The sequence below is a fragment of the Magnolia sinica genome, chromosome 14, assembly GCF_029962835.1.
Source record: "Magnolia sinica isolate HGM2019 chromosome 14, MsV1, whole genome shotgun sequence".
NCBI classification, from domain to species: Eukaryota; Viridiplantae; Streptophyta; class Magnoliopsida; order Magnoliales; family Magnoliaceae; genus Magnolia; species Magnolia sinica.
The window spans coordinates 18481145-18625323 of NC_080586.1; the positions used below are offsets into that span (position 1 = coordinate 18481145).

The following is a 144179-nucleotide window of genomic DNA, read 5'->3' on the forward strand; positions in this document are numbered from 1 at the left end:
GTACTAAAGCCATATGTACAGAAGCCATGGTAACTTCTGCTAAACACGTGTGATATACATCAACCCATTTGTTTCACACAGTAGCTATGTATTTGAATTTGAGAGGCACTACTAACATATGTAATATATACGTGTACATCAGTCGAATGTGAACACACGCTTACACTTGCACAATGACCAAGTGCTTATTTTTCTTCTCCAGCATAAATCCAAGCTCATCAGATGGATGGACGGTTCGGATTCAACACATATCTTGTGATGAGATCTGTGTTATACACAGATTAGATCCACATGTGCAGCTGATGTACATACCCACATGTGTTATAACACAATACGTCAGCTATGCCCACATGTGTGGCTGATGTTTTGCACAAAACAACATGTGTATAGCCAACAATATCAAAGCTTATATAGTTTAGATGGTGGATCTCTCATGTACAGTTTGTTCGGCCCACCAAAAGCTTGTATGTTGCATATCAGCCAATACGTGTACTATACGTGTACATCAGCCAACACATGTACATCAGTCAACACGTGTACAACACGTGTACACATGTGTATAGTAGAAGCTTTGACCCAGTATAATATGTGTACACTTGCAGATTAGCCAACACGTGCACACACATTTACAGTAGCTAACACGTGTACAATAGCTAACACATGTACTTGCAGATTAGCCAACACATGCACACACGTTTACAGTAGCTAACACGTGTACAGTAGCTAATGCATGTACAGCCAACTTGTGTACCGTGTGTACAGATTAGCTATTGCATGTACAAATTAGCTATTGCATGTATAGCCAACATGTGTACCGTGTGTACAGATTAGCTATTGCATGTACAGCCAACATATGTACCGTGTGTATAAAACAACACGTATATAGAATAACATGTGTATCTTTTGACCATTTTGATACAACTTATACCATTTTATCCATTGGTCATGATGGACGATTTGGATACAACTTATGTCATTGTATAGCACAGCAATATAGCATAGCATTGTTGGTATTTCAATACAACATGGATAAGCACAACAGCCTATACAACAACAGTGGTGTAGTTCAATACAACATGGATAAGCACATCAGCCTATACGATAGTCATATATGACACATGGGCCCACTTGTACATCAGCCATATATGACACATGGGCCCACTTGTACATCAGCCATATATAACACGTGTATAGCCATATATGTGTGCATGTACAATTCATGTGCATGTACAGCTGCCAAAACATGTATACAGCTGCCAACTTGTGTGCATATATCCAGCAGCCAATTCGTGTGCATGTATACAGCTGCCAATTCATGTGCATGTACAATTCGTGTGCATGTACCCAGCAGCCAATTCGTGTGCATGTACAGCTGCCAACACATGTATACATCATCCAACAATATCCAATTCGTGTAATCATGGGACTGATGTGTGAACACGTGTACACATGGGTCTGATGTGTACACGTGCACATCACTCAAGTACTTATGTTTACACGTATTTAAGTGGAGATATGTTACAAGCAATTCATGTATACTATGTTATTTGTTTATGGAATGGTCCACATGTAGTACTCCATGCATGTACACAAGGTGTATGGAATCATAAAGGTCTACATGATCACCTTGGTCCATCATTGTCGGGTTCACTTGAACATGGCATACGTGTATACAAAATTCAAATCTAATCCACCATACACATGGATTCCAATCCAAAAAAAAAATGATGGGTTACTTACCTTTTTAGATGAATTTAATCGGAGATCCGCCGTTAAATATGCTCTGATACCACTGTAGGGAAGCGCGGAAGGTGAGCCCTCAAGATTTGACGGTCTACACGATGTTTAGAACCTTTACAAAGCAGAAGATTGACGCTCCAACGGCCCGCCTATCTACTACTAGAGCAGATGGACTATTCACACCTCTGATCCTACGGTATATAGTGGCCCCAGATCGCGATCTATGAATTAGATCGTCCCAAGGACAAGCCAGAATGGACAGACTCTCGTGCACAATATTTCTCTCTCTGTATACTCTCAGTATTTTGAATATTTCATGATGCGAGAGAGAGCGCATGCCTTTTTATAGGAAATGAGGGGAGTTTGGATGAGACCATATCATCCGGTCTTATCCCTATCTCCTATCATAAATCAAATTCAATTTTGAATTTGAAATATAACAGAAAAGGAGAAAGGCCGGAAGATGCCTAAACTTATGGGACCCACCCACTAGTGATTGCTCACCAGTGGGCCCCACCGGCCTACGTCCAATACAAACACTGGGATTAGGAAATACAAAACCAGCTATCCTTACAAAAGTCCTGAAATATGGGTGTACGATCCTTGTGGCCTAACCAGAAAAGAACAATCTGTAAATCCAGGAAAAGGGACTCTGTAAGTCCTAGCAAGCATATGACAGGAGTAAAAGTTTAAGACTATGTTTATGTTCTATATTTGTATGTGGACCAACATAGAAAATTCTTTTGACAATATGCCACGAAACAAAACCGATCTATCAACCAAACTGTAGTAGTAAAATATCTATTTTTTTCCTCCCATGTATGTCTTTTTAATGCTTTTCCATTCCAGGAAACTTCGAAGAACATATTGGAAATTGGATATCCAAGAGATGACATTGGATATGAAAATTCACCTCAATCATAGTATATTAACCTCCCCCAGTACAAGCGAGCAACACGTGTGTTCGCAACAACCATTACTCACCAACAGCTTTGATTCTGTTCACTCATCTTTACCTCCTAACTTTGCCACACTACTGACAAGTTGTTCAACAGAAATTTTGAAAGGTATGATATGCAAACAAGAAGTGTTGTAGTCCGGGCATATTTCTGTGTAGATTTTCTTTTGTACTTTGTTCAAAAAACTTGTGGCTTGAGCTTGGCTGAGCTGCCCTGTTCAAAAAGCTGGCAAAACATTCCAAGTTGATGATTTACTTTAGTAGTTAATTTTAACCCAGCAAGTTTCTTTTGCCCACACTTTGCGGGAGGGTAACTCAGTGGCTGACGCTTTAGCTAAGAGGGCTAGTTATGGATGCCCCAACAAGACTTATTCCAGTACCTCAGACCTTCCACGGGAAATTCGAGGCCTCCTGACCATGGATAGAGCAGGATTTGGGTCTCTTCGTCGAACCAGAAAATCAAAAAGGAGAATTGGATAAGTCGGATTCTGGGGCAGCTTGCATATCCAGCACGGCTGCATTCCTTGGTGTGCTCCAGGCACACTCTGTTCTTCCAGTCTTCAATATTCATGAGAATTTCTCTGCCTTTTCCCGATCCAGCGTTGCTGCTTTCCCTGGCTTGCTCCAAGTTTCCCCTGTTCTTCCAGAGTTCAGTAAGCATGAACTGTTTTTTTGGCTTGTTTTTTTTTTTTCATTTTCTGCTTTCTGATTAGTCAATATGATAGGTGAGGCCTGGTGTTTTGTGTTGAGCCCACCTGAAAGTCTAGCTTATACATCCTCTGTTCTTATTAACAAAGATTCAGGGGCATCGGCCTCCTTTTTGATAATTAAAAAAAAAAAAAAATTTTAAAAAGCAGCAAGTTTCTGGCTTGTTGAAACTGAAGTGAAACTTTCAGTTTCTTCTTGGAATTACCAGCATTTTGTTTGGTATCATATTTTTGTTGATTCCGTTAACTCCTTTACTGCTTCCAACACAAGGAAAACCCAATTGAAATTGGTGAACTTTTGGCTTGTATTATTAGTTTCTGCTGGCTTGTAATTGAAAGGTCCCCTTCATGCTTACACTTGCATTTTTTTTTTCCTTCTGTGCACTTGTCATGTTTTGGACACATTGGGAAAACCTTGGATCTTGTGCAGATGTGACATGTTGGCCCATCTGTTGGGCATGTACATGAGCAATGTTGGCACATGTGCTGGCATGTACATGAGTAATTTTGGCAAATGTGGAGGTGTGTACATGAGTAGGGTTGTGAATACATGTTAGCTTAGCAAGTTTCCTCGTTTTAGCTTCTTATTTTGGATGAACAGGTCCTTGGTGTTTTAGTCCATTCAATAGGACATGATCTCCTACAACTAGTGTTGAAAAAAGACTCGTGTGATAAGAAGCACTGCGGTGCCCACATTGATATCTGTGTGACATCCACTTTTCCCTCAATTAAACTACCTCTTTTAAGGATGTGAACTAAAAAAATAAGTTAATTCCAAAACACAAGTGCGCCAATCCACAGGAAATAGTCAAGACTGGTTGACCAATTGATACACCATTTGTTCATATTTTAGTTTCACTGGCTTTGTTGTATCATCTCCCGAGTAGATAGATTTCTTTTTTTCCTGATAGATAGATGGTTTGACCATTTAAATATGAGGGTTGAGAGGATTTGTAGGCTAATATCCGTCATGGGTTTGCATGGGTTTGCAGTAATAAGAGAAGCACATGGGCTAACATGTGCTGAAGTTTGATACACCATCAAGCATGGATAAGATAACTCATCTTCATGCCATCATGCATCACAATGTGACACCAGTTTTAGATCCACACCATCCATGTTTAGCTGGGTCCCAACCATCTAGATCATTTGTCCAACAATTAGGCTGGTATGTAGGATCCATGATCTATGGGATCACTAAGATGGCATTCAACTGATGAGTATCTCACACGAAACATGCCACATGTACAGTTTTCAACCAAAGACTAGTTTTCTATTACGCTATGGTTTGCAAACTGGATAGTAAAAGTGTGCAATGTTTTTAATGGTGAGAATTCTATCCCCACTGTGTGAAGGGAAAGCACAAATATCATATTGATCCTAAACTTCTGCCGCTCAAAAGAAGTTTTTAAGGGTGGGAATTCAATCCCCACTGTGTGGTCCACTTGAGCCTTGGATCTACCGCATTTTGGGGTTCATATCCTAAAATGATCTGAAAAAAATGGATGGAATTAACACTGAATCTGTCTGTTTGTCAATGCTCAAAAAAATGGCCATGTGAATTTGTGTCAGTAATTAACAGTGAATAAATTAACATCTCTATGTTAACTTGTCGTTAGATGAGCTGGTGGAGATTGTAGTTTGTGTAAGTGATCCAGGGTAAACCCGGTAGTGTTACCTTTCAAAAAACAATAAACATGCATCATCTTCATCACCAAAGCCCAAGTTCCACAAACCCAAATAATCAAGAAAAGAATTATTTGTTTCCTATTTTTAAATCAAGGTTCCTGAATTTTCTGGATTTGTGTCTTTCTTTTTTCTTTTTTGGTTCTTTTTTCAGAGAAGATCCTTGAATCATGTATAATTCATGAATTATTCATTAACTAATCAGCTACTAATTTCACTATGCAATGCTGGATTTTGACAAATGATATTGTTGTGTTAATGCTTCTTGATCCTTCGATCTACTGTTTTATTGTCATTGAATCTCCATAGGCGACACCTTTCCCATAAAAGGAAAAAAAAAATTTTAAGAAGAATTTCTATAGGTGATTACAGGAAACTCCTTTGTCATCACATGTGATGAACATGTCCTTTTTAGTTGTATAGTATCTTGAAGTACTCTTGCTCCAATGTATACAGTTTCTTTTCTTTTTGTCTTTTTATCTACTGTTTTTAATTCATTATTTTCAGTTTAATTTGTGCAGGCTGCATTCAGATCACTTGTTGGTGTGGGTTGTCAAACACTGCAAAGTTTGCTTTTAAACTTTTGCCAGTGGAGACCAAGTCTGGGGCTTCTGGATGCTCAACTTGATATATATGCTTGTCGATGGGAAGTTTTGACACCAAAAGCATTCCTGTGATGAAGGTACCTCTTCCAACAACAGTCCCCCATTTGGAAATTTCAACCTCCATGAATGCTTAGTCTCATCTTAAAAATAACAGCTATTCATGTTTTGTTCTGTTGATTATTTCCTTTCCAAGTACTGTCCATGGTATATATTTCTATAGGCCACATGGGCATGTAATTGAGTGCAAGAAGTTGTTTCATTGACGTTAGTTTTTTCCCCTTTCTGCAACAGAATGAAGGTATGATTATTCTTTTCCTCAGTGTCCTGCAGAAGGTTTGTGTACTATTTCTTATTTATGACAGTGTTCTTTCCTTGAGTTTATATCATTCTGAATCAGAGGCTAAGGTTTTTTCTTCTCTAAATTCCCTCCGATTAACAACTGAAGAGTTGGAGCTTTCTGTTACGAGCATCTATAAATGTTTTCATTTGTTTACTATAGAGTGTTTAATTGCAGCAGGCATCAATGATCTGGATAATTGGTGAATATGCAGGAAGGATTGATAATGCTGATGAACTACTTGAAAGCTTCTTAAAGACATTTCCCAAAGAGCCTGCACTAGTCCAGTTGCAATTGCTCACTGCAACTGTCAAATTGTTTCTTAAAAAGCCAAATGAAGGTCCATAGCAGATGATTCAGGTCTGTTATATGATGTAGAGCGGGTCGCGGACAGTTTCATGGCCAAGATGGATCAGAAAAGGCCCAGTCTACGATAGAAGTGATCCGGACCGTCGGACCTTAGATCGGGCGTATCTCACAATCCGGAATGAGTTATCGGGTGTAAAATATTTGATTTTGGGGTAGAACGAGCTACTTTAGCCAACCAACCCCACTATACTGGGTTTGCAAGGTTGCGCAAGCTGGATTTGCGAAATACCCCTGGATCGACGGTCGTTTCCCTATTTTAATTCCATTTTTACTATAAATAGTAAGTTTTAGTTTGATTATAACTCTTCATCCGCCGGGCTTTAGGAGTTGTGCCCAACGTGAAAAGAGCTTAGAATAATTAGGAGAACGGTTTGGTGAAGCCAAATAGGACACTATTTTTGGCCGAAAACCTTGCGCACTAGTAGACATCATGACCGTCTATAAATAGTAAGTTTACTATTTATAGTAAGTTGCAAATTCTAGGAGTTTTAGTTGTAGTTTGCTTCTGATTTCTCTCCCATTGCTTGGTATCCCTATTTAAAGGGTTGTGAACTCATTTATTTCATTCATTAATCAATTTTGAATTTTATAGAATTTATTTTCTATTTTGCTTGCTTTCTTTCTCGTGGATTCGAGAAGCCTTTGTGAGGAGTCGAAAGAAATTCCGTGGATTCAGAATAGTTATCCTCTTGAGGAGAGATGGTGCTCAACCTCATCACGTTCATCCCTGCGTCATTATACCTATTATGATGCCCTTGCGATTGTGATCTATTTTTACATTGGGCCTATAGTTGATGATCAACTAGAGGATACAAACATTGAATTCGTGCTAGCCATCTGAATTGTGGGCCCCACTATAGATCTATTATTATCAAAAGGTCGAGATCTAGTTCATGAACTCATAATTCCTTGAACTCATGGAGCAATCTAAAACTCTAATTAATGGGAAATTTGTCTTTTGCTGAAGGTGGACTGTTGAGGGTCAAATACTGTATATTAGACCTCAGTTATTGCCTGCTTTTACGAACATGATACTGTTTAATGTCCTATTTTAATCGTGTTTGTGATGCAAGGTGTATTTACGAGCGTGGACTGAAAGGGGTACTAAAAGTGTGGATTTGATGCTCTGAAGTCACCGAAGCAAGGGACGGACTTTAGGGGACCAAGATCGATGAATTTACATGCCAGAGATCCTGAAAAACCAAGCTATTCACGCGAAAAAGGCTGGAAAGTTGTCCAAAATGTAAGATCATAGGGTTCTCATCATTTGTTCGGCTCGAATCTGTATATATGGCCTGATGACTATAAATTAACCGTACACGCTGAAAATAAGTCATTGGATCTTTTTTAAAATGATGCAATAGACAGATCATCTCACAAATCATCAATATGGGGCCCACCTGATCTTTATATATGCTTCAATTTTGGTCTCAACCCTTAAATGAGAAGGGAAACAAGATGGATGGTGTGGATTTCGTATATACATCAAGGTAGGACCCGTTTTATATAAGTAGAGTGCACAGAGACTGTGCACTCGCCGTGCACCAAAACAATGCACGTGGGTCAACGCCCGTTGACCTGACGCGGTTTCACGAAAATGGAATTTTCGTTTCTTGTTTTGGCTGGGAAGATGTGTGGCCCACTTTCATCGTCTGAAAGGATGATCCGACACATCAAATGTTCTTGGGAGGAAAAACTGACCGTAACCCAGGTGTTTTATGGGACGTCCCATGCATGTACACATACGTGGATGCAATTGCAAACGTATAACGGACGGTGGCTTTACAGATTTTGTGGGCCACAACGAATCTAACCCAAAACCAGTCAATTCCAACTAGTTTTTCATTTTTCATTCAGTGGACGGATTGGATTTTCCTAAATACAATGATCATGGGCCCACCGACTTCCACAGCGCAAGGCCGCACAAGCTCTGTTTCACAACATAGCTGCGGTCGATCCACGTGGGCCACCATAGTTGATTGGATGGAAAATTCAGACCATCCATCTTGAATAATGTCCAAAATCTTCCAGAGGGGCATTGTTTTAACGACTTTTGATGGATGCTAATAGGACCACGAATGTGCACACGATCAAAGGTGCTATGTAACTGACTGTGTAACTCTGTTTGTGCTAAAGTTTTCCACCACCTCTCTTGTGCGGAGCTTCAACCGACCAACTCCAGGCTTTCCTTATCTATAAGAGATAGAGAGAGAGAGAGAGAGAGAGAGAGAGAGAGAGAGAGAGAACGAAAGAGGGAGCTGGGATCCAGGGAACGGGAGAGCCAGCTGGTTTAGACGTGGAGACAGAGAGAAGAAGAGAGAGAGAGATCAGGGCAGCCGGTTCCCTCTTTGTTCTCCTTCAATCTTTGTTTACTTTATTCTTTTAGCCTAATCATATCTATGCTAGGCTAAACCTCTTATCTAGGGCTAAGAGGTGAAGCTTGTAGCATGATAGGGAGACTTTTTGTTTGAGTTTTTTTGTTTAGACTGAACTAATCTTGAATTTAGCTTAATTATGGGGAATGTTTTCAGTTTTCAATGGTCTGTTGTAACTGAAATTACAGTGGTTCTGCGATAGCTTTGAGCATGTTCCTTTCCTTTTTATGTTTATGACGTCAATAAGCCTTGTTATTCACCATTGTCTCCTGGGCATGGTCGGATGACGGTACCCTTCATAACCTTTATACATCTTATGATAGGTTGTTAATTAGTTTAATTTTGTTATTTGCTTTGTCTCCTGGGCATGGTTTGGTGATGGAATCCATTCTAATTCATATACCTTTCATCTCTTGAAAACTATATCAAAGAAAGTTCAGTTCAATTTTCATGGTTACACCCTTCAACTGGATAAAGATGGGACTCTAAGTCTAGTTGAGTTTTTAAAACAGGCATATGATCTCCCTAATCTCTACAAGTGGATCCGTTGAATCTATAGTTCCCTACCTTTGATTTCTCTAAGTTTTAGATAATTATTCCACCATTATTCTCTCAATTTCATTCGATTTAGATTTCATCTTAGTATAGTTCTAGTTCAAGTTAATTTCAGATTACATACAAGTTTCAGTCCCTTGGGATTCAACCTCGGTCTCACCGAGTTTATTACTACATCGCAACCCTATACTTTGGGAGTGAACATGGACCATTGACTTTTTTATTTTAACTGCCCATTAAATGTCCAATCAGCAAATCAGGAAAATAGTGTGATTTTCGCTGCACGAGCCATCTAGATTGGGACCCATGATTTAGATGGTTTATGTGTGCATTTTCTTAGTATCTGCATATCCACTATCACATTCTATATATCAAGAGTATCCAAGTTTTTCCTTTACTGTGGCAATGTACACATTCTCTTTTTCTGGAACTATTCAATCTTATAAAGTAGATTTCATGGTTCATATTGTCTTCCCAATGCATTTATAAAATAGAACCAATTAACTAAATTATAGGAAAATTCAGTAAAAAAAAACTTGAACTAGTTCATGCTTGAGAACTCAAACAATAGTTCGTCCTTGATTCAAATTGTGCCTCTGATTGAAGTATTTATATGCCATTTATTTTCATCCATTTTGTTTGTCATCTTTGCATTCAAGAAAAACCTGAAACACTTTTTTTTAAAAATTTTGAAATAGTGTAGTGTGTGCCGGTGATCCAAGGTTCAATCCTTGGTAGAATATCATATTCAGTCTGTTATTCAAGCCAACCTTCTGAATTTTGTGAATAGGGTTCTTATTAAAGAATCTTGTGAAGTTTTTCTTTAATTTGGATGACAATAATGTGCAACATATACAAAAAAATGACAAATAATGCTGGTTTTTTTTTCCAGAAATTTAGTGACGAACCATATCCGTCGCTAATTTCTAAATAAGCTGGAAATGGAATCTGTCACTTCTTCACATAGCCATGGACCATATTCATCATCTAACTTTAGAACCGACTTTTAGAGTTTTGTGACCGACTTTCGCTGTCGTTTACTTGTGACGGACTTCATCCGTCGTAAATTAGTGACGGATCCCATCCGTCGTTTAATTTTTGTGGTAGCAAACCGCTGGGCGCTTTGCGACGGACTTGGTCTATCGCAAATTCTCTATTTTGACCTAGTGATGTAGAGTACAATGTAATTTGATTTGAGATGTGAGAAGTAAAATGAGATACTCAACACCATTTTTTTGCAGAAGGGACGGTCGGATATTCCTGATCCCAACCTTACTCTGTTGACCTTGTCATTATCTTGACTTTTGACTTCTCAATTGAAGGAGACAGAGATAGACAGAATAGAGACTAGGAGCAGTTCCTGGCGAAGATGTTTAATTAGAAAGATTTGAAGAAGGGAGGAAAAGGAAAGGTTGCAAAGAGCTCCATAAAATTTTTATACTTTTCCCTTTACTGCACAAGGATCAGAGTCTAGCTTTGCCTTTATACCGAAACTGAAGCACAATTGTTGGTCCAACACATCATATACCAAAACTGGCCATAGAATGGACGGTTTTGATAAAAACTGGTCATGGAATGGCAAGTTTTGATTAAAATTGGCCATTCAATGGTAACTTTTGAGTATTTAAACAAAACTGGCCATTTTATCAGCAGTTTTGATCAAAATTGGCCATATAATGGCTGGTTTTGAATGAGGTCTCATCGGCTCCATCCATTGCACTTTGAGTTGAGTTGAAGTGAAGTTAATAGCTAAGATTCAGCCTGGTCTTAATAGTGGGGTGTCTATAGATTTACGGTTTATGGATTTAGATTGTTCTTTTAAACATTATATTTTATTTGCATATTTATATTTTAAATGGGGATGTATGAAGTAATCAAATAATAATAATAAAATGTTATCCAATAAGATTCATATGTTAGGGAGACATGATATTCTTATAGCATATGGTATGGTGCCCCAAGATTGCATGTATGTTATTAGCATGTAGTAGATATCACTAAATTATTTGGTTTATGCTTGTGAAATTTTAAAAATATTTTTATTCAATTTATACTCATTTTATTATGAGTTGGTTGGATGATGAATTACACTTGTTATCAATTATATATGAATTTTTTTTTAAGTATAACATAATCAGTTGCCCATTTGAGAATTTCTATGTAGTTAAGCATAGATCTAATGTGCTTTTGAAGGCATAAAATTCTTAAATTATCCCATTCGGACAGTTCAATGTTTAATAGATTGGCATGCTTTCGATTTCCTGGTTTAGATGTGCATACATGTTCTGCACTCTTATTGGTTATTGAAAGTCCGGTAAAAAAATTAAACTGAAACCTTTATTATGAACTGGTACAATACAAACCTTTAAGGCTAAATTAGTAGCCAAGGGATTTCGTCAGAATAAAAGAATCGATTATTTTGACATATATTCACCAGTGGCTAGAATAACATCGATTAAGGTTTTATTCGCTTTATCATCTATATATCATCTTCATATCCATCAAATGGATGTTAAGACCGCATTCTTGAATGGTGACCTTGATAAGGAGCTATACATAGAGCAACTGGAAGGTTTGTTCTATCAAAAAATGAAAGGAAAGTGTGTAGACTCATTAAATCTATGTATGGATTAAAACAAGCACCCAAACAGTGACATGAAAAGTTTGATTCAAATGTGTTGTCTCATGGTTTCATACATAACGTAACTGATAAGTTCTTATATTGAGGGTCAAATATTGCATATCAAACCCCAGTAATTACCTGATTTTACGAATATGATACTATTTAACGGCCTGGTTTAATCATGTTTATGTTGCAGGGTGGATTTATAAGCGTGGACTGAAAAAGACGTTAAACGCATGGAATTGACGCTCCACAATCACTAGGGCAAGGGACGGATTCCAGGGGACTGAGATCGAAGAATTTAAATGCCAGAGATCTGAGAAAATCAGGCCACGCAATGTAAACAGGCTCGAAAATGGTCCAGAATGTGAGATCACAGGGTTCACACCATCCGTTCAGTTCAAAACTTCATATATAGCCTGAGGACCATAAATTAACCGTACACATTAAATTTCAGCCATTGGATCCTTATGGAAGTGGCCCAACGGACATACCATCCCATGAATCTCTGATTTGGGGCCCACATGATATCTGGATATGCCTCGGTTTTGGTCCCAGCTATTTAAATGAGATGAGAAAATAGATGAATGGAACGGATTCCCAAGATACATCATGATGGACCCCACATGTACATTGCATGTACATAGGGTACACATGCACAAGAGATGCACTGGATGAAGAATCCGATCAAACAGAGGCTTGACCGAGCCTTCCTTTAAAAAACAGAAATTTCACTCCCCAAGTATAGGGTTGTGATGTAGTAATAAACTCGGTAAGACCGAGGTCGAATCCCAAGGGACTGAAACCTGTGCGTAATCTGAAACTCACTAAAACTAGAACTAGATTAAGATGAAATCTAAATCGAATGAATTTGAGGGAATAATGGTGAAATATTAATCTAAAACTTAAAGAATTCAGAGGTAGGAAACTAGGGATTCAGAGGATCCACTTATAAAGATCAGGGAGATCTACGGTCGATTCATGAACTCAACTGGACTTCGAGTCCCATCTTCATCCAGTTGGAAGAGATAACCTGAAAACAAATTCTTAACTTTATTTAATCTAGTTTTCAAGAGATCATACGGGTGTAAATTAGAATGGATTCCATCACAAAACCATGCCCATGAGACAAAGCAAACAACAGAATTAAACCAATTCACAGACAATCTGAGTGATGCATGAATGTCAGGAAGAGTTCCATCATCCAACCATGCCAGGAGACGATGGTGAACAACAGGGTTCCCAAATTCATAAACCCTATAATGCTAAGAATATGCTCAAAGCTATCGCAGATCTATTGTAATTTCAGTCACAACAAACCATTAAAAACTGGAAGCATTCCTATTAATCAAACTAAATCAACATCAATTTAGTCTAACATGAATCAAAGCCATAACATGAATCAAAACCATAGAATCGTTCCCATCACACCACAAGCTTCACCTCTTAGCCCTAGCTAAGAGATTTAGCCTACCATGATTAGGCTATCCTCAAATCAAAAAAATAAAAAATAAAAACAGAAAATAAAAACTAAGAAAAAGAAAAACTCTCTCAGCCCTGGAATTGTGCTTCACGCCTAGCCTCCAACTGCCTCCTGTCACGGCTGCAAAATTCAATTCCACGGCTGCCCACCTTCCAAAGATTCCCTCCTCCTCTTTCTCACATCTTTCTTTATAGGCTGATGGAGGCAGTGGCCGCGTGATGTTGGTGAATTCCTACGTAGCTGAAGTCGGTGGATGTGCGAAGCACAGCTGCTGTGAAATCCAGGACGGACTCCTCTGCGTAAATCTTGTTACGCAGTTAAGAAGACCACGCCCTCTACTCCCCAGTTCCTTACTTTCTTTCTAAAAACATGACATCCCCTGGGACGTTTTTGGCAGAACTACATGATGGACAGTCCAGATCGACCATCCGATCACCGTCAAGATCACGCAACAACCACAAAAGCTGTGCGGCGTCCGAACGCGAAATAGGGGCTGCGCTGATGTGTGGTGGGGCCCACTTCATATTTTTTCACAAAATCTACGCCGTCCATTAGATTCGCGTCGAAAATCCATTCGGGTATGGATGTTTTTGGATTAGATTTTGTGTGGCCCACCAGAGTTCCTATTCTATCGTCCGACCTGTGTTTGATCGAGGTTTTCCTGCATGTGCAAGCATTGATTCCGAAAAACTTCATGTGTACGGTCAGTTTTCCCTTCTGGAACGAATGGACGGTCCAGATTGAACATTTGATCCGGAATGGTGGCCCATCAAAAATTCCTCCGCACGCTCTGTTTGAGCATTCGCATGTGGGAGAAGGATTCCAAATCCTTAAAAAAATAGGAAAGCTCGGTAAAAGCTTTGTTGACCGAGCTTCTGGTTTGGTGCTTTGCGAGTGCTCATCCACTGTGCACTCCCATTCACATAAGGTGGGTCCCACCTTGATATATATGTGAAATCTGCTCCATCCAACCATTTTTTCACCTTAATTAATGGGTTGAGACCAAAAGTGAAGCATATCCAAATGTCAGGTGGGTCCCAGATTGACAATTTATGGGCTGATCTAGCCGTTGGGCCACTTCCGTAGGGATCCAAGGACTTAAATTTCACATGTATGGTTAATTTGTGGTCCTCAGGCCATATATGAAGTCCCGAGCCAACTGGATAATGGGAACCCTGTGATCTCACATTTTGGACCCTTTTTAGGCCACTTGAGCTTCAGTTTCTCGATTTTCTCAGATCTCTGGCATGTAAATCTATCGTTCTCGGTTCCCTGGGGTCCTTCCTTTGCCTTGGTGACTTTAGAGCATCTAATCCACACTTTTAGTACCATTTTTCAGTCCACAGTCGTAAATTCACCTTGCAATACAAACACGATTAAAATAAGGCATTAAACAATATCATGATCATAAATCTAGGTAATGAATAGGGTCTAATATGCAATATTTGACCCTCAACAATTATATTGTGATTATATGTCTATATGTAGATGACATGTTAATTATCAACAACAAAATGAAAGGTGTAACTGAAACAAAGAGGTTTCCCTCTGTTTTCAAAATGAACAATCCTAAACAAGTGGATATTGTACTGAGTATCAAAATTAAAAAATATAGTTGGGGTTATGCATTATGTGAGTCTCATTATATTGATAAGATATTAAACAAGTTTAACCACTTGAAAATCAAATAGGTGAAAACCCCATTTAATCCAACTATCAAATTAAAAGAAAACGGTGTAAGAGCAATTGCACAACTAGAATATGCTAGTACTATAGGCAATCTTATGTATGATATGCAATGCACAAGACTGGATATAGCATACGCTGTAAGTAAACTAAGTAGGTTAATTTACTAGTAATCCTAGTGCACAACACTAAAATACTATAAGTAGAGTTATAGGTTATCTAAAAAAAATCAAAGAACTAGGGCAACTATAAGTAGAGTTATAGGTTTGTCTCTGGCCGTATTGGATGGATATACCGATGCGAGTTGGATATCAACTGCAGGGGACTAAGTCCACAATAAGGTGGATATTCATCTTAGGAGATGTAGCTTTCTCTTGAAGATTTAAGAAACAAACCTGCATAACACACTTGACAATGGAGTCTAAGTTCATAACCTTGGCTTTAACTGACAAAGAGGTTGAATGACTAAGGAATCTTCTATTAGAAATCTCGTTCTATGCGAAATCTATACCAGCTGTTTCACTTCATTGTAACAGTGAAGCAACTCTAGTGAGAGCCTGCAGTAGTACAGATAATGGGAATTCCAGACATATAAGTCTAAGACATAATTATGTAAAAGAGTTGATTCAAGATGAAATCATTGTGATCCTTTTACTAAGCCTCTAACAAGAGAGGTAGTAAGGACAACGTCTAGAGGGATGGGTTGAAACTCTTCAACTAAAGTTCCACCATCAATGGAGCCCAACCCAAAATTAAAAAAACTCTAAATTTCGAGTTCAATGGGTAAAACAAATCACTGATACGTAGAAAGTTTCAATACTAAAATAGTAAATAACCTCATCCAGAATGAAGAGTGCTGGCTGTTACAGCTAAAGGATTTAGCATTACAACTCTTAATGAAATCCAACCAATCAAACGAGTGTTTTAAATATTAATGGAAACACTTTAAGAATTTCACCTATATGGACGTATAAGTGGTCCCGCTTCTCATGAGAGTAAGAGTTTCTCTTGAGATCGTTCATGAAATAAGATAAGTACATGGCCATTAAAAATGCTAAGCGAGTAATATAAAGGAACTCATATAACGCATACGTTGTCCGGTATTTTCGGTTGTGTTATTAAGGAATAACTAGTTCAAAGTCACGGCTACCAGGAATTTCGACAAAACTTTAAAATACTTACATTAAAGAAATATTCAAATCGTAAAGATATCTTTTTCTTTGCATAAGACCTATCTTTTCTCTTTGGTGGAATTTTTTACTATTTATTTTAAAACCAAGTGGTGGGATTGTTTAAACTTTGTTTTAAAAAATAAATATTTTTTTTTTAAATTTCATTCCCGCCAAAACAAATTTGAAAAAACAAAGGAAATGTTGCTTTTTGTTTAGTCCCACATCGAATAGAGTGGGAGAAAATATTTTGTTCATAAGTGTTTAAGTGTGGAGTATTCTCACACACACGCACGTATGCACATGCTTGGGCTTGGGCACGAGCGTGGGCGAGGTCGAGGGTGTGGGCAGTGTGGATGTGTGGCTGTAATGGCATTAGATGGTGTACTTCGCATATGCGTATCGTGTCACGAGATGGTGCGATCACAGTGCAAAGTGGTATGGGCTTTATAGGCTGTTGGAAACGGTCGGATCAATGGATCCAAAATCGTTGACCATTTTAAGAACAGCTAGTAGTCTTAATAGCCAAAACAGTCTCAAAACGGACGGCCCTTGATGATCCAACGGTCAAATCGTTGACCTAACGATCTAAAACGTTCAAAATTTAGTGTCAACAGTAAAAAAAAAATATTCACAAATGTTTTGAACCATTGATGACCACCTGGAAACGATCCACACCCCAGATGTTATATAAACTGGACCCTCCAAGTCAAGAATTATCTTAGTCCAACAAATCTGATCCAACCTAATCTCTCAAAGTTTTCTTTTTAAGATTATTCAAGAAGAACTCGTCGAGTGACTCAACCTTGTTTCAGTCACTGAGTTCGATCACTCATTTGAGTTCTGATTGCGTTAACAGAGTTCCTGAGTAGGTCCCTTTGTGATTGCAGCATGTAGGACCTTAAGAAAAAAAAGGCTCATCTTATCCTAAAAGCAATTCGCATATAACCCAGCAGCAGTCTTAATTTCAGTCAAGAAGGGGGCCAAGCTTTAAGGATAGCTTATTACATGCATGATTTAGCCTGTTGTTAATTTTAATTTTATTTTTCGGTTTCTAATATTATTTGTGAAATATTTTCTAACAATTCTTACTCTACGCACCTATCACGGTAGGCCATATGGAACCTCGAACATCCTGCTTTAGAAGGCTATTTACAGTCGGATAAAGGGTATTTATCAAGGGTGGAAATGGGTGGGCCCAGAGTTGGTTCCTGCCTATATTTTGAAAGAGGCAAACCTGGCTTGACGGGCAAGGCCTATTCAAAATTTTGACTTGTGTGGCCCGCACCCAACCCACTGAATTTGATCCAAAGACCATCTTCTCCTTAACCATCCACTTGATGACAACCCATCTGCTGCTTTTTTGGGATCACTATCCGTGTGGGGGCCACTACAAAAGACTACACCCATGCAATTTATAATATTTCTTTTGTTCACAAATATATCAATAGAAAACAAAAACATATGAACAGAGGTGATAAGTTTGGAGGAAGTAGTAATTAATACATGATAGACATAAGCATGCCTTACACGATATATGTCACGTAGGGTGGCCATTGTTAGGCCCGTTGGGCTATTCAGATACGTCAATTACCCAGTCCGGGCCTGGTTTAGTGCAGCCCTGTATCAAGCATCAGACCATGTGATATCATAGTCACCGATCTGCGATTCGGGGATGCCCAATGCCTTCCACACGGCAGGAGAGGCATCTACTATGTTGTTGGGGCAAGGTGCTTGGTAATCATGATCAGAATCACAACCATTCATCGAATCACACTCATCAACAACCTTAGCCAACACAGATTGGCCATTGGCATTGATCTTGATGTTCTGAAGGCAACGACTTCATTGTACCATCCCGTAGACAGGGCCACGACTTTTTCACTATCGCTATGGTATTTGTTGTCGCACTCAGAAGGGGCCCCACCATCACCCCCTGGGGTGAAGCTATTGATGGTCATGGTCGCACCAGTATTGCTAGTAACGGGAGGCGAGCAGTGGTACTGGGGTTACATCTTGCCCGCCTTGCAGCAGTCGGAGTCATTCTGAGTGTTGCACTTGTGGGCCTTGCCACGTAGGTAGCCACTGGGATTGCATGATTTCAGTGGTTCGTAGCAATTCACTGTGATGAGACATGCCATGAGGAAGAGTACTGAAAGTAGATGCTTGGCGCGCAATGGCATTTCTCTCTAAAATTTCTCCTTCTTTGAGTGGTTTTGGTATTTGGTTATGATTTGAATTGGGGTCTTTGGAAGTGTATTTATAGGCAATTGATGACAATCAACCTTCGTGACTTCATTTCTTGTCTAAGAGTGTGTTTGGTTGTACCAAAATTTTAAATGTATATCGAATTTCTGTCCCAAATTAGACTGATTATTCATGAAATTTCCTGATATTTGGTGCAACCAAATGCACGTTTCTCTCTGCCCATCTCATATTACAAAATCGAAGACAGCGTACGTTTCTCTGTGCCCATCTCATATTTTTTGGCATTTGTATACCGCTCTTTTGTCACCTTGCAAAAGCATCCCCTTTGCCATTTCTAGCCATTCAGACCTGCCAAAACAGTCCTCCATGGCACGAGAGAAACATGAGGCCCACTCATAAGTAATCAATGGCATTCAAGTAGTTGGTCCCACCACAGTTGGATCACGGCAGTATGATTTCTGCAAACAATGAGAGTGAAGTCTTAGCCGAGAACAACCATTCATTCAGTAGGCTCCTCATCAAATGGCCTGAATGGTCCGTGGTACGATTGATACTCTGCTTGAACAATATTAAAGATCCAACTTCCCTCTTGCTGGATGTTATCCATTGGCCTTTCAAGTGCTTGTAACACAAGGTGGACTGTCTTATAGGCTCTCTAACATTGATTCTCACAATCAAGGAATGTGACTAGAGCATTTTCCTGTGAGGCCATAGAATGCAACTTGAATCACATTTCTATGATTATCATGCTTCAGTCGTGAAGGCCAATCCAATTTCAAACAAGTGGGATCCATCGAAAAATGGATCCAACGGTCAGATTCATTCTTGAATGGATCGGATGGCCATTGATTAGATCCTTCCCATCCGATGATTACATCACGTACGTGGAATAATTCTACGTGGTCCATAATGAGTGGATCCAATCTAATCAACTTCTAAAGTAACACCATTATCATAACCATGCAAAAAAAAAAAAAACTAGTCATCTACTCAACGCAGTGACCCATGTTAGATTATCATTGCATTAACTCACGCAACTTAGTAAGCCTGCCGCCACATGATCAACAGAACATCTTTTTTTTTTCTTTTCTCTTTTTTTTTTTAAAGAAGGTGGACCATGGCCACCATGTATATATAAAAAGATGAGATGTACAGCCATTCGGGCGGTTCCAACAAAAAGAACTAGAGCCAATCATATGGAGCAATTACAAAGCAAACGCGAAAGAAAAGAAAAAATCTGAAGGCCATGGAGTGCCCCGGAGAGCCAGCAGCAAATCAAGACAGGGGAATAAGCAGGGGGAAGGGTTCAGGCGAAGGGACGGACTAGCAATGATTGGGAAGGGCCCAAACAAGGAGAGGGGGATCGAAGAGGAGGTTCTATCCAATCCATCTTGGACTTGCAACATCTTAGCGAACCCACTCTCGCTTTGTCTAGGACCAGAGACCCTCTCACGTGTTTGGGAAGGAGGTGAGGAGAAAGGAACAATCTGTTAGGAGCACCGCTGCTAGCAGTGTTGGCGAGGCCATCAGCTACAGAATCACCTTCCCTGTAGTAATGATTGAATCGAACCAGGAGATGAATGGTTTGAAGAATGTACCAAAGCTTCCATCCACAAAAAATAATAATAAATAATAAATAAATAAATCTAGGGTCGAGACTACTTCAAAGAGAACCTTGGAATCAGTTTCCACAACAATGGTTGACAGGCCCATGTCTTTGCAGAATTTCAATCCGTCAGTCAAGCACAAGCTTCGCCATCATGTTGGAGAGGATGTCGTAGTAGGAGTGGAAGGCAAAAATGAGATTCCCTTCGCAATCTCTGCATATACCCCCTCCCCCACTAGCCCCAGGATTCCCGCAGGAAGACCCTGTGGGACTTAATCTAAATGCGGAATAGGCCCACGGATCTGTCTGTGCATGGGACATGGCGATCAGGGGTTCAGATAGCTTACCTAGCTGAGATGCCGCCATGGAAGCCGGATAAGAATACCAGAATATCTGTAGAACTTAAGATCTTCCTCTCCTTCACACCCTTTCTGCAAATCAGTAGATGGGACTCGAATTTTTGCTGTAGTGTAGGATTGGGGACCCAGCTCTCTTTTATAGAGTCTGTGGAGAGGGAGTTTGAAACCCATCACAACTCTCTCTCCCATGCTCCACGTTGTAGCATCCTAGTTCAACTCAAACTGCTATCTGCGTAAGACACCTATAGCATTCCAGCCCTAGTACGCAGAGCTGCGCAGATAGACTGCGTAGCGCATCACCTGAAGTGGGGCCCACTGGTCTACTCAATCATCTAGTCCAACTGTATAACAATCCAGACCATTGATCAGTGAGGCCCACTAAATAGAGTTCTTACATTCTCCCACTTGGGCCTCATTGAGCAACATCAATGATAGTCATATATATAATAATTTTGTAAACAAGTTTTGATATTTTAAGAAAGTATCTAAATGGTTAACCAATGAAAACAGTTGGACAATATGAGTAATGCTATTCAATCTGGTCCATCAAAACAGTCAGTATCAAAACGCGGTAGTCATCACAACATTTAATTTAGGCGAAGTGAGTCTAAGCGCGATCACAAATACTTTCAATCTTAACGACATAGATCACGAACTAGGAAATGTGGTATAAGGATTACACACTTTAGTGTGATAATATGTGCCTATCCTTAAGAGGTTCTGAAGATTTTTCATGTCTCCAACGAGACACAACTGTAGTTCCACTTATTCAAAATTTGCGCATATATATAAATAAGTAGAAATAAATCTTTATATCAAAATCATCCAAACAAACTGTATAAAACGAGATCTCTAAGTGTCTGTGAAAATCAAAGTACGCTCAACTCCCACTAACTAAAAATATCCATGAAATCAATGAGTCCCATGGAGGTTACATGCTCCTGAAATGGCGTGATAGGGAGCCTTTTAGTGAGCGGATCTGCAATCATCTGCTTAGTGCCGATGAATTCCACGGACACTTGATGATTCTGAACCCTTTCCTTTACAACAAGATACTTGATGTCGATATGCCTCGACCTTGACGAATGCTTGTTGTTACTAGAGAAGGAAATAGCAGCCGAATTATCGCAAAATATTCTCAACGGTTTCGGGATATGCTCCAGTACCCGCAAACCTGAGAAGAAACTCTGTAACCATAGTGCCTGATTAGATGCCTCATGGCAGGCAATAAATTCAGCTTCAGTAGTGGATGAGACTGGTAGATTGTTTCACGCTTTTCCACGACACAGCTCCTCCCACCATCATGAAGATGTATCATGAAGTAGACTTCTTAGTATCAACGCAGCCTGCGAAGTCTGCATCTGAATATCCGATCAACTCCAACTGATCAGACCTTCTGTATGTGAGTCCGAAGTCTTTTGTTCTCTGAAGATACCGTAATACTTTCTTTGCAGCTATCCAATGTTGCATTCCTGGATTAGATAGATATCTTCCCAACATTTCAGTGACAAAGGCAATGTCCGGTCGCGTACAGACTTGAGCATACATGATGCTCCCTACTACTGATGCGTACGGAAATTCTTTCATTCGATTCTTTTCTAAATCATTCTTTGGACACTGAAATAAACCAAATTTGTCGCCCTTCACAATGGGCGACTTTCCTGAAGCACAATTTTGCATGCCATACCTTTTGAGTACCCTAGCAATATAGGCCCTCTGTGACAAGCTAAGCAGTCCAAGTGTTCTGTCACGGCGAATCTCAATGCCGATGACGTAAGAAGCTTCACCAAGGTCTTTCATTTCAAACTTTTGAGATAAAAATTTCTTGGTGTCGCTCAACATCCTGGTATCACTGCTAGCTAACAGAATGTCATCAACATACAAAATCATCATAACGAACTTACTCCCACTGGTTTTAATGTAGATGCATTCATCTGCAGTGTTTTCTACAAAGCCATATGAAGAAATTACTTCATGAAACTTAAGGTACCACTGCCGCGATGCCTGTTTCAACCCATAAATGGACTTCTTAAGTTTGCAAACCAAATGTTCTGCGCCAGTAGCTACAAAACCTTCGGGCTGCAACATATACACATTCTCATTTAGATCCCCATTGAGAAATGCAGTCTTTACATCCATCTGATGTAACTCTAAATCCATATGAGCTACAAGAGCCATTATGATCCTGAATGAGTCTTTCTTTGATACTGGTGAGAAAGTCTCCTTAAAGTCAATGCCCTCACGTTGGTTAAAACCCTTGGCAACAAGTCTGGCTTTATATCGTTCGACATTACCTTTGGAGTCCCGTTTGGTTTTAAATATCCATTTACAACCAATCGGCCTTATTCCAGTGGGTAACTCTACAAGATCCCATACTTTATTGTCTTGCATGGATTTCAACTCATCTTTCATGGCATTAAACCAACGAGAAGGATCAACACTTTGTTTGACTTGTGTAAAGGATTTAGGATCCTTTTCCACCCCTATGTCAAAGTCGTGTTCCTGTAAGTATACGATGTAATCGTCTCGATTTACAGGCCTTCTCTCTCTTTCAGATCTTCTTATTGGTTCAGCTTGTTGGGTCTGATCTTGATTTTCCTCATCAGTGGTTTGTATATGAGGTTCTACGTGGTCCTCTGCAGAATCGACTGCATCATTCACGTGATCTGGATTGACTATGACAGGAGTCACAGTCCTTTGTTCCTCAAATACAAAATTTCTTATGTTCGTGCTCCCACTGTTTTCAGTGTCCTCAATGAATCTGGCATTCCCAGTCTCAACAATCCTGATGGAGTGGGAAGGACTGTAGAATCGATAGCCTTTTGATCTTTCTGAGTATCCAATGAAGAAACAACTTATGGTTCTAGGATCAAGCTTCTTTTCATGCGGGTTATAAATTTTGGCCTCAGCAGAACAACCCCAAACATGTAGATATCGGAGACTTGGTTTTCTCCCATTCCACAACTCAAAAGGAGTTTTGCTTACTGCTTTTGTTGGGAACCCTGTTTAATATATGAACTGCAGTTTGATCGCATCACCCCACAGAGATTCTCGCAATGTTGAATTGCGACCATACTTCGCACCATATCCATAAGGGTGCGATTATGTCTCTCAACCACTCCATTCCGCTCTGGAGTACCAGGCATAGTGTCTTGAGCAACAATGCCACAATCCTGCGGTATTTAGCGAATGGCCCTGGATTGCGTCTTGATTCGTATATCTGCCATAGTATTCACCACCACGGTCGGAACCGACAACTTTAATTCTCTTATCGAGTTGATTTTCAATCTCGGCTTTATAGATTTTAAAAGCATCCAGGGCATCTGATTTCTCACTGATAAGGTATAGGTATCCAAAGCGAGAGTAGTCATCTATAAAGGTAATGAAATATTTGTGGCCACTCCATGAGGCTGTAGGGAATGGTCCACAGATATCTGTATGTATAACCTCTAATAGATCTACACTCCTGGTTGCACCTTTCTTTCTCGTTCTAGTCTGTTTCCCTTTTATGCAATCAATGCATACTTTATAGTAAGAGAAGTCTAGAGAATGCAAAATTCCTTCTCGCACAAGCCTGTCTAATCTCTCACGAGATATATGGCATAGCCGCCTGTGCCACAACATGGAGGAATTCTCATAGTCTAGTCTTCGCTTGGATCCCACTACATTTCCATGCAAGGTATTAATATTATAGACGTGAGAGGCAATCAAGTCTAACTGGTATAAGTTGTTTACTAAAGATCCGGTTCCAACTTTAATCGAATTAAAGTAAATACTAAAACTTTTATTTCCAAAGTGGAACGAATATCCCAACTTATCCAAACAGGAAATTGAAACTAAATTGCGCCTTATAGACGGCACACAGAATGTATTAACTAAATTCAAAAAATGACCAGACTTCAACTTAAGCCTATAGACTCCTATTGCCTCCACGTCGACTTTGACACCATTGCCTACGTATACTGAGCGCTCCGCATCAGTTGGTGGCCTGGCCTGTAGTAATTCCTGCATAGAAGTGCATATGTGAATAGTAGTTCCTGAATCTATCCACCAGGAATCCGCTGACACATCGGTCAGATTCAAAACAGACAAGAACAGAATGATTACCTTTCTTTATGAGCCAATCCTTAAAACCTTCGCAGTCTTTCTTTAGATGACCCGTCTTTTTACAAAAGAAGCACGGTTTGCCTTTAACCCGTTTGCGTTTAGATCCATTTCCAGATTGATTCTCATGGTTTCCAGATGGAGGACCAGAGAATCCATTATTAGAACCTTGTTTCCTCTTCCTTTTACCTTTATTCCCCTGCCCATGCCCTTGTCCTGAAGTCACCATATTAACATTTTGAACTTTTATCATCTGTCTGATCCTGTCTTCTTCTTGGATGCACTGAGTGATGAGTTCATCCAATGTCCACATGTCCTTCAGAGTGTTATAGTTTACCAAGAACGTGCCGAATTGGGGAGGTAGGTTGTTCATGATCAAATGAACCAGTTGATCATCAGTGAGTACAAGCCCTAGAGCACGGATCTTAGAAACAACTTCGATCTGCTCTACAATGTATTCACGGATGTTGCCTTTTCCATCGTAGGACGAGCGAGTCAATTTATTCAGAAGAATGCCCACTTCAGATTTATCAGATTTCTTGAATCGTTTTCCCATTTCGGTCAGGAAAACTTTAGCCTTATCTGTTTCAGGCATGGCACCCTTCATCGATTCAGAAATTGAATATTTAATGACTTTCAGGCATGTATCATTTGATCTAAACCATGCAACCCATCGATTATATTCAGCTTCAGTCGCATTATCAGATGGCTTTGGCGGTTCTGGTGTTATCAGGGCAAGATCTAATTGAAGACAACCCAGTACAACTTCAATGGCGTTCTTCCATTGAGTATAATTAGATCCATTTAAGGCAGGGACTTGATGTGTATTAGTTGGAATTGAGACTGAAATATAAGAGATACACATATACTCACATTAGTTCATAGTTTCACAAAAGCAATGTTGTAAATGTCAACAAATATCTGGCAAAGTTAATCAATTCAGTTGCTAAGGGAGGCATCAACTGAATCCTCCAGGATGAAAATGGGCCCAACCATCACATCCTGGTGAGAATCTGTTACATCATCATCATTCTTCCTATGGGAGGTAATAATAACATGTTAGTGATCCTCCTGAACATGAAGCTGAGTGATATAAGTCATGTAAATTTGAGACACTCAACACCTATGGGTGAGATGAGTCTTTCAGTTTTACATTACCAGCACCATTTACTTCACCCGTTCACTTGACTGCCAAAAACGGTAATCGTCTATGTTTTCGTTACCGTACGCATGAAAACGTGAACGTAACTGTATGCAATCTTTCTGATCCCAATGTTACAAGTCTGTACTTGTAAAGTTTTCATCGATTGAGGTCACTATGGTGGCTAACACAACCAAATCCAAAACTACAAATATAGACTTTGAGATTGCTATTATAATCCTGCCTCTCTATGGATTATTTCTTAATTAGTCCGATGCGGTCCATAAGTTAGTTGATACTGACCTTTTAGAATTCCTTAAAAGTGAAAAATGTTTCACATCTTATATTCCAACAGTCCATATCAACGTTTAAAGATGGGTGATGGGCCAATAATAATACCGAATCAAGACTCTGCATGTTATGATAATTATCAATGAGCATTATAATTTTGGCTTTCAACCCTTATATGATATATTGATTTAATGGAATAACATAAGTGATTGGATAGATCTATATATTATCAATTTAGCTAAAGATCCAAATATGGTGCTCATGCTGAATGATCAAAAGTGAGCCTACATATGACCTTAATTGATATTGAATGGTCCAAGATGAGACCATATCAGGTGTCATGCTCAGCAACGAAGTGGATCTCCGTTCATGGAATGGCCCCAACACGAGCCTCGGGCCCAACCAAATATGTAATTGGATCCCAATCGCGGGTGAAAACGCGAAAGCAAGCGGGTTTGCAGACTCGACCGCTTATAAGGTCATAAACGACCTAACCAAAATCGGTTCTCCCATCTTCGCAAGCAGCAGAGGAGAGAGGCGATTCCTCTATCACCGCAAGCAGCAGAGGAGAGAGGCGATTCCTCTATCTCTGCCTTCCTGATGAGAAGAGAAGAAGCTACTCTCTCTGTAGCTTGCTATCAGGAGGTTCTGATGGGTTGTGATAGATCTATGGTGTCGAGAATGCCATTTGAAGCGGCGGACATGGCCTCAAGTGATGAAGATTCAACCATGCAACGCCGACAACGACTCTGAAACATGGTTTGAAGGGAAGATGGTGTGCTATAGCCTGCATCTGTAAATCTGGAGATCGACAATGGCAATCGGCTCCCACAAATCGCAAGTAGGGGTCCGCAGGAAGAACCGGTTTCGGAATCCCCAATCTGATATGGGATTCCAAATCCCTAATTTCCAGATTTGGGTGTTCTGAATTGGAAAACCCTAATTTCTGATACAGGATTCAAATCAGAAATCCCCGATCTGAATAACCAGATTTAGGATTTTCAAAATTCCTAATATGGGTTTCTATAATTAGGGTTTCAAATCGAAATTCCTTAATCTGAAACTCTGAATTTAGGGTTTCGAATCCAAATCCCTAATCTGAACATCTGTATTTAGGGTTTCGAATCCAAATCCCTAATCTTCTGATTTGGGGATTGAAAATCGAAATCCCTAATCTACTTTTGATTTTGGGGTATTCGAATATGAAAACCCCAATTTTCTTAATTTGGGGATTCAAATCTGAAATCCCTAATTAAATTCAAAATTTGAAATTCCAATTTGCCTAATTTGGGAATTCGAAAAAAACCTGATTATGAATTCAAATATTTAATGGATGAATCTGATCATCCATGCCTTTGCACAGTGGCTTTGATACCAACTGTGGGACTTAATCTAAATGCGGAATAGGCCCACGGATCTGTCTGTGCATGGGACATGGCGATCAGGGGTTCAGATAGCTTACCTAGCTGAGATGCCGCCATGGAAGCCGGATAAGAATACCAGAATATCTGTAGAACTTAAGATCTTCCTCTCCTTCACACCCTTTCTGCAAATCAGTAGATGGGACTCGAATTTTTGCTGTAGTGTAGGATTGGGGACCCAGCTCTCTTTTATAGAGTCTGTGGAGAGAGAGTTTGAAACCCATCACAACTCTCTCTCCCATGCTCCACGTTGTAGCATCCTAGTTCAACTCAAACTGCTGTCTGCGTAAGACAGCTATAGCATTCCAGCCCTAGTACGCAAAGCTGCGCAGATAGACTGCGCAGCGCATCACCTGAAGTGGGGCCCACTGGTCTACTCAATCATCTAGTCCAACTGTATAACAATCCAGACCATTGATCAGTGAGGCCCACTAAATAGAGTTCTTACAGACCCATCTACGTTCAGCTTCAGCCAAGGGGCAGGGGGCCTTTGCCACTTGATTATGTTCAATCGGAGGGTTCTGAGAGAAGGCGCTGGTTGGGAAAATCCTTGGATTGTAAGGCCTTCCCATGCAGTGCGGTTGATGCCCGGTATAAGAGAGTCGAGGTCCAGGATCCATTTGGTGATTTTGGAAATGATTCGGTTTGGGTCGATGGGCCTGTTGTCAAAAATAGCTCTGTTTCTGCCTAGCCATATCTCCCAAAGGATTATGGGGAAGGCCAGCCCATGAATGAGTCTCCGATAGGAAGAGAATAAAGCGGAAGAAGACCATTGAAAGATGCGGTCTTGAATGGATTGATCTTGGATTAGCGGGATTTGGAATGAGTTGGCAAAATGGCCCCAAATTGGGTTGATGTTTCACTATGGCAAAACAGATGATCGATATCTTCAACCTAAGGACCAACTAAGGTAGGAGGTTGATAGCGAGGGTTGCCAAGATTGCTGGTGGAGAAGGGTGAGGTTGCTGTAGGTGGGTGAGAAGCTAGAGGGGTCAAGGTCTGAGCAGGGGACGGGGGCGCTGAAGGAAGTTGAGAAAGGGGGGTTGTAATAGGCTGGTGGAGGTGGGCTGTACGGGGTGTTGAGACAGGCTGGTGGAGGTAGGATGATCTGAAGGATGAGAAGACCAGAAATGGAAAATGGGTTAGTGGTGGGAATTTCACCCTGGTTGGAGCTGGGCAGGAGATTGAAGAGCGAGAGGGACAAGGAGATGTTCAGCTGTGATCCCACAATAGCTGCACTTTGAGGCTAAACTGATGCCAAGGCGCTGAATGGCTGAATCAACAGGGATTGCATAATGCATAATCTTCCACAGGAGGATGGCTATCTTAGGAGGGATGATTTTATTCCAGGCCCATCGGGTCCAATGTTTCTCAGGTCTTTGACTTCTCAGTGCATTCCATGCTGATTTGGTGGAGAATTTGTCATTTGGAGACAACGTCCATACTAGCCTGTCACGTCTATCTAAAATATAGACTCCACTATCGAGGATGGACCAAATTGCTAAAGCGGGGAGAAGGTCAGCTAGCTACATCAAATTTCAGGATCTTGCTGGGCCCCAGAAGTCTGAAAGAAGGGCCTTGCTGGCTTGGGGATGAGGAGATACTATAGCTACTTGCAATACGAGACCATTGCCAGTCCAGTTGTGTAGCCAAAATGAGACTTCCCCTTTGCCGATAAGCCATTTAGAGTTGAGGATGGTGAATTGAAGGGAGCCTCTAATGTCTTTCCATAAGTTGGATCCAATAGTTATGAATGGGCTGCTAGAAATGAGGAATTTCTGAAGATACTTGGCTGCGAAGAACCTGGCCCAAAGTGAATCTCCCTGGATGAGACTCCAGGCCATCTTACATCTACTAGCTCTTATGGAGTCCACTATCCTTTGGATTCCGAGCCCTCCTTCAGAGAGGGGGTAGCAGATTTCACACCTTCTAACCCAATGATGTTTCTTGGATCCATTTAATGTGCCCCAGAAGAAGGACGCAAGGACTCTCTAGGTGGCCGCAAACTTTCTTTGGGATGTTGATGGCCGAAAAGATGTGCATGGGAATGCTAGAGAGGACATGCTTGATGAGGACTAGCTTAGCCGCCTGGTTGAGGAGTTTGACTTTCCACCCAGCAATCCGATGATCAATTTTCTAGAGAAGGGGGAGAATGTGGATGTATCGGATCCTGCCTTTGTGGAGGGGAACTCCCAAGTATGTGAAGGGGAGGGAACCTGGCTGATAGCCTGATAATCGAGCTACTTCTCTGGCTTTGGTGGGAGTAGCTTTGTTGGCTAGGATGAAGCAGCTCTTTGACGGGTTGACTTTCTGGCCAGAAGCTCGCTTATAGGAGAGGATAAAAGCAAGAAGGGCTCGAATCGATGAGGATCTGCCATTCAAAAAGATAATAGTGTCATCAGCAAAGAGCAGATGGGATATAATGAGGCATCCTCTTGGAGTGTTGAAGGGGAGACATCTTCTGGATAAGAATATTTCCTTAAGGCCCCGAGAAAGGACCTCGGCCGCAATGGTGTCCCCTGGAGGATTAGAAGAAACCAAAGGATACTCCGTTGATGAGAATAAAGAACCAACTTCCTTACCAACTTTGCCTTGCAATATTGATCTAGTCCTGGTGGAAGCCGAATTTCCCAAGGACAACGCTAATGAATGGTCATTCGAGCCTGTCGTAAGCCTTTTCCATGTCCAGCTTTAAAATGATGTTCCTGCCATGGGACTTGCGGTCAATAGCATTAGCCATCTCAGAAGCAATGGATATGCATTCAATTATCGACCGGTTTTTTACAAAGGCACTTTGCTCCTCTGAGATAATAGCTGAAAGGATAATAGAGAGTCTGGAGGCTAGGATTTTGGAGAATATCTTCTGAATGCAGTTGCATAGACTAATGGGCTGGAAGTCGGCAAAGGATTTCACATTCTTTAGGGATGAGAAAAATGGACTTGTATCGGAATACTCTAGGATATTGTCCTCCCTGAAATAGTTCGATAGCTGCACTATGGAAATCAGTTTGGATGATATCCCAACATGAAGAGAAGAAGCCGCCTGAAAAACCATCTAAGCCCGAGGCACTATCAGCCAGAATGGCGAAGACTGCAGCCTTGACTTTATCGAGAGGGCGAGGGCTGAGGAGGGCAGCGTTTTTAGAGTTAGTAATGAGAGGAGGGATGCAGTCAAGGATGGAGGGCGAGATGGTGGAGATGTTGGATGCAAAGGTCTGAGAAGAAATGGACTGCTGCATCGCCAATCTCTTGAGTAGTCAGGATTGGGGGGCCCGATTGAGGCTGAATGGATCGGATGGTGGCTCGTCTTCTCTTGTCCAACATAGAGGCGTGAAAAAACTTGGAATTTCAATCCCTGACCTGTAGCCATGTGATCCTATATCGTTGTTTCTAGAAGATTTCCTCAAAAAGCAAGGCTTTCTTAAGGGAGGCAAGGGCCAGATTAAGGTTGGATCTGTCAATAGAGGCTCTGGTGTGGAGGAGTCTGGCTTCCACTGCTGTAATCGCGTCCTCTTCAATCCTGACATTTTGGAATACATTCCCAAAAATTCTAGAATTTCATGATTTGAGGGTTGATTTAAGCCTATTCATTTTAAGGAGGAGCTTAATCATAGGGCTCCCCTGTATATCTAGCTGACAGAAATCGAAAACTAGGCTGTGGAATCCCTCATGATGTAGCCACATGTTTTGAAAACAAAAAGGTTTAGGGCCAGTACCTGTCGCCATTTGCATGGAGAGAAGCATGGGGGAGTAATCAGAGAATACCCGAGTTAAGTGCTCCACCTTGTGTTGAGGATCAAATATTGCATATTAGACCCCAGTTATTACCTGATTTTACGAGCATGATACCGTTTAACACCTATTTTAATCATGTTTGTGATGCAGGGTGTACTTAGGAGCCTAGACTGGAAAAGGTTACTTAAAGCATGGATTAAATTCTCATAAATCACCAAGGCAAGGGATGGACCCCAGGGGATTGAGATCGAAGAATTTACACGCCCTGGATTCGAGAAAATCCAGTATTTCACACTAAAGAGGCCTAAAATTCGTCCAAAATGCAAGATCACAAGGTTCTCACCATCCGTTTGGCTTAAAAATTTATATCTGGCCTAGGGACCCTAAATTAATCGTACACGTTGAATTTCAGCTCCTAGATCTCTGTGGAAGTGGCCCAATGGACAGATCAGCCCATGAATCTCTAATTTGGGGCCCACCTGATATCAGGATATGCTTTAATTTTGGTCTCAACCCTTTGAGCGAGATGGGAAGGCAGATGGACGGTGTGGATTTATCAGAACTATCATCGTGAGGCCCACACGAGTGCTGCACATGCACTGCAGCAAGTGCACTTGCACCAGCCAACTTTCTTAAACAGAGACGGAGCCTCTGTGTTCTCTCTCACTCACAGTCGTCCGTTGGTCGATCAATGGGCCATCAAAACGAACCCATCTGTAATCCAGATTGTCCATCATGCAACTGAGAGAAATCTGATCAAAACCTAGAAGATCACCCCATGATCGACGAATAGAGGGCCACACCATGATCATCTGTACGGGCTATCCAGAGCATAGAATCGCCTTATATTTTAACTCTTGGGCCGAAACTCCACAACCAACCCAACGAAAGGATCGGATTCCCTGTACGTACATGATGGTGGACTGAAAAGGCCAAGCTATATGTCCTAGAGGGGGGCGAATAGGACTATATATGCCAAATTAAAAAATCATAGCAGAATTAAAGAATATGATAGCCAAATAACGGAAAGTAATTCACAATGCAGGAATGAAAAGCAGCCTCAATAATCAAGTATTGAGAGGTTGATACAAATGTTGTTCTGAGGACAACCTTACACTATAAAAACCAAGGGTTTATGGCAGGACAACCTTACTAGAATAATGAGTATCAAATTCTCAAACTTAAGAGGAAAATAAAAGGAAATAGCAAGAATTGAAATCTACACTATTACAACATTCCCACAATGCGTGAAATATAAATATTACACCATTCACATCCAAACATACATCCCACAATTTTGAATGATAAAAGATAGGAAAAATAAATCACACATCTACAAAACACAAAGAGTTATAGTGGTTCGCCTGTGTGTTCACCACCTGTTAAACAACAGCCACACAGCTTGCTACTCCACTCCTAATATCCTCACAAAGTGGATATTAGTGTTCACTATGAAAATAGGTTTTTCTCAGGTTCACCTAAAACCCTCACAATTGTGTCTTTCTAATGGGCTTACACAATTCAAAAACCCCACACTCTGAGTTTTCTGGCTCTCCTCAAATAACCAACACTTAGAGATTTTTTTGGCTAAATCTCAAAGAAACCAAAAGCATAGAAGATTTACAAAAATGTAAAATACTTGGATTTCTCCTTTTGTTGCAGCCCGAAAGAACCAAATCGAAGTAGAAGTTCAAATGTAGAAGTTCAATGTCCAATACTCACTTCAAAATGGTTCTAGGTTCTAGATTGATTTTAAATTAAACCAGTTGGGCTAACTCTATTTAATTTTGATTCCAAGAAGAAGGAATACAGCAATTTCACTTTCAAATCAGATTGGAATATAGAAACTAAATCAAATTAACAAAGCTAACAAAAGAGAATATTAAATATGCACAATGTAGCTTAAAAAGAAACTAACTAATCTCTCAGAGTGATGTCTTGATTTTACTTGAATTTGATTCTTAAACTCTGAAATTCGTGCTTTATTTACAGTTGCAAAAATCGCATCTACGACTGGTCCCATGGACACTACAACTGGTCGTAGGACCAATAGCATTTTGAACTTTTGAGCGCGATCGGATAAAACCGTTCCACGACTGGTCGTAGGCTTTCCACGACCGGTCGTAAACCCTCCATGACTGGTCATGACCTGCCCACGACTGGTCGTGAGGAACTAGAATTCGTTACTGTAGTTTGAGTCGTAGCTACTAGACTAGTCATGAACAAGTCGTGCATTGTTCACACGACCGGTCGATAGACTCCAGGACTAGTCATAACTCAACCAAAAAATTTTAAAAATTTGCAACAACTTAGGACTGGTCTTGAAATTTCTTGGACTGGTTGAGCCAGTTCTAAGACTAGTCGAACAGAGTCTAAAACTAGTGTAAGAACAGACCAAACACTTATAAAATGATTCAATTTGAATTATGTATACAAAATGACCAACCCTAAGGTCAATCTAAGGTCAATCATACCTCGAGAGTGATGTATGAACATTGAGACTTCATTTCTTCAGATGATGGTTGACCTTTGAAGATTATGAAACTTGGGATCTCTATTCTTGATGTAGCTTGGATTTGAATTATACTTCATCTTGTACTTCATATTGAGTTGAACTTTAGTCTTGAGTTGTACTTGATTTTGAGTTGTACTTGAGTCTTGAACAAGAACTTGTCTTTTGATGTAACTCTTGTAGCTCTTGAAAGACTCTGAACTTTGAAGCTTACAGGAGTGGACAATGTACTTGACCTTTCATGTCTTAAAGTAGAGCTTCATTCTCAACTTGAAGCAATGTGATGCAGTGCCTTAAACATATATATATATATATATATATATATATATATATATATATATATATATATATATATATATATATATATATATATATATTCTCATACTACACAAGACACAGATAGTGTTTTTGGCACCATAAAATTTGACAAACAAAGGAGCAATCAACCATAGCACTTACATGGACCGCACAGACTCCAACAAGATCCGGGTTTCTCCCGCAACAATAGAGAAACTAGACTCACAATTTCTTCTACCTTTCACACGCTCCGTTCAGGAATTTGAAACTGACCACACCCGTAAAACTCGGCCAAGTGGGCCCCATTGGACGTTAGATCATTGATCTAAACTATCCATCTTAAAGGCAGGACAAAATCTATTAAAACATAATCTTTTTATCCCCAAATGATTGAGAAACCAGGCACACCTCTTCCACGTTCCTTCCGCAAATGGCAACAAAACAAAGGAAGTGAGCGCGGTTTTCTCGGCGTAATGTGATATGGCATTAGATCCCGACTTCAATCGAGACTGTCCAAATTGCTTGGAGTAGAGATCCGACGTCCTCCAAGGAATCTGAAAGAGAAGAAAACATGGGAGAAGCTTGGTCGTAGTCAGCGAATACGCTGCTACCAGGAGTTGCGTAAAAAATAGAATCCGGTCTTGCTGCGTAAATAGATTTACACAGGGATTTTTTGTGGCTGCGTAAAAAGCTTTCGCAGTAGCTTTTAAAAATGTAAAGCCACTGACTGCCTCTCCTTATTGTATAAAAAGGAGAGAAGAGAAAGAAAAGGTGAGGCTGGGACGTCTAGAAGGAGAGAGAGAGAGAGAGAGAGAGAGAGAGAGAGAGAGAGATATTTAGAGTTGCTTGTTTTACTTCTATTTTCTTATGAATTTTTAAAGATTTAGCTTAGTCATGTCGGGCTAAACCTCTTAGCTAGAGCTAAGAGGTGAAGCTTGTGGTGTGATGGGAAGGATTCTATGATCTTAATTCATGTTATGAACTAATTTGATTATAGTTGTTCACTCCCCAAGTATGGGTTGTGATGTAGTAATAAACTCGGTGAGACCGAGGTCGAATCCCAAGGGACTGATACCTGTATGTAATTTGAAACTAAGTAGAACTAGAACTGGACTAAGATGTAATCTAAATCAAATAGGATTTAAGGAATAATTGTGGAATACTAATCTAAAACTTAAACAATTGAAAGGAAGGAAACTAGGGATTCAGAGGATCCACTTGTAGAGATCAGGGAGATCTTATGCCTGCATCAGGAATCATGGAAATTAAACTGAACTTACTTGATCTAGTTTTCACGAGATGAAAGGTATATGAATTAGAATGGATTCCATCACCAAACCATGCCCAGGAGACAAAGTAAACAACAGAATTAAACTAATTACCAACCAATCTATATGTTATGAAGGTTAGGAAGGATACCGCCATCCAACCATGCCTAAAAGACGATGGCGAACAACAGGGCTTCCTGACGTCATAATCAAAATAAGGAAAAAGAAATACTCAAAGCCATTGCAAACCCATTGTAATGTTAGTCACAATAGGCCATTAAAGACTACAAATATTCTCATAATAAAATTAAATCAAAAATCAATTTAGTCCAAATAAAAGGCATAGCAACAGTCTCCCATCACGCTACAGGCTTCACCTCTTAACCCTAGCTAAGAGGTTCAGCCAGACATGGATGAGCTGGATCTCTTAAAAATAAACAAATTAAGATAAAAATAAAAAGAAAAAGAAACTCTCTAGCCTCCCAGTCTGCTCCACGGCAGCCAACTCTCCCAGACCCGACCAAGCCTTTCCTCCTTCCAATTTTTTTGATCCCCTTCTCTTTCTTCTCCTCTCTCCTTTATAGAAGACCCAAGGCCTGTGGCTTGGAGCGTGGAGAGGTGAAGTCGGAGAAGGAACTCTGTACGCAAAAGACCACCAGCCGCACTTCTTTCGCAGCAAAAAAAATCCTTTGTGTAAATCTTGTTACGCAGTCAAGAAGACCGCCCCTCTACTCCCCACTTTCCTTGCTTTCTTTCTAAAAGGAGAACGTCCTCTAGGATCTTTTTGGCAGACCTACATGATGGACGGTTCAGATCATCCGTCCGATCACCTCCAAGCACACACAACACGCCGCAAAAATCGGACAGCGTCCGGCTGCGAAACAGGGCGTGTTCCATTTACGCAGTGCTGACGGTGGGGGCCACTACGTCATTTTTCTGTAAAATCCACTCCGTCTATTCGTTGCAGCTCGAAAAACCAGGTGGGAATCACTGTTTTTGGATCAAAATCAGTGTGGTCCATGGATGTTTTCATCCAACCGTCCATCCCACGTTTGGGCAGTTTAAAGATCAATATCCGCTGTTCATTGAAATTCTGTCACCTAGGACTTGATGAGCAGGCCTTTATGGATACGATGAATGGCTTGGATTCTTCATATGGACAGTGGGTGGGGCCCACAGCATCAACCGACGATGACAGCGCTTCGCTGTAACGGCAGTTGCCATTTTGGAGAAGGAAGTCGGTCAAAACCGACTTTGACCGGGTTTCTTAATCCGGTGCACGTTGAGTGCACATACACTCTGTACACATGTGATGCTCATGGGCCATCATCATGATGGTCGTGAGAAATTCGTTCCATCCATCCATTCTGTCATATCATTTAGACCGTCCAGACCAACTTTGAAGCATATCCAGATATCAGGCGGGCCCCACATAATGATTAAAGGGGCCACTTTCAGAGGGATCCAATGGCTGAAATTTGACGTGTATGGTTAGTTTTTGGTCCTCGAGCCATGTATAAAGTTTTGAGCCGAACAGATGATGGAAACCCAGTGATCTTGCATTCTGGCTGACTTTCAGGCCGCTTGAGCTTCAGTTTCTCGATTTTCGGGATCTCTGGCGTATAATTCCGTCAATCTTAGTCCCCTGGAGTCCGTCCCTTGCCTTGGTGATTCTGGAGCGCCAAATCCATGCATTTAGCACCCCGATCTAGTCTCAGCTCACAAATCCACCTTGCAACAAAAACATGATTAAAATGGGCTATTAAACGGTACCATGTTCATAAGTCCAGGCAATAACTAGGTCTGATATGCAATATTTGACCCTCAACAATAGTTTAATTAATAGGAATACTTTCAGTTTTTAATGGTTTGTTGTGACTGAAATTACAATAGATCTGCAATGGCTTTGAGTATTTCCTTTTCATGATTTTGATTATGAAGTTAGGAAGCCCGTTATTCACCATTGCCCCTTAGACATGGTTGGATGATGGAATCCTTCCTAACCTTCATATGTCTCTCAGATTGGTTGTGGATTAGTTTAATTCTGTTGTTTACTTTGTCTCATGGGCACGATTTTGTGATGGAATCATCTCTAATTCTTATACCTTTCATCTCTTTGAAAACTAGATCGAAGGAAGTTCAATTTGAGTTTTAGTGACATATCTTCCAACTGGATGAAGATGGGACTCAAAGTCCAGTTGAGTTCATGAATCAAGCGTAGATCTCCCTGATCTCTACAAGTGGATCCTCTGAATCTCGAGTTTTCTATCTTTGAATTTTACAAATTTTAGTTTCTTGTTTCACCATTATTCTCTCATATTCACTTGATTTAGATTACATCTTATTCTAGTTCTAGTTCTGGTTACTTTCAAATTACGTACAAGGATTAGTCCCTATGGATTCGACCCCGGTCTCACCGAGATTATTACTACATCACAACCCTATACTTGGGGTGTGAACACCTTGCATCTGGGAAAAGCCTGCAACCAGTCCGAGTTCAAAAGCATTCTGTCAAGCCTAGCCTAGCGTCTGCTTTGTCCCGCTCTATTGTTACACCAAGTGAATTTAGAGCCCGAAAATCCTACATCAATCAGGCCTGCTTCACTAATGGCTAAGCGGAAGTCATCCATGCTTCTAAGATCGGCCACCCGGCTCCCTGCTCTCTCATCTTGGCTGATGGTTGCATTGAAATCTCCAGTGACCAGCCATGGGCCTGAGGTGGCAGATGACAGGGAAATCAGTTCCTCCCAGAGAAGTTTCATATTCATTTTGTTGCAATCAGCATATACAACGGAGATAGTGACTGCCCGATCGCTGTCGTCCGATTTCGCTTTGACTCTGATGCATTGGTTTGTGGCCGAAATTGTTTGGAGCTGGTATGGGGGATTAAAAAGAATCCAAATCTTCCCTTCCGTTATGTCTTCGGAGATGGAATGCTAGAATCCCAATCTGGCAGCTGTGTGGATTCTCTTGTTAGGCCATACTATAGGTTCCTGAAGAAGAAGGATACCAACTCACCCGATCAACAGAACATCTAACCTCGACTATCAACATATGTGAACGTGCAGGTACACTCACACGATGAGGACCATCCATGCCTAGAGTGGCTAGACATGTAGTGTCGCCAACCCCTTCCACAGCAAGCCACTGATCAGCCAGTCATATATACGCTGCATGGGTGGTTTGGATAGCATGTACATCATACATCCATTCAACTGTCATAATCAATGTGGACAAGTAGGGCCCTCAACTTTGTAGTAATTTCAGCCTTTATCTCAAATTTATAATTTTTTGAAACTTGGATATCATAAAAATATAGGATTGGATTTTTATTTTTTTTAAAAAAAGTTTAAAAAATAAAAGAAATAATGGGAGAATGAGGAAGAGGCAGATCAGGAAGAAGAAAACTAGAGAGAGGAGCAGAGGAGTTTTCAAAAGTGCAAGAAGAGAAAGGGGTGTCGTACAGCTCCTTCTCAGTTAGAAAACGTTCCTACCCAGTGTTTGTAGTGTTGTTGATGTCTTAAATCTATCAGTAACAGGGTTTGTTGATGTCATCAACAGACCACTCAATGTCATCGACAGATGCTCGATCCCATTAGAAAAATGAAAATAAATCTATGTTGGTTGTTAAACTATTTTAGATGTTTTTTTGATGGCATCGATGCCAACAATAGGTCTTCGAGGGATATCGATGCCATCGAAGGTCTGATTAAAGTTTCACTTAGAATTGCATAAGTGCGCAATTTATTTCCTATTCCATTTATGATAGTATATATATCGGGTGTAATCGGGATTAGGGGGATGAATGTGTATTAGGACTTTCTAAAATGTTCCTAAGGGTTCAAGGGCATAGCTAGGATTTGAAGAAGATTTGAGGCTTTTTCGAATCAATAAGATCATCTATCTCTTGAAATTCTACTTTCATAATACATGACTTATCGCTTTGTGCCGTGGTTTTTTATTATAAGGGTTTTTCACGTAAAAATTGAATTGTTCTTGTTTGGATTTCTTTGTGCATTGCATGTACTTTGCTTGATTTCGCTCTGTGTGCTTATGCGGTTCCCAACAAGTGGTAACAGAATTACGTTGGGAAGCAGATCGAATCTGAAAGCAATGTATCAATAGCAACTAACATGAAATTCGATGTAGAGAAGTATTTCGGTAAAAATAATTTTAAACTATGGAAAGTTAAAATAAACGGTATCCTAGTTCAGCAAGGATTGGACGAAACTCTCCTTGGAAAGTGACCGAAAACTATGTAAGAATAATACTAGAACAAGTTGGATAAGAAAGCTAATGTATCTATTTAGTTGTGTCTAACGGATGAGATCTTTTATAATGTTATCAGAGAGAAAACTGCAACAAGTACAAGGGCAAAACTAGAGAACATCCATGTGAATAAGTCTATTGAGAATCGCTTGTACTTGAAACTACACTTGTTCAATCTAAAGATGACTGATTGCTTGCCTTCAAGTGCAGAAGTTCGTAAGTAGTATCCCGTGAATACAAGGTCGATCCCATAGGGAGATGAATTGCGAGAAGGAGAAATTCAAATGCAAAATAAACTAAGTAATAAAAACTAAACTGATGATTTGATTTTATGAGTTTTGAATTGATGCAATTCAACTAAATTAAAACAACACCCAAGCTTCAAAGTTCCACACATAGGTTAATGTTCCAAAATCATGATGACTTGGATAACACAACTAGGATCCGAGCACTATGGTCGGCCTAATCGGAAAATAAAATAATTTAAACATTTTAAATAAATGATATAAAAGATTAGAAAATCATGGATTTGCACCATTGATATATATGCTCAAGTGCCAGTGATTTTAGAATTCATATCTATAAGATAATGAATATCGAAGAAATATAGCATGTTGAGAACCTCTCCTATCTAGGAAATCTAATTGATTAAGGGTAAGCCTATTCATCAATGTGGATCTCATATGATGGAAACATATGGATCTCACATGAGGATCAAAAACTAAACCTAAACAACTGATAACATGCATTCACCATTCTTTTCATCATTAAAACAATGAACCATCATAATTATGAAAATATTAAACCAATGTGCTTCCCGTCTCACTATAAGAAATTTTCATTTTACCGATAAACTTATTTTCGACGAAATCAATTTCATCGATAACATGACTTTCCCCGACGAAATTATATTTTGTCAGCAAAAGATTCCCACCACGACCAAATATGTTCCCACCACCATTTACAACGACGGCCTAGAAACTTTTCCCGATGACAATATATATCGTTGGTGAAAACTATTTTCCCGACAATTATTTCGTCGATAAATGTAATTTACCGAGTGGTCCATGAAAATGACCACTTTGGATCCCAGAAAGTACGACATAAACTTATTCAAAGCAAAAACTACTACAAGTAACTACTTTTCAGTTGTTGAGTAGTTCACTTGGGCCGAGTTTAGAGTTCTATTCGCGTAGTGAATAACGTAGAGCCGTTTATCTTTCCTTTGGCCCAAAACTGCTCCTATGGCATAATCACTTGCATCACATATTAGTTCAAAAGGAAGTATCCAATCTGGTGGACGCATGATAGGTGCAGTGGTAAGAAATGATTTAATTTTGTTAAAAGCACTTACACACTCATCTGTCCACTTAAATGGAACATCCTTTTGAAGAAGATTAGTCAAGAGTCTAGTAATGGCACTAAAGTCCTTCATGAATCTTCTGTAAAAACCAGCATGCCCTATAAGTGATCTAATATCTTTAACAGTTTGAAAGATAGGTAGATTAGCTATAATGTCCAGTTTTGAGCAATTTATCTCGATTCCATTTTTAGAGATAACATGGCCCAAAATAAATCCTTTTTAAACCATGAAATGACATTTCTCCCTATTTAAGACAATGTGATTTTCTTCACACCTAAACAAGACAAGAGATAAATTGTTGAGGCATTCCTTAAAACTACTTCCAAATACAGAGAAGTTATCCATGAAAACCTCAAGAAACTTTCCAACCATATTTTTAAAAAAATACTTAACATGCATCGTTGGAAAGTTGTTGGGGCGTTGCACAATCCAACTGGCATCCGTTTGAAAGTAAACATGCCAAATGGACAAGTGAACGTGGTTTTCTCTTGGTCTTCCAGGGCTATCTCTATTTGGTTATATCCGGAATATCCATCAAGAAAACTATAGGAGTGACCTACTACCCTCTCTAAAACTTGATCAATGAATGGTAGAGGGAAATGGTCCCTCTTTGTGACCTGGTTCAATTTTCTATAGTTAATGCAAACACGCCAACCTGTGATGACATGTGTTGATATGAGTTCATTATTAGAATTTTGCACAATAGTTATTCCAGATTTCTTTGGGACTACTTGAGTTGGACTCACCCAAACACTATCGGATATTGGGTAGATGATTCCCACATCCAACAATTTGATCACCTCATTTTTTACAACTTCCATCATGTTTGGATTGAGATGCCTTTGAAGTTTTCTAATTAGTTTGGCATCCTCATCGAGGTGGATCCGATTGGTGCATATAGAAGGGCTTATACCCTTGATGTATAAAATGGTCCATCCCAAGGCTCTTTTGTGGTCCCTTTGAATATTCAGCAATTTAATTTCTTGATCCTTGTCTAAAAATGAAGAGATCGCCATAGGATAAGTTTTATTTTCATCCAAGTATACATACTTAAGCTCATTTGGTAGTGGTTTTAGATCAAGCTTTTGAGCATTAGTTGGTGATGGCAGAGGTCGCGAGTCCTCGATAGATAGGATTTGAGTCCGCGGTCTCCATTGGTACATATCAATGTCCTGGGTGGTAGTGCTTTCATTATCATCACAAATTTCAGCAAGCACTTTTTCTAAATTAGAATTTTTCAAGTCCCCAAAAACTTAAATCAATTCCTTAGTCAGACTAGGTTCCAATTCCTCTTCTTCTACCAAGCAGTCCATAAAATTCAGCTCATGGATCTCATTATTGTCAATGGGCTGCTTACATATAATGAAAATATTTAGCTCTAGAGTTATGTTACCAAAAGACAAGTTCATCATTCCATTCCTGCAATTTATGATTGTATTTGAAGTTGCTAGGAATGGGCGGCCTAAAATGATGGGAACTTGCGCGCTCGCATTTACACATGGTTCGATGTCTAGTACAATAAAATCCACGAGAAAGTAGAATTACTCCATTTGGACTGACACATCCTCTAAAATTTTCCTTGGTACCTTAATAAAGCAGTCAACAAGTTGGAGTGTAATCGTGGTTGGTTTAAGCTCGCCTAACCCCATTTGTTAGTAAACTGAATAAGGTACTAAGTTGACATTTGCACCCAAATCTAGCAAAGCATGCTCAATTTAAAATTTTCCAACAATACAAAGAATAGTGGGACTTCCCGGGTCTTTGTATTTGGGTACGGCCCTTTGTTGAATGATAGAGCTTACTTTCTTAGTAAGGAAGGCCTTTTTGTGCACAATTTTCTCTTTACAGTACATAAGTCCTTGAGATATTTAGCATATGATGGAATTTGTCTAATGGCATTAAGCAGAGAAATATTGACAGTAACCTTTTAGAGCACATCCAACACCTCCTGATATTTCATGGGGATAGTTGGGTTCTGAAGTTTAGATGGGAACGGAACTGGAGGTTCATATGACTTAGTCTCTTTGTCCTTTTGTTGTTGCGGCTCTTGAACCATAGCTGGTTCATCATTCTCTTGAGATGGTGGCTCATCCTCTGGTATTTCTACCGGTTGCATTATCTTGTTATCGACCTCTTTTTCACTTTTCAAGGTAATGATGGCCTTAGCTTGTTCATGATGTAGCTCAATTGGATTTGAGTCTCCAATAAAATGTATATTTCTAAGGTTTAGGTTGAGAAGGAATGGTGCCTTTTTCCCTAGCATTTAGTTGAGTATCAATCCTAGCCATGGCCATCTTTAATTCCTGATTTGATTGAATTAGAGACTAATTCATTTGAGCTTGAGAGTTCATGAATACAGTCAATGCATCCTCTACAGATAATCGCTTTGGTGGGGGCACATATGGTGCATTGTTAGATGCCCCAAAGAAGTTGTTTTGTAGAGGCATTTGAGGCGCATTGGGCGCATTAATTTGTGGTCCATTCCTCCAATTAAGATTAGGATGGTTACGCCAATTTGGATTATATGTGTTTCCCATTGGTTGCGTAACTGACCTTTGGTAGTTATTTATAGCATTTGCTTGCTCATGCTCATGCGTGATATTTTGTACAACTGGATTATTGGATAATCCTTCGTTTCATGGTCTGCATCACCACAAATGCTACAAAAATTACCTAAGAAAGTATTTTCTTTAATCATATTAACCTTCCTAATTTCCAAAGCTTCGACCTTTCTAGCCAATGCAACGAATTTTGCATTAAAGTCGTCTTCCTCTCTTAGGACATACATCTCTACTTTCTCTCTAGAAATGGATCTAGTTTGGTCTGGTTTAACAGAAACATTCCATGTTTGCGTATTCTCTAATAACATGTCTAGAAAATTCAAAACCTCATTATGATCTTTGTTAAGAAAGGTTCCACCACACATCATCTCTATGAACTGACGGGTATCCATGGTGAGCCCCTTTCAGAACGCATCAATCACGTGTCATGGTTCATAACCATGATGTGGACAAATAAGTAGAAGGTGTTTGAAGCACTCCCAAACTTGGAAAAACAGTTCATTCCCCTTTTAGGAGAACGACATGATTTCCTGTTTAAGTGCATTTATTTTGTGCTCGGAAAAGAATTTTTTCAAAAACTCTCTACTTAAGGCTTACCATGTAGTGATGGTATTAGGTCTTAGAGAGTTGAGCCATAAGTTGGCCCGATTCTTTAAAGAAAATGAGAATAACCTAAGCTTAAGTGCATCTTTATTACCATTGTTTACTTGTAATATTACAATTATTTCCTCAAAGTCCTTGAGGTGCAAGTAGGGGCTTTCAGAATCAAAGCCATGAAATTTAGGAATCAATTAAATCCCACCTGGTTTAAAATCAATGTTTCCTGTGTGAGCAGAGAACACTATGCAAGATGGTAAAGTTGATCTTTCAAGGTGTAGACATTCATGTAAAGTCCGTGGTTAGTTTAACACATTCCTATGAACTTCATTATCATCCTCAAGAAGAGGATTACGTTGATTTTTTCTGTTTTGATTTATAGTTGGATCTGGCAGATTTGGATTTGGATTATCAACTGGGTCAGTCATGGAATCCAAGTGATATTGAGTGCATTTTCTAAGTAAATGATCAAGGCCTAGAACTAGTCTACCTTTGGAGGAGAGTCGATTGTTTTGATCCCTACTCCAACGGGATATAAATCATCCACACCACATAACAAATACCATTAATTTAAATAGCAACTATGATACTTAAAATAAAAATAAAAAACTTAACCAACAACCCAAGCGGCAGGTCCGACCATGAGGGTTCAATCCACAAAGTAAAATAAATCAATAACCCAAGCGGCAGAGCCGACCATAAGAGTTTAATCTACAAAGCAAAATAAATCAACAACCCAGTCGGCAGGGCCGACTATGAGGGTTCAATCCACAAAGAAAAAATAAATCAACAACCCAGGTGACAGGGCCGACCATAAGGGTTCAACCTATAAAGTAAAAATAAAAATAAATCAACAAAAGTAAAAATAATACAGAATTAAAATATGCTAATCTGGAAAATAAATTCAGCACATGATCTTTGTGATCAAACAGCAACTGTAGGACAACCATAGCACTTGGGTGATAAAATCCCAAGAAGGGCAACCTTATGTCACAGTTAGTGCTTAAAAGACCCAATTGAATTTACTTTCAAAGAAAAACAGAAAATCTATAGAAATTTTGGAAGGTTTAGAAGAGAACTTATCTTAGAAAAGAACTTTCCTTAGCTATCTTGCACAGATCTAATCTATCTCAGTCTCTCCCCGACAACGGTGCAAAATACTTGCTTGCTTACCTCCAAGTGTAGAGGTTCGTAAGCAGTATCACATGAATACAGGGTTGATCTCATAGGGAAATGAATTGCGAGAAGGAGAAAATCAAATGCAAAACAAACTAAATAATAAAAAAATAAACTGATGAATTGCTTTTGGGAGTTTTGAATAGATTTAATTCAACTGAATTAAAACAACACCCAAGCTTCAAAGTTCCACACATGGGTTAATGTTCCAAAATCATGATGACTTGGATAACACAACTAGGATCCAAGTACTATGGTCGGCCTAATCGGAAAATAAAATAATTTAAATATTTTAAATAAATGATATAAAAGATTAGAAAATCATGGATTTGCACCATTGATATATATTCTTAAGCACCAGTGATTTTAAAAATTCATATCTATAAGATAACGAATATCAAAGAAATATAGCATGTTGAGAACCTCTCCTATTTAGGAAATCTAATTGATTTATGATAAGCATATCCATCAATGTGGATCTCATATGATAGAATCATATGGATCTCACATAAGGACCAAAAACTAAACCTAAACAATTGATAACATGCATTCACCATTCTTCTCATCATTAAAACAAATGATCATCATAATTATGAAAATATTAAACCAATGTGCTTCTCTTCTAGCTTGGGCTAGAGGGAACTTAGAAAAACATAATTAAATTACAAAATAGAAAAGCAACAAGAAATAAATAAATATCTAAAAACTTATAAAGAAAAACAAATTGAAACTATGAAACTTTTCAAAAACCCTATATAAAACTCTCTAAAAACCCTACATCTTACTTTAGGATGCTTTGAATGATGCTTAGGAATGCCCTAGGAAGCCCTATTTATAAGTGGGGAACTCCAACTTTCGCACCAAATTGAAAAACTCTATAAACCGTCTCAAATTTACGCAGTTTGCTAAAATAGACTTCACTCTTCACAGTTTTTCAAAATAGACTTCAGAATATGTTTTTTCAGAACAATTTCAGGATTCCTTTTTTTCACTTCAAATCTTTGATTCTCTTCATTCCTCACTTGATTTTCTTGGATCTTTGGCATGTGAATTCTTCAATCATGGTCTCCTAAGATCCATCCCTTGCCTTAGTGATTCTTGAACATCAAATTCATGCTTTTAGCACCCTTTTCAATCCAAGCTCTTAAATTCACCTTGCGACGCAAACACGAGTAAAATAGAATATTAAGTTTATTCATGTTCATAAAACCAAGATATAAATGGGGGAAATTATGCAATATTTGATTCTCAACAATGACGAAGGGAGCTGATATTGAGGCCGACATCAGTAACTTCAATAGGCTTGTTTGCAAGTTGTTGGATGTGTAAGAGATGATGAAAAATGAAGATCAAGCATGTATTCTGTTGAACTCTCTTCCAACGTCATATGAATCATTCAAATACTCTTTGTGCATCAGTAAAACAACCATTAATGTTGAGACCATTACCCCAACCCTTCAATCTAAGGCAATGAGAAAGAAAAGTGATGGAGTGGGTAATTCTACAGATGCGTTGATTACAAGGTGAATGAATTCTAAGCGGGACAGTGGACCTTCACAATCGAAGTTCAAATCCAAAGGCAAGTGCAAAGGAAAGTTGAAGTGATAGAATTCTGGCATGACAGCACACATGAATCCTATGTTAAGGAAAGAGAATCCAGAGAGTTCTTCGAGTGAGGCTAACACAGCAGAATCCAATAAGGGGACGAATGGTAGTGATGTGTTCACTGCATCAAAATCCTGGTATTTCAGCAGAGAATGGATTTGGATACAGGGGCTTCATACCACATGACCCCTCATAGGAGTTGGTTCACAGGTTACAGTGAGTATAATGGTAGTCAGGTGTTTATGGGCAACAATAATGCATATAAAGTGGTTGGTGTTTGATCGGTACACATCAACATATTTGATGGCATAGAGCTTATCTTTACCCATGTGAGACGCATTCCTGAGCTGAGGATAAGTCTGATATCTCTAGGTGCACTCGAGGCACTTGGGTGAAAATTCACCGGGTTTGATCATGTCCTTAACTCATAGTCATAAAGGCACAAATGAATGTAAACATTTACAAGTTGATCGGGGGTACTTCATCAAGTGGAGCTATAGCATTTGTAATTCCAATTTTTAAAAGTATCGATTTTAATATATATATATATATATGAGCATTGTATACATGGTAAACAGTCAAGGTTGTCTTTTAAATCTGGGAAATATATTTGTAGGGTGTTCTAAATTATATGCATTTTGATATATAGGGTCGTCACCCGTAGTTTCTAGTAAAGGGTTATCATGGTTTGTTACATTTATTGATGACTATTCCAGAAAGGTGTAGGTGTACTTTATAAAAGGTAAATCCGATGTTTTTACTAACTTCAAACAATAGAATGCGATTGTTGAAAAACAGTCAAGGCGGAAGGTGAAAGTAATACGGACAGATAATGGTGGAGAATTCAGTTCGAGAAAATTCAATCAGTTTTTTAAGACTGAAGGGATCGTTAGGCATAATACAGCGCGTCACATGCCTGAGCAGAATATTGTGGCTGAGCGGATCGATCGGACTCTCATAGAGAGGGCCCGATGCATGATGAGCAATGTTGGGTTGGGCGAAGAAATGTGGACTGGTGCCGTAAACACGTCTTGTTACTTGATGAATCAGTCCCCTTGTACAGTTATTAATTGTAAAATTCCAGATGAAGTATGGAGTGGTCAGTAGGTAAACAACTCGAGGCTGTGAGTATTTAGTTGCGATGCTTACTCTCATGTACCATCAGTTGAGAGAGGTTGGACCAAATGGGTAATTTCTACATAAAAGTTCAAGTTTTATGCAACTTCTTTGGGCTTGGCAAAGTCGAAATGATGACAGAGAATGCACGAGAAATGGTGATGAAATTATGATGAAAGTCAAATTCGAGATGGTGAAGGCTAAGGAACTATGGACATTAAAGATTGAAGACATGATGGAGATTGTTGTTGATGTCTTAAATATGTCAATAACAAGGTCTGTCAATGCCGTCAACAGACCACTCAAGCAGATGTCAATGTCATTGATAGATGCTCGATCTCATCAAAAAAATTAGAAAAATCTATGTTGGTTGTTAGATTGTTTTAGATGTTTTCTCGATGCCATCGAAGTTGCGTGCAGAATTGCGTAAGTGCGCGATGTGTTTCTTATTCCGGTTGTGATAGTATATATATTGAGAGTAATTGGGATTAGGGAGGATGAAGGTATATTAGGCTTTTCTAAAACATTTCTAAGGGTTCAAGGGCATAGCTAGGGTTTGAAGGAGATTCAAGGCTTATTTGAATTGGTAAGATCATTTATCTCTTGTGAGTATGTTTTCATAATGTATTAATCGTCGCTTTGTACCGTGGTTTTTTTCCCGCAAGGGTTTTTCCACATAAAAATCAGATTGCTCTTGTTTGGATTTATTTGTGCGATTGCGTGAACTTTGCTTGTTTCCACTCCGTGTGCTTGTGTGGTTCCCAACATGTATGGTAGGCCCTACATTAGCGTATCTGTGCAAGATCCGCTCCGTCCATTGAATTTCTCATTGCCCGAAAACCCCCGTCTTTGGTTGCTCTATTGATGGATGTCCATGGATCTCATCCTACTTTCCTTGGGTCGCTCTATTGATGGGTGTCCATGGATCTCATCGAACGGTATAAAACAACCAATTTCACATCTACATCTGGTTAATCCAGCCAATCTAAGACGCAGTACAGGATATCTAACATTTATGGAATATTGAAAAACACATTAAAAGATGCAAAAACAATGGCCCATTTCTATCGTTCAATGAGAACCCCTCATTACGTAAAAACCACACCAACAGCATGATTTAATCCCATCATACGTCAAAGCATTAAACGACCTGCAACATGCATAAAATCCACTTTGATCAACCCTTTAGATCAACCATGATAAAATTAGATTCATTATTTAATGTGAGTGAATGCACTTGAACAGGTTTGATCTCTCAATCTAAAAATCTGATGAGGCCGAGAACAATTTCTCTACAATCCTCATTCAGATTAATATAATCTAACCACTCCATGTACCAAATAGACATCAACGGATTTGCTAAAAAATTTCAAAAATCCACAATGATTGTTGTACAAGACTACTCTTATAGGTTTTAGACGAGTACACACTAGAATCAAAACATTTTCTCTGATAATTAAAACTTGTATTTTCCATTTCAAGACTATCCATATACAATCATATCAGATTTCGAAGAACAATCCAAAGCGAAAAATGGTTTAGATCATACATGTTCTGAACAGGTCACGATGTAGACGATTCCAAGCCATGCAGAAGGTATCTCCCCGAGTCTATCCCAATACGGGTCCACCATCCACGGATGTGGACCAAATGATTACACGTGCAGAGAAGGAGATGGAAGGATGTGAGATGTGAGATGAAAAATGAATTAGGATCATTGATCATCTTATTTATTTACTGTATAAACGTGTGGCCCACTTTAAGAGTAGGCCAACGTGATTTTCAGGCCATGGATAAACACCATAAGGCCCTCGTGATGAACAACTTGGATAAAGCCGAGAGCACTCAAAGCCCTCAACTGGAACAGATTCGGCAGATCAAGCTCCAGATAGGGGTAGCAATGGAGACAGGGACCCAACCTTGGTTTGAGGGCTGGACCCGGGCTTAAAATTTAGGTGCGATGCTTGGACCAGAACAGACCTATTGGCGCAATTCAAACATCAAGTGGAACGCCATTGTAAAAAAAGAACGGAGGCTTTGGAGACTCTTAATTATGGGGCACGACTGTCATTCAACATACAAGACTAGTTTTAAGACATTCCAAAGATTAACAACAATCACGTGTATCCGAAGGGGACGGGGATTAGCTACTGACTGGTTGAGTAGCGAGACTCGCTACTCAAGTGACGTCACCAAGTTCTGTGGGGCCCACCATGATGTGTGTGTTGTATCCACACCGTCCATACATTTGGAGAGATCATTTCAGGGTATGATCCAAAGAATGAGGGGATCCAAGGCTAGAGTAGACCCCACCACAGAAAAAAGTGGGGAGAGTAACGCCCACCGTTGAAACTTTCCGAAGGTCCACTATGATGTTTATTTGAGATCCAACCTGTTCATGTGTTAACGCATACATGAAAGAAGAGAAAACACAAATATAAGCTTGATCGAAAACTTTTGTAGCCCCTTGAAGTTTTTAATGGCGGGCGTCACTCTCCCCACTGTTTTCTGTGGTGGGGTCCACTCGAGCTTTGGATCTGACTCATTCTTTGGATCATGCCCTAATATGATCTTTCCAAATGGATGAACGGTGGGGATACAAACCATACATCATGGTGGGGCCCACAGAACTTAGTGACGTCACTTCAGTAGCAAGCCTCGCTATTCAACCTGTCAATAGCTAATCCGGGGACCGGATTAGCTATATGGGACCCACTGAGATGTTTGTTTGATATCGAAGCCATTCATTAGATGCCCAGTCATGCTATCTAGGCACTTATAAATCAACCTAATCCAAGAACTCAGGCGGGCCACACCATGGGAAAGGAGCAGAAGCTATGGCGAGGGTGATGCCCCATCATAGAAACTTCCAAGGAAGGTGTGTGTGGAGCCCCACGTCCTCCGGCTACGTGGATTGGCCTGGTTTTGGGGGTGTGCGGTGAACTCAATGTGGCGCACCTGATGCGTGATTTGTACTCTACACACGGCAGGCCCTATAGAAGCTCGAACATGGAGCGTGATCTGTACTCTACGCCCCTGATGCGTGATCTGCCTCATTTTGGACTTATACCCTAAAATGATACCAAAAAATGAGTGGACGGTGTGGATAAGAAACATACATCATGGTGGCCACTTAAAGCCCTTGCTGGTTCCCAACAGGAGATGGGCGGGGGTAGGATGCAATCCGTGTCCATTATCATGGGTAGAGCTGAGAATCGGACCAAGTCAGATCGGATTAGGTTCAACTCGACTCGGTCTGAAATCTACATGGCCTGACCCAAACTCGATCCGATTCGAAACCGAGTCCAAGTCATCGGACTCGAAACGATCCAAACCACTGCTGGCCTGATCCAATTCGAGACCGACTTGGCAAGAAAACCGAGTCGGATCGGATTGGGCACGGTTCAGATCGGTCCTTAAGACCTTCTCCAAGCTTTTCTGCCATTAAAGGAATGAAATCCTCGAAAGTTACTGCATTTTTTGCCATTTCTAAGAGAAAATAGAGATGGGTTTTTCGTAAGAGAGGCCATGGATTGGAAATTGGGAAGATGGGTGAGTCTATATAAAGGAAAAAAAGGATTAGATTCGAGGAAAGAGAGGGATTGATGCCAGTCAAGCAACAGCTGAGTCTGGAATAGTTGTTTTCTCTTTCACCGAAGTTGCCAGATGGGTGGTTAGGGGTAATGCATGGTGTATGACGCATGGACATGGGATGTTTCTTATAAAGGGGAAAGGGTAGTTGAGTATCACGTGCACAACCAACCTCACTTCAAGCGCAACTACTTCGTGTGATCAGTCACACGTGACAAGTGAGTTCGCTGCCATGTAACTTGCGTGCTGTGCATGTATCTATTCGGATCAGGTCGAATCGGATCAGATCGAATCCATTCAAATTGGATCCGTCTAGATTGACCACGATCCAAACTCGATCTGAAAAACTGTCGAATCTGGATGGCCCTACTCTATCCACACCGATCCAGGCCGTTGGTTCGGTTCAGATCGGGTCGGATCTACCGGATCGGGTTAAACCCAGCTCTAATCAAGGGTGGCAATGGGTGGGCCTGGCGTTGGTTCCTACCCTGATTTTGAAAGGGTTGGACTGGGCTTAATGGGCAAGGCCTATTCAAAATGTTGACTTGTCTGGCTCAGACCCGGCCCACTGAATTTGATCCAAAGACCATCTTCATCTTAATCACCCACTTGATGACAACCCATCAGACGGTTAGGATTACCCCGACAGCTGCTTTTTTTTTCTTTTTTTCTTTTTTGAGGGAGGATCACTTACTATGTGGGGGCCACTTCAAAATATTACACCCATGCAATCTATTAAATTCCTTTTGTGCACAAATATATCAATCAGAAAACAAAAACATATGAACTGAGGATAATAAGTTTGGAGGAAGTAGTAATACATTATAGACATAAGCATGCCTTACACATTTTGACACAACGAAATACATACTAAGTGATATCATGTACGGGTGGCAATTGTTGGGCCCATTGGGCTATCGAATATATCATTTACCCAGCCCAAGCCCAGCTCAATGCAGCCCTTATGTCAAGCATCGGACCATGTGATATCATAGTCACCGATCTGCGATTCGGGGATGCCCAATGCCTTCCACACCGCAGGAGAGGCATCTACTATGTTGTTGGGGCAAGGTGGTTGGTAGTCATGATCTGAATCACAACCATTCATTGAATCACACTCATCAACCACCTTAGCCAATACAGATCGACCATTGGCGTTGATCTTGATGTTCTGAAGGCAACGGCTTCCGCCATTATACCATCCCGTCGACAGGGCCACGACTTTTTCACTATCACTATGGTATTTGTTGTCGCACTCAGAAGGGGCCCCACCATCACCCCCTGGGGCGAAGCTATTGATGGTCATGGTCGCACCAGTATTGCTAGTAACAGGAGGAGAGCAATGGTACTGAGGATACATCTTGCCTGCCTTGCAGCAGTCGGAGTGGTTCTGGGTGTTGCATTTGTGGGCCTTGCCGCGTAAGTAGCCACTGGGATTGCATGATTTCAGTGGTTTGTAGCAATTCACTGCGAGGAAACATGCCATAAGGACCCAGAGTACTGAAAGCAGATGCTTTGCCATGTGATTTCTCTCCAATCTTTCCCCTCGTTTGAGTTGGTATTTGATTATGGTTTGGTTTGGGGTCTGTGTCTATTTATAGACAATTGATGAATATCGACCTTTCCTGATTTCATTCATTGCCTAAGAGTGTTTGGTTGTACCAATATTTAACGAGTATAATGAATTTCTGCCCCAACTTAAGACTGATTACACATGAAATTTCATGATTTTGGTGCAACCAAACGCACCCTCAGTATATTATTACACAATGGAAGGCAGCGTACGTTCATCTCTGTCCATCTCATTTTTTTTGCATTTGTGTACCACTCTTTTGTCTCCATGTAAAAGCGTTCCCTTGTAATTTCTAGCTCTTCAAACTCGCCAAAATAGTCCTCAAAAGGCACGAAAGTTGCATGAGGCCCCATTCAAAGTAATCAGTAACATTCAAGCAGTAGGTCCCACCACAGTAGGATCACAGCCGTTTGATTTCATGATCTGATAGAACCATCATTGTCATGTAAACAATAAGGGTGAAACCATAACCAATAAAAACCATTCATCCAGTTGGCCACTCATTCAATGGACCAGAGTGAGCAATATTAAAGATCCAACTTCTAGACTTGCTCACGCTGGATGTTAACCATATACCCTTTTAGTTGGTTTGCAACACATGGTGGACCCCTCCGGATCATCCAACAGTTCCATGTTTCAGACCATAAACCCAAAACATCCAGTCGGCATCCAGCCACTGAGCAGTTCTGATCAACTAAGAGTGCGCCCATGTACAGTAATCCTGCAAACAACAATGGGAGACTCCCACATTACCTGATTCAACATTAATTTAAACAACAGATTGTTGAAGACTAAGAGAGAGAGAGAGAGAGAGAGAGTCTGCGTACCATATCTTCTCATTTGAAGTAAGAGACAAGGCATTGCGTACCATATCTTCCCATTTGAAGCAAGAGACAAGGTATTGCATACCACATCTTCCAATTCTGAAGTAAGAGGCCAGCCTTATTCAAATTTTCGATTTTGCTGGGTCCAGACCCGGCACATTGCCAGCCATAATTGCCCATGTCTTCCAATTTCAAGTAAGAACTGCCATCAATTCCCTATAAATACACATCACCTTCTCCTAAGGTCTACACATCCAAAAACCCAAGCCATCCAAACAGGGAGACTCAGGAGAGACTAGAGAGAAGTCACATGGCTAAGCATCTGCTTGCACTCGGGTTTGTACTCTTCACCAGCCTCACCGCAGCGAATTGCTATACATCACTAAGATCTTGCCAGCCCAGCGGCTACCTGCATGGCAAGGCCCACAAGTGCAACACGGAGAACGACTCTTGACTGTTGCAAGGCAGGCAAGATGTATCCACAGTACCTTTGTTCACCTCCCATTATTGGTGATACTCCCGCAACCATGACCATCAATAGCTTTGCTGAGGGTGGCGATGGTGGGGCCCCTTCTGAGTGTGACAACAAGTACCATAGTGATAGTGAAATGGTTGTGGCCTTGTCTACGGGGTGGTACAATGGTGGTAGCCGCTGCCTAAAGAACATCAAGATCAATGCCAGTGGCCAATCCATATTGGCTAAGGTTGTTGATGAGTGCGACTCCATGAATGGCTGCGATTCCGATCATGATTACCAACCTCCATGTCCCAACAACATAGTGGATGCCTCTCCTGCAGTGTGGAAGGCATTGGGGATCCCTAAATCACAGATTGGTGACTATGATATCACATGGTCCGATGTGTGACACCACCTTCGCAAGTTTCATTGTAATAAATATGCATGTATGAAACTATCAACGGCTAGGATGTACTCACATAAAGTCACTTTTTCCTCTCAGTGAAGGCCTCTGTTTTTACAAGATTTATATAACCGAAGATGTTGGTATGGCATAACTTGCCCCGTAGAAGTATATGGAGTCCTGTGGTAGTTTTTGTTGGCGGTGCAAAGAGGTCAGGTTGATCCAAGGGGTCACTCAATCTGAAACAATGATAAATGGGTCGAGATCTGAAATTGGAACCACATGCTCATGTGTTGCTTCGATTATCAATTGTTCAGGTCTAGAACCTCCAGCTAGGGAATGGAGTTGGCTAGTGAGGGCCCTCTCTAGAGGAGAAGAGCTGGGATCAAGTCCTGCTAGTGATGGGGAGCTCGAAATAAAACACAAGAAGCCAAAAGTGGGGAAAAAAAAACGCAGCATAAAATGCCCACAATCGATTAACCAAAAATATAGTTCACATAGAGAATATCACATCCACTAGGCTGCAGACAAAAAAAAGTTTAAATTTCCAACCAAAACGAGCTGGTGCTAAATCTCCTTACTGTCCTGCAATGTGGGGGTTTGAACTTCTCTGTTCTGCGTGACAGGAGGATTTTGTGTTCTCTGTACTTCTTCGGATGCATCCTGAATCTACATTCCGAAGAAAACTCTTCCATAAGTATTTAATAAATTAAAAAAATCAATAACTTGATGTTAAAAATAAATAAATAAATAAATAAAAATCTTCTAGCATTGTACTAGCCAGATGGCTGTTACCAGTTGACCTTTTTCTCTCATCCCATTTTTCCATTTCATAAGAGGTGCAACCTTTGAGTATAACAGTAAAGGCCATTATGAAATGGTTAAACAAGAAAATGAAACCAGATAAAGGTGGGGCAAGAGTGAAGGCCCTTTCTTCAAAGCTTGGTTGTAAAAGCGGGAACCTACTATCGTCATTAGGAGAGGACAGAGTGAAGGCCCTTTCTTCAAAGCTTGGTTGTAAAAGAAGGAACCTACTATCGTCATATCTCAGGCTCCATTGTGTGTGGGAAAGCTGGCAAAGTGGTTGTAGGATGTGGTGGTGTAAAGGGTGGAGGACAAACTTCAACATGGAAGAGAAATGTCTTTGAGCAGCCAGATCAACCTCATCAAAACCACCTTATATAGCATGCACATGTACTTTATGTCGTTATTTAAATTCCACCTAGTGTGATAAATAGAATTGAGAAGCTCCAAAGAGACTTCCTCTTGTGAGGTCAGGGAGGAGAAATGGATCCATTTGGTGGGATGGAAGGAGGTTTGCAAACCTCCGTCTCAAGAGTATAGGGGTTAAGGCACTCAAATCTATGAATGAAAGTTTGCTGGGTAAATGACTTTGCAGGTTTGGTTTGGAGATAATAGCTTTTGGAGGTAGACTATTTCCCAAAAATATGTTCAACAAGGGGGGCAGTTCCCTAGTCAATCCTCAACTTAAGAGAACCTTGAGGCTTTGGGAGGCCATGTCAAGGGGAATTGGAGGATGGAGTTCAAAGTTGGTATTTGCAACAGGATCAGATTCCAGGAAGATGTATGATGTGTGAAAACTCCATTTTGAATCGATTTTACGTGGCTCTCCATTGTTTCTTCTTATCTGCAGGCCATAATATCTCGGTGCCACAGTACGCTGAAAGGCAGGACAATATAGTCTGTACCCTTTTCCTTTGTGGAGTCGAAGACATGCCTATGGCTTAGATTTCGCATTTGCCAGGTCCTCCAAGGGTGATAGCATTCAGATGGCTCACAACAAAGAAGATTCTAACAATTAATAACCTAAGGAAAAGAAACATGACAAAATAACTAATGGATGCATAATGTGCCTCAAAGATGTGGAATCGATCGATGATCTTATGGTCCACTATGAGTATGCCTCTAAAAACTGGTGGGATCTTTTGAATCTGATGGGGACATCACGAGCGCGCACGCCGCCCCCTACGCACGTACGCCAAAAGGAGGACCCCACCGTCGATCTGGATCGATGACGACGTTCAGGGAGGACCTCCTAGTTAGGAGACAGTTTTGATTCAAAAGAGTGGGCCCAACAATCAAGAAGAACCCACCATGGGATCTCATGATCGTAGCCCACTAGTCGGATTGATTTCATATTTTAGGTTTTACTTATTGTCATTATTTAGAATATCATGAACGCTTTAGATTTCTTTATTTGGTTTTTATTTTAGTTTACTTCATCGCCAGATAATAGGTTGCGCACATGGCACGAGTTTTGGGGTATAGGGTTTTCTATAAATAGGCACCCCTTGTAGTTCTTTTGATTCATTGAAGATTAATAAAAATTCTACGTTTTCCTACTCTGAGGGTGTCTCATATTGGTTACGTAACGGCCGATACGTAACGGTAATGGTGGGGTCCGTTACGTGATACGAGGGCGTAATGGGCGATGCCCCGATTTTGCTACTGTGACGGTCATTACGGGCGAAACGGCCGTTACTGACTTGTAACGGCTATTACGGGCCTTAAAAAAGAGGGAAAAAAATACTTACCTTTTTTCTTTCTTTCTTTCTTTTTTCTTCTTCTTCTTCTTCTTCTTCTCCTTCTCGGGGAGCTGCGGCTGCAGCTGTGGCCCAGGCCTCCTCCTCCTCCTCCTCCTCCTCCTCTCTCTCTCTCTCTCTCTCTCTCTCTCTCTCTCTCTCTCTCTCTCTTTTTTCTTTTCGGTTTCCCTCTCTCCCTTCTTTTTTTTTTTGGAGGTGTACCGCGCACCAGCTGGAGGTACGTGTCATGCTAAGACGAGCGCTGACGGTCCTCGAGCTCCGAGTTGTACGAACGGTTCAAAGGAGATCAAAGTTACGTGGGCTCCACAGTGATGTATTTATTATATCTACACCGTTCATCTATTTTCAGAGATCATTTTAGAGCAACACCAAAAAAATGAATTATATCCAAAGATCGTCCGGACCACATCAAAAATAGCAGCGGAGATGATGATTTTCACCGTTAAACAATTCGTAGGGCCCACCATAACGTTTATTTTCCATCCAATCTGTTCAAGCCTTAAGACGAGCTCGTCAAATGAATGGACGGTTTAGATATAACACATGTCAGCTTGATCTAAAACTTTTGTAGCCCCAATAAATTTTTAATGGTGAACTTTTAATTATTGTTGTTTCTCATGGTGCAGTCCACCTGAGCTTTGGATGTGCCTCATTTTTGGGCTCATGCCCTAAATTATTTGGCAAAATGGATGGATGGTGTGGATATAACACATTCATCACGGGTGGGGCCCAAAAAACTTTGACACGTGTGCTACACTTCACAATCCGAGTCCCGCCTAATTCGGGCCCTTAAAAAATTGTACATGAGACATATATTAACTTAAAATTTACCAATTAAATTATGGACTGCAATTGCTAACTCACAATGCCAAAATCAAATTGTTTGAATAGTTTTAATTGTTAATTTGTGGACTTTTATTTTTTAAAATAGGGCCTTTTGATTTTTTTCATGATTCACTATCCAATAAATGTCCACCAATTCATAAGTGGGATAATGGCAATAAATTGCATGAATTTGAGGCTAATTTGGGGCCTAGATTGGTCCTCCAAGTCAGCCCCAAATTGGCAATGCCATCTACCTGAATTTAATTTCATTTTTTTAAAGAACTATTGGGAGAAATGATATCAAATTGTTAAGTATATAAATTAGATATTTAGAAAATTAAATATATGAATTTTGTAGTCAAATTCAGGTTACCTGGTTCAAAAATTAATCAGACAGTCCGATACAACTTCTCACCAAAGAGTGAATCGTTACACCACCATAAACATGATCCAATTTATAAATGAATGCATATTTGGAATGCTTAAAATATTCCGGATTTAATCCATATTTTTTCATATTTTTTTGGCAAAAAAAAAAAATTTGCACCGTTATGGGCCGTTACGCCCCCGTATCGCCATTACACCCCCGTATCCGTATCGGTTTCGGAGGGCACCGTTATGTCAACCAATAATGATACGGGATACCTTACTACTCTCTGAGTTGTGAATCCTAATTGGGTGCGAAGCCCTCCCTTCATCGAAAGGTTAACTACCGTAGTGCGAAGCCACATCTATCCCGATTCGCCCTCGTCCATCGCCATCTCTACTACCCATTTTCTACCATCCCTTCTTCTCATCCCACCCCATCATCTACACGTCGAATCAATCGTCTATTGCAGCAATTCTCCTCCCCACAGCAGAATTTTGGAATCTGGCCCTACAGGCACCACGCACAAACCGTACATCAGATTAAGCTGAGATTTGGGCGTCTTGGAGTCCATCGCTGGCCAACCAGGCCAAGGTAGCCTTTTTCTAAATAGTGGGTCCCACACACGTGCGGCCAGGATCACACGCACGTGCGTCTGGGCCATTATTTTTGTCAACGCATGAGGTGTTTCTCTGGTTCGTCTCTCTCCTCTCTTTCACTCCGCTTTCACCCAAAATCCCTAAACCTAACCCTAAATTACTCAAATCTCCAATTTTATGCCCATTTTCTTACCTTAGGGTTCTCTGAATTGAAATTGGTAAATCCCTTGGATTAGGGACTGATTACTATGCATGTGTGGATGATTATTTCTTATCCGTGAGCATCATTTGGTTCATAAATTTTATTGATCCAGCCCTATCATGTGTAGGCCTGGACCCACATTGATTCCCCTTAATTTAATGTTTGGACTTTTGTGTGGGATATGGAATTTGTGTAATTGTTTCTAAACTAACGTAATCTTAAGCCTGAGATCTTGCATATCATATTGGAATTTCATGTCCTGCATCAAAATAACTTTGAAGTGCAGTGGGCAATCCATGCAGCAATGGATGATCTGATTTCAGCTTGGAATGGTGGGTTGATCGGAAAAAAAGAAGGCTGTATGGACCATATCCATCTTGATTGTCATGCTGTCCCCATGGAAAGAGAGGAACAATCACACATTCAGGAATCTCCCAGTCTTGTAAGGCGGTCTTCCTTAGAATTAAAAGAAAAACTGTATCATGGGCAGTTGGGTTTAGCATATATTATGGGAGGAGCTCCCTGTATATGCACTAACTCAGGATATCAGGTGGGTCAGGGAGGAGGTTGGATGGTACCTTGGCATCCTTACTACCCTGGAGAGCCTTGCCACTTTCTTTTCTAGTTATATAATATCATACTAAATTCATACAGTGATATGATCAATTCAAAAGGTATTTTTCAATCTAAATCATGTAGAAACTTGAATCAGTAGTCGCTTATCCACTGTTTAATGGGATGGCACTGAACTAGTTAAATTGAATCTTAGGGTAAAGAATGTATTTATTAGCCACCTCCTCCATTGTCCCAGTTCATGCCAAACTCCATGCATGAAGTATTTCGCCATTATTCAGTTCAAGTCATGGAAATATTAGGAGGATGAGAACAAATATAAGAATACAGTTGTTATGGGACTTCACGAAACCACATCAAAACCAAGCATTTTCTCAATTTTGGAACAACTAACTGATTTTCATAGGGGAGATGATCCGATATTTGTCTTATATACCAAAAAATTGTATGCAAGACTCGATTGTCAGGTTAATGGTTGGACAGTATGGGATTTGGGCCCAGTGTCACTACTAGGTCTGTTCCTTAGCAGGTGATGGGATATCCTGAATCCCACATCCTCTCAACTGCCAATCACGAAGTAGATGGGAGTATCGTATATTCTTGTTTTAGTATGCAAGAAAGGCACTGCTCCTAGCCTTTTGCACATTCATATTTACTATCAAGAAGGCACAATCATTTCGGGGGTGTTTGATTTTTCAATTACATGTGTAAATACATGTAAATGGGTTGTCATTACTTCATGTGTAATTGCAGCAGCAATATCAAAGTCGACGTTGAAAGGGAATCTTTTGGGTGAAACTGCCACTAATACCGAGGCAGAAAATGGATTGTGAACAAAAACTGTGGGGCCCTATTATGTATGTATATGATCCACGCCGTCCATTCATTTTGCCCGCTCATATTAGGGCATGAGCCCAAAAATGAGGTAGATCCAAACCACAAGTGGACCAGACCACAGGAAACAGAGGGAAGCGAACGCCTACCATTGGAAACTTCTTAGGGACCACAGAAGTTTTGGATCAAGCCGATATTTGTGTATTCCCTTTAAGAATGTCTGTGTGACTTTATGAACAGGTTGGATGATAGATACACATCCCTGTAGGCACTAAGAAGGATCTAGCTGGCAATGGTGGACATCATTTGGGGCATTGTTTCCTGTTGTATGGTCCACTTGAGCTTAGAATCTGCCTTATTTTTTGGTTTATACCATAAAATGAGGTGGTAAAACAGATGGAGGGCATGGATCAAACACATACATCACGGTGGGTCCCATAGAGATGGCATGTATGCAATCTCGGCAAATTTCTTGCATGAAATCACATTTTCCGAGGTGTATTTCAACTGGTATTTTACTTTCTTCCAAACATGGATAAGCTATCATAATTGCCTATTTACCACCATTTACAGGTGGAAATGAAAAATCAAACACCTTTAATCTCTCCCTGCAAATTCAATCAATTGCCACAAAAGACTATGAGAATACAAAAATTAGTGCCATGAGTAAATGAATTAAAAGAAAATTACCCCCAAGTTGTTGAGACTGGTTGTCACGTCCTCATGTTGTTGTTGAAGTGTGTTCCTCAGTTCTTGAAATTCCTAGAGGCAACTCCATTAAACAACACTCCGTAATGATGAAGAGAAGTAAAAGAAGATTGAGCTTTCATTAGACTTTACTGATTTCAGTTGCTCCACTTCTACATTGAGTGTCTTCTTTAGCTCTGAGAGTTCCTGCTTGTAATCATGATTGACGTTATGAGATGCAAACATATTAATAACAAAAGAAAAACAAATTAGGCACATCCAGGCAATCAAAACTTGACACAGGAAGAGAAAATTCAAGAAATACTTGTAATGCCAGAGGGAAAGCAAGGAGGATATGGTCTTTGAACATTGATAGTGGAATGGCATAATAGGATTCATGTATCCAACTCCAATTAGTTGGAAGAGACTACACTTGGATGCATTGATGAATTCATCCTCATCATCCAAAGTTGTATTGAATTGCAATAATCAGTTTCATGTAATGGAAAGACCAATTTTCAGTTACCTGCTTGGCAATCATATTGAGAACCAGACTCTGATGCAATAATGTTACTTTCAAATTGGATTCGAAGGAATGGGACTGCAATTTTAGTGATACTTCTTATAAACCCTAAGGAAAATAATCACAATTTGGTGGAAATAATTCGCCGTCGTTGTCATCTTAACCTTCTCCCAGCAAGTCGGTGTCATCTTCTAAAAGTGAAGTTATCAGAGGTTATACAATCAGCCGCTCACCAAACATCAACCTTGTTCTTTCAGCCAAGCTCTTGGAAACAAGACATTGCAGTGGCTCACACTGACAATACTTGCATGCTAACACAGTCCCACCCAGTACTAATCCCGAGCAGAACTACTACAGGCACACCCCAAAGGGCAAGCAAGCAAAGTCAGGCATGGAGACTTGATGGTACTCTTCAGTTGAAATAATTATTGCACTCCAATTAAATAGCCAGTTAATATCGCAGTTAAAGGGTTACTCATTATTAAACTTCCAATTCTCAACAATTGCTAAAAGTTGTATTCCTTTTTCTTTTCTTTTTTAACCTTGCCAAAAAGATTATAGCACAACTTCAGTGAAACTATGTACAATTTCTCCAAGCCACCCAACGCTTGAAATACACCTTAACAGTATAGCATGCCTAGTGTTTACTTTGCGGGCCTCTCAATTGAAGGCATAAGCAGTCAATGGAAGGAAACCATTGGGAGCAAGCTGAATCAGCCTATTGCTAGTATGGCTGGTTTGTGCCTAACAGGTGCAGGCCGATTGCTGAGCAAGGCAGACTGCTGGTGGTTCAAGTCCAAAGAATGTCTACAAGTTCTCCAAGGGGGAAATCGGAGATACACTTTATGGTGAGAGGGGGAAGGTAAATTGTTTTCTGGGGTCCAACAAAAGCATGGTCAACTCATTCAGGCTCATTTTCATGATAAGGATATTAGAGTGGAAAGCTCCTCTTCAGATATTATAAGCAGGGCTAAAGGGGAAGTTGTCATTCCTTGGTCTATGTTTTTAATTTTCCAAGAGTATAACACCATCACGACCGGGCTAAACACTTTGTTTTCCCTGGCTCCTAATGGTGTTAGTCAGTTGGTTCTGATGTTTCTTTCTTGGCCAGGTTAGGCATGCCCCACTCTGCTCGTATTGGGAATTCCACTCCCCTTTCAGTTTAATAATAAATTATTGTTAGCTTCGAAAATAATTACTTCTTAGGACATGATGTATTGTTTGCGGCAATGACTAGGGTCTTGTAGAAGCCCCAGGGCCATTTCACCTATCAAAAAACCAAAGATTGGTAGATTTACAGGATATTATGGTGAGACAACAATTTCATGAGATGCTTTAGGGACATCCCATGACTGGGGCTCCAAAAGGGCCACCAAACAAAATTTTAGCCATTTATTTTCCTATAGAGAGGACCCCAATAGTAGCCAACATAGTATAGAGAGTTAGTAGGTATTATGCATGTATTTTGTTTGTATGGGTTTTTGGGTGTGTGTGCATGTGCACAATGCTCAGTTATCTTGAGGAGTGTGTAGTTGTGCGATACATCATAATAAAAGAGTGTGTTAGGATTTTGAATCTAACACATAAGACACCTCAGCCTCAGCTTAGTATCACAGTCCCTTTCAAGTTGATTAGAACTATAGGGCCTTGCTAATGCCAGCAACCGTATGGCTAACATCAGCAATGTACAATCCGTACAGACTAATTTCGATCGGGAAGAACATAGTTTGATTTATGGTAATTTTTGGAGCTCATTTGAGGTCGTTTGGACCACTTTTCTCATCCGACAGAAAAATCTCCTGTCTTCATTTTTCTGCGATTCTATTCAAATCGATAGAGATTTTTGGAAGCACATGATGGATCGATTTTTCCCTATTTGACAGTCCAGGGTGTTGGTTTTCATTAAGAGGGAGATTTGAGTGAGTTGTGAAGCCCATGGCAGTCCGGTTGGGTCATTTTGGGGGCCCTAGGGATTCTGGACATACACTGAAACTTCCAGTGTATGTCCAGGTGGGTTTTTTTGGTGTATGAGATGTTTTCATGCCTGATCCAAGTCTATTTCTGATTCTTGGCATAGATTTTCATTTCTAAGGTTGTTGTCGACGCCGAACCCTCATCCGGAGCTTAGATTTGTGTGGATTTGTGATTCCCATAGTGTGTGCCTCATTTGAATTGTTTGTTGCTAGAGTTTCTTCTTCATCGGCCCTTATGGAGGACAAAATCTTCTCTGAATCTAGTGTGTGATCTTTGAAATCGAACCTGATGGGGACATCATGCGCACGCACACGCGCACCCCCCCCCCCCCCCCCCCCACGTGCTCAAGGAGGAAGAAGGCCCCACTACAATTTCATCTATGGAGGACCTCTTAGTTAGCGGGCCGTGCTATGGAGCATTGGAGTGGACCCGATCATCATAGGGATTCCACCATTGGATATCATGATCGTGGCCCAGTACCCTAGATGATCTAGGATTTTGAGTTTTGGTTATTATCGTTATTAGAAACATCACGAACGGTTTTGATTGCGTTAATTAGTTGTTATTTTTGTTACTTCGTCTCTAAGTAATAGTGTGAGTACATGGTGCAGCTTTTGGGGTTATAAATAGGCAACCCCATGAGGGTTTTTTCCATTAAAGTTTATGAATAAAATTCTGCATTTTTTCTTCTTCTCTCTCTCTGAGTTGAAGAATCTAATTGGGTGCGAAACCCTCCCTTCCTCAAAGGGCTAACTACCATGGTGCGAAGCCACAACCATCCCAAATCGTCCCCCACCTCCTACACCCCACATCCACCATCTTCCTCAACCCTCCCGTCTTCAAATTCACCTTTCTTTTTGCCCAAGTTTTCCTCCATAGCAGATTTTCAGATTCTGGCCCACCAGAGGGGCTGAAACTTCGGCGGGGCACCACGCGCACACCGGGCGGTGGATCAATACGAAACTTGGGGTCAGAGTGGGCCTCCCCTGGCCAAACACACCCAAGGTGGCCCTTTTCAGTTCCGTGGCCCCACACACATGCGGACAAGCAATCACACACATGTGCTCAGGCTGGCTTACTATCCACACGCAGAAACCATCTAAGGTTCCATATTTCTTCTATTTTTCTCTCTCACCTGAAGTTCCCCAACTTTAACCCTAGATAATCCCAAATTCCAAGTTCTCTAACTTTTGAAAACCCTAGACTTTCCCCGAATTGAAACACGATGAATCTCTTGAATTGAGGAACAATCCTTTGCAAGAGTGGATGAATCTACACTCCTTTGGGCATTGTTTGGTTTATAATTTTATTTAATCCAGCCCTAACGTGTGTAGGCTTGGACCCCCATAGATTCCCCTTGTTGAATGTTTGATCGTATGTGAGACATGGAATTTTATGATTGTTTAAAATTGGTATGATCTAGCGCCTGAAATCTTGCATGTCATATTTAATTTCATGTCCTGCATCAAATTTGGTATCAAAGCTTAGGGTTTTCATAGGGGTGCATTACATGTTTAGGGTTTAGCCTATTCACATCTATTTTGCATCAAGTCTCATCATATAGAGCTGTTTTGGACCCATTATTCATGACATGGACTGCTGAATTTTCTGTTGTCAGAAAATCCCCAATTTTCATGGCTGAATTTTCTGTTAACAAACTATTTGGGCAGTTATGTTGCTGGAATCTTAGTAGCGTTGTGTAGTTTCCCTCATATAGAGTCCTATAGGATCATTTAGTCCCATTTGAACACATATAGTTGTATTAGAGGATCTTTGAGTTGAGTATGTAGTTGTATGCCCACACGTACTGGTCGTGGTTTTGGCTTGCACCCTACACTAAACATGAAGCAATTGCAAGAGTCCATGAACAATATAACACAGTAGTTTGAGTCTTTGGGTAAGCGCTTGGAACAACGTATTGACTAACGCTTTGAACAGCTTAATGTGCGCGTTACCCAACTAGATACCTCCGCCCAGGCAAACCCCACCATTGGGGAAGATGCCCAATCTCAGGCGAGTGGTCAAGAGGATAGACAAAGGAATGGAGGTGGCCAAGGAATTGGTCATAAGCGCACACCCGTGCACCCACCCCGTGAAGGGCATCATGATCATTATGACCCAGATGCGCAACTCCTCCGGGGAGTTAGAGTAGAGGCCCCTACGTTTGATGGTCACTTGGACCCTAAAGCTTTTCTAGATTGATTGGTAGATATGGACCACTATTTTGAGTGATACGACATGTCCGATTTGACAAGATGAAGCTTGTGAGCCAAGCAAAGAGGTTTTAAGCTACTATGGACGAAAGAAAGAAAGGTCGAGGGAGCCCCCAATAGTCCATTAGGGAGAAATGAAAGAAACTCTTAAGGAAAAGTACCTCCATTTCTCCTATCACTTGAGGTTGGTTGAAGAATGGCAGTCTCTTCGACAAGGTTCCATGAGTGTGGCTGAATATATTGAGAAGTTCGAAAAGTACTTGACCCGATGTGAAGTTAATAAGAATCTCATACTCACTCTTGCTCAATTTAAGACAGGCCTCCATTCTGACATTAGGAGAGAGTTGCTCACCAAGGACATAGACACTCTTGAACAGATGTATCAAGTAGTGTTGGAGGTCGAGCAATACCTCAAAACACTTGTGGAAAGGCGGTTTGAGCCTCGTGATTCTGGCGCTAAGGCCAACCCCTCTGGGGCTAAGCCTAGCACTGGATATCAATACAAGTCTTCCAATAGTGTTCAATCTAGGCCCAAGGATGATAAGGGTATAAGAGTTGTCAGCTCTAACTTGCGCAAAAGTGATGAGACTGGGTGTTTTAGATGTCAGGGGTTTGGTTACTTTGCCCACCAGTGTGGCACGAGAGTGGGCACCAAGGTGTTCCTTATTGATGAACAATTAGAAGTAGTTCACCCAGAAAGTGACGATGAGGAAGAAGAATATGAGCCAGCAGAAACCCCTAGTGATGAGGAAAAGGGAACGCAAGAGTCTGCGACCCTTACAGTTATGCATCGCGCCTTTGCACAAGCAAAGAATACCGACGATTGGCACCGGAACACGACCCTCTATACTCATGCAAAATGTGGTGATAAGAGCTGCAAGATGATCGTGGATGGTGGTAGTTGTACCAACGTGGCATCAATTGGCACTGTGAGCTATTTGGGCTTGAAGTTTGAAGCCCATCCTCAACCCTATAGAGTGTCTTAGGTTTATGAAACTTCCAGTCCAGTCCCACACTGTTGTCTTGTTCCTATTCAGTTTGGATCATATAAAGCCACACTTTTGTGTGATGTTGTTCCCAGGAAGCCTATTGATCTTATCCCATGTCCCTGTCCCATAGGTCATCAGAGTCTGCAAAGTCCTTTGCGCATCACATTCATTCATTGCATCAAGAAATCAGGCGAAAGATCAATACTAGTAATGAAGATTACAAAATTTCTGTAGACCAACATAAACGATTCAATGAATTCAATGTAGGGAACTCTGTAATGGTTCGCATCAGGCCAGAGTGGTACCCTCAGGGAGCCGTTAGTAAATTACACGTGCGTAGCGCTGGACCATTCAAAATTATAAAACGAAACGGTCTCAATGCGTATGTGGTAGATCTTCCACCTTCCATGGGAATTAATTCCACATTCAATGTGGAGGATGTAGTTGCATTTCAGGGGACCACTAATACATTGTCCAACCTTACACCGAACAATTCTGATTCCCCAGACTTTTCCCCTGATTCATGACCTCTTCCCGACCCATCTTCTCAGCCTCTACCTCCCATACCTACTCTTTCCACACCCAGAGAAAAGATAGAGGATATTCTGGACCATCAGATAGTATCGACGTCGGACGACGGATTTCAAAAGTTCCTAGTCAAGTGGAAGTCACGCCCAACTTCAGACAGTGCGTGGCTCACTGAGGAGCTTCAGAGACTTGATCCTGACATCTTGGGGCGGTTCAAGAATTTTTGTTCGTCAGTAGCGAAATCTTTGCAGTCGAGGAGAATTAATGGGGACATCATGCGCACACGCACGCCCCCACCCTACGCACATACTCAAGGAAGAGGAAGGTCCCCTATCGATCTGGATCGACGACAACATCTATGGAGGACCTCTTAGTTAGGGAGTCGGGCTATGGAGCATTTGAGTGGACCTGATCATCATAGGGATTCCACCATTGGATCCCATGATCGTGTGCAACTACCCTAGATGATCTAGGATTTTGAGTTTTGGTTATTATCGTTATTAGAAACATCACGAACGGTTTTGATTGCGTTGATTAGTTGTTATTTTTGTTACTTCGTCTCTAAGTAGTAGTGTGCGCACATGGCGCGGCTTTTGGGTTTTAGAATTTTCTTATAAATAGGCAACCCCATATAGGTTTTTTTATTGAAGTTTATGAATAAAATTTTACACTTTTTCTTCTTTATCTCTATGAGTTGAATAATCTAATTAGGTGCGAAACCCTCCCTTCCTCGAAGGGCTAACTACCGTGGTGCAAAGCCACAACCATCCCAAATCATCCCCCTCCTCCTACACCCCACATCCACCATCTTCCTCAACCCTCCCGTCATCAGATTCACCTTTCTTTTTGCCCAAGTTTTCCTCCACAGCAAATTTTCAGATTCTGGTCCACCAAAAGGGCTGAAACTTCGACGGAGCACCACATGCACACCGGGCGGCGGATCGACACGAAACTTGGGGTGAGAGTGTTAAACAGGCTCACATACCTTGTATACCTAGTATACCTTGTATAATTCGTTTCCATAGGTAGAGGATTCTGATTTTATTATTTTCCTTGTATAGATGACTGTAATCTCTATATATTCAACCCCTCTGGGTTGTCTCAAATACAGAAAAGCTTTCAGCTCCTCTCGGTTTTCATGGTATTAAAGCTTCACTGATCCGAAACCGGCACCACTTGTTAGATCTGACCATCCCTGCGTCCGGCCACCGCCCCTGCGTCGTTCGGCCCCTCTGCTTGTCCGACCCAACTGCCCGTTCAGCGTCCCTCTACTCTCCGATCTCTATTCCAGATCTGTTGTTGTTCCAGATCTGCTCGTCCGGCCTCTGTTCCAAATCTGTTGTTATTCCGCCAGATCCAGTGCCCATGTTGTTATTCCAGATCCCGATCCAGCTCTGTCATTCCACCAGATCCAGCTCTGTTGTTATTCCGCCAGATCCAGCGCCCCTGTTGTTATTCTAGATCCCTTTCCAGATCTGTTGTTATTCCACCAGATCCAGAGCCCCTGATCTAGATCTGTTGTTATTCCGCCAGATCTAGAGCCCCTGTTGTCGTTGTTATTCCGCCAGATCCAGAAACTGCAATCCCTTGGGTATCTCCTGTTGTACGGTACATCTAACACCTTCTTCTGCTGCAACTCTTTGCGTGCTTTCAATTACTTCAGATCAATGGATAAGAACTCATCACGTCCAAAGGCCCCACGTTGTAGTTTTAATGGTACCAACTATTCTCTATGGGCCATTCATTTTCAGAACTTCCTCAAGGGTCGTGGTTTGTGAGGACTCATTAATGGATCTGTTCTTATCCCCACTTCCACAAATGCCGACAAATTAGCTAATTGGGAAATGAACAATGGGCAGCTTATTACCTGGATTCTCGATTTGGTCGATCGGTCCATTGTTGTTGGCCTCACACCTCATCGCACTGTTAAGGCAATGTGGGAACATCTACAGACAATTTATCAACAGATTAATGTGGCCCGGTTATACCGCCTGGAACAGGATCTCGTTAACCTTATTCAGGGTGACGACAGTATTCAATCATTTTACTCCAAAATTGTCACAATTTGGACAGAGATGGCTATGATGGATCCCACATTTCCTCATGACTTTAAGATATTCCAATCTATGCGCGAGAGTGTGCAAGTTCGACAATTTCTTATGAAGCTGCGTCCGGAATTTGAGCATTGTCGGGCTGCTCTCTTGAACCGTAGCCCTCCTCCTTCCTTGAATTCGGTTATTAATGATTTATTGGCTGAGGAACAACAACTGAAAGTTCTCTCTCTTCCTTCCTCAACTCCGGGATCCTCTAATATGGTGCTTGCTGTGTCCACCACTACAACACATGATTCCACTTACTCGACTTGTCGCGGCTGCAACAAAGTGGGTCATGTTGTCGCTCAATGCAAAGAATGGTGCGCTTATTGTCGCCGAACTGGTCATGGTATTCAGGATTGCTGTACAAGTGCCTATGTATCTTCTTTCGGTCGTGGACGAGGTGGTCGTAGCCGTGGCCGTAGTCGTGCTCTTTCTGTTACTGTTGCCACTATTTCTTCTGAGCCGTCTATTAGTGATTCTGCATCTACTGTTTCTGCTGAAGGTCTTTCATCACCATTGACTCCTGCGATGCTCCAGCAAATCGTTCAAGCCCTTTCTGCGGCCGGTATGTCATGTATATCCCCATCTTCTACATGGTTCTTCGATTCGAGTGCTTCCAATCATATGACTGGTGCTGTATCCCATCTTCGTGACATTCGTCCCTACACCGGAAATCAGGCTATTTCTACTACGGATGGCACTAGACTACCTATTCAATCCGTTGGATCATTGACTTTCTCTCCTTCTGCTCATCGCCAGTTCACCCTTCGTGATGTATTTCATGTCCCTAACCTCTCCTCCAATTTAATTTCAGTTGGTCAACTCACATCCAATAACTGCTTAGTCATATTTCTTCCCAACTGTTGTTTTGTGCAGGATCTGGCAACGGGGAAGGTACTTGGGATGGGTAGGCGGCATGGTCGTCTGTACGTGCTGGACTTTGATCCATCTGTCACTCCGGCTCGTTGTTTCTTTTCTCCATCTTCATCAGATATTTGTTCGGCAAATAAATTGTGGAAACTGTGGCACTTTTACCTGGGTTATACACATTCTAATTGGTTAATTCAGTTATTTTCTTCTGGCATGTTAGGGAACGTTTCTCTTAATAAGAAATCTTTGGATTATTCTTGTTCATTTTGTTGTCTTTCAAAAAGTAAGTGTATTCCTTTTCCTCTAAGTATTACAAAATCATCTTATATGTTTGAACTAGTGCATACAGATGTCTGGGGTCCTTCACCAATTATGTCTCTCTCTGGGTTACGATACTATGTTATATTCATTGATGATTTCACACGTTACACCTGAATTTACTTTCTGCACTTTTGAAAATTTTAAGATATTTCACTCTATGATGGAGACTTAATTTCGGGTTCCAGTTCAAACTCTCCGCTCTGACTCAGGGGGGAATATCTCTCAACCGATTTTCGGGGTCATGGGATTATTCATTAGACCACCTGTTCTGATACTCCACAACAGAACAAGGTGGCTGAACAAAAAAATCGTCATATTGTTGAAACTGTCAACACCCTGATGATAGCTATGAGTGTTCCTCGTTCTTTCTGGGCGGAAGCAATGTTACATTCAGTTTACTTGATTAACTGGATGCCAACCAACATTCTGAACAGTAAATCTCCATACTTTGTTCTCAACGGCTTACCTCCTGCATATTCCACATTTCGTATTTTTGGTTGTATGTTACGTTCACCTGGCTTCACATGAGCGTAACAAACTATTTCCAAAATCGATCAAATATATGTACTTGGGATTTGGAGAAACTTAGAAGGGTTTTCGATGTTATGATCCGGTTTCTCGTCGTGTTTGGGTTTCACGACATGTTGTTTTTCTTAAACATATTGTCTTTCATTCATCTCTTCCTCCTCCGCATACCCCAAAATCTCCTGGTTGAACCATCTTTCCTAATATTCCTTTTACCTCGAGTACTCTCCCTCGTCCGCTGCAGGTTTACTCACGTCGACCACGTATAGCTCCACCTATTACTCAACCTGAGCCTACTGTACCTATTGCAGATCCTGAACCTACCTCGATACGTCGTTCCGATCGTGTACATCGAGCGCCTGATCGCTTGATCTGCTCTATGACTACCATGAATGCTACTCTGGATACTGTTTCTATTCCTACTTCATAGTCTCAGGCAGCCACTCATGATTGTTGGAAGAAGGCTATGACAGAAGAACTTGCGGCATTGGATAATAATCATACGTGGGACATTGTCCCTCGACCCGCTGACCAACAGCTAATTGGTAGCAAATGGATTTATTCTGTCAAGCTCAAGTCTGATGGATCATTGGATTGATACAAGGCTCGACTTGTCGCTCAGGGATACAAACAGGAATATGGAATTGATTATAATGAGACATTCGCTCCCGTGGCCAAGATGAAAACTGTTCGTACTCTTCTGGCAATATCTTCCATTCGCTCTTGGCCACTTGCTCAGATGGATGTGAAAAATGCTTTTCTTCATGGAGACCTCCAAGAAACAGTATATTTGAAACCTCCTACTGGTTAATCCCTGACAATAAGATATGTCGCCTAAAGAAAGCCCTGTATGGCCTCAAATAGACACCTCGGGCATGGTTCCAACGCTTTCGCGATGTTGTTACAGGTGCTGGCTTTACTCAAAGTAGTCATGACCCATCCTTATTTTTGCGCACCACTGCTCGCAGAATTGTCATTGTTCTCATCTATGTTGATGACCTCCTTCTGACTGGTAGCGATGCTACTGGCATCTCGGCTTTAAAGGAAGTTCTGCAATCCTCCTTCAAGATGAAGGACCTCGGCCATCTCACATACTTTCTTGGGCTTGAAATTTCACGTTCTAAACGTGGGATCCTGGTTAGCCAGCGTAAATATACCAAGGATCTCTTGCCTTGGCATCATCGACGGATCAGAAGACATTTCAGACTCCCTTAGAACTTAACATTCAATATGGCCGTGACGATGGTGATCTACTTGCACAACCCGACTTATACTATCATTTGGTTGAGAGTCTGGTTTACTTAACTTTGACTCGCCCTGATATTGCCTACGCTGTCCAAGTCGTCAGTCAGTTTGTTTCTGCTCCTCGGACTCTTCATATGACTGCGGTGTTGCGCATCCTACAGTACCTACATGGAACTCTAGATCGATTACTGTTCTTCTCCTCCACGGCGACTCTGGACCTTCGTGCTTATTCGGATGCTGTTTGGGCCGGTTACGCTCTTACACGAAGATCTACCACTGGCTACTGTGTTTTTCTCGGCACTTCTCTCATCTCTTGGAAGTGCAAGAAGCAGGCCATTGTTTCCAAATCAAGCACAGAAGCCGAGTATCAGGCAATGTCCGCTGCATGTAGTGAGCTTGTCTGGTTATATGGACTTCTTTCCGACTTGGGTATTCCTCTACAGAATCCCACTCCACTCCATGTCGATAATCTAAGTGTCATTCAGATTGCCTCTAACCCGGTTTTTCATGAACGGACGAAGCATATTGAAGTTGACTGTCACTTTATCCGCGAGAAATTTCAGTCTGGGCTCATTTCTCTTCCACATGTTACATCCCATAATCAGATTGTCGACATTCTCACAAAGTCCCTCACTTTTGCACGTCACTCATTTCTAGTTGGCAAACTATTACTTGTCGATGACCAGCATTAGTTTGAGGGGGGATGTTAGACAGGCTCACATACCTTGTATAGCTAGTATACCTTGTATAATTTATTTCCTTAGGTAGAGGATTCTGATTTTATTATTTTCCTTATATAGATGACTGTAATCTCTATATATTCAACCCCTCTGGGTTGTCTCAAATACAGAAAAGCTTTCATCTCCTCTCGATTTTCAAAGAGTGGGCCTCCCCTGGCCGACCACACCCAAGGTGGCCCTTTTCAGTTCTGTGGGCCCCACACATGTGCGGACAGGCAGTCACGCACATGCACTCAGGCTGGCCTGCTGTCCATACTCAGAAACCATCCAAGGTTCCGTATTTCTTCTATTTTTCTCTCTCTTACCTGAAGTTCCCCAACCCTAACCCTAGATAAAACATGATAAATCTCTTGAATTGAGGAACAATCCTTTGCAAGAGTGGATGAATCTACACTCCCTTGGGCATTGTTTAGTTTATAATTTTATTTGATCTAGCCCTAACGTGTGTAGGCTTGGACCCCCATAGATTCCCCTTGTTGAATGTTTGATCGTATGTGGGACATCGAATTTTGTGATTGTTTAAAATTGGTATGATCTAATGCTTGAAATCTTGCATGTCATATTTAATTTCATTTCCTGCATCAGAACCCTGTTGATTACTATAGTCAATTTGAACAGTAACAATTGTCTACAATGGGCACAATCCATGAAGTTGTTTTTAAGGGGTAGAGATGGGTCTATCCTATATATTTGATGAACCTCTAGATCCGTCAGATGGGAATTTCAAGACCTAGACCAAGGAGAACTACCAAGTCATGGCTTGGCTCCTTGATAGTGTGGACACCACTGTGAGCAACTCTGTCATGTTCCTAACCTCGACCAAAAGAATCCAAGAGACCCTCCATGACATGTATTCAAAGGCACAAAATATATCCAGAGTATTTAAGTTGATCTATGATATTAGCAAGTTTCAACAAGATTCAAGATCCCTAAAGGAGTATTTTTAGGCTCTTCAGGATATGTGGGATGAACTAGATCTCTATCGGCCCCTTCCCTCATATTGTACAAGAGGTCATGATTATGCATGGAAGCAATGTGAAGACACTTGAAGCATGCGATTTCTCTCTAGCCTTAGCTCTGAGTATCACGGTGTTCGAGAATAGATTATAGTTATGGATCATCTCCCTCCTCTGACCACTATCTATGCTATGTCAGAGAGTCAGTGCCTCATTCACCTCTACGTTTGTCCCTCCTAATCGAACTACATATGCAGTTGAAGACCATCCCTCTTTTAGCCATAGATTTAGAACTCCGACATGGGGTATACAGGAGCGTGGTCGTGATTTTGGGCTTAGAAATCAAGGTAGGATCCATGAAAGTAAGCATGGTGGCCGCAGCGGTTGTGGTCATAGTGGACGAGGATGTGGTCGAGACGGACCTGCACCTATACGCATTTTGGGAACACAAATCACACAGTCAATCAATGTTAGGACCTCATTGGGTGTCCTACGTGGCCTGGCGCATCCTTGGCTAGTAGTGCCTCAAGTGTTCTTGAGAAGTCTCCACAAATGACTGCTCCTAAGAAGCCTTTTTCAAGTGATTCCATTCTCTTGTCGCGTGAGGCCTTAATGAGACTCCATGTTCATGATGCTCCTGAAACTTCTAGAGCTATTGTAGCCAACTACAGTATTGCCCTCCATGTGTTTTTCCCTTCTTCTTCCTGGGTCATTGATTCTAGAGCCTTTAATCTTCAAAAAAAAAAAGACTTTGGAGCCGCATCACATATGATCGGTAAATCCCACTTGTTTAACGCTTATCTTCCTTCAACTCAACCTCACTTTATCACTGCTGCATATGGAAACCAAACTCCAATATCTGGAACTAGTTCCATTCATCTCTCTCCCACCATGCAACTATCATTAGTCCTTCATGTTCCCAGCTTTCTTTTCATTCTCTCATCTATTAATTCTCTTCAAAGCTTTTAAATTGTTCAATTTCCTTCTCACTGGATATTTTGGGACCTCTAGACGAAGCAGATGATTGGTGAGGGTCATGAACATGGAGAGGTCTACTTTTTTGATGATGCACTTGTATTTGCATCCAGGGCTTTGTCTTTAGATCAAGAGTATGTGTGTAGATGGCATTGTCTCCTAGGGCATCCATTTCTATCTAGATTAGAACTTTTGTTTCCTTCAATGTCTATAACTAAACCCTTATGTTGTGAGACTTGTGAGTTCTCCAAACATCACTGAGTCATATTTCCTCATAGTTTGTCTAAGAAGAAATCCAGGCCATTTAAACTTGTTCATCCTGATGTTTGGGGCACTACGCTTGTTATTTCTCTTTTTAGATATAAGTATTTTGTTACCTTCATTAATGATTGCTCTCAAATGACTTGGGTTTATCTTCTCAAATCTAAACATGATGTGTTTGATGCATTCAAAAAAATTTACACTGAAGTAGTCACTCGGTTTCAATATCCTATTAAAATTCTACATTCTGACGATAGGGGCAAGTATATGTTGGATTTATTTATTTTTTTGTCCTTTTTTACAAGATCATGATATATTATTTTGTACTTCATGTTCACAAACCCCTCAACATAATGGTGTGGCCGAGCGAAAGAACCGTCATCCTCTTGAAGTAACACGTGCCCTCTTGCTTGGTATGAATCTTCCTAAACAGTTTTGGGATGATGCTTTGCTTACTGCTACATTTCTTATTAATTGCATACCATCCTGAATATTGTCACATAAATCCTCATTTGAAATTTTGCACCCGTACGATAAACATTTTTCCCCTACCTCCAAAAGTCTTTGGGTGTGTGTGCTTTGTTCAAGTCATTGATGGAAGCAATGACAAGTTAAGTCCCAAACTATTAAACGTTTCTTCTTAGGATACTCTCAATCTCAAAAGGAGTATAAATGTTATAACCCTCCGACCTGTAATAGATATGTCTCAATGGATGTGACCTTCTTTGAAGATTCTTTATTTTTTTAATGAAGGGCAATCACTTCCTGATCCTCTTATTCGCCAGGGTGAGCTTAACTCTATACCCCTTCCTGACTCGTGTCTCAATGATCCCCCCATATCACCTATCTCTTCCAAGCCCATTCTGTTGTATCATCGGCGGACTAAATCCTCCACTGTTCAGCCACCCATCATTCCATCCACTTCGTATGGTGGCTCAGGTACTATCTCCCACCCTCATCCCATTATGATCTTCCTATTGCCTCGTGAAAATCTTCTTGCTCATGTATAAAACATCACATTAGTAGTTTTGTTTATTATCAACATCTCTCACCCTCCTTCCAGTCTTTCGTAATTTCCATGTCCTTGTCAGTTGCTCCTCGTACCTTGAAGGAAGCCATAAGCAGCCCTAACTGGACTCAGGCTATGATGGAAGAAATGGAAGCTCTCGAGAAGAACAATACCTGAGAGTTAGTTTCTTCACCTAAGGGTAAGCAGATTGTTGGATGCTGATGGGTTTGTACCATCAAGTATCTCTCAGATGGTTTAGTTGACCGTTATAAGGCACAGTTGGTCACCAAGGGTAATACTCAAACATATGGCATGGATTACTCTGAGACGTTCTCTCTTATGACCAAACTCAACTCTGTTCGAGTGGTGATTTTTCTTGCCATAGATTTGTCTTGGCCTCTTTTCCAACTAGCATGGTGACCTCGCTAAGGAAGTTTATATGCATCAGCCCCCAGGTTTTTCCCAATCAAATACTTTGCTTGTGTGTTGATTGAATAAGTCCAACTATAGCCTCAAACAGGATTACGCATGATTTTCTTTTGATTTTATGATATTTAACTATTACCCAGCCAAACCAATCCTATGTTATGGGCATCATTAGTGATGCAGGACCAATGCATGAACTAAGTAACATGTGAGATCAAATAACCGAATTAAGATATTTAACCAAAAACAACAAAAAAAAAAAACCAAAAAATACAAAACAAAACAAAACAAAACACAAACGTCGCTATATTCATCACAAATATCATGAAAATCAAAAGAAAATCATGTGTAATCCTAGCCTAAGCTACAAACATCATAACATAAGATTATTAAATAAAACGAAACTAGGATCTAATGGATGTAGGGACATCCAATTAACATAGGGTATAGTCTATTTTAAAATAGGAAACCAAATACATCCTAGGGTGAAAATTAGGGTTTGGGTAATTTGGGGAAAATTAGGGATTTTACGTTTACGGTTAGGGTTTCGAGGATGGAGGAATGGGAAAGTTGGGTTTTAGAGAAAACGAAGATTTGGGATGGGAGAATTAAGAACCTAAAGAGAATACCTAAATGGGGAAGAAAAGAGAAGATGGTGTAGGGATAGATGGAGACCTCGCACATCCGTTGATGAAGATTATCCTCACACCAATCTTCCTTCCAAATCACATGGAAGTGTCTTCAAATCGCATGAAGATGGGAAAGAAAGCAATAGATTTTCTCTTTTTTTAAACCACGAAATTCAATGGGAGAGAGGTCACACGCCCCCCCTCTTTTTATAGATCCAAGAAGTTTCAAAATTATAATGAAAATAGCCCTAGTCTAAATAAAATCAACCAAAACACTCATAATGTGTCTAAATATAAAATAATTAAAAGTTAAATCTTAAAATATGATAAAATCTAAAACCGATGTGGACAATCAACGATCAATGGTCCGATCGTCGTGTCCCTCCAATCCAACGGTCTGGATTACTCCATAAAGCAGCCCATGTGCATCTTCCCAGTGTAGGGTCTTCCAAATGCTCACGCATGCACATGGGGTCTTCAGCACGATCAAGGGTACTCGCCTAACCACAGGAAAGTGGTGCGGCCCGCCTCCTCCTCTGATACATACGTAAGGGTGTACGTGGCGCGATGTCCTCATCAATTAGTCAATTCATGCATGCTCCTCGTACAGCACATCTAACTGCAATGTATCGTATTCTTCAGTATCTCAAATCTACTCCAAGCGAAGGTTTACTATTTCAACCACATGGTCATCTCCATCTTTTCAGTTACTCTAATGTTAATTGTACTGGTATTTTGCATGATAGGCGGTCTACATCAAGGTATTGTACATTTCTTTGTGGAAATCTTGTCACCTTGAAGAGCAGGAAACAACTCATTGTAGCACAATCTTCTATCGAAGCTGAATCTCATGCAACATGTGAACTAGTTTGGCTCCATACTCTTCTCCAAGAACTTGGCTATTTTCCATCAAGTCTCACATTCCATTGCATTGTGACAATCAAGCTACCATTCACATCGCTAGCAATACGGTGTTTCATGATCGAACAAAGCACATTGTGGTTGATTGTCATTTTATTCGGGAGAAAGTCGCTAACAAGAAAATCAAAACCCCTTTTGTTCGCTTTGGCGAGCAATTAGCCGATGTTCTCACTAAATCTTTCAATCGGGATGCTCTTCATCGTATCACTAGCAAATTGGTCATTATCAACATCTACGCTCCAACTTGAGGGGAGCATAGAGAGTTAGTAGGTATTTTGTTTGTAAGGATTTTTTTTTTTATGTGTGTGTGCACTGTGCACGCATGTGCACAATGCTCTGTTATCTTGAGGAGTATGTAGTTATGCCATAACATAATAATAAAAGTGTGTTAACCCCCTACTTTATCCAAAGCAACAGAACTCTATCAAGCCAAAAGTGTTAAAGCAAGGGAAACAAATTCCAAGCACATGGACCTAACAGCTAACACTAGCTTTATTGAAAGCAACAGCCAAGTAATGTGCCTCACTCTTGATGAGGGTAAACAAAATATTTAGCTTGAAAGCAAGAGCCATGATTTCCTTAAATGCAAAAACCAAGCCCTACACCACCCGCATTCTTAGCACCAATTAATTACAAAACGTAATGCACTTTCGAAAATAACTTCCCCAATCCCCAAGGCCCAGAGAACTCTGAACCAATGCTATCTAAAATGCAAAAACACCCTACGTTTTACATTCCAGATAGAGCGTTCGGGATTATGGGTCATTTGCGATCTAGATCGCTATTTTTAGCAACCTGAAATAGTGCTCTTTGTTCTTACAATTGATTGAGTTAATGCAAATCTATATTTACAATGTAGAGATTGATACATTTATTTATTTAATTATAATATAACACTAACTATGTGGGGCCTAGATCAATAACATTCATCATTTCATATACATAAATTGTGATATGAGTTCATATATAAAACTATATTGCATACACAATGTATGTACTGAAGTGATGCACATTTCTTTGGCTCCATTTTTACATCTAACTATAAAAGAATCTAAAATCCAATAATCCAATAGGTGATTTTCATGCACCATTTTTACATGGTTCGGATCCTCTGATCATGGTATTTTTGGTCTATGGTCCATTTATATATCCATATGATAAATGTATGGTTCAGCTGAGTATGCAAAGTTCCGATATGTGCGATGTAACAAGTAGATGCACAAAAGTTTAATGGTTCCAGGAGTAGTGGACCGTGGATCTCACCACTATAACTTGAGTTTTGGTAGACCTGCAAACACCTTGGCACTTGCCAGCCCAGCATGTAGGCACACATCCCAACCATACCTCAGATGGACCTAACGTATAGATGACCAACCCAAAAATCAAGCAAGTCTGGTGAATTGGCTGTGCATTACATTAAAAGTGGACCATTGGCAATTCTATTTAGCCAACACCTGATTATTTACAACATGAAGCCCACACGATGAGTTGACAAACTAATTTTTGGGCCAAGTCATCTACATGTCAAGCCTACCTGATGCATGGCTTGGATGCATGCATGGCCACATATAGAGGTGCATGTAAACATGAATGTGGGCTTAATAAAGTGAGATGGAAAGAATTCCATAACCAAATTCAATGGGAGGGAACAATTGATACTCACACTGTGGTACATCTTAGCTTGTGTGTCCAATTTTGACCTCCAATTTTGCAAGTCCTACAAAAACAACGAAAGAAAGGTGAAGAAAGAAGGGTGAACAGTCTACTAGAAACACGAGCTCGTGATCTGCCAGTTGGGGCATGCACACAAATTGACTTGTTGAGAAGGTGGGTCCCACGGTCCCACCATGGATTGTCCAAAGCAAAAGTAATTGCCAAAAACAATACTAACTAGTCAACCTATGAATAGTCAACATTTTAGATTGAAGTGTTAGCATTTGTGCCCTAAAAAGCCAATGTGAATCTTGTCTATTGACAATGTGGATCTTAACCATTGATATTGATGATCTAATCCATTGATCATGATGACCAAGGGTCCTATGTGGACAAGTTATCAATACCATAGTTAATATGTGGGTTTGCCTCAATCATGTATGATAAAATTAGTTAAAGAAGAGGGTTTCCTTGTTGTCCTTGGGAACTTGAGTTTAGACACAATGGCCATTTGCTAAGGGAGAGTTGTTCCACACCCAGATCCATAGCTCAAGTGGTAGACTGAGTGAAAGATACCTCGTTTCAACACCGAGGTCTTGGCATTGATTCCCTAGTGGGGGTGGCTAACAGTGAAGTGTGAACTGATAGTGGGTGTACTAACAAGCTAACCAAAAAAAAAGAAGGGAGAGTTGTTCCATGTATCTCAATAACCTGTTGTTCCATGACCAGCTAACAGGTTTTAGGATGAGCATGTGGTTATTCATTTGTGGTCATCCCGTGTGAGGGAACCAATGACAAATCGAGATGGAATGTCTCCAAGCTCTCCACCATCAGGCTCGATGACAAGTTGGTGCCTTTGCCCTACCCCACATAGAAGTGTGAGTGTTCATATTAATGCTTACGGGATCTTGTTTTTATACCTATTAGACACTTACATTGGAGGATCAATTCAAGTCTCTAGACTAGGAGACCCGTTATGTCTTTACTAGATTGAATTGTGTATGTACCAACTTTGACTAATCCCTAGACTTAAGAACCTAAGGGGAGTTCAAGTTCCTAATATAATGTGCTTTGGCTTGTTTTACAAAGTCAATTGCAGTGGTTCATATGTGAGTGCCATTGGGTGCATGCATTAGGGTATAGTTGAGATCCATATGATCCAATATGGTATACACTTGTTGCCTAGGAACACTCTTTTGGCTTAGATCTTGTTGATCGGACGAACCATCAAGTTGTTTTTTAGTTGGGCTTGACACTTACATGGTTTTAAGTATTTTCTTAAACGTTTTCAACCTTTGATCTTTTGTTTTAACCATTAAAATGATTTTGAGCATGCTTGATGGTAATCCGATGGTTGAAATCATGTGGTCCACTTGATTTGCATGAATATTAGACCAATTGGATCAAAGGTGGATGCCCATGATAAGTAGGAGGATTGCGTCAATTTCGGTATATGAATAGGGAGGATCACAAACTTTAGAGACAACGAGGCTATGAACACGCCCGTCATGTAGGTGCTCGCTTTCACTTCTGCTTATCAATCGTGCAGATGAGATGTAGAATTGACTCAAACGTTAAAATGTGCTTGATTTTTGGAGTCGACACTAGCTAAATGAAGCTTGGAATGTACGGCCAGCTAGAAACTGTAGAATCACTTTAAAAGTCGGGGAATTGTAAGATTCCCCAACTCAAGTAACTCCTGCAGTTGGTCTGCAGTAGTATATTTTGAGTAAAGGCCTCAATTATAGAAGAGGAAGGGTTTTTTTTGTGTTAGCTGGTTAGTACACCCCACTGTCAGTTCACACTTCACTGTTAGCCACCCCCACTAGGGATCCATACCAAGACCTCAGTGTTGAAACGAGGTATCTTTCACTCAGTCTACCACTTGAGCTATGGATCAGGGTGTTAGGCACCCTCTTTTACCCGCACAACATGAGGTCTCTACTTTACGGGATTTTATTTTGAGAGGGATTCAGCAGAGTTTCGGGATTATTTCATCTAGCTGTGCTTTGCGGAATTTAAGACTTTGGGCAGGCAAAAAGAGAATAAACAACACCTAACCTTATTGTGCAAGATTTAAGATCCTGTGTACGCAAAATGAAGAAAAAAAGGTTAGCCAAGAGAGAGTATTGTAGGATAAAAGGTAAAAGAAAGTGAGTGCGTGCTTTTGATGTGTGTGGGATGTGTGGACTGGAATGCAAGTTGATTTGAAATATGAGAAGGAAAAGGGGAGACCTGACACCCTTTTCTATAAAAAGGGATAGTCAGATATCCCCGATTCCAACCTACTCTTTTGACTTCAGTGTCTTGTTCGGCTTGGCTTTGAATATTTGGGCTTTTAGTTGGGCAGGGCCTTAGCATCGATCAGAAGTCTCCAAAGTCTTCAAAGAAGAGGCCCACCTCTAGTCTTTCGCAGCCCTCTCTATCTTTGTTTCCCCTTTATGTCACCAGTTCCCTGGAATGGCAGCATTGTGCTGAATTTATAAGGAAACCCCGTCAGCTAGCGGTTGGCCAACGGTGACACTTGGCAAAATTTTGCCATGCAAGTTATGTCAAAGAGCATCTAAATCTCCAAGCGAAAAAAAAAAAAAAAGTGGAGCCAAGTGTTCATTGGCCAACGATCCATGTGGCACTATAAAATGGGTCCCTTGACACCTGAGGGAGTGGAAAACAAGAGCAAAGATAATGACATCACCGTCGGCCAACTATTAGCATGTGGTTTTATTTTGTCAATCTGGTCTGTTGGTTGCGTTCGGAAGGTGTCGTGAACCCTTACTGTATGACCGTTTGGATTTGCAATGTTTTACAGGTTGGATAGAGACGATTTTAGGGGGCTAATCAGGGTTTTTGAAGCATCTAGATGATCGGCCAAGATATGATTTGTCAGATTCTAGATCTGTTGATCATGTCCATCAGTTATTCCCATGACATACCAAGAGTCTTGCACACTTGATCGATTGGATTTTCAATGGTCCTTGAATTGTCCATAGATGGTTTTATCGAAGCTCAGCCAAAGTCAGAAGAATAGTTGAGTCTACAGAGGCATGTCAAAGTCTTTAGGGTGGTGGAACAAAATGACAGGTGTCTCTCCATGAGACCCTAACTCCTTCATAAATGAATTCTACACTAAGAGAGAGAGATTTGTATGTCCAAACCCCCTTGGGCATCACCACAAGAGAGAGGGCCCCCTTGGGCGTCGCCATGAGAGCGAGAGAGTGTGGGTGAGTGAGTGAAGAATAGTAGAAAAGAGAGAAGCTTCTCCTATCTCTCCTCCACGGCCACACGCCAACACATGTGGGGTCCACTCCTTGGACAGCTCTACTGTAGATACCTAACCATATTCTAAGTTTTTTGTGTTGGTTCTCATCCTTCTCCTCCATCTGGGATAGATTGGGGAGAGACCTTTTAGTTTTGGAAGAACAACATCAATAATATACTCGGTTTCTAGCGACATTGATCAAGAGGTAGTTATGAAGTTTTGTAGAAACATGATGATATCCAGACAGGGATGCATAGAACTAGGGTTTATTAAAATCTGGATTTTCTAAAAATTAAAAATTACAATTGTGTTGTGTTTTGAAAATCCTAACATGAAGTTCATCCTTTGATTGAGTAGGATCAACTTCACGCAAAGGAAGGATATCCATGGCCTATCCATGGTGGGCCTACATTCTAAAGTGGATCTTATAGTGATCCACGAGGCTTAGCCAGCAGACTGTGAAACCACTTCAATAGTCCAAGGATTACCCTCCTTTTACCTAACCATAATGTCACTGTATGGTTAGAGAGAATCCAAAAGGATGGATATGGAAAACCTGGTGAAATCCTCACCGAATTGAAACTATGGAATCCAACAGTAATTCTATTGTTTGGTTTGAATTGCAATTTTCCATGGAAATGTAAAAAGATCAACGATTGATGGGAGAGAGCTGTCTCACGTAACCTTGAAAATCAACATTTAACATTTTTTTTTTGCTGGGAGAAATCGATATCCACTTGTTTGAGTAAAACCTAGGAAATGGTAAATCAATTTCCATGTTTTTCTTCACAAACAGTAGAAAAGCCAGATTCCATGGAAATCAAATTCATTTCCAAAGCATTCGGCATATCCAAACAAAGAAGAAATAAAAATCGAGAAAATGGAATTCATTTCTCCCAAACTACCTGTTTTAACCCTTGAATTCTGGTAAGCAATTCTGACCTCGGTTTGTTCAAACCCTGCCGAAAACAACAGCAATTGAATAATAATGACTGAAATTTTCAAATAATTCAGTACAGAAAAACACAAATTCTACAATCTCCAAATGAAATTTTCAAATAATTCAGTAATGAAAAACAAAAATTCTACAATCTCCAGCATAGAGCTTATCAGCATCACATTCCCTCTCTTCTGAAAAAATAGAGAGAGAGAGAGAGAGTCTAATCAGAGTATCTAATTCTCGGTTCTTTGATTTCAATGATTAAACGCAGATCATCGGAAATTTTAAAACAAAATGTGGAAATCTCGATTGCATAAGAGATAGACAGAGAAGCTTCTGGAAACCGGAAAGGGGCTTTGGAGAAGCTTACAGATGAGAAAGGAGAGATGGATGGAGGAGATAGAGCTGGAGCTGCATCTGATTCCGTCATTTGAAGATGGAAGGAGATTGTCAGGTTTAGGGTTTCTTTTCCTTTGGATGATAGGGAGAGGAGATACTGGAGATTTTCCCTGCGGTGTGTGGTTTGAGAGAGATAGCGAGAGAGAGAAAGAGACAGAGAGAGACACAGAGATTTGAGCGCGCAAACGAAAGAGAATGATATGATGCAGCTGCTGTATCATTAGTTATAATACAGACATATTTCCCACCAACATGTCACATCTGCAGAATATCTAATCCGTGTGAAGAAGGTGGACCACAACATGATCATCATATAACATCAAAATAATGCAGATTCACTTATTAAACTAACATATTTAATCAAAATCAATAGACAACCAATGGTAGAACTCTTTGTGGATGTGTGTCCAAAAAAATCAGTGAATTGTTATGATTTTTATATCATTTGATCATTATGGTTCGGCCTATCTTTTGAACGGGTTGGATTTTCTATTCATATGAGTTGTTGGAGATAAGAATGGCTGTACTTCTCTGATACAGCCGCTGTATCTTATCATTTCTGCTCTTGAGATAGAGTCGGTTTCTGTATGCTCGCGTTTGAATTTTGGAAGCGGAGTGTCCGTGACCCCGGGCACAAAGATACACCTGTGCCTGGGGCTGTGTGGGGCCCAAAGAGATGCCCGTGACAAATACACTCCGTCCATCTGTTTTTAAAGACCACAGTAGTATAAAATTCTAGAAATCATGTAGGTGAAAAACTCAGGTGGGCCACAACAATGAAACAGTGGAAAAGAAACGTCCACAGTTGAAACCTTCCTGGAGCTGGCCATCAGAACCGTTCATACGGTTATTACCACTTGGATAAAAGGTAGGAACAAATATCATCCTGATACATAACTTCTGTCGCCTCGCCCCCAGGCGTTCTCTCCCTACCCAACAACGTGTGGTATGGCGGTCCTACGGTGGTCGGTCTGTCAAAACAGATGTATAGAGTGGATTTTTCATCAACATCTATGTGAGCCCCACATAGCCCTCGGCACAGCGGAAGTGGATCGCATACTGAGTAACTCAGTTTAGCTTACTAAGTAAACTATGTGGGACCCGCCGTAATTTATGTATTTTATCTACACTGCCCATCCGTTTTACAAATAATTTTAGGGCGTTCACCCAAAAATGAAGTTTTCATTTCATCACTGAGGTCTTGGTATCAATTTCCTACTGGGGTGGCTAACAGTGAAGTGTGAACTAACAGTGGGGTATACTAACAAGCTACCAAAAAAAAAAAAAAAACTTATCCAAAGCTTAGGTGACCACACGAATTGAGTCCCCCGTTAAAGATAAGAAACTTTTGGATCAAGCTGATATTTGTGATTTCCTACCATTCATATTTGCATGTTCCTATAAATAGGTTGGATGACAAATAAACATTACCATTGGGGCTCATAAATTTTAAATGGTGGAAATCATTATTCTCACTGTTTCTTGTGATGTGGTCCACCTAAGCTTTGGATATGCTTTAATTTTTGGGCTCAACTCTTAAAATAAACTAAAAAAACAGATGGGCGTAAGTAAACTACACGTTCAAAGTGGGCTTAACCGAGTTTACTCGGTAGGATAAAAGTGCACTAAGTAGCTAGATTGGAAATCGTGCATGTTTTGTTAATGAATAAATCACTCAGGGTTGGGTGAATACACTGTAAACCCACTGGCTCCAAAGACCAATACAACACAATGTTCAAACATATCATACTTGAGGCTTCTATGTTGCCGCGGAACCCAGATCTGATATTAGAGGTATAGCTCGCCTCCTATGCTGCTCGATCCCCTAATTGATAGTTATCACTTTGCTAGCCTAGCAACCCCTGTTCTTCTCCTTAGTTTCTAAACTAGCGTACGCATGCATTTTTTATATACATTTACAAGGTTCTCATGACTTCAAAAGTGATAGACTACATTCAGTGTGTAAGAGAAAAAATCATGTCTCTTCCTAGCTGTGCCTACCCATCCAAGAGCATTCGCATGAGCCCGCTTACGCCCCTTAGGAAATTAGATGTGGAAACTTTGGCGAGCATCCAGAATTAATAAAGTAGTTGGGCCTAGAATTGGCTTTACTTAGTCATCCATGTTCACCTTTGGGATAGTTTTAACAGAGGTTCACCTATGGAAAAATGACTATAGTGCAATACGCAATCCCATTTCAGGCACAAGTGCGCAAGGTAAGAGGTAGGGTGTACATCGAGTTGAACCAAGTCGAGCTGGCCTCAGCTCAACTCGGCTCGGCCACTAGCTGACCTCATCTCGAACTCGGCTCAGCTCGGTCCTCGAGCTTGACTGGCCAGCTCGGCTTAGTTCGGTCAGCAGATCGGACCAGTTCAAGCCAAGATCGAGCCGAGTTCGCCTGTGCAGCATTTTCACAAATACGTGGACTGCACCTTCAAAATCTCACTGTATTTGAGACAGCAGCAATGGTTTTACTAGTATTTTATCAAACTACTTCTAAGCAAGATAAAAATTAAGAAAAAAAGGGTATTGGTTTCACATACATACCTTGCCACCAGCCACACTTCGTTGAGTCATTTCATCAAACACTTGGTGAGCAACATCAATATCAAAGTAACTGAGTCACGAAACTGTTTCGATTTGAGCTGGGTTCAATCCGAGTCGAGTCGAGCTTGGGCCAGCTCGAACTCATTTTCGAGCTCAAAAAATCAGCTTGACTTGGCTCGAACTCAACTTCAAACCGAGTCAAATCAAGTTTTTTCAAGTCGAGTCGAGCAAGCTAACCGAGCTAGCTCGGTTCGTGTACACCTCTAGTAAGACGCAATCCATCACCCAACCACCACCTAGCTAAAGCAATGTATTTGTTGTATCATGCCCTCCATCCACTTAGCTCATTTTAGGTCATGAGCTGAAAAGGAGGCAGGTTGAAGGCTCAAGTAGGCCATGCCAAGGGAAGCAAGCAGTAGGAATTGAAAGATTAATGTTGAAAGCCTCTTGGGGGCACAAAAGTTCTAGATTAAATTGATTGTTAAAATTGTAAGACCAAAATCACTATGAATTTATTTCACATGCTAACAAGATTCAAATGTTAAGGGACCCTTAAAGAGGCATTTTTTATGGTTTCCTCGTGAGAGGACTTCTAAGGTAAGTTGTATTGCAGTTAAGAGAGATACAAATTTTGGAGAGAGGAATTTCTTCTTTCACATAAGAGGGTTTCAAGAGGGGTTTTTTTCTTAAAGGCTAGATTCAAGGCTTCAAGATTTTTCAAGAGGTGCTCCAAGGTTTTCTTCTCAAGGTGTTCAAGATGATGATTGTTAGCAATATAATGGTGAAAGGAATCAATGGGGTTTTGTTGCATTCTTGAAGATGGTATTTCATTCCTTAATCTTTGTATTCTCTCCTTAAAATAGTGGAATTTTTTTGCTGGACTGCCGTAAATATAGCTCAAGCATGAACCATGTATATCTTGTGTGGTTGTACTTGATAGGTTTTTCACCATTATTTTCTTTCTATTTTTGCACACAATCCTTTCATATTGCGTGTGCTATTAATTAGAATCAAAGCGTGTTTGGTTTTTGTGGCGTATTGGTTGAGCGGTTGTTTAGTCACATCAAGTGGTTGATGATGGTTTCAATTACTTCATTGATATTAATGTTTTTTCTTCATATGGGTCTATGTGACCTTATGAATAGGTTGGATGATAAATAAACATCAAAGTAACCCATAGGAAGTTTTCAATCATGAGACCATGCTTAATTTTAGTTGGGTCTCGAGCCACTCTTTTGAGGAAACCCCTTTGAACAATTAAGTCCAAATGAGGTCTACAATTTTAGGAACTATACAACATATTTAATGTGCGATACTTGATATGGAAACACTAAAAACTATATAATATAATACATTAATTGAAATTAAACCACCCAAATTAGGAACCTACTACATATGAGGGAAGCGAACTATATCTATTGGGACTCTGTGGGGGCCGTGATGCATGGGTTTTATGGCATCCATCCGTTTTTTTAGATCATTTTTGGGTCCGTCTAAAAATTAGGCAGCTCCAGTGCTCAAGGGGACCATATATACCACAAGAAGCAATAGCGATAGTGAAACTCACCGGTGAAACCTTCCTAAGGGCCACCGTGATGTTTTTTTGCCATCTAACCTATTCATAAGGTCATATATTGTAACATCCTGGATTTTCACTATTTTAGATTTCCAAAAATCTTTAAAAATAAAAAATAAAAATTGTGTAATTAACTTATAATGTCACTTACTGACCATTAGCCCTTAATGTTAGTTTAAACATAGGTGAAACCAGTAAAGAACCGCACAAGTTCAATTAATTAACCGTAGGAAGCCAACGAATCCACCCGATCACTTGAACATCAGGTGTAACCCCATGATTTACTCACATAAGACCCAAATCTAACCGACTCATCGCTAACTAATCAAGATAATCATGACTAAATTAGAGATCTAACCGGGGCCGAGTCAGATAAGGCCCAGATCTTGAATAATAAACTAGATCAACCCCGTTACTCTTTTAGCTTAAAACCGACGGTTTAGAATAATCATGATCAAATCTCCACTTTCACTAGTTATAAATAAGCCACATTATGAACATAGACCGCTCGTTAGTGGGCCATTAGTTCCAAAACTATAGAGTAATATCTGTCTTACTAGGCTTGACGTCCATCGCAGGAGTCGGACCTGGGTATGGTCCAGAACCGCTCAACTTGAGCTAAAGGACGAGTTCATGAGAAATGCAAATACCCTAAAAGAATGAACTGAAACTTAAGTGAATCGGGTCATCCACTCTTATGCAAAGTTGAGGATTTCGAACCGTCGGTTTACGACCAAACTTTACACATGGAGTAAGGATATTTCCCTGCTCATATCTGTATAGCCGCGGCCCCGATCGACTATCGGTGACCGTTGAACAGACTTCTAATCATATCGGTCGATCGGCGCATCCAAATGACAGGTCGATCATATACATACGTAGATCATCATTAGAGCTAATTATCCTATGGTGTATATCAATATGTACACCCCATAGTAGGCCCTAGAGCTTAGAAAGACCCTCCCATATGTCTAGTATGGTAAAAACCTAGCCCTTGGGGCCATTTACATCAAATCTGACATTATAAAAGAGCCCCATTTTGGCACCCCCTCTCCCCATACGATTTTACCCTAGAAAAAAGAAAGAGAAGAGAAAAAGGGGAGAAAGAAGAAAGGAAGAAGAGAGGAAGGGAGAGTGAAGAAGGGAGAGAAAGTGGGCCGTAGTTGAAGGTAGGGCCCAAGAGAAGTCGTTCCTTGCAACTCCTTCCTTCTTCCTCAAGAGATCCCACACCCACCACTCAAAATCTGAATTCTAACTGATTGGAGAGGTAAACACCCATCTCCTTGAGATCCCTTGTTTTGAGCTAGATGTTGCATGTAATCCTAACATGCAAAGTTCATTTGACTCAAGATCTTTACAAATCCACCGCGAGTTTGGCAACCCTAGATCGTTTCCTAGAACTCTCAACGATTCATAGGTGCGGACTATTAACCTTAGGTGGCCTAACACCAATTGTAGCATGAGTTCAATGATTTTGTTTATTTGGATGATGCATTTGAAGAATCTAGGGAAAAACCTACGAATTGTTGGGCTGTTTGGAATTGTATGGAATTGTAATTTATGTTGATTTTCTCATACGATGTTGTTCTTACCTCTCACATGATTTGGTACGAATTGATGATCTCATGTTTATGTTTTGTTTGGTTTTCTTCGCATGATGTTGCCCTATAGCATGTATGCCTTATTAATCCTTGTGCAAATTGGCTCTATGAGATGTACGAGGTGCTTAACTCACCAACCCACACAACCCACATGCACCTTCATTCGTGATATTGTTAGTCTCTTTGCTAGAAGATTCTGAATTGTATGTTGAGGAGTATGAGAATATGATGTTGTTTATGCTAGTTGATAACCCTGTTAGTTGACATGTTATGAATGACCACCCAAACCCTTGGATTGGTCAAGAATACGAGAAGAGCGAAGGCACGCGGCTCCGTTGGTAGGACCGTCTTAAGGCTAAACCTATGGATTTGGGCGAGTGCATGTGGGCGATAGTAAGACTACATGGGTCGCTCGTACTCGATGTCGTTCCACCATGTACTTGCCTGAACTCATACGGTCTAGTCTACTAGCTGACCAACCTTGTTTGTTTAACCATGTTTACTCATACATGTATGGAACCTGACACACCCTACCACCGTTGTAGCACATCGATAACCACCTGAAGCCGATCCACTGTCTCGTGGGCCGAGCATGGTGGAATGGGACACTGTGTTCGAGCTGTCGGCCTATGCTGGGGTGACGAACCTCCCCTTAGTGACCGCGAGTGATCCCAGTTCTCAGCACTCCCCATGTGCTTGAAGTCGGGGATGGGGAACCCGACGGGATCATGGATCGCAGTGCACTGGCCTCGCGCGTTGAGGAGTCTTGGCATCGCAACTAGTTGAGGCATTGATATGTGGGGTGTATCAGATTCCCCAACCTGCTTGATGAATGGACTTAACTAAGAACTTGGCTAACACGATCACATTGCATCGCACTAGTTAAGGTGGCGACTCGGCAGTTAAGGTCGCTCTGAGGGAGTGTTGGTCATATGCGATCGTTAGATAGAGTCGCTCGATAGAGTGTTGTGGCGAAGGCATGCATCATATCATCCGTCATGCATGCGCATTAATAAGATTAGTTAGTTGTTTATGAATGATTGTTTTTCATTAAATTCATAATATAACTGATGTTTGTTACAACTTAAGACTAATAACACCCACTGAGTTGATCACTCACTCCCACTCTGGGACGGTGTTTTAAAACAACAATTAGACTCTTCCATAGACACAGGTGATGCAGAGTATGAGGAGCTTGGCGGCGCGAGCCATGAGGAGGAGGACGAGCAGTCCTATTTCCAGCTGATGGACGGTTCCCCGTCGGCCCATTAGATGGGATTTGGATCGCTGAGTAGTGGACTCAGCTCTATTGTTTTGGACATGATATTCTTTTTGTGATTTTGTTGGGCAACGCCTTGTGCGACCCATTTATATTCTTTTGAACCCGTGTATATTGACATCTTTCATTTCAGTAGACCAGTTGTGATTATGTTTCATGTTCCAAGAAATTTCATGCTACGCAATTAAACTTGATTAAACGCAAATTAGTAAACATTAGCATAAATGATACCCGGGAACTTGGGAGTCGAGTGTATGCGCGGCCCCCAATTTTCAGGGCGTTACATATAGACTTGGATGAATAGAAAACACAAATATCAGTTTGATCGAAAACTTTTACCGCCCACGAGAAGTTTTTAATTGTGGGAGTTCAATCCCCACTATGTGGTCCACTTAAGCCTTGGATCTGCCTCATTAATTTTTGGGGTCATGTCTTAAAATGATCTAAAAAATGGATGGATGGCATAAATAAAACCCATACATTGCAGGGGGCCTCATAGAGCCTGCCCGGATGGATTATCATCCAGATAGGGACTGAAGCAATCCGCTTCCACCTACGAGCTACAATTCCAAAATCATATTATTTTATTATAATAACATCATATCAATGGATACTTGTTCAATTAAATATGACACATAAATTTCATTTTAACCATCTAGTAAATGTCTATCAATCTAATTATTTGATAATCAATTTTTTAATGAGAGCTTAGAGAACTAGAATATGGTACAGTAGGTGCATAGAGAAGAAGAAGAAAAAAAGACGAAACCATTCTCTTCCCTATAATGGTATTTGAATCTAAAAGGAGGTTCTGAAACAAGAATAAATATTGATATTATTAAATGAAAATTATTATTTATATCATGTTTAATGGACTTACATGGAAAAGGTTATTTATATCGTGTTTAAAATTATAAATGCTTAAATGTCTATATCATAAACTACTTTTAATTAGTTGAAACAAATACTTTTATATGAGAATAAGCTCGTAAATCCTAAAATAGATTAAAATAGCAATAAGATAACTAACTAAAAATAATAAGGTTAAAAAAAATACATATTTAACTATAAGAAAGGTCCCTTTATAGAAATCTCTCAGGCCAATTTACTTAAAAGACAATTTGATTAGTGAAAAAGTTTCATTCCGACATTCATATTCAAATAAGGGCATGTGTCCATGGTTTGTCTACAATAATTACTCGAACATGACACTATTTTTAATATATAAAAAAACATATAGTTGTCCAAAAAATTAATTGTTATTATGGATTAAACAATCCAAACATAAATTAATTTTAGCTTATTTTTCATAAAATTTATATAGTAGCAATCGTTGTATGCATTCTTAGCATATGTTACAATTGCACATAAGTTGTACAATTGAATATAAAATAAGTGAGACCACTTGTGTTCAACCACCACACATATGCCACATTCAACCTTCAAAAGCTTTATTTGTGACACATGCAATACTCATGTGTACATATCATGCATATGCTACATTTGCTGCATGTGCAACTATACATGTTCAAAAGCATATGGTATCATGGACCTTTTAGTAATTCATGTGTCACATGTAAGTTCATTAGTTCATATATACGCCATATGTCTACACATGCCAATGTTCCTAATATATGCCGGAGCCCCACATGTTTGTCCAAACAGGTTATTTGACAAAATACAAATAATTAAAAAAATAAATTATTAATTTAACCTTGTCCAGACACCTTAAGTTGGACAGAAATGCTTCAAAAAGTTCTATCTTAACATAACTTTGATGATAATCAAATAGATAATAGTGAATCTAATAACCATTGGCTATGACTATGACATTTGGAAGTTGTAGCTCATGTTCAATCCAATCACTCTCTCACCCCATTTTCTTTTAATTCTACCTTAAATGGCCCGGGCTGCCCTTTTTTTTTTTGGTGCACCAATCCTAGCCGTTCAAGAACAACATTGAATCAGTGGTCATTACTATGAAAATTTGTGAACATCTTCTCCCAGGCTTATTCAATGTGAAACTTTTAGCTTGAATCGGCTCCACACTCAGTGATTGAAACAGGTGGGCCAAGGTCCCACGGTTCAAATTTCCATTTCCTAAAATGATCCGGTCTATCCTACCAATCTCACCGTTGATTGCAAAAAGACACAGGACAAAGGCTATCTTTAGTTTTAAGAAAGTCCGTCCAATGGATGATATTCAACTGGCGAAAAGTCTTCCAAGAGCGTATCATTTGACGGGCATGGTTTTGTGAAAATGGTCCACCATGGTAGGGCCCAACAGATGAACTGTCCAAATCCCCTACAAATGCGGATGTGCGCTGAGATAAGTGCTTGATACCTACCTTGCTTAAATACCGATACTCAGCACTAGATTATTCAGGAGCAGTTCGTGAGCTAAGATTGTTGGTCTCCTGTCAAATGCTAGGAGTGGACTACGGTAACGTTTTTAACCGTCGGTTTGTTCGTACGCGTATGGCTCAGCGGATGGTTGGACGGCCACAAATCATACACAGGGGCCCACCAGATGAGATCTGACACGGGTGCAACACTGGCGCGTGTGGGTATGCAAGTATTTTGTTCTATCGGTAACTATTTAAATTAGCAGCCGACCTTTTGGATATGGTTATATACGATGGTGGTTAGTGGTTTGAGACGAATGTTGATACGTCGAAAACGACGCCATTTGGTTTATAAGTACTAGATAATTCTCGCATTTCCAAATCATGAAATCTACTTGCAATGCATTAGTAAACGGGAGTGGATTAGGTGCGGGCCTGATAATGGGCCTACCTTAATATATTTATTGTATATCCATGCTGTCCATCCGTTTTTCCAGCTAACTTTATGGTGGGAGGACGCGGATTAGCTACTTACAGGTTGTGTAGCAAGATTGGCTACTGAAGTGACGTCACCAAGTTCTGTGGGCCACAATATGATGTATGTTTTGTATCCACACCGTCTATCCATTTGAAGAGATCATTTTAGGTTATGAGTCAAAGAATGAGGCAGATCCTAATCTATAGTGGACCCCACCATAGAAAACAGTGGAGAGAGTGATGCCCAACGTTGAAACCTTTCTAAGGTCCACCGTGATGCTTAGTTGATATCCAACTTATTCGTAAGTTAACATAGACATTAAATAAGGGAAAACATAAATATCATCTTGATCGAAAACTTTTGTGTCCCTTGAAAGTTTTTAATGGTGAGGAGCGTTATTATCTCTATTGCTTTCTAAAGTGATCAACTGGAACTTTGGATCTGACTCATTCTTTGGCTCATTTCCTTAAATGGTCTCTCTAAATCGATGGACAGTGTGGATACAAAACATACATCCTGGTAGGATCACAAACTTAATGACATAACTTTGTATCATGTTTCCCGTCTCCATACTCAACCTGGCAGTAGCTAATCTGCTTCCATGGTGTAAGCCCAAAAATTAAGCAGATTACAATCTCAGGTGGACCACAGCACAGGAAAACTAATGATTTACAATTATAAATTTTGGTGGGCCATATAAGTTTTGCATCAAGCTGATATTTAGTTTTTTCTCTTTATCTAAGTCTTAGTAACCATATCAACAGGTTGATGGTAAATAAAATTGTGTTGGGCATCATAATAGGTCCTAGGAAATTTCAATGGTGGGCATTCAATCACCTATGATACAGTTTACCTTAGATTTGGACATGCTTTCATCGTGTCCTAAAATGAGCTCAAAAAACAGAGACAACATAAATATATACAGTGTATACATCAAGGTAAGCCTTCGGCTGATGGCCGCATTATGTGGAAGTGGATTGAGGCTTAAGCATGCTGCTTAATTTGTGGGGCCAACCGTGATTTATAAATGTTATCTGGTCCATCCATTTTATCTGGATCATGTAAATTGATTGCCTACGGTTGAAAACTTTTTGAGGGTTACAGAAGTTTTGAATCAAGTTGGTATTTATGTTTTCTCTGCATCCTTGTCTGTAATACCTTATGAACAGGTTGAATGAAAAATAAACAGGCCCTAGGAAGGTTTCAACGGTGGATATCATTCTTCCCACCGTTTCGTATGGTGTGATCCACTTGAGCTTTGGATATGATTAAATTTTAGGGTCGTGCCTAAAATGATAGGAAAAAACGGATGTATAATATGGATAAGACACATACATCCACGGTAGGCCCACAGTTTACTCAATACGCAATTGGCTTCCGCACCATTTTGTATGAGGCCCGGAGCCGCGCCTAAAATGGTCGCGAGGAAACCTGCGACACGTCTGAATGACCTGAGCTGCTCATCAAGAGGAAATCAAGATCGATGGTCTAGATCTTATAACCATCCAGTGTTCTTCGTCGGATGGTTGGGCAGACCAACGTGCAGATCCCATACGTATGTGCTATACAGGGAGATCGCAGATTAAAAAAGAGCTTCACGCCTCCACATGCGCGATCTGGTTCACGCGTGCAACATTTGGGCCGTTGATGTACTGGCTTCCACTGCGAACATGCCCTGGCTAGACTTGGCCGTTGGCCCATATTCAAACCGATATATATACAGAGAGAGGAATGCTGATATGTGCACCTCCTTACGTGAGTACGTGTGTGCACCTTTGCACGTGTTATGGACGCAAAATTTGAACGGTCCACGTGATGCTGCATCCCTTGAAACCCTATGGGCCCAACTTTCAGTCAGGTACAAAACTCTGGTGGAGCATAGCAAAAGGAAACAATTCCCTCCCTTGATTTACATTTTTCCTTTCTATGGCCCACTAGAGTTTTGGATCAGGCTGAAAAATGGGTTTGTGCGGTTTCAAGGGGCACCGCATCATGTGGACCATGCATGTGTGTGTAGAGCGAGAGAAATGATCATCTACGCACCTTCTTAGGTGAGAACTCGTGCACTCTCTCTCTCTCTCTCTCTCTCTCTCTCTCTCTCTCTCTCTCTCTCTCTCTCTCTCTCTCTCTCTCTCTCTCTCTCTCTCTCTCTATATATATATATATATATATATATATGGGAAAAGGTACTATGCGCTCGACCTCACGAGTCCGTCCCATGAGGTCGAGCTGTGTGGGCCCCACCGTGATGCGTTTCGAACATCTACCCCATCAGTCAGATGCACCATTCCATCATGGGCCTAGGTCTCAAAAATCAAGTCAATCCGTGACTTGTGTGGGCCACACCACATACAAAAGTGGAGAGGGGCCGTGCACCATTAAAACATTCATAATCATTTTTTGGGCCCACCGAGATGTGGTTTGCAAATCCAGACCATCCATTATGTGTGTCCCACTTGGATGAGGGTTCAGACCAAGTTTCAGCAGCATTCAAAACTCAGGTGGGCCCCACCAAGTGCTTTTATATGTTTTAACGGTGTCTTCACATGATTTTAGATGGTATGGTCCACCTGAGTTCGTATATGGCTGATTTTTGGGATATCCCATAATTTAAAGGGGACCCATCAAATGCACGGTGTTGATGGTCAACATGCATCACGGTGGGGCCCACACAGCTCGACCTCACGGGAGCTTATCGTGAGGTCGAGCGCATAGTACCTTTTCCCTATGTGTGTGTGTGTGTGTGTGTGTGTGTGTGTGTGTGTGTGTGTGTGTGTGTGTGTGTCACCCATGCTAGTATATGTATCACCCCTACTAGTTCCCACGACAATTCGTGAGAACTTTATGAGGACTTATCTTACGTGATGTGAGCCCAAAATCTGAACGGTCCATGTGATGTAGCACCCCATAAAATCCTCTGGGCCCAGCTTTTACTTTGATCCAAAACTCTAGTGGGTCATGGCAAACCGAAACAATTCTCTTTTGATTTATCTCTCCTTTTGTTATAGCTCATCAAAGTTTTGGATGAAGGTGAAAGTTGGGCCCGAGGGGTTTTATGAGGCGCTGCATCACATGGACCATTCAGATTTTAGACTCACATCATGTGAGATGAGTTCTCAAAACAGTTCTCATGGGTGAGCAGCACATGTCATGGCTACAAAATCGGAATGGTCCATGTGATGCATCACCCTTTGTAATCCCTTGGGAAACCTGATTCAAAATTCTGGTGGGTCATGCCAAAGATAAAAGAATATAGAGAGAGAGGCTTGCCATTATGCAACTTCTTAAGTGAGCACCGGTGCACCCCTTCTTTGATGAGTAGCACACGTGTCATGGCCATAAAATCTGAACAATCTATGTAACGTAACACTCCTTGAAACCTCAAGAGACCAACTTTCAGCTTCATTCAAAATTCTAGTGGGCCATAGTAAAGATTAAGGTAAATTAAGAGAGGAAACTATTTTTGTTTACCATGACCTACCAAAGGTTTTTTTTAAAATCATATTGATGTAAGATTTTTATGCAGTTTTGTCAAAGGACTTTGCTGTGTATTGAGTATAAAGATTAGATGAATGAAATAGCATACCTTGTTGGGATGTTAGTGCTGCTGTAGGCCGGATGCCGGAGTCTTCCTCTCCTTACACCCTTAGAGAAGCTCTGATAAGATTGCTACTTCTATCGATGGTGTTGGATTGGGGACCCAACCCTATTTTATACCTGTGACGGCAGAGGAGTTTGAAACCCATCAAAACTCCTCTCCCTGAAAGGCTCCACATGAATTGGCAATCCTAGTTCCTAGTTCCTTTAAGATATTGTGAGCTTATCACAATAGTAATGCACCACCCCTTACACGAATTTCTGAATGCATCACAACTTAGTGGGGTCCAGTGGTACACCCGATCACATTATCCAACTCTTAGGACAATCCAGACCGTTGATCAATAAGGCTCACCTTATAAAGTTCTTACATTCTCCCACTTGGGCCACATTGATCAATATCGATGATTAATTATTATTTTTTAAAACATTTTGAAAAATATATTTTGATTTGAAGAAACATTCAAATGGTTAACAAATACAATTGTTGGATAATACAAGCAATACTATTACAATCTCGTCTATCAAGACTGCCAATATTGGATTGCGGTAGTCATCATAACATTTAATCTAAGCGAAGTAAGACTAAGCATGGTCATAAATATTATTAATTTTAATGACATATATTAGGAAATAAGAAGTGTGGTATAAAGATTACACAAGTAATGTGATGATGCGTGCCTATCCTTAAGAGGTTCTGAAGCTTCCAAATGTCTCCAATGAGACACAACTGTAGTTTTACTTACTTAAGAATAGATTACGCATACTTAGAGAGAAGCAAAAATAAACTTTATATCAAAATCATCAAAAGTTTATCAAATGAGATCTCTTCAATATCTATGAAAATAAAACATACTCAATTCTTACTAACTGTAAGACCCCGTCCATTCCGTACCATTTTCTAAGCCTATGTGCATGACGATCGACGCCTTTTGCCAAACTTGGACTAGTCATGCATAGTGCATACCCGACTGACCGGAACCTCAAGACCTCAAAACCTATTTCATATCGACCTCCCTATCGCCGCAATCGCATAGGTATCACCCGTGCATCTGTACGACACTTCGTTAGTGAGATATGCCGCGAAGAATTGTTGTTGTATCATGTGCACATGGTGCCATATACTCCATTCCACACATGTACACAACACATGCCATGCACACATGCATATGCCACACATGGGTGAGACAATCTCTGTAAGACCCATATCCTAGTCCGTACTGTTCCGTCGACTCCCGCGATCCTTCCCTTCGAAGTCCAGCAATCCGCGATCGATAATCGACATTTACGCATGACCCTAAGTCGTATCTGGTAGATTTAAGTCGGCTTAATCTGAGACTTGTACCATTGCGACCGCACCGTCGACGGGGTTCCAACGCCGTATCTTGCATACCGATCCGATACCCTGGCAGGGAGATGTGGCCCGACATTTATTTTGAAGAAAACGCCGCGTGTTTGCGATCGCAAGAGAATCTCTACAATATGTCTCATCAATCAATCACTCAAATCAATCAATCAATCACCTCATGTCAAGTACAAGAGCAACCCATGCTTTCTTTCTCCACAAGTCAAGCAACCCCAAAAGTCAACCAATCTCTCACCTCACCCATCACTCACCTCACATCCATCACTCCTTACAACCCTCTCTCTCTCTCTCTCTCTCTCTCTCTCTTTCTCTTCACATTTTCCAAGTAACCAAGCAAAGAGAGAGGAGTGGACGTCCATGGTTTTTCAAGAGAGCAAGTGCATGTGTGTGGCCCACTTTCCACCCCAAACTCATTCATCCTAGCCATTCACCTTTCATCACCTTCCATCAAAGTGAAGTACAAGGAGATCGGCTTTCCAACGGACCAAGAAGATCAAACGGTGGGTGCTTCTATAGGTTAGTTTTCATGTTTTTATGATGGGCTAAGTGAGGCCTACCGATCGATGGTATGAATCTCACTTTGGACCCTAAGGTGTGACTGATGACCCTCCTTGATCCTCATGATCATTCCATGATGGGGCCATTCTCCATGGACCCCATCATGATGTTTATCTTCCTTGCATAAATAGGGTCATCTAGACCGTACATTTTGGTGGAGAAAGGGTCTCCACCGTTGGCGTTGAGCCGAAAAGTGAGGCCGATTCAATTTTCTAGCGGGCCATAGTATAGCAAACAGTGTATCTACCATTGAAATTCACCTTGATGTTGTGATACGCCAAAATACCTTGAATATTGGGCTTGTTTGGACTGTCGTGAGCCATGAAATCCAATGGCTAGGGTGGATTTTGCTGATGCAGGCCCCACGTATGAAAAACCTTGAGAAAACACATTTTATATATATATATATATAAGCAGGCAACACCTGACGCAGCAGCAGCGGAACGATGCTGCATTTTAGCGGGCGGACAGCAAGGACGTGGGTCCCATACATGGGCCCCGCTGTGATGCGTTTTGAGTATCCACACCCCTCATTTTGTAGGCCACCTCAGGGAAGTGAGCCACCCCAAGAATGAGCCATAGTTGGAGCTCGGGTGGCCCACATCACAGGAAACATTGTGGATGAACGTCTGCCATTGAAGCCCTTTTTTGGGTCACAGAAGTTTTAGAATATTAATAAAGTTCACGGCTGTGGACGGTGGGAACCACCAATGGCGTATGTGTTTTATCTATGCCATCCAGTCATTTCCTGGGTTGTTGGACGATCAGTGGACCCCACTCTTGATGTATGATGTATGGGTTACATCCAAGCCGTCCATCCAAATGGCGGGCTAGCCTTAAGGCTTGAGACTAATGAGGTAGATCTGCCTATCAAGTGGACCACACAGCAAAAAGCAGTGGAGGATTGAACGTTTGCCATTAGAATCTCCCTGGTTCCACAAGTTTTGGATAAATATAATATTATTTATTATTTATTTTTGGTCTATGTGACCTTATTAAATAGATTGGATGGTAGATACATGTTATGGTGGGCCCCACGTGGGACCACTGATGTATGTTTTGTAATCCACACCTTCCATTAGTGTGGACTCCACCATGAGGTGTGTACTTCATCTATGCCGTCCATCCTTATGGGACCTACCATGATGCATGGGTTATATCCTAAACTTCCAACCATTTTCAGAGATCATTTTATGGTTGGAGACTAAGAATGAGTCAGATCTAAGGCTCAAGTGGACCCCACCATTGAAAATAGTGGGGACAGTGACATCCACCGTTCAAACTTCTTAGGAGCCACATTAGCTTCCAATTAAGCGTATATTTTGCTTTCACTTCATCTACCTCTATGTTAACTTATGAATAGGTTGGATCTCAAAAAAAATACATAACGGTGGGCCCGATTGATATACATAAAGTCATTTGATTCGGCCCGTTGATATGACTCATTATGATGTATTAGGGCCCGTGGGTTGAGGCCCATTGTGATATTTGGGGGCCATGGGTTGAGGCCCATTGTGATGTATAAAGGCCCGTGGGTTGAGACACATTGTGATGTATTCAAGGCTCGTTATTGAGGCCCACCTTGATGTGTATGAGGACCATATGATGAGGTCCATTTGATGTATTTGAGGCCCATGGGTCGAGGCCCAATGGTATGTATATGAGGTCTATTGCATTGTGTGATTCCACCATGATGTATGTGATGATGTTTTTGATGGTCATGCCTTGGGAGCAATGATGGTTTGACGTCCACATTGATGGACAATAATGGTTAGTTGTCCTCATTGTGACCTTCCCTTAGGCCTTATTAAGCCCATTCTCTTCATGGGTTAACCCAAATAATGACTAATTTGCTAATTCTGATTATCGATCGATCCGATTGTCATGACCGATTTGCCGACTCCGATTATTGATCGATCCCGATTGTCGTGGCCGATTATCGATCGAGTCTGATTGTCGTGACCGATTTGTCAATTCTGATTATTGATCGATTCCGATTGTCGTGACCGATTGCCAACTCCGATTGTCGTGACCGATTTGTCGATTTTGACTATCGATCGATTCCGATTGTCGTGGCCGATTGCTGATTCCGATTGACTTGGTCGATTTGTCGATTCTGATTGTCGAGGCCAATTCCGATTCTGATTATGATTATCGAGGCCGGTTCTGATTTGTCGAGGCCGATTGTGTAGGCTGATTCCGATTGTCGAGGCCGAGTATCGAGGCCGATTCCGAGTGTCGATTCTGATTGTTGAGGCTCACCTCGATTGTCGAGGCCAATTTCGATTGCCAAGGCCGATTGTCGTGACCTATATGATGTACATATGACCCATAGTTGAGGCCTATTGTGACACGTATTAGGCCCATGATGCATGACCTATTTGATGTATTCAAGACCCATGTGTAGGGCCCACATGTCATGTATTTGAGGCCCATGGGCAAGGCCCATTGTGATGTATTCATGGCCCATCGGTAAGACTCATTATGATGTATTCAAGGCCTATGGGCAAGGCCCATTGTGATATGTATTAGGCCCATGAGCAGGGTCCACCTGTTGTGTATATGTGGCCCTTGAGTAGCGTCGTGTTGTATATTAGGCCTTTATGTGAGGCTGTGGGCCCATTATATGTTTGGCTCTATGTGGTCATTCCTTGGGGGCAATGTTGGTTAAATGTCCACATTGTCGAGGCCGATTGTTGATGCCGGTTATTGATACCGATTATGAGTATGTGACAGCATAGCATCATAATACATGCCCATACGCATCATCTGCATGTTTGTTATGAGATGTGATTAACCATTGCATATGCCATAGGGTAGGTTGTTCATAGGGCTACCGATAGGTGGAGTTGCCCCACATGAAAGCATAACATGCACAAGATTGATGCATGATTGGACTGTGTGACTCATGCATCTCGCATTTATGTGACATGACCACCATACGCCCTAGTGACATCAGGACTGTAGCCTCCACAGGTATTTCATGGATGGCCAGATGGGACATCGAAAATCTATTTTACATGGGGTGCTATAGATATCCTTGGGTGAAAGTCCCAGAACCCTCTTGGTTCCAAAGGTTGCTCCAACGTCTACACCGAGTGGATGCATGAGCGCATGAGGGCCGTATACCATTACGCCGAGTCTCCCACTGTGTTGTGGTCGGTTGGAAAAGGGTATGACCTTACTTGCCCGAGAGGAGAGACAATGCTAGGTTGAGTCTGACCAGCTCGAGGAATGGGTCCGCTATCGACGAGCCGGGCCCGATATTGCAGGCGGATAGTGAGGTCTCTTTCACTCACCTTGTTGCGTGGGATGGGGCGGCAATCTGATTTGGAGTGTAATAGACCCCGATGATTTTTCAGAGAGCAACCGTACTGATATGTGGACTTATTGAGTAGGAATTGCATATCCATTCATTCACTATCCACTCGGGCTGGTGGTGCGTAACTATTTGTTACGTGTACCTTCGCATGACTAGGATTTCGGTTGGGCGCGCGACTAACTTGAGATCAGGAGTTTGCCACATTGAGTACGACTATTCAAATTTAAGTATGAGACTGGTTTGGATAGAAGTCCCTTGTGGTGGACCCCATAGCCTACGAAACTACGTACTATCATCCCGACTTCACATTCCAGCATGGTCATTTCATTCGCACCGCATATTACATTGCATCCGCAGTACTTAGCATTTTGGGTTACTATGTTTTGCACTTATATGGCCTAGATGAGGTTGATGGTATTCTTGGCTCGTCAAGATTCGCATATTACATTGCATCCTCAGCATCTGTTATTGTCTTAATATGTTTTGCATCGCATAGCCTTGGTACGGCTGATAGCACTCATGGACTTACCAGTATATTTCCAGTTACTCTGATGATTCATGATCTTGTCAGTATTTCCACTTATTCCGATGATGTATGATTTATGGGCTTTATTGTATACTTGACACTTACCTTACACACACTTTCACCACCCTCTAAGCTTTCTATAAGCTTATGCACGATAGATGCGTGCAGGTGGTGTTAGGTTGCAGCAGCGTTGAGCTTAGAGCGTGCAGCTGTCTTTTAGAGCTTTGATTTCGATATATGTATTTTCCTTTCAGCATTATATTCAAATGATTATATTAGTGGATATGTGATGATGATGTTGCCTTTATGATTTGGTTATACTTATGGTTATGCTCCATTATAAAAAAAAAAAAATCATACTAAAAATCTTCATTGTAGGATCCCAGGATTGGAATTTGGCAAATGGGTGCCGGAAGCCGAGAATGGGGCACTACGGAGGCTGTCGGCGTCAGATTCGGTGATCGAAAATTTTGTGAGCCCGGTTCCCGAGTTTGGGGCATAACAATCTCTAACCATGTGTGTGATGTCACCCTCCCATGTTATCCCCCTATGTATGACATCATCACACCATGTCATCCCATGCTCCTTTAATCTACCATTAATTCTTAATCATGCATAATTTCCCATAATCCTAGTTTAAGCTAACATTAATCACATTAGCCTAAGTTAACCAAATGTTTATCTATTTCTCTACAAATATCTTTCATCCCTCAGCATTTTCACCATTTCCTACAATAAGGGGAGAGAGAGAGAGAGAGAGAGAGAGAGAGAGGAGTGATCTTGGTAGGCCATCAATCCCATCCCTTCCATCCATCTCAACCATCCATCTAGTCCATCAAGGTGAGTACACCCCTTCCACTCTTATGGTTTGTTTTCTTTTTGATTATTTGGATGATTAATAGTGGTGATGATTTGATGATAATGATGTAATTAATGGTGTAGATGTATAGGAGAATACATATAAAAATATGATTAATGGTTGTGATGATATGATGATGATGATGCTATTAATGGTGTGGATGCATAGGAGAATATATATATATATATATATATATATATATATATATATATATATATATATATATATATATATATATATATATATATATATATGTTGAGGGTGAAATATTGCATACCAGACCCCAATTGTTGCCTGGATTTACGAATATGGTACTGTTTAACGGCTTGAAATAATCGTGTTTGTGATGCAAGGTGTGTTTAGGAGCTTGGACCGAAACAAGGTGCTAAAAGTATGGAATTAACTCTCTAATGATGTCAAGCCAAGGGACAGACCCCAGGGGACTAAGATCGACGGACGTGCACACTAGAGATCCAAGAAAATCGAGGAACTGAAGCTTAAGTTGCCCGAAAGATGCTCAAAGTGCAAGATCATAAGGTTTCCACCATCCGTTCGGCTCGAAACTTCATAGGTGGCCTGAGGACCATAATTTAACCGTACAAGTCGAAATTCAACTCCAGAATATCCGTAAAAGTGGCCCAACGGGCAGATCAGACCACAAAAACTAGATTCTGGGCCCACCTGCTATCCGGATACACTTCAATTTCGATCCTCACAGTTAAAATGAGATGGGGAACAATATTAACGGTGTGGATTTTACATATACATCAATTTGAGGCCCACTTTGCATGTTAGAGTGCATCGCCGACTGTGCACGCACGGTGCACTGAACCAACAATGCGGTCAAACGTAGTTTGACTGCAAATTACCGCCCACAATAGAGTATTCTCTGTTTCAAAAGATGGACGACTGCAATTCGTCTAGTGGGCTCCACTCTCTCCCCAGAACATCGATCTGGACCGTTCATTCGTCCCACGAGGCGGCAACAACCCATGCCTAGGTGGAAGAATTTCAAAAGATCTTGAATATTGGTTTTCAGCCCTTCAAACATAATTCGGACGGCAGTCTAAAAAACTCAGTAGGCCACACCAAATCTAGTCAAAAACCATCCTTTTCCAGCTGGTTTTTCAAGGCGAATACAATGAACGGTATGGATTCTTTCGTTACCAATGACAATGGACTCCATCAGGAGTCCAGCGCGAGTGCGTTCGCACCCCTGTGCCGGGAAATTCGGCCGCTATGGGCCCTTTTGTGTTTCTGATCACCATCGGATCGGTGATCCAAACCATCCATACGTATTTAAAGAGATTTTTGAACCCCACCATGAAGAGAAAATAGATTTTATGATGATGTCAGTGCCGAAAATCCGAGTTGAACGCAACTCGTTTTGCGTTTGGTCTGCGTAAACAAAAAGTATCCGTTTCGATTGCAAATTCTCTGCGGAAAAGGGGTCGGTGGCACTCTCCCAGCCGACCGCCTCACGCAGGCTATAAAAGAGAGAAAAGCAGAGACGTGGGGCATCATCCTTAGATCTGGAGCAGCCATGGAGGCCAAGGAAGGTGGACGTGAAGCAAGAGAGAGAGAGAGAGGGAGAGAGATCAGACGTTGACGGCTAGCACAAAGGAGTTTTTTCTTCTTCTTCTTTCATTGTGTTTTATGGTTTTTTTTAGAGATTTCAGCTAGATCATGTCTATGATCAGCTAAACCTCTTAACTAGGGCTAAGAGGTGAAGCTTGTAGCGTGATTGGGATATAGCTTTGCTTTGATTTATGTTTATTGAACTCTCATGGATTCTAATTTGATTATAAGGAATGTTTTTAGTTTTAATGGTTTATTGTACTCAAATTACAATAGATCTGTGATAGCTTGAGATATTCTCTTTTCATGTATTGAGATTGTGAACTTGGGAACCCCGTTGTTCACCATCGTCTCATGGGCATGGTTGGGTGATGGAACCCTTCCTAACTTTCACAATTCTCTCATGATTGGCTGTGAGGTTGGTAAATTGTTGTTGTTTGCCATAGTCTCCTAGGCATGGTTAGGTGACGGAATCACTTCCAAATCTTCGCCATTCTTATCTATTGATGATTAGACCCATGAGAAGTTTAGAGATCTGACAAATCTCTTCTTACCAATTGGATAGGATAGGAATCTGATTCCAGTTGTGTCATTGAATCATTGCTAGGTAGCTTTCCAATTGCTACAAGTGGATCCTCTGCACCTTAGTTTCCTACCTTTGAATTTCCAAGTTTTAGATTAATACTTTCACCATTATTCCCTCACATTTATTCGAATTAGATTTCATCTTCTCCTAGTTCTAGTTCGAGTTATTTTCAGATTACGTACATGTTTCAGTCCTTTTGGATTCGACCTCGGTCTCACCGAGTTTATTACTACATCACAACCCTATACTTGGTGTGTGAACAATATATATATATCAAATTATTCTAGACTTCTTGTGAGACCCATTGATAGTGGGCCCCACCAAAATGTTTATATGTCATCCAAACTGTCCAATAATGGCCCTTTTGGACTGGCCAAACTCTCACACACATACACTCATGCACACACATGCACACATCGTGTAAAATAATAATAATAGTAATAAAAAAATAAAAAAATAAAAAAGACAGATCTAATTATCAAGTTGTCCACACTACAAAAGGCAGTGGGGGATTGAACGTTTGCCATTGAAATCCTTTTTAGGTCATAGAAGTTTTAGACCAATATGAAATTTATTTTTTTCCTCTTAATCCAGGTCTTTGTGACCTTATGAACAGACTGGATGGAAAATAAATGTTATGGTCGGCCCTGTTAATGGTTTAACGGTGAAATCATTATCTTCACTGCTATTTAAGGTGAGTCTAAATAATCTTTAGATATGATTCATTTTTTGGATAATGCTCTAAAATGATCTCTAAAAATAGATGAATAGTGTAGGTATAATAAATACATCACTTTGGGACCCATGTAACTTTGATCTCCTTGAACTGTTCATGCAACTCGGAGCTTGAGCATATATAAACACTTGCTGGGGTCCACTTGAAATTTTGATGCATCTGAAACTTGGTTTGAACCCTTAACCAAGTGGGACACACATAATGGATGGGCTGGATTTGTGAACCACGCCTCGATGGCCCAACATATGATTATGAATGTTTTAAGGGGGATAAGTATGTGCTTCTTTTGATACCGATGTAGGGCCCACCAGACCATGGGGCCCACTATGATGTATAGGCTACATCCAAGTCTTCTGTCTATTTTAGTGGCACAAGAAACACTGTTGTTGTAATGTCCGCCATTAAAACCTCTTAGAATTTCACCATAATATGTGTGTTAAATCTACACCATCTGTCGGCTTTTGCAGACCTTATAAATGTGGCCCTGCTACATCAGTGGGACCCACCCACTTGGACAAGCCCAAAATGCCCATAGTTGAAACCTTCAATGATCTACGATGATGTTTAGGAGATATCTAACCTGTCCATTTGTGTTGCACAGATGGTTGCCCTCTATTGTTGCCAACCTTCTTATGGTCACTTTAATGTTTATTTGTCACCCAAAACTGAGTGGGCCCACCATGTGGGACCCATTATAAAGTTTATTTACCATCGAAGTTTGTTGGGGGCTGTTGTGTACCTGTAATGCCCCGTACTTTTTAGTACTTGGGCATCACCATGGAGATCCAATTTAATTTATACGTGCGTTCCCTTACATGTTACCATGCATCGACTCTTAATCTGTCCATTTCAATCGTCTAGTACAAACCCCATTTGTGTAACAAGTCATTCATCTGATCGATTTTCAATACAACCAACCACAACTTTAGGGATATCCATTTTAGGATCTTAGTCGCCTTGATAGACCCACGCAACCGTTCAACATCAAGTGCGAGACCAAAATCTAAAGATCCCCCATTCATCGAGTCCATGATGAGATGGTTTAGTACTTAACTAGATGACCTAGCCACTAAGTGCAAAAGCAGCCATTAGGACCTACCCACATTAGCTTAGGAACATTTAAAAGCAGCGGCGATCAGATTGGGAAATGAGCCAACCATTAATTATTAGTAATTGTCAATGGAACTCACAAACCAAGTTGTGTGGCCCACTTGTTAGTCAAAATATTTTGAGAAATGGACACACGATCCTCAGATGTTGATCTACCGCAAGGACGGCTCTGTCTAGAAATAGGCCCATCAAGATAAAAATAATAATAATAATAAAGATCACAATGATAATAATAATAAGACTACTACTAATAATAATAATATTATTATTATGTATATTTAAAAGTGTTGTAACATGCCATAAAAACATAATAGATCATAAAATCCAAGATCTAACCGTTGGTTTCTACCTTAAATAGACCCTTGAACTCATTTAACCATCGACGTTCAATTTCGAGGTGATCCGACCACTAGATTGACAAGAATCCACCATTAGGGCGTGAAACCTAAGAATATGGCACACATGGACCTTGGATCTGCCCCACCTTTGGTAAAAGGCCGTGGCAGGGCCCACCAAATAGGATGGACGGTATGGATTTATCACAAATAGCATGGTGGACCCCACTTGATGGGCCGCATGTTCACAATTGGTGCACACCTGCTGTGCACCAGACACCCCTGGCCGGTCAGCACGAGCTAACCCGTGCCTAGCCAAAAAGGCGGATTTTCTCTCTCTCTCTCTCTCTCTCTCTCTCTCTCTCTCTCCCTCTGTTTTTGACAACCGACGGACGGATGTCCGTTTGGGACGTCCGTGGCCCACTATGATCACCCACTTGGATGATCCGAACCGTCCATCTTGTGTGCATCATGGTCCTAACCAAGTCCATGCTTCCATATTCATTCAAGAAACCATACGTGTGCACAATTCTCGCTGCAAACAGGTCCTGGAAACACAAAGTTTCCTAAAAACGGAAACTGTTTTGGCAGGCCAGCTAGCATGATCCGCGTGAGAGGGGAACTCTCAATCCCAGCCCTCCATTTGAGCATATCTTGGCCGTCCTAGCTAGTTCTTTTCTTAGAAAAGGAAAGAGGATGAGAGTGAGGGACCGGCGGTTCCCTTCTCCATTCGAACCCACCTCTCAATCTTCCTCCAAGCTTCGAGAAAGCTTATCTACGAGGTTCCTTGAGTCCGTATGGACCATCTGGGAGAAACAGATTGAAGGGAGGAGCTCCATTTTCAGAGACGCCATGAATGGCCGTCTCCTCCTTCTCCGTTCGAGCCGCCGAGTCGCACTGGTTCGAGGCGATTTCTGGCCAGATTTGGAGCTCCCTCTGGCCGGAGATGGAAGAAGAAAAGAAAGGAAGAAAAGAGAAAGAAAAAGGAAGAAGCGGGTAGCTGTTGCCGCTGTCATGAAGGAAGGAAGATGAAGAAGAAGGAAGAGAGAGGGGACGGGTCGCTACCGCACTCCCGCTCAAGCTCACACCGAGTTGGGCTGTTCAATACGTGGCTGGGTCAAGTCCAGAGACTTCTGGATCCCTCTAAATGAGAAGAAAAGAAAGAAAACGAGAGAGAAAGTGAGTGAGGACGCACTCCTCCCTGTCCATTGACGCACCAAGCTATTCTCGGGCCTGGACCGAGTTGGGCACGGTCTGGTCGAACCCAGACGTCGTCTGGTCCAGCAAGGGGAGAAACGAGAGGGAGAGTGAGAGAGAGAGAGAGAGAGAGAGAGAGAGAGAGAGAGAGAATCCGTGTGGTGCGTCGATCCGAGCTAAGTCGGGACCGAGCCAGGCCCGAGTTGGGCCTATTCCAGCCAGGTTGGGCCTGGTTCGGGTACTGTTGGGTACTCCAGCATAGTAGGAAGGAAAAAAAAAGTGAAGGGAAAGAGAGAAAGGAAGAAAAGAGAAGAAGGAAGTGAAAGAGAGAGGAATGGTGGTGCTTGGAAGCATTGAGTTGACTCGCTGAATCAGTGAGTTGGGTCAACTTAGTTGAGCTGAGTTGAGTTGCGAAGCTGGTCGTCAGTTCAGATTGAAGCCGAGTTGAACCACTGAGTCGACCAAGGTGAGTCCACTTTCTCCATCCATACTGAAAATTTTCGATTATAATTATCAATGTTATCGTTATTATCATTAATACGATTATTAATATTAAGCATGATTAACCATTAGTAAACTACCTATACTAATGCTAGTTATTACAAACAAATTACAATTATTAAATATTAGTGTTACATTTCATCATCCTTAAATATTAAGAGCATACTAGTTATTTTCGTCACAATGATTATTAATGCAATATATCTTCAATGTTTCGGGTCACCATGAAATCTATTAATATTATTAGCGTTATGGTCAAACCTGCATCGATTAGCACTTAAATCCTAGACCTAAGTGGTCTAAACTCTAAGCCAATACCCTAAACATAAATAGTAGGTGAAATTTGGATCTAATTGTAGGAACTCATAATTCATAATAGACCATAGTATCCATTATCATGAACAGGTTCATCATAGAATGCTAAGGCTATTATCATTAGAAAAATTATATCCTTTTTTCTTATGGGATTAGTATAATTCTTATTAATATAATTATTAGTGTTAATCCTTATTATATTATTGTTAGTAAAGGTTTCATTACTATCACTTGCATTATTTAAGAGATTATTACCCATTATAAGAATAATAGATAATGTCGGTATGATTAAATATGAAATTGTGAACCATCATTATTAATATGGATGGATTAATGCACCTGTCATGGATGTTATTTAGCCCATGGTATAATAATGACTTAGGGATCAAATCCTAGAATCCAAGCATTCAACCAAATCCTAAGATGAAAATCTTAATTTTACATCAAAACCCTAGGTTATAATCTGGGCCATAGATAGTCTTATAGAATCTTGATTTAACCATACAAATTCATAATCTGTGGTAGGATCCAAGTCTAAGGGCATGCGCACTTCCTAATGACTTTAGAAGGCGAGCCGACAAACAATGTGATGATTCTTCCCCTTGACCTTTCCATCTTTCCCATTAGCATAAGTGATAGTTTTATTTTAACTTTGAATTGTTAATTGATATCTTGCCTTGTGAGTACATATGCTAATTGTTAAAATTTATATGTTAGATAACATGCTTAATAATTATCCTGCATATTTTCTCATACTTGTGGATTACTTGTGGTTTGCTTATGGAACTTAAAATAGTACATCAGTGGGAAACCCCCACTTATAAATGTACACCCATACTTGGGATCTAACCTGATTGACTGTGATTATAATGGGCCTTCGACTTAGTGGTTGTTGAATAGCGGTTTGAATTGGATATTGATGTGGGCCTACCATCCATGAGTTGTTGTGTTAAGTGGTTTTCAAGGATGGTCTTTATCGCATAATTTTAATAATCGCCCTATGTGGCTTAGTTTTGACATTTGCCCTTTGTGGCTCAGTTTTGACATTTGCCCTATGTGGCTCGGTTTTAGTATTTGCCCTATGTGGCTCGATATACCATTTCTATACAACCATGCGATGGTAAGTCTCATATACTTAATATCATTGGCCACTAGTCGACGGGTTTCCATTAAACATCCTAAGGTGGTAGTCTCATGAGCTAGGGATGGTGGTATGGGACGAATGCCCAAGCGTCGGCCTACGCTGGTGACAAGCCCTCGTAGTGAGATGTATTCAGATGATCATCTATGACTAGGGGTACACATTTAACCGTTGGAACCGTGTAACCGGACCGGAACCGTTGGATCGGTCCGGTTCCAGGGTGTTAATGGTCCAGTTCCGGTTCCCAATTTTTAAAAACTGTTGATAACGGATCAGTTCCGGTTTAGGGTCCTGTAGAACTGAACCGAACCGTTGATCCGAACCGTATATCCAAACCGTAGAACCGATCCATGACAGGAACTGTGGATCCGAACCGTCAATCCGATGTATTTAAAACTAAAAAAAACCCTAAGTTGCCTAAGTTCACGTCCTTTTCTTTCTAGGTTTTGATTCTTTCCTTTTTTCTTTATAGGGTTTTTTCAGTAATCTTATTGATAGCTACGGTGATTTTAGGGTTATGACCAATATACGTGGGCCCTGTATTTGAACAGCTAGATTTGTGGAATTATCGGCAGCATCCATGGAAGCAGTGTGTCCGTACGTAGACGGTTATAATCCACAGAGTATTTATCTAAAGTAGAAGGGTGTTTTATGAATGATCCTGTTGGCTGAAATCTGCGATGCGAGAAATGATAATATACAGGCTATACAGCAGTTGTGTATCATGAGTTATGATGCATCCATGTTTTTGTGCCAACATTTCATATACATAAAAAATCATTTCCGTAAAAAATCTTGGCAATGCCATGTTGATCATTTTATATGAAAATCAGTGCATTGACTTATAAAAAAAGGATACAAAGTAAATATTATTAGACAACCGATCGTATAACTTAGAGTACTAATGTGGCCTCAAAAATTATTCCTTTTCTTTTATTTCATCTTCTTTTTTGTTTTTTGTTTTTTGTTTTTTTTAAAAATCAACTAATTGGGCTAGATTTTTAAAAGCCCAGAACCGTGGATCCGATCCGGAACCAAACCGTTCTCACGGTTCGGTTCTAGGGTGCTAACGGTCCGGTTCCGGTTCCAATATTTGCAGAACCGTTAGGAATGGTTCGGTTCCGGTTTCACCCCAAAACCAGACCGAACCGACCCGTGTGCACCCCTATCTATGACAACATTAATGGATTCCTGAATTACATTGGTCCTCTTATTGAGAACACAATACGCTCAACTAGTTAGAGCATATCCAAGGAAAATACCTTCGTCACTTTTAATGTTGAATTTTCTCAAATTTTTTCGGTCACGTACAATATAACATTTGCTACCAAAAACTCGAAAATATTTAACCGTTGGCTTCTTATTAAACCATAGTTTATATATAGTCTTATTATTCGATTTTCTAGTATATACACGATTAATAATATAACAAAAAGTGTTAACAGCTTCAGCCCAAAGATTTTTAGGAAGATTCATGCTATTTAACATAACATTAGCCATCTCTTGAAGTACACGATTTTTTCTTTCAACAACCTCATTCTGTTGAGGTGTCTTAGGAGTAGAAAATTCATGTGATATTCCCTGGTCACTGCAAAATTTCTCAAAATTGCTATTTTCAAACTCAGAACCATGATCACTACGGATCTTAGTGACTTGTGATTCCTTTTCAGTTTGGATACGTTTAAGTACCATTTTTACTTGGTCGAGAGTTTTTTATTTCTCTCTTAAGGGGACTACCCAAGTATACCTGTTAAAGTCATTTACAATGATCAAAATATACTTCTTGCCACTTCGACTCTCCAATCTAGTTGGTCCAATGAGATCCATGTGGAGAAGTTCGAGTGATTTAGATGTGGCATTGGAGTTCACCTTTTTGTGAGCACTCATGGTTTGTTTACCAATCTGACACTCGCCACATATTTTATCCACTTTCTTTACTTTGGGTAGACCTCTTACCAATTCACTTTTGCTCAATCTATACAAGTTGTAGTAGTGTACATGTCTTAGGTGCTTATGCCATAATTCGGTCTCATCGGTTTGGACAATGTAACACGATAGCTTATATGAGCTTGAATCACTGACTATGTAGCAGTTCTCAGAAGTTCTACGACCAGTTAATATTATAGAACCATTCTTATTTAAAATTTCACACCCTTGGTAAATTTTACACTATGATTATTATCGCATATTTGAGAGATGCTTAATGGATTATGTTTTAAACCTTCTACATATAAAACATTCTCAAATAGAGGGAGGTTAAATAATTGAACTGTACCTTGGCCAACAATTCTGCAGTTGCTACCATCACCGAATGTGATTGAACCATCAGTCATGTCTTTAAGACTGGTAAACAGACCTTTGTCACCTGTCATATATTATAGCAACCACTGTCTAGGTACCACTTTGATTGACTTGAAGCCTTGAAAGTAGTGTGAGCAACCAAACAAGTAACCTTAGGGACCCATTTCATTACAGTTTTGGGTTTAAGAACATTATTGGTTTTTCAGTACTTATACTTGTTATATATTTTACCATTCGAGTTGGATTTTAGAAACTCCTTAAGTAGATCCACAATTTTTTCAGCCAAAGGGTTATAATTCTAATTTCTATAGTTGATATGATTGCCTTTAGGTTTTAAAGTCTGAAAAGTTTTAATATTTTTAGAATTATTTTGATTCAGACTTTTCCCTTTTGAGTTAGAAGACTTTTCTTTTAACAAATTTAGGTGGAGTATTCTTATATTTGGGAGGAATACTTTTATCATAGCCCATGTCCAGATCGATCGCCACATTTTCTGGATCCGGATAAAAGTTTTTCTAAATTAGAATCACCTTGGGCATACCTCCATGTGTCCTTCAAACTCAAAAGTGAAAAGACTTCTAGTTTTAGTTTTTCATTTTCAGATTTTAAGTTTTCAACTTGGGATGTTTTGAAATTTAAGTCGCACTTAGTTTTTTCAAAGCAATATGAAAAGTGTGATTTTTCTAAGACTAGATTATCAAAATTCTCTTTTAGTTTTGAAAACTTTTCTTTCTGAAGTTTTAACTTTACAGCTATTTTACAACTTTCCCTGTATAGGGCATCATAAGCATCTTGAAAGTCTTCTTCATTTTCATAGTGACTACTCAGATTTTCTTCACTGGTTTAATCATCATTTCCGGAGAAAGTGAACTTCGCTAGAGTCATTAGGGCTTTAACATCATTAGCTGACTCGGTTTCAGAATCTTCTGACTCAGAAGAGACATCAGAGCAGGAAGATTCATCCCATATAGCCAACATACATTTCTTTTTAGACTTGTCCTTCTTAGGACATTTGTTTGCTAGATACTCATATTTATGGTAGTTGAAGCATTGACTGTCTTTAAGTGATTTCCAAGTTTTAGATCTACCCTTTTTATTCTCAGAGAGTTTTTGAAAATCAACTCTCTTTTTACTTTTGAAAATTTTATACAACTTCTTTACTTAAAGTGCCATATCATCCTCTGAATTTTCACAATCAGAATTATTAAAATTATGAGAAATACTATTAGAAGATTTTAGGGCTATGGATTTACCTTTAGGAGCCTTGAAATTTAACTCATAGGTTTGTAAAGAACCAACAAGTTCTTCAACTTGTAGGTTATCCATATCACGAAGTTCCTGAATGGCAGTAACGTTTGAATTGAACCTTTCAAGCAATGAGCGTAGTATCTTTGCACAGACTTTACTTTTTAGGATACTATCTCCAAGACCCCATATTGAGTTGACTATGTCATTTAGCTTAGTATAGAAGTTCATGAATGTTTCAATTTTTTCCATACGTATTTCCTCAAACATAGTGGTGAGGATTTGAAGTTTAGATTTCTTGACAGTAGTCGTACCCTCGTGTGTCATTTCTAAAATATCTCAGGCTTGTTTTGCAGTATCACAAGATATAATCCTTTTGAATTCATCTGGTGATAGTGTGCAAGTAATTGCATTTAAAGCCTTGGCATTGGCACTGCCCTTATTTTTCTAAAGAGTGGTCCAAGTATTATAAGGTGCAACCTTAAGAGTTTTAATACCGTCAATACTTAGAACTTTAATGGTAGGTGAGTTCCACCTAGTTACTATGGATTGCCACACATTTTCATCGATAGATCTTAAAAAAATTCTCATCCTAGCTTTCCAAAAGGCATAATTGGAGCAATCAAATGGTGGTGGCATAGTAATTGAAATGCTATCAAAATTTGACATAATATAAGCTCAGATCGGTTAGCTCAGGAAATTAATCTAAATAAATGAGCTATTAGGCTCTGATACCACTTGAAAAGGCCGATCTAAGAGTCCTAGGGGGGAGGGGAGGGGGTGAATAGGACTATGCCAAATTAAAATATAAATGCGGAATTAAGAAAGAACTAGAACAAGATAGCACATATCAATCCCAAATAGCATAAATAAATAGCAACATCCAATGCACAATCATTGAAAGGTTGATACAGATGTTGTTCTAAGGACAACCTTACACTAAAAACCAATGGCTTATGGTAAGACAACCTGATTTCTAAAACGGTCTGTGTATCGAAGTCCCAAACTAATGTAAAGGAATAACTAATAAAACAGAAATAAATATCTACTGCTATTACAACATTCACAACATGTGTAGAAAATAAATTACAACCATTCACCATAAATAAACATTCACCACAACTCCAGCAATTATAGTAGTTCGCTTGTGTGTACACCAACTGTTAGAAAACAGCCACACAACTACTCCACTCCCAATATCCTCACCCACGAGATATTGGCTTTCACTATGAAATAGGTTTTCCAAGGTTCACCTAAAACCCTTACAACTGTGTTTTCAAACGGCTACCACAATTAAAAACCCCACTCACTGAGATTTTCTAGCTATCTCAGTCAAAACCAAAAATGAAAGATTTTCTGGCAATCTTACAAACCAAATACAGAAAATTGAAATGTACTTATCTGAAGATTCTTCTTTTGATGAAGCCCGGTAGAACCAATTCGATGTAAATGTTCAATGTCCAATCTCACATATGAAATGGTTCTTAGGTCTAAATGATTTTTAGATTAAATCAACCTGGGCTAGCTTGATTTGATTTTGATCTCAAAAAGGGTAAAATCAATATTCCCTTTTCAAAAGAAATAGAATTAAATAGAAATCACAAAATCAAATGCAAAAAAACTATTAAAAGAATCTTAAATACTAACCAATTAGCTTCTAGAATGTGGGGACAAGTTTCTTAGAGTTGTGACTTGAATAGCTTTGAATGAATTGAAAAACTCTAAAAATCATCCTCAATTTATATGCAAAAATATTGTTCACTCGATTGGCCTAGTGGTCAGCTCGACTGGTCGAAGGACCAACAACATTTCAAAATTTTTGGCACGATAAGATAAGATTGCTACTCGACTGGTCGAGTGGCCTATTCGACTAGTCGAACACTACACTCGACTGGTCGAGTGAGACCCAGAAATGTGTCTGGACTTTAAATAGAGCCTGTTCTACTGGTCGAGGGTTCAACAGAAAATCTCGAAAATTCACAACAAACCTTGGACTGGTCAAGCCAGTGTCTGGACTAGTCGAACCATGACTAGGACTGGTCAAAAAATGACCTATAAAATTATCAAATGACTTATGATATAAGTACAAATTGTATGATCTATCCTAAGGTCAATCTAGGGTCAAACAAACCTTACTTGTGAGATTGATTCATCACATTTCATTCTCTTGAAGTAGTTGAAGCTTGAAGACTTAATCTATTACTTGAACTTCTTGTTCTTGAACCTCTTGATCTTGTACTTAAACTTTTTGTTCTTGAAAGTGAACTTCTTGATATTGTACTTGAACTTCTTGATCTTGTACTTGAATGTAGACAAGATTGGCAAGGATGACATGAAGTTGATCTTACAATAACCACTAAACAAGATACAGATTCCAAGAGGTTTTGGCACTACAAAATTTAACAAACCTAGGAGCTAGATAAGATAACATTTACAATATCCACACAACAAATAACTGGACAACTCCCACATGAAGGTGGTTCACTCGATGATATAAAATGGGAGTAGGTCCACTTAACAGCCCAACGGCTAGGGCCCATGATTTCAAACTAAAACATCGCCATACACTCGAACAAAAGGGAACATAAACCCTAAAGAGGCCTCCACTTCCTGATCATCAAGGGTATAATCATGTGCCGTTGGAGCATGAAGGGAGATCCCAAAAGGGGCTATTTCCACCGCTGGCTGTATGAATGGAATCGGATGCAGATGCCTCAAGGCAAGATGAAGATGAAGAGAAGAAGCAGATTTCATTGCCGCTCTCTTCCTGATCTGTAACATCCTAGATTTTCGCTGTTTTAGATTTCCAAAAAAATTCTTGAAATTTTATTATTATTATTAATTAACTTATAATTTCACGTAATGACCATTAGCACATAATGTTAGTTCATACACGCGTGATACCAGTGAAGAACCGCACAAGTCCGATTAATCATGTAACGTTCCACCCAACCAGAACAGTGTCCTGCGACGTCCACGTAGGATTTGCCACATGACTGTTCATTTAAACCACTCATAGTGAGGTATCACAAATAAATTAGACTAAGATTAACCCAATTGAATAGACCAGACGAGCCTTGATAGAACCTGGTGCGGGCCTCCAAGCCAGATGGCCGTTTACACTTAGTAACAGCCCGTGCAGGCTATACCGCGACATGGGAAGGTCAGAAAATTATAAAAATTCAAGGGAGCATAGATCTCACTGGGCTTGGGGACCATCACGGACCACAGACCCAGTGGACACCCAGAAGTGGAATTTGGCACTTGCCAGATGCGCCCCACCAATGCCAAAATTAGAATCTGATACGTGTAAATAAAATTAAAATGTAAGACATTTCAGCCGTCAGATTTATTAATAATTTACTATGAGGGTCTAATGTATTTTTCTACACCCGTCCACAAAAATCTGGGACCCGATCGTGGTACAGTGACCGTTGATCGCGAATCAGACCCGTGCGACCAAACCTCATATCTGATCATCCCCAAATTTTGCATGGCCCTTCATCGGGACATGAAACACCTGTCTTATAAGTTTCATGGCCAAAGGGCCACCAGAACTACCTCGATTCTCCAAACAAGCTCTAGACGGCTTATTGGCGGGCCACTAGTTCCAAAACTATAGAATAATGTCCGTCTCATTGGGCTTGACGACCATCGCAGGAATCAGACCTGGGTACGGTCCAGAACCGGTCAACTTGAGCCAAAGGACGAGTGCATGAGAAGTGCAAATATCCTAAAGGAAGAGTTGGAACTTAAGTGAATTGAGTCGTCCACTCTTATGCAAAGTTGAGAATTTCGGACCGTCGGTTTGCGACCAAACTTTACCCATGGAGTAATGATATTTTCCTACTCATATCCGTATAGCCGGGACCCTGATCGACTATCGGTGATCGTTGAATAGACTTCTTATCATATCTGTCGATCGGCGCATTCAAATGGCGGGCCGATTATATCCATACGTAGATCATCATTAGGGCTAACTATCCTATGGTGTATATTGACTTGTACACCCCATAGTGGGCCCTAGAGGCTAGAAAGACCCTCCCCTAGGGCTAGTATAGTAAAAACTCAACACTTGGGGCCATTGTCACCAAATCTGGCATTATAAAAGGGCCTCATTTGGGGCACCCATCTCCCCATACGAATTTGCCCTAGAGAAAAGAAAGAGAGAAAAAGAGAAAGAGGAGAAAAGAGGAGAAAGAGAGAAGGAGAGAAGGAAAAAGGGAGAGAAAGGGGGGCCCAAGGGAGGTGAGATCTAGAAACCCCTCTTCCCTTTGCTCAAGAAATTCCACATCCACAAATACAAGTGATTTTCATCCGATTGGGGAGGTAAGCACCCATCCTTTTTGTAATCTTTTGTGTTGAGCTAGGATATGTATGAAATCCTAATATGCATGTGCATTGTCTTAGGATTTCGGCCGATCAATATCGAGTTTGGCGTTTCTAGGTCGTTTTCCAAGATCTCAACGATCCATAGGTGCGGACTATTATCCTTAGGTGGCCTAGCACCAATTATAGTTGGAGTTTAATAATTTTGTTTACTTGGTATGTTGTATGAAAGAATCTAAAGGAACCTAGGGATGACACATTATTGGAATTGTATGAATTACATGTTTATTTCTCTTTGATGTTAATCTTGCTTCTCTCATGATCTAGTGTATGGATGATTATATGCTCATGTTTGGGTGATTCATTGTGTATTTCTTTTTCTCATATGTGTTACTTTATATTGTGTATGATTCATTTTCTTTCATGTATTTGATCCCTTGAGGTGTAGGAAGTGCTTAACTTCCTCACCAACCCACACCACACACATACACCTTATTCATGATATTAATAGTTTGCTCGCTAAAAAAATTTGAATTGTATGTTGAGCAACATGAGAATATGGTGTTGATTATGCTTGATGTTACATTGATAGTTGGCATGCTATGAGTCACTATTCCTACCCTTGGGTTGGTCAGGAACATGAGGAGAGCGAAGGTGGTTCCGTTGGTAGGACCACCTTGAGGCTAAACCCATGGGTTTGGGCGAGTACGTGTGGGTGGCAGTAGTGAGGCTACATGGGTCGCTTGTACCCGATGTCGTTCCGTTACATACTTGCCTGGGTTGGTGCGGTTTAGTCCACTAGCTGATCTACTTGGTTTGTTAACCTTGTTTGCTCACATATGTATGGAAACTGAAACACCCTACCATCGTTGTAGCCCATCGATACCAGATGGAATATTGATCCACAGTCTCGCGACCAGGGCATGGCGGAATGGGACACTGTGTCCGAGCTGTCTACCTACGCTGGGGTGACGCGCCTCCCCGTAGTGACCGTGAGTGATCCCACATTCAGCACCCCCATGTGCTTAAAGTCGGGAATGGAGAAAACCCGACGGGATTAAGGATCGCAGGGTCTCAGCCTCACACATTGGGGGGTCTTGGCCTCGCAACTAGTTTAGGGCATTTGATACGTGAGGTGTATTAGATTCTCAAATCTGCTGGATGAATGGACTTAACTAACAACCCGATTAACATCATCATTGCATGGCATTAGCTAGGTTGGCGACTCAGCAGTCGAGGTTGCACTGAGGGAGTGTTGTCATACGCGATCGTTAGATGGAGTCGCTCAAGGGAGCGTTGTGGCGAGGGCATACATCATATCATCCTGCATGCATGTGCATTAACAAGACTAAATAGATGTTTATGATTGATTGCTTTTCATTAAATTCTTATTAAAATTGATGCTTGTTACAACTTATGACTAATAGCACCCACTGAGTTGATCACTCACTCCCACTCTGGGACGGTGTTTTAAAACACCAACCAGACCCGTTCATAGATGCATGTGATATAGATTTCGTGGAGCTTGCCGACGCGAGCCTCGAACTGGAGGACGAGTTCTCTTACTTCCAGCCGATGTACGGGCCCTCATCGGACCTGTAGATGGCACGCTGGATCGCTGCGTAGAGGGCTCAGCTCTATTCTTTTTGGACATATTATTCTTTTGTGATTTTGTTAGGTGACGTCATGTGCGACCCTTTATTTTTTGGTCATGTATATGTGTATATATATACATATGCTAGTTCTCTTTCCTTTCAGTCGACAGGTGCGTTTGTGCTTCATGTTCCAAGAACTCCAGGCTGCGCATTTAAACCCGATTAAATGTATATTAAGAAAAATCGGTTATAAGTGACACCCAGAAAATCGAGAGTTGAGTGTATGCGCGACCCCCGATTTCCAGGGCGTTACATGATCCATCATCTTCATCGCCTCCACGCTTCCCTTGATCGGTGGCCGGAGTCAATGGTTGTCACAGGTGGCCAACTAATTGTAAAAGGTTTGAAAAGAAAACCCTTACTCCTTAATGGATTAAGAAATCCATGATACAATCTAATTGGATTACTAAAATAGCTTATACAATTTCTGAAATTTCAATTCTTTGGATGGATTTCAAAATCCCTGATTAGATTATGAGATTCCCAGTTCTCGATATACCATTGGAAAAATCCCAAATAATGGAATTTTTGGGGATTGAAATCCCTAAGCATCAAATTTGAGAATGAAAATCCAATTCGGGGATGGAAATCCCTAATTCTTGATTTGGGGTGATCCCTTGCATATTTGTCTTAAGTGGCTTAATGGATCATTTTTGTGTAACCATGAGATGGTAAGTCCCACTTACTAAACTTTGATTTGCCACTAGTTGAGAAAGTTACCATTAAACATCATAATGTTGGAGTCTCATGAGCCGGGGATGGTGGTATATGATACTATGCCCGAGAATTCAGCCCATACTGGATGATAAGCCCCCCCATAGTGACCTTTGAACTTTCTTAAATTAGCTATTTGCAAATTGGATAAATAATGGTTAAGTTAATCATACATTCATGGCACTTGGGTGTTATTGGATACCTGGTTAACTGTTTGAAAGATCAGTGAACTGCTCGAATGACCCTTTTTTGCATTTTGAATGAGCCAATTATTTGAAAGACACATTCCCTTACACGAAAGAATTGACTATTTGAAAGTTTCATTCTTTTACATGAATTAGTCAACTATTTAAAAGATTTGTTTTCTTGCAAATTGAAAGGATCGACTGTTTGAAAGACCTATTCTATTACTTAAATGGATCGACTGTTTGAAAGGTTCATTCTCTTACATGAATGGGTCGACTGTTTGAAAGATTTGTTCTCTTTTAAGTTGAATGAGTCGATTGTTTGAAAAACCTATTCTCTTGCTTAAATGGATCGACTGTTTGAAAGGTCTACTCTCTTACATGAGTGGGTCGACTGTTTGAAAGATCCATTCTCTTGCAAATTGAATGAGTCGACTATTTAAAAGACTCATTCTTTTACTTAAATGGACCGATTATTTGAAAGGTTCATCCTCTTATCGTAAGTGAGTTGACTGTTTGAAAGACCCATTCCTGTGTATGAATGAGCCGACTGTTTGAAAGGGCAATTCTCTTCTCTTGCATGAATAGGTTGATTGTTTGAAAGGTACATTTATTTCTCCAACCGGATGAACATCCTCAGTTGATGTGTATTTACACATCTATGCATTTAAATAAGATCGCATCACGGGTTTTTTTGAATATTTTTTTATCTAAATTATGCTTAACTAATATGGTGGTGTGTAATCTTGAGAGAAATTCACACTAAGCTGGCCACTTATGCTTTGAATATATAGCCGTATAGGTAGTGCATGTGGTTTAAATGATCCTCGTGTTCAGGTTGATGAGGAGCAAGGTACAAATACCAAGGATGTATGGTTGTATCTGACCAAGGGTAGTGTGTAATCTTGCAGTTCAACACTAGTTGGAATTTTATTTTGTTTCATGTATTAAATTGTTTCTTTCATGTATTTATAGCATTGAGACATTGGTTTGTATAAGCTTTCGGGCAGCCACCTGAATATTTGGATATGTATATTTGGATTTCCCTTTATGCTTGATTTGTTCCTCTTCCGCTAAACTGTCAACTTTGAAAAAAAAAATAACAAAAGAAAAAAATACCTAAAATTTAGCTATATTTAAAGGTTAACACTTGGGTTTTCGAAAAATGAGTCGTATACTTGAGTTTCGAAAACCGAAGTGTTACATTGGGCGAGAATGGATATGTATTGATTAACATTGCCTCCTTGTCCTTCTCAGAAAATTTCAACAACCCGCGGTCGATATTGTCCTAGACCATGTTCCTGAATACAACACATTTGTTAGTTTAATGAGAACGAGTTTCGTACCATTTGCAATATTCCATTTTTTGTAACTCATTGGGCGAATGTATCTTATGATTTATGGAAATCTTGATAAGCTTTCCAGCCAACAGAATTTCAAATATCCCATCGGCTCGTATGATATCAAAAGTATAAACTTTTTAGGCTTTTCGTGCGGTCAATTCTGCCTTGACCAACGCTAAACATATGAGTGGCTTTTTAGCTACCACTTCAACAATCACGACCTGGTAATTTGGGTCATGATAATATTTATCAATTGATGAATTCTTTTCCCTAGCACCTTCTTGCATGAGTTCTTTGTACCTAGAGACCTTCCTAGTCAGGTCGTTCAGGTCCATGAACTCTGTCATAATGAACTTCATATGAAGTTTGTACTCAAACTTGTCTTATGCAAGTTGCACAAATTCAGCTTCGATCATAACAACCTTACGTCGACTCTTTGCCCTTTTAAACCTAGTAATATAGCTTTCGCAGGTTTATCCTAGTAACTATCGAAAACGGGCAAGATCGACCATAGTTATTTTCCTATTATTAGAGAAAAATTGAGCATAAAGTTTTTCTTCCATTTCTTGCCAAGTATAAACCAAATTTGGCAATAGATTGGAATATCATGTGAAAGTTGTAGTTGTTAGCGAATGACCAAATAATTATATATAGTTTGTGATAGTCATTATTCACTAACTCCTCATACTACATAGTGAATCGGCAACGTGCTCGATGGTCAACTAACCGGATCATCTAAAAATAGGGAAAAATCTGGCTGATAATTCCATAGTAACGAATGATGTCGATTGATCCTCTCAGGATAAGGCTTATGGTAGATTAGAATAGTATTGTGGCCTAGTACTTGTCTGCAACTACCTGAACCATTTGTATGATTTAGTCGTGATCCACTAAGATTCAACTACCAGTGGTGGATCGAGACCGAATTAATTTGGACCCTCTTGGAACAACGAATTTTTAGGAAATTGTTGGGGGTTATATCCTCCTTGTAAACCCTGATTCTGAATTTCAGGAACGAAATTCTTACCTTCCCACTCTGGTCATCTAAATTCAGGAGGAGGTGGAGCATTCCGTCTCTCCTGAAATGGAATTGGTGGTGGATTCCTCTGAAGAGGAGGCATAGATGGTGGTTGAACCACATTGCCGATAGAACTTCCCTCGATATTATACTGTGTTGGCGTTGCCGTTCGTTCGGCCATCACAACCATCAATTGATGTATGGCCTCAATCTGACTGGCCATGTATCTATTAGTGTTCTCGATTTGAATACGAAATTGCTCAACTTGGGCACTTTTGTATTCTTGAACATGATGTATACTCAACTTTACATTTCGGAGTGCAGCCGTTATCACCCCTGGAGAAACAGTTCGAGAGATCGACATTCCCTCTTGGTTCCTGATATCGAGTGTCGGACTATTTTCAAGATTCAATGTTTTATGGGCTGCTTGAACCGACACATCCTCGGTTATAGGTGTTGCGGTTGGTGTGGAAGATTCGAACCCAGCGATTCAGTTGCTCATTCTATTCATTATTCTAATTGGCAAAGTTAGGACGGTAAGTTACAAACAGGGTCCTACTAAGTGCATCAAAAACTTGTTGCTCACTGTACGTTTTGTATGGCCACTGCACAATGTATATTTATGGCAACCAAATAGTTTGTGGTCCCACTGGGTGTGCCGAACACTTGTTACTCATTGTTTTCGCCAATTTGAATGCGGGTGTACTAGAATTGAATTTGCCGCTCAATTCAAACCGAATAACTATGACCCAAAGTACCGAGATAGGCAGATAGGTAGTAAATGATCGAGATCGAATGAGATCATCCACCTATTCAACCACTCGCTCGGTGTATAAAATAGGATTAGGCGATATTTAGAGGCTATGGTTCATTCTCTGATGATGGTTTACACCTTTGCCTTCCATACGAAAAGACTTTTCAATATAGATAAAAGAGAAATGAGAAAGGATTTCTTATATACGGTCATAGGGAACGACTATGAAGCACCTTCCTGGATAGGGGACTGATTCCAGCGTGTGAGTGTAGATCAAATTACAACTAAAGCTACTAGCTACTCTATTAACGATACAGATTACACTATGGAATCTAAACGACAAGCAAAAAATAAGGGATTACAATGTGTAATATAATTTACTTGACAACAAAGTAGAGAGATCACACTAAGGAATATAATTGACTGGTAATTGAAAGGATAATTGAGATAATATTTGAGTTTGATTGGGTTGGTATGAGATATCTTTCTTGCTAAATTACTTTACTATTTATAACTTTATCTTATCTATCTAGATTATTCCCATGTTCTGACGATTTATATAACCATTTAGCACATTTAGCACTACATAACCTTCTCTGCTCCTACTCTTGCCATCTGTCCCGTAGCTGCTTTTACAAGGTCGTTCTTACATTAGCCACTTAAGCAATGTCGTGGCATTGTTTGATGTGCTCCAGCTCTACAGATATAGAATCTGCTTTTTATATCTCCACAAATCTTCAAATACACCACGTGGATCCATACAGATCACATGTAACTCACTCTAATTTGTTCCAGCAGAAAATGACGATAATGGGGATGGACAACTACCAAAAAAAATAAATAATTAATTAATTAATTAATGGTTAATCAACATGGCTTGTTACGGTATAGTCCACTTGTGTACCTTAAAATGATCTAGAAGTGTGGTATGACGGCATAGATATAAAATACATACATCCAGGTGGGCCCCACAGTAAGAGCACACTGTCTACCCTTAGGCAGAGGACCCGCTCCATTGGAGCCGGCTCTTACATTCATTGTATTTTTATCACTTACTGGTGTTTACAGACAACCAAACAGCCTTTGAAGGTTTTAGTGGCAATTTAATATTGCTCCCACGGTACGACCTACCTTAGCTTTAGATCAAGCTAAATTATCTTTTTATGATTAAAATAAGTTTTCTTAACTGATTAACAGAGTGCCTGGTAGAGTTTGGCCTTGCAGGCGCTACCAACGTCAAGTTACACAGGATTCTGGTCCCTCTCATTTCCCATGAGAGTGACACGTTCCCCATGAGAGTGACGTGGATTGCATACTAAGGGCCTGTTTGGGTGGTGGATTTGGAACTCTGGATTGGAAATTCTTGTATTGTGTTTGGCACCCTAGATTCAAAATGACCTACGATATAAAAGTAGCTATGCATAATATATTTACATGGATTTGAATTTAATTATTAAATCAATTTTAATATCTTTTATTAATGGATAAGCCTATTGAAATATATGCTTTGTCTAAATGTGATGAAATTTAATGTATCTGACGAGCCAGAAACACAAAATCACATCCAAGTAACTAACGAACAATTTCTAACCATTGTTTTACATTCTAGACAATGTTTGGAAGGTGCAGATCATTGTATTCAAATAATTATAGTCTTGCAATTGATAATTTAATTATTTTAAAATATCATCAATGAACCATGTGCCCAATCAATTAATAGCCTAGTAACACACATATTAGGCATATAACTCTTGAAAGGTTTTTAATTGTAATATAACCTTTTATCTTGGTTTTGAAACCTTCTCTCTGAGAGGATTGAAAACCACCTATTAATTTTTTGTGCCAAATATACCAAAGGATTTGAAATCTTAGTAAATCCCTTCAACTTCAAATGTATATTGCCCAACTACTCCTAAGTATCTCAAGACATTATAATGTACTTACTAAACTCCGTAGATCCCACCATCGTGTATGTGTCCAATTTAGGTTGTCCATTTATTTATATGGAGTGCTTTAGGGTATGAGCCTGAAATTGAAGTATGTCCTGAGCTCAAAGCGGACCACACCACAGGAAACAATGGGATAATGATGTCCACTATTAAAACCTTCATGGGGCAATGGTGGTGTTCAATTCTCATTGTTTCCTGTAGTGATTCACTTGAGATTTGGATATGTTTTAATTTTGCATCACGCCCTAAAATGATCTGTAAAAATGGATGTACGGTGTGGATAAGAAACACACCTCACGGTGGTCCCACAGAGTTTACTCATCATGCCGTCCACGTCCTCGAAGGGTGGACTCCCTGCTTGACATGGCGCTAAAAAAAATAAAAATTAAAAGAGGAAAAGAAGATGTATCAGAATAAAAAAATAAAAAACCACCGACAAGACGACATCTCACCGTAATTCCGTATCCTTATCTTACCGTATAACTCTGGCAGAGAGTACGGCACGCAGTCCATATACTAAGCATGCTATTGCGTCTACCCCGGCCCGTCTCTAGCCACGAACGGACAGTTACGTGAGCTTATCCACGCCGTCCATCCCTTCTCTAAGTTCATTCTAAGGTATGTTCACAAGAATGAAGAAGATCCAAAGCTCAAGTGGACCACACCAAATATTACTCTTACATTTAATGCGACTCAAGCTAATTATTTAGTGTGGTTTACTTTAGCGTTGGATCTACCTAATTTTTGTGCACATATCTTAAAATAATCTAAGAGAAGAGATGAACGGCTTAGATAAAAATATGCATCACGGTGGGCATGCCCATAGAATTGCCCATTCATGTGTAGAAGCGGGCAGGGTAGGACGCAATCCGTGTTCATATACTAACTTGTCCGCAAGTTAGTATATTTTAAGATACTAGAGGAGACGGATTGGCTACTCCCCCTGGCACCGGCCAATGCCTGGTGGTCGGTGCTCTGTGGGCTCCACCATAATGTATGTATTTCATCTATGCTGTCATGAAAGTCTTGGTTCTCGATCAAATCGATTTTTCTAGATCATTTCATGATATTATAAAAAAAAATTAAGTACATCCCAATGTCAAGTGGACCACATTATAGGAAACAATGTTGTATGAACATTAACCATTAAAAACTTTTTGAGGGCCATAAAGTATTGGATCAAGCTGATATTATTATTTTTTCCCTTCATCTGGGCGTTTATGACCTAATCAATAGATTGGATGTCAAATAAGGAGGATTTTAATGGCGGATATCCAATCACTATTGTTTTCATGTGGTGTGGACTACCTGAAATTTATATACCTCTAATTTTTTGGATCAAGCCTAAAATGATCTTTAAAAATGGATGAACGGAATGGATGAAACACATACATCATGATAGGGCCCACAGAGCACCAACCGCCAGCCACGGGGCTGGTGGCAGGGGGAGTAGCCAATCCGTTCCCCCACTAGAAGAGCTATACGCAAAACCATAGGCTGAACAGATTGTCCTGAAAAAATTAGTCAGTGGCCGAGCTTAAAAAACCAAAAATGAATCAATGGTATAAATACAGAAAAAAAATTGGCTATTGATCAAATGCTTAGAATTATCTAATATATTATATTTATGATCTATACGCGTAACTAAATTTCCCTTTATTTAGACGGTTTGGATTAAGTTAAAATGAATATCCAAATATTAGGTGGACCACAGCACAAGAAACATTTGGGCCTGTTTGATTTTCCGGTGAAATGGCAAATGCAGTGTAAAAGAGTAATAATTACTTCCCCAGGCATTTACAGCTTACCTGATTTGACTACTTACTTTTTGAGAATATTATAAAATATCTGTGGGTCCCACTGTGAAAACAGACTGACAGAATGGATATATCATTCGCGTTACCTTACAGTTCAAAAATTAAAATTACATCTTTTGAACCAATTTCACAAGCACAAGTTCCCATGAGTTTTCAAACGCAGTAAAATTATAATAATTACTATTTCCCAGGTATTTTCCGTTTCTTTAAAAAACAAACAGGTGCTTCACCATTAAAAGTTCAGAAGGGGCCCATCGTAAGGTTTTTGTAATTTTAATGGCAAGAAGAAATTGACGAAGGGAATATACAAATATCAGTTTAATAAAAAGCATTTTTTAGCCCACAAAGATTTTTTAATAGTGATTCATCATTGATTTTAGTGATATGGTCCAACTAAGATTTTTATCTTCTTAAGTTTTGTATATCATCTTAAAATAATATGGAACAACAGATGAACGGAAGGGATATAAAACAAATATATAAAGGTAGGCCCCACACGGTTAGGTCACCCATTAAGGTGTTACCCGATTAACAGCTAATCCGCTCCCACTAAATGCCGGCAGTTGAAAGTTTCCATTTCCCGTCATGGCATACGTGGAAATTACGTCTACAGATATGTCTTTCTTACGGTGGGCCGCTCTTACATGGTTAGACTGAGGGGCGGATTGCGTCCTACCCCTGCCGTCCGGGCAGTGCTCCGTGGGGCCCACAGTGATGTAAGTGTCTTATCCACGCCGTTCATCGATTTTCTCAGATCATTTCAATGTATTTTTTAAAAAATGAAACAGGTCCATAGCTCCAGTGGACCACACCAAAGGAAGCTGCAGTGATAATGACACCCCCGTTGAAACCTTTCTAAGGGCCACCGTGAATTATTATTTTTTATATACCATCCAACCTATAAATAAGGTCATGTAGACGTGGATGAAGTGAAAACACAAATATCAACCCGATCCGAAACTTCTCCGGCTCCCAGGAAGTTTTGAACGGTGGACGTTCAATCCCCACTTTGTGGTCCACTTAAGACCTGTACCTGTCTCATTTTTAGGATAATACCTTAAAATTATCTAATAAAAACGGTTAATGGATAAAACACCTACATCACGATGGGCCCCACAGAGCTCTGCCCGGATGGATTACTGTCCGGCGGGGGTAGGACGCCATCCGCGTCCGAGCGGATTGCCTGTGACCCCAACACATAAATATCTCTGTGCCGGGGCTCTGTGGGGCCACAGAGGTTCGTGACAAATCCATTCCGTTCATCTGTTTTAAAATATCACAGTAAGACAGGAGGATAAAAATCAGGCGGATCCAGTACTCAGGTGGGACATACCACATGAAAAAGTGGAACAGAAATTTCCACAGTCGAAACCTTTCTAGAGCTAACCATGATGTTTATATGTCATCCAAACCGTTCATATAGTTATTAACACTCATATAAACTGTATACACAAATATCGTTCGGATATAAGACTTCTGTCACCCCAAAACGTTCAATCACCACTGTTTGGTTTGGTATGGCCCACTTGAGTTTTGAATCTGCCTGATTTTTGGATTTCAGTTTTATTGTAATATTTTAAAACAGATGGACGGAACTGATGTCTGACGAACATCTCTGTGGGCCCCACACAGTCCGGACACCTTATCCACTCTGGATAGGCTGCATCCCAAAGGAATTTGGATTAGATGCGCGGGACGCAACTCGCCTGTGCTCCCGGCCACATGAAGTTCCTGTGGTCAGAAGCTATGTGGAGCCCACTGAGATTCCCGTGATAAATCCACTCCGTCCATCGGTTTCGTGAGACGACAATAGGACATAATTCAACAAATCATGCACATCTAAAACTCAGGTGGGCCACACCAAACAAAACAGTTAACGGAAACATCCACAGTTGAAACCTTCCCTACCATAATGTTTATATGCCATACAAACAGTTCAACGGTTTTTACCACTTAGATAGACCGTAGGTACAAACATTATCCTGATTCAAAACTTTTGTAGCCTCCTAAAGTTCCCAATTCAATCCCCACCGTTTTAAGTGGTGTGGCCCACCTTAGTTTTGGATCTTCCTATTTTTGAACTCATATACTTCTAGGTCTTGCAAAACTGATGGACGGAGTGGATCATGATCATCTCTGTGGGCCCTACATAGCTTCCGACGAAAATAACCTGCTGTGGTGGGGGGCCCAGGCCAGTCGCATCCGATTCGACGCTCACAGCCATCAGATGAGTGGTCCACAAAATAAACGGTTTGAAATTGTTTCACATTCGACAAATAGAATTATTTTAAAAATGTACGGATAGAATTGACCGATACTTTTATTTTCGGTGTATAGTCCATCCCGCTGGTGGTCCACCGATCAACAGTCTTGATTACCAGAAATATATGCTACGTGTATGGTAAAGATACAAGGGATTTTTATTTTTACCAATGATTTCTTAGAAATTCTAAATGGGCGGTGCTTTTTTTAGAAGGAAAATTACCAAAGATAAGATAATTTTCAGGCCCACATAGTATTAATGTGCCATCCAGCCTGTAACAATAATAATCACATGGGCCAAAGAAATTTCAAATTGAATCACGAGATGGGTTGCATGTGAATTTTGATCTTTTTGAGTGGCGTGTATTAATTTTTATGGTGTGGCTTGCCTTATATTTAAAATTAACTAAAGTTTTTGTTCTCTCAAGCATCATGGTTGATTACATTTGTTGGACGGATTAGATATTACAAAAACATCATATGGGGCCTACAATTTCTCACTTTATTACTTTCTTATAAAAAGTTTCAATGGGCATCATGGTAATCTCATCGCCCAAAGCTACTTTCTTCTATTGTTTATTTTTCCCATTGAGGGATTAGGGTAAAAATCCAATTATAAACTTTGTAGAGATTTTATATAGCAGCCTTGGTTTCCATCAGTTTTTTCCCTATATAATATGAGAGATTAAAAGTCCTATCATTAGAAACATTGCTTGCCACGAAGGTTTTGGATTAGAATGATATTTGTTCTTACATTTTATCTTAGTAGTAATTGTTTACATTTGTTTTTGGCACACCTACATGGATTGATGTAATGCTACCACATGTGACACCATGCACTTAATAATAACAAAATTTTACTCATGCTCGATAATATCTTTTGTCCACTTCAATGGGACACACTATCTACCAAAAGTAAAGTGATGCAGAACTGTACACACCTGCAGATAGGATGAAGTGACAAATAGCTCATACTCCTAATTCATGTGACACATGTGATTGAGACAATATGTTTAACAACACTATAACAAATCCACTGAGACATAGATCTTATTACAAATGTAGATATGTTCAGAAAATGACATCTCACACAATTCTTTCAAAATGGGAGATCTTCCTAGAAATGATTGAAATTTTTATGGTGATTACGAAGATTTGATAATCTGATCATTATCAGAGTGGATAGGAACCAATACATTCGAAATCAATTCGGGTCTAGCGGGACCAATCCTGTAAAATCTATAGATCTCCACAGTCACATTGGTAGGAGATCTGAAAATGCTTTCTACTCTTCAAAAATCTCTAAAGCTAGGCATGGATGATAAGAAAATAATTGTGTGTTGTAATTGTTAATAATCCTAGATTAACAAAGAATCTTGATGAGGCTTTTGCTGTCTCTCTAAACAATAAAAGGAGAAGGTAATTAAGATATTTAAGCTCACATCATACACAATCCATCTACACAACACAACACCGTCATTTTTATCTTAGTTTTTAGTTCTTCCACATCTGTTCAACTATGATGCAAAGTGTTTAAGGTTTAGGTTAGCATGTATGGCTACTCTCTAGCGCTATCATCGTAGTATGCTAAGGAGTATAAACATTCACAACCTTCCGTTACTGGATCCAGATCAATGGAGTCCTTGGAAGATTATATCTTGGTCACATTCACTAACCAATATAGCTCAATTGTTTGTCCACATAAGTGATCTTATGTATTTATCTTTCGTTTATTGATCTACTTTATTTTCTTTATCTGTTGATTGTACTGAAATTTCAATATACATCAATAAAATTGACATTTTAGTCTTTTTTAATTTTAAATTTGTTCATTTTCATTCCATTAAGAAATATAAAGTTGACTATCACCAGTAAAGAGAAAAATGCTTAAACGCAGAAAAAAAAATAAAAATTCATTGAAGGACTAATTCCTACCCTTTTAAAATAGCCTAATCATTGTAATCGTCGGTGGTTGAAAATGCGACTAATCCTAATAATTTGGTCTTAATCCGTCTATTTTGACTTGGGGCACTAACATTTAATAAAACATAAGGCAAGTATAACTCCACTATACCTGCACTTAAGAACGTGTTAATTGAAAACAAGCCCGCATTAACACCAATGAGCCATTTTGATTGAATAGTGCATACAATAATAACCTTATGCATAGTTTAAATGACTATAAACATCAGTGGGCTTCAGAAAGGTTCCAACTGTGGTAGTTTCCATTTTCACATTGTTGTGTCACACTTGACTCTGGGATCTACCTCATGCTTGGACTGATTTAATATTGTGAGCTTCATAAATTGATGAGCGCAGTAAATTTCTCAAAGGCTTCTCACTGGGTCCTCTATGGCTAAGCTGGCCACCCAACCAAGTTAATTAGGTCAAGTAGTGACCTGCTTTGATGTCCGTGTTGTATATCCACACCATCCATCCAATTTTTTCCAGCTCAATTTAAGATGTGGGCTAAAAAATAAAGTACTTCTAAATCTCAAGTGGACCACATTATCAGAAACAATGGCAATTGACCATTAAAAAATTCTCATGGGCCACAAAAGTTTTAGATGAAGCTGATATTATATTTTCCCTTTAATCCAAGTCTGTTTGATCACTTATCAACAGGTTGGATAGCCCTAAGATTTTTTAAATATAGGCATTAAATCAACGCGTTTTCCTACGATATGATCCACCTTAGATTTGAATCCGCTTCAGTCTTAGGCCCACGTCTCAAATGAACTGAAAAGCCGATGGACAACGTGTATATACAACACACAACCATGAAGGTGGGCCACTGTCACGACCGGACCGAACGTGGTAGGTTTGGACCGGGAGCGGATTAGGTGTCACCCAGGTATGAATCTAGCAGGTATTATCCTTACCGTGAGGCCCACCTTGACAATGGTTTGTATATCCATGCTAACTATCCTTTTCTCCAGCCTATTCTAGGACGTAGTCTCAAAAATTAAGCAGATCCAAATCTCAAGTGGACCATGCCCACAGTAAACGTGGTGATTGAGCAACCACCGTTAAAATCTTTTTACAGCCCCCTGTAATGTTTATTTGCCATCCAACCTTTTGATAATGTCAACAAGGGAAAATACGAGGATGAGCTTGATCCAAAACTCTTGTAGCCAGAAACAGTTTTCAACGGTCATTTACCACTGTTTTCCATTGGTATGGTCCAAATGAGATTTAGATCTACTGAAGTTTTGAGATCAATCCTAAAATGATCTGGAAAAATGGATGGACGGTGTGGATATACAACATACTAATCAAGGTGGGCTCCACACGGGTAACACCTAATCCGCTCCCGTTCCGACCTCAATCAGGTGACTGAATCCGCGGCCACGCAATTCGGATCCGCGTGTCACATTTAGAAATGCTAATGTGATTCGCACGTGTGCGACTGATGAACAAATGAACAATTGTACGAGATACAGGAAAGTCATCAAGTGGGCCCAAACGCTAACATCCGCAGCCCAGGAAGTAATCCTGTCCAGTCATCAAGTGGGGACCACCCGCGCTGCGAAAAAAAAGAAATGTACGGTTGACAGAAGACCAACAGCGTATATACCCTTTAAACATATGTATAACTAGATTGATTTCCGCGAAATGAAGCTGGGTCGCACCATATGAACGGTCACGATAATGAACACGTTTGCCCGAGTGGCACGTGAGGCGCGATTCGCTTTCAGTCCTTTCACGGATTTCCCATTACCAAACCAGCCGGACAGAGTCATGGAGAGGGAAAGGACTTTGTTTTGACTCTAGCGACAAAGGAATAACCGTGTGTCGCTGCCGGCTGGGACCCACATGATTCGATGGTCCGATGATTCCAACCGTCGATATTATTCTCTTTACTAATATAAACAACCCATCATCACACAATCACGTTCCAGTGATGATAACTGCCATTGATTTCTACAGTTGAATCAGAGCCATCCAAAAATTTCTAATTAAACATCATCAAAAGTACATCTGTTCATGATAATCCTCTCATAGCGGCTCATATAATATAAGATTCCATGGACGGTTCCATGTGGATCTCAGTAGACGGCGACACACCCTGGAGGATGAGTCGCGACAGAGGCAAAAGAGAGAGAGAGAGAGAGAGAGAGAGAATCTCTGTAATCACACTCCAACCGAAGTGTACTGTACTAACTTTGCTTTGCTCGTTGAAAAAGCATCGGCCAAAGACACCGACTCTAACAGTAGAAAATCCCAATTAAAAAAAAGACAAAAGAAAGATTATTAAAAAAAGAAAAAGACAAGCAAAAGTCGCCGTTGAGAAACCTTATTAAATCCTCAAAACCCTCTCTGTATATATCTCTCGTTCTCATTCGTCGAGTCAGACGATTCCTGACTCAGTAAAGAAAGGGAGAGGAAATGAGTCAGGAATCGTTCATATACAGCTTCGTGGCTAGAGGGACTATGGTGCTGGTGGAGTACACAGAATTCACAGGGAATTTCCCAGCCATCGCTTCTCAATGCCTTCAGAAACTCCCTTCCTCCAACAACAAATTCACATACACCTGCGACCACCATACCTTCAATTTCCTCGTCGAGGACGGATACGGTATTTTTACCATCTTACCCTTCTTCTTTCCATCTGTTTCCTTTCTCTATTTTCACTTCTCCTTTAGATGTATAAATCTGGATAGGAAATAGAGAAAAATCAGAAAATCTGTGTTTGCTGACTCAGGGCTGGTAGATTCCGTACATGTGTGGTCCACGGTTTTGATGATCCACGCCGTTGATCTCATGGGCTGCACCTTCGTTTCTGTTAACTACTTCTTAGATGTAGATTTTGGCGCGATACTTGTTAGAAATGGAATTACTATTCCGACTTGTGGCAGCGGGATTCCGTACGTGTGGGGCCCATGATTTATGATCCGGACCGTTGATCTCATGGGCTGCACTGCGGCTTGGCGATTACTTCCAGCGATCTTCTATGTTGGAAGATTGTGACCATGTGATCAGTCGCCTATGAATATTTGAAGGTACCCGTGCTGCCTGTGAGATTATCAACAAGAATCTGATAAGGTGGAGTGGAAATCCCAATTGTTGCTGTTGTTCCTTTTTTTTTTTTTTTCTTTCTTTCTTTAAAACTTCTCAAATCTGGTTTGTGAAGGGGAGATCATTTTAGATGGGTTCAGTATCGCTGTTGAGGTGATTATCGAGATTAGTATTTGAACTGATGCGTTTGGATTCATGAGTGAGCTGGATTGCAAGCTCTGTTTGCTCAAGAGGAAGTGGCAAAATTGTAAGACTCCATCAGGTGGGCCGCACATGAACATCGGTTTAGATCTGACCGTTGGATTATTTAGATTGAGCGATTCAGTGCGCCACACTATAGTTGTGATTATTGCAAATAGGTTTGGGGTGGGACGCTTGAGCGCTGACCCCTGTACATGGTTATTAAGCCGAATATGGAAACCTACGGTGCGGAGACCCTATAAGGGAAAAGTGAGATGGGTAAGCTTCTCTACTTTTTTTCGTATAAATACGTATATTGGTCCCCTCACCAACACATGAGAGAATACCCTAGTCTCATTGAGAGGTTCTCCTAAGGGTGTAAGGTGCGGAAGACCAAGATCCTTTCTTGGTGAAATCACGGCAACTGGGATGTCTTCCCAATTAGTTATACCTTTAAGATTATAGCATTGAACCTCCATTATTGATGTATGGACGATCCGTCAATTCAACAATACAAAAATAACAAAAAGTGCACAACAATTGTGTTCCTTTCAAGGCCAACTTGAACGTAATGCAATTGTAATTGAGAACCTGGACCCAAAACATGAATGCTTGTTATTGGAGGAAATAACAATTTGGTTACTTACAATTTATTAGAGTAATATTTGCAATTCAATTCAATAGTGCATCCATGCACAAAGTTAGACTCAGAAAAGGCATGTGATAAATTTGAATGTGTGTTCCCTTGTTGGGTATTTCAAACAAGGCAACAAGGCATGCAAAGTGTCAAACTTCCCAAAGTGCTTTTTTTTTTTCTTTTTCTTTTTCTTTTTAGAATGGAAAAGAACAATGTTAGTAAGCATCGCTATTGTGGCTTTGATTTGCTCCAAAGATTTCAACATTTAGCTGGAGACGATATCAGAGGTCTACTAGGAAGAGCATAATCCACATTGGTGCTTAGATGGATTTAGGCATTGGGGGTGCAACTTAGGTTGGTTGGGTCGGGTTAAGGGTCAACCTGAGCCCAATCTCACTTCAATAGGACCAACCCACAACTTGACCCAACTCGAATTCCAACCTAAGGTGCCCCAATCCAAACCTAACCTGAATTCATTTATACTCAACCCAATCTGACTCAAATACATGTGATTATTCCCAACCAAGGTGTTCCATATCTATTATGATACGGCCGTAAAGGCAGAAACATGTAGGTAACGACCGTGATTGTTACGCAATATTGGTTTTTTGGGATCATATCGGCCGTTACAGGACATAATGACTCTAGTTACAGGGCTATAATGATTGAAAAAAGGCCACTTTTTTATTTAAATTAATTTTTTCTTTATTTTCCCACCTTTCTTATTCCAAAAACTTTCCTAGATTATTCTATAGTAGATTTCGACCACTCTTACTATAGTTTTTATGATTAAAATTGTATATTAAAGCGATTTGGGCAAATAGAACCTCCGACGACCGCTTTTTTAAAAATCGAAAAAATTGCTATTTATGCTTTTTTTGTTTTCTTGATTTCTAGTTCCGATGTTTGATTATGAAGTGTAAATATTAGAGACATATAACCATGTTCATAAATTCACTAGACAACCAGATACAACACTCTTACCAAAGAGTGGACCGTTATGCAACCATAAACATGTTCAAAACAAAAAATGAATACATATTTGGAATATTTACGTTTTTCTGATATTTCTATTTTTTTTTTAAAGATTTTTTTGGGCAATTTTGTTTTTCAACCGTTACAGGGATCGTAACGGTTGTTATGCCCTCATGTCGGCCGTTATGACCGATACCCTATCAATAATGGCGGTGACCATTACTGATATGAAATACCTTGTTCCCAACCCGACCTACTCAACCTGAATCAAGCCAATTCTAAATTTGGTTGGCGTTTTCCAACTCGAACCCAAATCCGAATCGAGGATGTTGATAGCTTGACCCGACTCAACCCAAGCTCAGGTTTCGTCAATTGGGTTCAGGTCAACCCAAACCTAAGCCGTAGCTCTAGTAGGAATTTCCTTCAGAATTCTCGATAAGGACGAAATTAACAATTATCTTTGGTGTTTTGTCTTGAATTTATTTATTTATTATTATTATATATATTTTTTTTCTTTGCTGTATTTGGAGAAAGTTGTACTGGGCAAATGCCCTCTAATTTTGGTTGATTGTAATCTTCGGCTTTTGTTCTCTTTGGTGGGTATTAAAATCATGTTGCGTACCTTTCAAAGAAAATATTGTTGATTTCTTTTTGGACTTGTTTTGAGATGACTTGACTTGGTCAGGAATTGGGATACAAGTCGGATCACATGGCGAATATAGGTTTATAAATCCTTAGAAAAAATTGAAGAAAGATTTTCTTGATATTTTCACAAAGAAATATAAAAAATCTGTGACTCTCCCTCATTGACTCAACTCGGCTTAGATTCAATTTCTGGTATGGCCTTTGAGTTTTTATTTTTTTACCAAAGATCTTGAACCTTCTTCATGGATAGATGAATCATTTTACTTCCATGGGATCATTTAGCAGCCTGAATTTGGCGGTAAAGGGTGTATTTCAAATCCAAGTAGCTACTTTCTGCGTTTGACAGCCGTGGATTTGGAGGCAAATGGAATCAGAGGCATTTCAAATACACAATTTTGGTGTGTTTTAAAATCTCAACAAAATGGTGTGATTCGGGTGTAATACCAAGTGAAATGCATTAGTGTCGCTAGGCTACCAATCCATTGTACAAGTGGCATGCAGATGATACCCGAAACAATCTAATTATAGCTGCAACACTAAAATCACATCGATAGAATGATCCAAACTATCCAAACCTTGGCCATGTAAATGGATGGTAAAAAAATGTTGGTGAGTCGGTTGTTTGTGATACTTACGCTTGTGGCCCACCTAAGTCTCGGGATTTCCTCATTTTTGGCCAAAGCATATATTTCTATGGGCTTATCACAATCATTTTGTCAAATGTCACATGCGTATACTAATTTGGAATATTAAGGCTAATTTAGTTAATCAAATTCAAGTCATATGAATTTACTAAAGAATTCCAATGCATTCCAAACACAAGCTCCCAGATAGAAGGTTTGGATTCCAGTGCATTCCAACCAAACACAACTGAGTATTCAAAATCACCTTGATTCTAGTGTGATTGTAATTTGGATTCCAATGGATTGCAAATACAAGCTTCCAAACAGGCCATAAATGTCCTGCCTACCTTCTAGTGAAGGGTAACAACATGGCCAAAAAATTTGAAATAGTCTTTGGCTCTTTTGCTATCTCATGTTTCATACTTTTGCAAACTACGAATTTATTCTATTTTTACTGAATGGACAATCAAAAGATACGATGATTAATATTTTTGCTTCATCGAGTGTTTCTTTATATGTTGGGTATTCCTCCAATTGCTTACTGTTACTAATGCCCCATGAGTCTAATATCTTCCATTTGTTTTGTGACTTTCCTTTTCCTTTTTCCCTCCCCTTTTAAGGGGTCTAAGATTTTATTCATAAAATTGTATTCAAGACAATCTATTTTTATTTTTAATTTTTTCCTTTTTCTGTTTCATATTTCTTGATGACATGTTGGGCTATCCTCTCTCAAATTTGCAGCTTATTGCGTGGTTGCAAAAGAATCTGTTGGAAAACAGGTGTCTATAGCCTTTCTAGAACGACTCAAAGCAGACTTCAAAAAGAGATATGGGGGTGGGAAAGCTGATACTGCCATGGCAAAAAGTCTCAACAAAGAATTTGGGTATATTTGTCGGACAAAATACTGTTTTGATACAATTCTTAGCTGTTTCTCTTTGTCTGAATTACATTTATGTTTTTGAATTTGCAGCCCGCTTATAAAAGAGCACATGCAGTATATCATTGACCATGCAGAAGAGATTGGAAAGCTTTCAAAAGTGAAGGATCAAGTTTCAGAAGTTAAAAACATTATGATGGAAAATATAGACAAGGTATTTAATTCGATTTTATGCATTTTAATTTTCAGCTAATGTAAACATCAAGCCCCTTGGATGAGAAGCATGATAATGATTTTGCAGAAAATGGTCACTGCACAGAATACAATTTGGTTGTGTGGATGTGGTATTTTTTGGGTCTTGTTAGTCCTGTTTATTTGCACTGAATTTGGCCCTGGAATTTAGTTCTTTGTTAACAATGCTATTGTAGCAACAAGGCAAAGTGAGCGGAGATCGAATGTTGTAGTGATGAGGATATTTAGACGGATGTGTGGGAAGGCTAGGAAGGATAAAGTTTAGAATGAACTCATTAGAATTAGCCTAGGAATAGCAGCTATTATGGCCCGTATCGTAACGGTAATGGCGGTGGCCGTTACGGCCACTGTTACCTTCAGGGAACGCCTTGACTTGGAGAGAAGGTTTGTGATTCCACAAACACCCTCCACAGTCCATGTGCAACTTCAAATGTGCTAGTTTCAGACTTCCTTCTGGCTACAAGAGCTTGACGAGGTAGGAACCAAAACCTTTCACATGTGTGGAACGTCCATGCCAGCCGCATTTGTACGTTGAATCGAACGTTGACCATTGGCATTTAAAAAAGAAACATATCCTTTGTCTTTGTATGCATGTGCCCACCTGATGACCAGCCTGACCTGATATTCCCACCATGCTATCTGCTTTTTGATCATATCTTGCACATATGTGCTAGGTTAGCATCCGTACTGCATTAGAGGTGCATGTGGGGCTAGCAAACCTCAGTAGAGAACACCGTATGATGTTTAGTCCTTGGTAGATATGTTCACATGGTGCCTTTTAGGTTTTTCAGCATTTCTTCTGACCCTTTTCCTTTTTCTTCTCATGCAATGCTATCCTCCACCATCAACAATATTTCCTTAATTTACTGTCCTTAAAATCTTCTGATTTCATCAGCTTTTGTACTCTAATATACTGTTATTATCAATTAATTAGGCCATTCATAAGGAACATTTAAAATTGTGATGAGCCTAATGCATATCCGATGACAGTGTGTTTTGTGCTTGTTGATGGCATAATTATATCGATAAAGTCAATGACATTATTGCAATTTGATGTGTGCATGTAAGTTTGATAAATAAAAAACAATTTTTTGGCCAAAAACCATTTTATGGCTCAATCATATTGTTAATCTCGTATGCTGTGTAGCTTATTTGGACTGGGCAAACTGCTAAGCGTGACTAATGCTGTGGCTCATCAGCAAATCTATGGTTTGCTGTCACCCAGGAATGGTACATGCAGGCTGCATAGCATAGTGCCTGAAGATGTTGATTTGATGGGTCGCAATGCCCACAGGGGATGCCCAAGGAATCTCCCAAACTGGAAGATCATAACTGTTGCCATTATTTTCTCTTAGACATCTGTATGTCGACTACCACACCAAGTGTTGGGATCTGATGCAGTGCTGGCTGACTTATATAGAGGGGATGGATCAGGGCAGCTGACACTGTGGGCCGCATGTGTTTACAGGGCCTGTGTGGCAGGGGGAGGATGACTCTCTGCCAATTATGTGAGTGTTGGACATGCAGGTGGACAACCTGTATTTTCTGGTTTAAATTTAAAATTTGGCAGGCATCCTGGCGATGTTTTGGATATTTAGGTGGTTATGTTTAGTTGGAATCCTGGGCAACTAATTACAAGGTTTGTTTGGGTAGTTGCAGGATTAGATAAATACTCTGGCTTGAGAATTGTTAAAGGACTTTTGATTGAATTTCATTTCGTTAAGTAAGAAGCTGGGAGAGCTCATCTTCTTGGATTTGGGTGGATGTTTGGATTGTGAATTACAAGTCAAGCCAAACACTTCGGTTTTCCCCTGAATTCCCCCATCTCCTTTCTTTCCCTTTTTTCTCGTATGATTCCAAGGGTTCGTGGAGCACATTTGGCATTAGGATCTTCCAGTCTGGAATATAGCCGGGAACAACCCCCCCCCCCCCCCCCCCCCCAACACACACACACACACACACACACACAAAATCCACTATCGAGACCATCAGGTCTGGCTTGGATCACTGAACCATGGATGGACACTTTCAAAGTTCAAGTTTTTTGATGACTAGGACTCTAGAACTCGTTACCCAATGGCATTTCCTTATGTGTTCTCCCAAAAAGATCAAAATGTCAGGTGATGTTATTGCAGTATTCGATAGCCCATGATATTCCATCTCTGCTCCAAACGACCTCTCTGAATGATAACACATTGATGGTTATATTATGTTTTGTATATTTCTGACCGTGAAAATACTTTCAGGCCCTTGACAGAGGGGAAAGGCTAGACGTTCTTCAAGATAAAACGGAGGAGCTGCGTGATCACGTATTTCCTTTTACTCACCATTGGGAACCCTCACCTGCATTTTCTAAGATTTAACCCTTCCAAATACTAAATAATGGCTCTAATTGCTTCTTCTTCTTCTCTCTCTTTTTTTTTTTTCAGGCCCAATCATTTAAGAAGCATGGGACACAGATCCGGCGGAAAATGTGGTTTCAGAACATGAAAATAAAGTTAGTTGTTCTTGCCATTCTTTTGGTTCTCGTACTGATAATCTGGGTTTCTGTTTGTCATGGATTTGACTGCACCAAGTAAAATTAAAAGGCGAGCATTCAGTGTAATGATTCACACGGCAAGCTTCACTTGGGAAGTTCAATTCAACATGTGAGAGAAATCTGGTTTCTATCAGAGGGGCTTGGGAAATCAGTTAAACCTATAGAATTGAGAGACATGGGAATTGAGAATGCAGACCTATTAGCAGTGAGATTGGAAAGCTTGCATCACGGCCGTGAGATCAAACGGGTCTTGTCAATAACAGTGTAATCTCACGTGGGATTTTTTTTTTCTTTTTTTTTAAACCTGTGTTTACAAGATGTTACAGCAGTTGCAATAAAACAAGAAGTGGCATTAAAGGCACTGGTATAGGCATTACAAAGTAACCTTTGCATTGTATGAATTGAGATAAATTTCTGAGAGATATCATACAATG

At 40.3% G+C, this 144179-nt stretch overlaps 2 protein-coding genes and 2 pseudogenes across 3 annotated transcripts; 2 read left to right on the forward strand and 2 right to left on the reverse strand.

The window, feature by feature from the left end:
- Nucleotides 1-17919: 17919 nt before the first annotated feature.
- Nucleotides 17920-53599, reverse strand: LOC131225120 (uncharacterized; annotated as a pseudogene).
- Nucleotides 53600-54026: 427 nt separating this feature from the next.
- On the forward strand, nucleotides 54027-54776 carry LOC131225121 (putative ripening-related protein 1; annotated as a pseudogene).
- Nucleotides 54777-55214: 438 nt separating this feature from the next.
- Nucleotides 55215-85034, reverse strand: LOC131225122 (uncharacterized). Its single transcript, XM_058220558.1, has 6 exons — nucleotides 84845-85034; nucleotides 84440-84493; nucleotides 80286-80339; nucleotides 61575-61628; nucleotides 61425-61496; nucleotides 55215-55439 (listed from the first exon to the last, which is right to left on the reverse strand). The coding sequence occupies exons 1-6, from the start codon at nucleotides 84902-84904 to the stop codon at nucleotides 55338-55340; spliced, it is 396 nt and encodes a 131-aa protein (XP_058076541.1). The 5' UTR covers nucleotides 84905-85034; the 3' UTR covers nucleotides 55215-55337.
- Nucleotides 85035-136245: 51211 nt separating this feature from the next.
- LOC131225123 (vesicle-associated membrane protein 724-like) lies at nucleotides 136246-144129 on the forward strand. 2 transcript variants are annotated; one of them, XM_058220559.1, is made up of 5 exons: nucleotides 136253-136577; nucleotides 140819-140960; nucleotides 141048-141168; nucleotides 143453-143515; nucleotides 143636-144129. In XM_058220559.1, the coding sequence occupies exons 1-5, from the start codon at nucleotides 136388-136390 to the stop codon at nucleotides 143783-143785; spliced, it is 666 nt and encodes a 221-aa protein (XP_058076542.1). In that variant the 5' UTR covers nucleotides 136253-136387; the 3' UTR covers nucleotides 143786-144129. The 2 variants fall into 2 exon arrangements, with proteins under 2 accessions (XP_058076543.1, XP_058076542.1); XM_058220560.1 differs by lacking the exons at nucleotides 143453-143515; nucleotides 143636-144129 and adding an exon at nucleotides 142406-142936 and having other exon boundaries at nucleotides 136246-136577.
- The last annotated feature ends 50 nt before the right edge of the window (nucleotides 144130-144179 follow it).

Bases quoted from the DNA above. Each gene is read 5' to 3' on its own strand.
- LOC131225122 (XM_058220558.1), bottom strand. From the start codon at position 84,904: ATGACGGAATCAGATGCAGCTCCAGCTCTATCTCCTCCATCCATCTCT. The intron at 61,629-80,285 runs GTGAGTATCAAT...GATTACAAGCAG, and splicing joins AAGCTAAGATGTACCACAGT to GAACTCTCAGAGCTAAAGAA. The intron at 55,440-61,424 runs GTAATTTTCTTT...TTCGGAATGTAG, and splicing joins CCAGTCTCAACAACTTGGGG to ATTCAGGATGCATCCGAAGA.
- LOC131225123 (XM_058220559.1), top strand. From the start codon at position 136,388: ATGAGTCAGGAATCGTTCATATACAGCTTCGTGGCTAGAGGGACTATG. The intron at 141,169-143,452 runs GTATTTAATTCG...AAATACTTTCAG, and splicing joins TGATGGAAAATATAGACAAG to GCCCTTGACAGAGGGGAAAG. The intron at 143,516-143,635 runs GTATTTCCTTTT...TTTTTTTTTCAG, and splicing joins CGGAGGAGCTGCGTGATCAC to GCCCAATCATTTAAGAAGCA.